This window comes from Drosophila biarmipes, unplaced genomic scaffold (assembly GCF_025231255.1).
Source record: "Drosophila biarmipes strain raj3 unplaced genomic scaffold, RU_DBia_V1.1 ptg000017l, whole genome shotgun sequence".
Taxonomy (NCBI): Eukaryota; Metazoa; Arthropoda; class Insecta; order Diptera; family Drosophilidae; genus Drosophila; species Drosophila biarmipes.
The window spans coordinates 70,533-214,711 of NW_026114535.1; the positions used below are offsets into that span (position 1 = coordinate 70,533).

At 39.0% G+C, this 144,179-nt stretch overlaps 1 protein-coding gene across 1 annotated transcript; it reads left to right on the plus strand.

The window, feature by feature from the left end:
* Positions 1 to 3,217: 3,217 nt before the first annotated feature.
* On the plus strand, positions 3,218 to 85,335 carry LOC127012042 (uncharacterized). Its single transcript, XM_050890160.1, has 4 exons — positions 3,218 to 3,344; positions 15,581 to 15,709; positions 38,109 to 38,237; positions 84,888 to 85,335. Exons 2-4 carry the CDS (start codon positions 15,605 to 15,607, stop codon positions 84,975 to 84,977), a joined length of 324 nt encoding a protein of 107 aa, XP_050746117.1. The 5' UTR covers positions 3,218 to 3,344; positions 15,581 to 15,604; the 3' UTR covers positions 84,978 to 85,335.
* The last annotated feature ends 58,844 nt before the right edge of the window (positions 85,336 to 144,179 follow it).

The following is a 144,179-nucleotide window of genomic DNA, read 5'->3' on the forward strand; positions in this document are numbered from 1 at the left end:
ATCGCTGACTTTGTGGTCAAAGCCACGACATCGGTGGCACGCATAGGTGCGCACTTGAGAGCGGCAGCGGTAAGAGAACCAATTAATGTACACCCTCCCGCTTTCGAGAACGGCCAGCGCTTGATCATCTACTTCCAGCGTCATGTTTATTGTGGCGCTGTTAGCAGCTGACCAGGGCTTGGTCGCCAGGTCTACCGCCGTCTAAAACTCCTTCAGCGACATCTCCTCGAAGTCTTTCTCCTTTAATTCCATCATAAATTCATCCGGCGTCACAGTGGTGTCCACGTCCTGTACCGTCACCCTGGGTTTCGCGGCAGTGTTTTTGAACACCTTAAGGCCCACCTCAGCGAATTTTGAGGAGGCAACGATTTTCGACATCTACGCCTGCGAGGGCGTGCGAATAATCGCGCCGCCCCGCTTCAACTCTCTCACCTCATGCACTCTAATCCGCAATTTGCCTCCCAGATATGGCCGGATCGTCGCATGCAACGACTGCCGACCAAGTCTCCCGGATTTTCCGCTGTGCAGCAGGTGGGGTGCTAAGGTGCGCCCCTCTAGCAGCGACGGCTGCATATGAGACGACCGAGGCGACCGGTGTCTGCCTCTTAAGGCGGTCCTCCATCACTCCAATGCGTATGTCACATAGCCGATAAGCCTTCGCTGCAAACCGACATATGCATTCTCTTTTCCTTTTTCTTGAAACTTTCGTTTCTTGGTTTATCCAGCCCTATTGAATGCAAGCCAAACACTCTCAGGTGATTACTTCACACAGCTTTCATTTTCTTTCTGTTTGACACTCTACGTGATTTTTAAATATTGAAATTTTTTTAAGTCTTCATTTTTTTTGACTGCATAAAATATACATGAATTTTACGGTAATACTCGCCGATAAAGGTATTAAAGTAGCGGTTGCCTGCAAGTGATTTTGTACCCATCGGTCCACACACATCTGTGTATATGAGTTCTCCCTTAGTTCCAAAATAAAATGTTCCCAGGGGAATTCCCCGGGATTTCAAGGGTAGTTTCAAGACATGTCCTGGTGCGCGGGGTAATTCCCCGGGACACCCCATAGGAAAATTGTATGGGATATCTGTTTTTCCGAGGGGAAAATGTACAGAACATTTTTTCGAAGTCCCCTCTGATTTCCCCTGTTTCTTATACTCATTTTTCCATGGCTTGTCCCGTGCAAGGTATATGTCCCAGGAAATTCCATCGTAAACTCGCCATTTTTCCAGGGACCTTTCCAAATATTGAATTTAAAATGCATACATATTCATTTACTTTTTACTATATTTTATTTAAATTATATAATTTAAATTTTCTGTAGAATTAGAAATATTATTCGTAAATCTATGTTTTTTTGATAATTTGTTTTTAATGTTTTTCAACGCTTTTTTTAAGATTGGTTCGGGTTCTCGGAATCCTTGTCCAACGCTTCTGAAATAAATAAGGGCAAGTGCTTACCAAATGTTTTTTATTGTATATTCACCTTTTCAATTTGTGTAAAACCCTTCGAGGGATTTTATCACGCCACTTTCGGGTAACGGAACCAGAATTTTCTGTGCTTTGTTATAAAACCTATAAAAAATCTTAAAGGGAAGTTCTTTAAACGTGGATCAACGCACAGCATCTTTAACTTGAGAGAGTACTTACCTGACTTGATTTAAAAAAATATATATCACTTTTATTAATAAATTAAAACGTGTCGCAGCGCACATTTTAAGCAACCGCTTCTTCTCTTTTCATAACTCAAACGAAATGCACCACGGTTCTGCTATTGTTTTCTTTCTGAACGTAACGGAGAGGCACAAAGCAAAAGCACCGGCCGAAGGTTGCTCTTTAAGAACCATAACCACGACACAGAAAGAGAGGGTAGTCTCAGAAGATCTGCCTCTCTTTTTTTGCCGGGCTGATAACGTCGAAAGCAGCATAAGGACTTAGGCAGAAAAAAAAACAAAAAACTTTTTGCGAGCGGACTGCGGAACTGAAGGGGAGCTGTTCGCTTTGTAGATTTGTCTTCTTTTGATTGCATTATGTATTCATAGTTTGAGCTATTGAATCCCAGTGAATTAAGAAAGCTGTTTACGGGAACTTAGCTTTCTGTAAATAAGCCAATTGGTTTTTTGTAAGGTCAATTTTAATGATTGTTCCAAAGCTCCTGGATGTTGGAGTAGAATAAGCAGGACAGGCGAGTGATCAGATGAAAATCCGAAAGGCATTCGGCGCTAATCAGATTTTTAAGATATTTTTGATAATCGCGAAGTCTATTAAATCGGGTAGTTTTTTTGGGTCTTCGGAAAGTATGTTGGTGTACCAGAAGAAACGTACACGAGCTTGTTCTTGGCTTTAACAATTGTATTATAGAGCTGCTTTACTTTTGGAGTCACGAGACAAGATCCCCAGTTTTTATGCTGCATAAGCTCATCTTGACCTATAGCGAAGCTAGGGGGGCACTATAAGGCGGCTAGTGTAAGTTGGTTGCCAGTATTTAGCTGTATATTTTTAGATGTGGCCTGTTGGTTGTTTTTAGCAAACTTATTATGATACTGGTGCTAAATACGATTTGAATTCCAGTCCCACCATGTGCTTTATAATCTGGATGATTTGTTTGGTTGAATAAATATCCTCGTAGTTAAAAATTGTATTTGTTTGTAAGTTGTGTTTCTGAAAGCAGCATTATGTCGGTATGATTGTCGAGTAGGAATTGAGCCAAATCAAGTTTAAGCTGTGAAACGCCGTTAGCGTCCACGTAGATATCCCAAAGAAAGTCATTATTTGGATTGTTGCGAAACCAGCATTCGAATCAAAAGATCTTGGTTTCGCATTAAATCTTGCATAGTTGTGTAACCGTAAGGCTTTGTTTGTTTATACGGTCATTGATCTGGGTCCAACACCGGATGCACGCGAAAGCGGCAAGGCAGCGGGTGAAATCCGATCCGGCCCATGCAAGCGCTGAGTGGTCACGAGGCGTAGCGTCATGCTGCTGAGCGGTGTTCGCATCTTGGTATGCTGATTGCAGAAATGATCTTTTTGAGGCTGGGGTTGCCAGTCCTGATTTTAAAGTGCTTGCGAATGTTACATTTTTTTATGGGTTATGTGAGAATCATATATTATAAACTGGGCAACCTCTATAGTGTGATTGTCACCGCAGTTGCCACACTTTTTCGAGTCATCTTTGCTCGCACACACACCGGGCGCAGTTTACAGTATAACCTTGTATAGACATATTCTTGGCAGTTCCCACATTGTACAGGGCCATTGTGTTTGAGCGGTTAATTAACTGTAATTCGCCGGTGGAGCAGAAACTGAAAATTGTATATAGGGTGCACTCCGTATTTCTTCAGGTGCTTATTTTCTGGGTTGAGCTTACTCTAAGCGTTAAGTCACTTATTTTGTAGCTCCTTTGTTATCTTTGCAGGCGATTCTTTATACTCTATGCCCTTAAGTGCAACATGCAATTAGGTGATACGTGTAAAAGTTATTTTTATACTCGGTAAGATATTTTGATAATTCTCTGTTTCAGACTTCATTTTGAACTTTTGTTTCCCTAATGTTGCGCTTTACAAGAGGTATAATGTGGAAGTTATCCATGTCAAAAAAGCTCAATAATTTTATTGACAAGGAATGGAACTTTTTTCCCGTATATAAATAGGCGGCGGCTCTGGCTTCCTTTTCTCGACGGTAGATTTGGCCGGCTATGCCAGCATTGCCACGGTTTATGTTGCTTGAGAATTTAGGGGACTCAGCTTCTTTTGATTTGGATATAGCAATCCATACCAGTCTGCACAGCCGGCAATATGTTTTTCAGGGAGCGCAGCAGCGGCAGACATTTTAATATGTGCCATGCTAGCTGATGATGTAAAACGTGCTGTCGATTCAGTTGCGGTTATTCTTGTTATTAGGGTTGATGTTGTCAAAGAAATCGCGGTGCTAGTTACTGCGCTTTTTGGCTGCAGAGACCGATGGTATACGTTTAAGAGTTCGGTTAAGTCGGGGGTAATTGAGAGCTTTTATTATTTTAGGTTGCTTTAAAAGAAGAGTACGAGTTGTTTCTTTGTACACACTGAGAGCGGTCTCTCGAGGTTGGTTTATTTAAAGTTTTTGGTGTTATGTTATGTTTTACATTATTTTAAGAATTAATAAATATAAACATTAGCTATTTCATCGCACAGTGCCTCTTTTCGCGTTATTGCAGATTTATTGAACGGTCTCTGTATTTTTATGATTTAATTGAATACTTTTTCCCAGAGCACAGTAAATAAAAGTCTGAATGCAACGACGGTAATGCTGAGTCGATCGGAAAACTGGTAATATATAAAACAAGAAAGGAAATGAACTTCGGCAAGCCGTAGTTTTTATACCCTTGTAACTATAATAAATTATAAACGTTAGTGTTAAATTTATAAGGATTGTTTCTAGCTACCGTGATATTTATATCTCACAAACTACAAGAGATAGAACAATCAAACTTGGTATGAAGATTCCTATCTTTCCTGCGCAATCCGCAAAAATCTGTAGCCCCTACAGTTTTTATGATAGAAACAAAATTTTAACTGAACCCTTTTTGTCTCATCATGTGCCACGCCCACTCTAACGCCCACAAACGTTTTAAACGCTTTAACCTGTCTGCCCCCCACATAACATCTACTGAAATAGCCGGTAGGTGGCACCCTAGAACATCTCTTTGCTGCTTATATATCTCGATTCCCCATTTGCTCCTTTGAGGCACACGACTAAAACGTTCTTCCTTGTTTTAATTGATAACATGAATGGGGCCCTTTTACAACAACATGTCATACGTCAATAGTTGAGAAATGTCAAGTTATACATTTAATTTAATTTTGAACCGTTAGAGCCGTTTTTTAGGAATCAATTCATGCTTAAAAGTCAAACATGGTTTTTTAAAATACTTTTATAACATTTTAAGACAAACTGACAAGCAGACAAACGACAAGAAAAATTAGGTTTTCATTATGAGAAGTGCCCCAAAATTTGTGTATTACTTTTGAACGGACACTCTGTGTGCATTAGTCTTGAACAGGAGCAAGCGAGCAGGAAAACAACCCCCAAAAATTGGCGCCAAGGGAAGAGCGAGAGAAAAGGAGTACCGAAACTTCCAGGAGTGGAAAAACCATGAGCAGCCGAAAACTTGAACAAAACGCGGGCGCAAAGCGTGACACGCGGCGCACGGGATCAGAAGTGCCAGAAGCGGGACTCTTGCAAAGGCGGCGCACGGGAACAGAAGGGGGACTCTGGCACATGCGGCGCACGGGATCAGAAGTGCGAGCAGGGAACTCTGGAAAACGCGGCGCACGGGATCAGAAGTGCGAGAAGCGGGACTCTTGCAAAGGCGGCGCTCGGGATCAGAGCGGGACTCTTAGACACCCGGCGCACGGGATCAGAAGTGCGAGCAGAGCGAATTCATGTGGACAACGAGAGTCTTTTGCGTTCGGAGTGGAAAAAGTGGTGCAATCGACTTGTGCCAAGTGACCCAGGAAGCAAAGCAAGGAGTGGGGAGGAGTTTACCTGGACGACCTCGAGGAGAGTGTGCCGACCCAGGACCAGCGGCGGAGCACCGGGATTCACGCGTGTGTGTGTGCGTGAGAGCAAGACGGGTGAGTGAGTGCAGTGAACCGCATTTTGGCCAGCGAGATTCCCGTGCAGAGTAGGCCTTCTCATAGCCAGGCCCAAATGCGCGTTACCGCTGACCCTTTTCACTCTGCTGCAGAAACCGAATAAACTATTTCTCTCACTCCGTATCTAGCTCTCACGCCAGCCAACCGATTTTCGTCCTAGACCTTTTTGTCCCACATCTTTACTAATATTTTCGGTAAAGAGACCCTGGCGGGACTGAGTATATCCCAGCCTACGAGACTTCTTTACAGAATGGCACCCGAACAGGGACATGGGGTTTACGACATTTTAGACGGCCTAAATATTGCCTAAAAACCCATCTGGGTACAGGGAGTTTGAAAATTCACTTGGAGGCGGAATTTTTAAGTCGGAACGTAATTTTTAAGTCGGAAAGTCATCTATCGAGGGACTCCAAAAAAAATTCTAACGCATAAAACAGGGAAATATATATATATATATTTATATTTATAAAATATACCAGCGCACCGAACATAACCTCAGAAAAGAAAAACTTAGAATTTAAGCAGAGCACATGGCGAATTCGGGACAACTTATACCCACACACAGCGAGAAATTTCTAACGCACGCAGACACACATACATTTATTTCTAAGATCATGTGGCCAGCAAATCACGTGAGGAAGAAATACATACAGGAAGATAATCGGAGAGGGAGAGAGACAAGAGCCCTCTAGGTTAGCCAACTCAGGTCACGAGAGTTTCGAAAGCACGAGGCAGGAAAAAGCTAACGTATACTCTCCACAGCGCAGTCATTTTGTTTTTCGTTTTTACTCTCATCGTCGTCCCTCTCATACGAGCAGGAGTCGATAAAGGACAGGCAACGGGATCACATCGGTGGGGAGTTTCTCATATAACCATTGGCGAGTCAACACGTGCATCGGCAGCTCTCAAAAACATCGTCGTCGAACAAAATTCAATCACCGTCGAGAAAAATTTAGGAATTAAATCGTCGTTGGACATCGGATTGTAGGTACCATCGTTACACGTAGGAATTCAGTAAATTCTTGGTGAAAAATAAAATAAAATTTTCGATGAAGATTTTAACCAGTTCGAACATCGCTTGTCCCTCATTTAAGAATTTCTCTCGTCCTATCGAAATTTTTCTTGTCGTTTGCCAGTTAACTATTATTTCACAGCAATATGGGCGCGCGTTGGATTTCGTATCTCCGGAAGCGGGAATTGAAGGCGATTCTGAAGGAGTTTTCCTTGGAAGCAATCTGAACAGTTGAGGAAATGAGGGGCAGGCTGGCTGCTCTTAACAATCGGGACGACCACGTGCTGGAGATAACCAAGCGACTATAGGAATGCAAGGCGGAATTTACAACCGCACTAACGGATAGGAAGCAGCGTTCACCGACTCCGAACCCACACCTACCGGGTCCAACGCAGCTTCAGGTGCCAGCACTGGAAGGCAGAGGTGCCGATGTAGTCGGAGACACGGAGTCCCTCCGGTCAAGCGAGATATTTTTCCCAAGAAAGTAGAGATACCCGCAGCTACGATAGCGGAGAAGTTGAAGAATTGGCGAATCACTTTTGACGGAACCATGGACCCCATCACCTTCATCCAACACCTCGAGGAACGAGCCACCGCATATGAAGTTTACGTGGAGAAGATGCCGCAGCCCATCCCTGGTCTTTTGACGGATACAGCTGAGCACTGGTTTCGGACAAGCCAGCTGCTAGGAAAATCTTGGACGAACTTCAAGAAGGCGTTTCTTGACTTCTTTCTGCCACCCAGGTATTTTCAGCGACTCGAGGATGAGATCCGCACCAGAGATCAGCGACGAGGAGAGACTTTCAAACAATATCTAGTAAACATCAGACTCGTGATGTACAGAGCGGGGTAAAATGCGGAGCAGGAGTTGGAACGTATCTATGAAAAGCTCCTACCGGAGTATCAGATGTACGCAATGAGGCACGACTTCACCACCTTGGAGCAACTTACCACTTTAGCGGTAAACTACGAGGTCACCCACGATCGAAGCACAGGAAGCCATGCCAGAATGTTGGCCAAACCACAGCGTATGCAGGAGCATCACCAACAGGTCAACAAAATTTCGCACGACCACCCACCCCAGCCACAGTTCCACAATCAGTTCCTCGAGTGGGGAACATGTCAATGGTGCCGAATTTCAGTCTTACTTGCAGGAATTGTGCCCAAGAGGGTCACCGGACAACTACATGTCGCAATCCCAGAGTCCTTTTATTGGGATTGTGGTCGCAGAGGAGTACGCACTCTCGAGTTGCCGTCGTACATAGCTGGGAAACGAGAGGAGTCTTCACCCCCTCGGGGAACGGACGGAGACTGCCTACAGGAATCCCCGGAATTAGGAGAAATCTTACAGGTTCAGTCGAGCAGAATTATCGCACAGATGCAAATCGAGGGTCAGGAGTTTAACGCTACTATAGACACCGGAGCTAGCAGAAGCTTTGTGAGCGAACGAGTTGTTCAACGTGTAGGAACGCCTCACAACGTACGGTCGGTATACACTCATTTCAGCCTGGCGGAAGGCTCACGCAAGGAGATAACCAAGTGGTAGCCAAAGTCCGGTTGGACCAACGTTAGGTCACCTTTCCACTGCTAGTTTTCCCTTCGATCATGGAAGACGTGCTATTGGGCAAGGACTTCCTCTGTGGCGTGTCTGCCACTCTGAACCCTCTCCTAATAAGCAGCTCCACAAATGACTTAGCTATGCCTTCTCTCTTGACAAATACGTTCACTCCAGCAAGCAACGATCCAGATAACGAGATACAAGCCACCCCGACCAGAAGTATTTTAGAGCCTCGAGACGACAACGCCGTGCGAAATAATCCGTTTCGACGGAATCAAGCTACTGTTTCAGCGGAACCAGTAGAGGAAGGGCGAGCGCCTTCCCCAGCCAGACCAGCTTACACACCTGACGCTGGAGGAGCACTAGCCGTAATCACAGCAAACACCGAGCAAGAATAATTAGAACCCTGGGTAAACAAATTTTTACAGGAGGAATTGGCCAAATTCAAAGGATTGACGGGAGTGTCAAATATGGCTGAGCATACGATCACAATGCGAGATGATAAGCCCATCAAACAGAGGTATTTTCCTAGGTATCCCGCGATGCAGATGCATTATCGATGAGCAGATCGACGAACTGCTACGCAACGACTGTATAGAGGCTTCACGGAGCCCCCACAGCGCCCCTATTGTACTCGTGGGCAAGAAATCTGGAGAAATGCGACTATGTGTACATTTTCGACAGCTAAATGCCCATTCTATTCCAGATGCATACCCGCTGCCAAGGATAACACACATCTTGGAGCGTCTGCGCCATGCCAAGAACATATCGACGCTCGATTTGAAGAGCGGATATTGGCAAATACATGTAGCCGACTTCAGCCGCGAGTGCACAGCATTTACAGTCCCCGGGAGGGTCTTGTACCAGCCCATGTCTCCGCTACTCAAGAAAGGAAAGAAATGGCAATGGTAGCAGGAGCAGCAAGATGCGTTCGAGGAACTCAAAAGAAAACTCACGGAGGCGCCGGTTCTCGCCTGCCCCGACTTCAACGAGAAGTTCGTGTTGCAAACAGACCCCAGTGACATCGGCCTGGGAGCAGTTTTAACGCAGAAAATCCAGGGAGAAGAACGAGTCATCGCATTCGCCAGCAGACTCCTCATCGCCGCCGAGGAGAACTACTCCGCCATAGGAAAGGAGTGTCTGGCTATCATATGGGCCATCAGGAAACTCAGAGCCACGACTCCCAGGGGCCTTGTATGATGAAGTGACTCCAGGACCAAGCCAAGCGCCACGTTCACCCGAAGCGAAATTGCTACGGGATATTTTCAAGGTAGTACAGGAGAACACAGGAGGCCCGTACAAAGTAATTAAGTTCTTTTCTCCCACCATAGTGCGCTTGCAACATAGCCAGAGCAGGCAACGCAGAACGGCATCCCTTAGGGATTTGAAGGAAGTAGTCAACGAATTAGAATCCCAGACGACTGGACGACAATGAAGACATTCAGATGGCGGAGCAAGTTTAGCGATCGATTGACGCTAAAAACCCGTAGCAGAGCAACAGCAACAGCAGAGATAGAGAAACCAAGGATACCCGCATCAAGGCGGAAGCGACGGGGAAGCCAGCACGAAGAAATGTACACATCAAGACGAGAGCAGCAGATAAGCATCCAAGGATACCCGCAGACAGCGGAAGCATACACGAAGATAGAAGCGCAGCAGCAGCTCCAGAAGTCCGTACGAAGACGGCACAATAGCAACAAACTTGCCACAAACATTATCTGAAGCTAATCTTTCTCCTTCCGCTCTCGCATCAGCAGTAGCCACACACACACGCACACCAGGAGAGCAACGAAATATTCACCACGACAAGTGCTCGCGTGAGCAGCGCCACACAGGAGCAAGCGAGAGAGGACATGCGCACGGGATCAGAAGTGGGAGAAGCGGGACTCTTGCAAAGGCGACGCTCGGGATCAGAAGCGGGACTCTTAGACACGCGGCGCACGGGATCAGAAGCGGGTTTCTTGCAAACGCGGCGCACGGGATCAGAGGTGCGAGCAGAGAAGTGGACATCGAGAGTCTTTTGCGTTCGGAGTGCGAAAAGTGGAGCAGTCGAGTGACTGGTGCAAGACGAGTGAGTGCAGTAAGCCGCATTTTGGCCAGCGAGAGTCCCGTGCAATGAGAAATTTCTCGAAGGCCTCGATGCGGATTCGCCCAGAGTATGCTAGAATTTATATACCATGACCTAACCTAACCCGTTAACCTGCGAGTGCTGAGAAAATCATTAACCAAGAAATAAAAATGGTCTAATACGTTTTTATACAACTCGTAGGAAAAGAATCCAATCAAGCTGGCCACGCATAAATATAAATATTTCAAGACAAATGCCTAAATTTTAGGCCATAAATCCTGCCCTAGGGAAAAGTTGTCTCCATAATCGAACCTCTCTCGGCCTTCTCGTAGCGAATGCTATGAGCCAGGCCCAAATGCAGACATCGATAAAAACTATTTTTCTCACTCCGTATCCCGGTGGCTGGCACTCTACATCTCACGCCAGCCAACCGATTTTCACCCTAGACCTTTTTGTCCCATATTTTTATATGTTGTATTTTCGGTAAAGAGACCCTGGCGGGACTGAGCATATCCCAGCCTACGAGACTTCTTTACAATGTATCACCCCTAACGATCAATAGCTTACCAAAGATATTCATTTTTTCGTGTTTATATAGTATTCGCTTTTGCACAGCCTTCTGGTGCTCTTCGTCATTACGTGGACGTGATTTAAGAACTTAAAGGATTGCATACCAAGACTGAAAAATTTATTTTGTTTGCCGGTTTCTCCCAAAACGATATTTTACAGTTCTTAGAATTTTAGACGACGTTAAAAAGCTCAATATAAGAAACATTAACTCTACCAATTTTGGAAAACCTAGATTCTTTGGCGAGAAAACAGCTTTAATTAGCTAAATTGTGTACAATCGTAACTTATGAACTTCTGAAGCTACAGGCTTGTGCTCTACGTCGTTAGAAAGGTATTTAGAAATACTATGTACGCTTTTTAAACGATTTTTATTAATTTTTTTACATTCTTCAAAAAAAATTAAGATAATGTATTTATCATGTAGATCGTATAATACATTTTCGTTACAAAAGCTGATATTAGAACTTGTGATTGCTACAGATGCGATCGTCACTACATTTTTACCTTATTTATATTTTTTTATATTCTTAATCAGCATCACTAGTCGAGTCGATCTAGTTCGACTGTCCGTATTTAAAAATGTGTAAGTTACATTTTATTTACATTATCAATCATTTTAATAGTCGATGGCATCGACTATAGCATTTTCTCTTATTGTAAGGTAAAGAGGGCAATACTAATAATGAGGCAAATCAAATAAAATATTTTTTTTAATTCAGCAAGAAACTTATTCGTTGTTCTAAATTTCCAACTTGAAACTATTTTGCATTCATTATGAATCATTTTATATATTATATAAGAGCAACTATTCATAAAAACAATGCTAATGGTAATACTTTTGTGTCATAAAAAAAGTGTTTACCATTGTTTCTTTAAAAACCTACATTGTTGTCCATTAAATGGTAAACAGACGCATTGTATTAATATTCTTGGTTAGTTGGTTCTACTGGTAATGACTCTTTCTGGGCATCGACAAACCCCGATTTCATTAGAATAAGAATAGATAGTCATACCCGTTACTCGAAGAGTAAAAGGAAATACTAGATTCGTCGGAAAGTGTGTAAGAGGTTAACGGAAGCGTTTCCGACCCTTTAAAGTATATATATTCTTGATCAGAATCACTAGCCGAGTCAATCCAGCCATGTCCATCTGTCCGAAAGATTTGGAAGCTGTAGAAGTTCGGCGTGGCATGCTAATTCCTGCGCAGTGCGAGTTTGTTTTAGTAGGGTGCCCACTTTAACGCCCACAATTTGCAAAAGACTGTAGCGACTCCATCTTTTAATCTAGAAACAAAATTGTAACTGAAATGTATTTCTCTCATCCATACCTACCCTTTTACCACAAGCCCCCCAAAACTGTAGCGACCACAGTTGTTTAAAAAAAATAAATTTTGACTAAAATGTATTAGCCTTGTTAATAGCTTTCAGTTGACTCCAAAATGTTTGCTACGCCTACTCCAACACCCAAAAATGGCCAAAACGCTATAATCTGTATGATGCCCACATAACCATTTCTAACACAAACAGGAAAGACACTTTGAAGTTTCCATTAAAAAGTTTCTATGTGGTACCTATGTGTTGGATTTCACAATAAATTTTTTGTATCAAACCTGTTGAATACCGATTTTAAATTCTGTTGACCAACAAGTTTCATATTTTCATAAATACTTTTAGAACAAAGAAGATGAACATCGAGTAATGATGCTTCCCATCGAAGTGACGGAATCTACAGACCCAATTGATAAGAACGAGGAAGTTAGAAGACGAAAACGATCTATTGAGCTAAATCATAAGTTCAATAAGGATTGTTTAAATTAATGTAAATTTAATTTGTATTATAAATATCGGTTATAAGCATCCGTTTTTTTAAATACGTTTTCTAATGTACATCTCTAATCATTTTTTGGTTGTCAAAAAATTTGACTGAAAAGCAGTTTTCTTTACAATCTCTTTTTAAATCCAGTATATGAAGTTGTTTTAAAACATCTATTTGAGGGCTTTCTCAGAGGTTGCGTTTTCAAATGTTTGCTTCGGAATGCAAAAAAAAACAAAATAGCGTTCTGGCCAAGTGCTTCGACCATCAGATCGCTGTTGCTCAGCACGCACACACACACGCGTAAGTCCGGGTGCTCCGCCGCGGCAGAGCGAGGGAAAGGAGTACAGAAACTTCGAGGAGTGGAAAAAACCATGAGCAGCCGAAAACTTGAACAAAACGCGGGGGCAAAGCTTGACTCTTAGACACACGGCGCAAGGGATCAGAAGTATGAGAAGCGGGACTCTTGCAAAGGCAGCGCTAAATATGCGAGAAACGGGACTCTTGCAAAGGCGACGCTCGGGATCAGAAGCGGGTTTCTTGCAAACGCGGCGCACGGGATCAGAAGTGCGAGCAGAGCGAATTCATGTGGACAGCGAGAGTCTTTTGCGTTCGGAGTGCGAAAAGTGGAGCAGTCGAGTGACTGGTGCCAAGTGACCCAGGAAGCAAAGGAAGGAGTGGGAAGGAGTTTACCTGGACGACCCCGAGGAGAGTGTGCCGACCCAGGACCAGCGGCGGAGCACCCGGATTCACGTGTGTGTGTGTGCGTAAGAGCAAGACGAGTGAGTGCAGTAAGCCGCATTTTGGCCAGCGAGAGTCCCGCGCAATGAGAAATTTCTCGAAGGCCTCGATGCGGCTTCGCCCAGAGTAGGCTAGAATTTATATACCATGACCTAACCTAACCCGTTAACCTGCGAGCGCTGAGAAAAACATGAACCAAGAAATAAAAATGGTCTAATAAATTTTTATACCACTCGTAGGAAAAGAATCTAATCAAGACAAATGCCTAAATTTTAGGGCATAAATCCTGCCCTAGGGAAAAGTTGTCTCCATAATCGAACCTCTCTCTCTCGGCCTTCTCGTAGCGAATGCTATGAGCCAGGCCCAAATGCGCGTTACCGCTGACCCTTTTCACTCTGCTGCAGACACCGATAAAAACTATTTTTCTCACTCCGTATCCCGGTGCCTGGCACTCTACATCTCACGCCAGCCAACCGATTTTCGTCCCAGACCTTTTTGTCCCATATCTTTACAAATATTTTCGGTAAAGAGACCCTGGCGGGACTGAGCCTACGAGACTTCTTTACAATGTATCACCCCTAACAATCAATAGCTTACCAAAGATATTTATTTTTTCGTGTTTATATAGTATTCGCTTTTGCACAGCCTTCTGGTGCTCTTCGTCATTACGTGGACGTGATTTAAGAACTTAAAGGATTGCATACCAAGACTGAAAAATTTATTTTGTTTGCCGGTTTCTATTTTAGAGTTCTTAGGATTTTAGACGACGTTAATTATTAACTCTACCAATTTTGGAAAAACTAGATTCTTTGGCGAGAAAACAGCTTTAATTAGCTAAATTGTGTACAATCGTAACTTATGTCTTGTGCTCTACGTCGTTAGAAAGGTATTTAGAAATACTATGTACGCTTTTTAAACGATTTTTATTAATTTTTTTACATTCTTCAAAAAAAAAATTAAGATAATGTGTTTATTATGTAGATCGTATAATACATTTTCGTTACAAAAGCTGATATTAGAACTTGTGATTGCTACAGATGCGATCGTCACTACATTTTTACCTTATTTATATCTTTTTACTTTCTTAATCAGCATCACTAGCAGAGTCGATCTAGTTCGATTGTCTGTATTTAAAAATGTGTCAGTTACATTTTATTTACATTATCAATCATTTTAATAGTCGATGGCATCGACTTATTATAAGGTAAAGAGGGCTATACTAATAATGAGGCAAATCAAATAAAATATTTTTTTTAATTCAGCAAGAAACTTATTCGTTGTTCTAAATATCCAACTTGAAACTATTTTGCATTCATTATGAATCATTTTATATATTAAATAAGAGCAAAAATTCATAAAAACAATGATAATGGTAATACTTTTGTGTCATAAAAATTGTGTTTACCATTGTTTCTTTAAAAACCTACTTTGTTGTCAACTGGTAATGACTCTTTCTGGGCATCGACAAACCCCGATTTCATTAGAATAAGAATAGATAGTCATACCCGTTACTCGAAGAGTAAAAGGAAATACTAGATTCGTCGGAAAGTGTGTAAGAGGTTAACGGAAGCGTTTCCGACCCTTTAAAGTATATATATTCTTGATCAGAATCACTAGCCGAGTCAATTCAGCTATGTCCGTCTATCCGAAAGATTTGGAAGCTGTAGAAGTGCGGCGTGGCATGCTGATTCCTGCGCAGTGCGAGTTTGTTTTAGTAGGGTGCCCACTTTAACGCCCACAATTTGCAAAAGACTGTAGCGCCTGCATCTTTTAATCTAGAAACAAAATTGTAACTGAAATCTCTCATCCATACCTACCCTTTAAGCCCAGGATTTCGCCACGCCCACTTTAATACCCATAAGCCGCCCAAAACTGTAGCGACCACAGTTGTTTAAAAAAAATTAATTTTGACTAAAATGTATTAGCCTTGCTTTCAGTTGACTCCAAAATGTTTGCTACGCCTACTCCAACACCCAAAAATGGCCAAAACGCTATAATCTGTATGATGCTTACATAACCATTTCTAACACAAACAGGAAAGACACTTTGAAGTTTCCATTAAAAAGTTTCTATGTGGTACCTATGTGTTGGTTTTCACAATAAATTTTCTGTATCAAACCTGTTGAATACCGATTTTAAATTCTGTTGACCAACAAGTTTCATATTTTCATAAATATTTTTAGAACAAAGAAGATGAACATCGAGTAATGATGCTTCCCATCGAAGTGACGGAATCTACAGACCCAATTGATGAGACCGAGGAAATTAGAAGACGAAAACGATCTATTGAGCTAAATCATAAGTTCAATAAGGTTTGTTTAAATTAATGTAAATTTAAGAGGAATGTTTTGTTAATTTGTATTATAAATATCGGTTATAAGCATCCGTTTTTTTAAATACGTTTTCTAATGTACATCTTTAATCATTTTTGGTTTTAAAAAAAAAAACGGTTTTCTTTACAATCTCTTTTTAAATCCAGTATATGAAGTTGGTTCAAAACATCTATTTGAGGGCTCTCTCAGAGGTTGCGTTTTTAAATGTTTGCTTCGGAATGCAAAAAAAAAACAAAATAGCGTTCTGGCCGAGTGCTTCGACCCTCAGATAGCTGTTGCTCAGCACGCACACACACACGCATAAGTCCGGGTGCTCCGCCGCTGGTCCTGGGACGGCACACTCTCCTCGCAGTCGTCCAGGTATCACTCCTTCCTTCGCTTCCTGGGTCCCTTGCACTGGTCACTCGATCTTGGGGTTTTCTTTCTTCGCAAACTTTTTGCACTCCGAACGCACAAGACTGTCCCCCTAGATTTTTTTCCTCCGCTTGCACTTCCGATCTCGCTCGCTGTGTAACCAAGAGTCCCCTGCTTTTCGCACTTCTGGTCCGGTGCGCTGCGTTTTTCCAAAGAAGACCTTGCTTCTGATCCCGTGCACCGCCTTTTCCCAAAAAGAGACCTGGTCAAGCTTTGCCGTCGCGTTTTGTTCAAGTTCTCGGCTGCTCTGGGTTTTTTCCACTTGTCGGAGTTTCGGTACTCCTTTTTTGTCGCTCTTTCCTTGGCGCGTGCCAATTTCGCTTGCTCCTGTGCCGCGCTGCACTTATCGTGGTGAATATTTCGTTGCTCTCCTGGTGCGTGTGTGTGGCTACTGCTGATGCGAGAGCGGAGGAAAAAAGCTTAGCTTAAGATAATTCTTGTGTACTAATATAACTACAAATCTTACAATTATTGATTAAGCTTACATATTAAGTGAACTGTACAAAGTTTTTTTTAGAAAGTTATGCGCGAGGGTTTTGTTTTGTTGTTAGCTGCTGTTTTTGTTGGCGCTGGCTGCTGTTGCTATTGCCGGTGGCTGCTGTTGCTATTGCTATTGCTATTGTCGCTGGCTGCCGATGTTGTTGTCGCTGGCGACCGATGTTGTTGGCGCTGACTGGCGTTGTTGTTGTCGCTGGCTGCCGATGTTGTTGTCGCTGGCGACCGATGTTGTTAGCGCTGACTGGCGTTGTTGTTGCCGCTGGCGGCTGATGTTATTGACGCTGCCGGCCAAAGTTGTTGTCGCTGGCTGCCGATGTTGTGGGCGCTATTTGTGAGGGGCCAAACGACTCCTCACAACCCTCGCGAATAACTTTGTAAAAACTTTGTACAGTTCTCTTAATATGTAAGCTTAGCCAATAATTGTAAGATTTGTAGTTATATTGGTACACAATATTTATCTTAGCTATGCCCAAGCGATAAGTTCTGTTTATCTTCCCCCCTCCGCACTCGCATCAGCAGTAGCCACACATACACGCACACCAGGAGAGCAACGAAATATTCACCACAAGTGCTCGCGTGAGCAGCGCCACACAGGAGCAAGCGAAAGAGGGCATGCGCACGGGATCTGAAGTGGGAGAAGCGGGACTCTTGCAAAGGCGACGCTCGGGATCAGAAGCGGGTTTCTTGCAAGCGCGGCGCACGGGATCAGAAGTGCGAGCAGAGCGAATTCATGTGGACAACGAGAGTCTTTTGCGTTCGGAGTGCGAAAAGTGGAGCAGTCGAGTGACTTGTGCCAAGTGACCCAGGAAGCAAAGGAAGGAGTGGGAAGGAGTTTACCTGGACGACCTCGAGGAGAGTGTGCCGACCCAGGACCAGCGGCGGAGCACCCGGATTCACGCGTGTGTGTGTGCGTGAGAGCAAGACGGGTAAGTGACTGCAGTAAACCGCATTTTGGCCAGCGAGAGTCCCGTGCAATGAGAAATTTCTCGAAGGCCTCGATGCGGCTTCGCCCAGAGTAGGCTAGAATTTAAATACCATGACCTAACCTAACCCGTTAACCTGCGAGCGCTGAGAAAAACATGAACCAAGAAATAAAAATGGTCTAATAAATTTTTATACAACTCGTAGGAAAAGAATCTAATCAAGCTGGCCACGCATAAATATAAATATTTCAAGACAAATGCCTAAATTTTAGGGCATAAATCCTGCCCTAGGGAAAAGTTGTCTCCATAATCGAACCTCTCTCTCGGCCTTCTCGTAGCGAATGCTATGAGCCAGGCCCAAATGCGCGTTACCGCTGACCCTTTTCACTCTGCTGCAGACATCGATAAAAACTATTTTTCTCACTTCGTATCCCGGTGGCTGGCACTCTACATCTCACGCCAGCCAACCGATTTTCACCCTAGACCTTTTTGTCCCATATCTTTACAAATATTTTCGGTAAAGAGACCCTGGCGGGACTGAGCATATCCCAGCCTACGAGACTTCTTTACAATGTATCACCCCTAACAATCAATAGCTTACCAACGATATTCATTTTTTCGTGTTTATATAGTATTCGCCTTTGCACAGCCTTCTGGTGCTCTTCGTCATTACGTGGACGTGACTTAAGAACTTAAAGGATTGCATACCAAGACTGAAAAATTTATTTTGTTTGCCGCTTTCTATTTTAGAGTTCTTAGGATTTTAGACGACGTTAATTATTAACTCTACCAATTTTGGAAAAACTAGATTCTTTGGCGAGAAAACAGCTTTAATTAGCTAAATTGTGTACAATCGTAACTTATGAACTTCTGAAGCTACAGGCTTGTGCTCTACGTCGTTAGAAAGGTATTTAGAAATACTATGTACGCTTTTTAAACGATTTTTATTAATTTTTTTACATTCTTCAAAAAAAAAAATTAAGATAATGTATTTATTATGTAGATCGTATAATACATTTTCGTTACAAAAGCTGATATTAGAACTTGTGATTGCTACAGATGCGATCGTCACTACATTTTTACCTTATTTATATCTTTTTATTTTCTTAATCAGCATCACTAGCAGAGTCGATCTAGTTCGATTGTCTGTATTTAAAAATGTGTAAGTTACATTTTATTTACATTATCAATCATTTTAATAGTCGATGGCATCGACTATAGCATTTTCTCTTATTGTAAGGTAAAGAGGGCTATACTAATAATGAGGCAAATCAAAAAAAATATTTTTTTTTATTCAGCAAGAAACTTATTCATTGTTCTAAATATCCAACTTGAAACTATTTTGCATTCATTATGAATCATTTTATATATTATATAAGAGAAAATATTCATAAAAACAATGGTAATGGTAATACTTTTGTGTCATAAAAAAAGTGTTTACCATTGTTTCTTTAAAAACCTACATTGTTGTCCATTAAATGGTAAACAGACGCATTGTATTAATATTCTTGGTTAGTTGGTTCTACTGGTAATGACTCTTTCTGGGCATCGACAAACCCCGATTTCATTAGAATAAGAATAGATAGTCATACCCGTTACTCGAAGAGTAAAAGGAAATACTATATTCGTCGGAAAGTGTGTAAGAGGTTAACGGAAGCGTTTCCGACCCTTTAAAGTATATATATTCTTGATCAGAATCACTAGCCGAGTCAATCCAGCCATGTCCATCTGTCCGAAAGATTTGGAAGCTGTAGAAGTTCGGCGTGGCATGCTGAATCCTGCGCAGTGCAAGTTTGTTTTAGTAGGGTGCCCACTTTAACGCCCACAATTTGCAAAAGACTGTAGCGACTGCATCTTTTAATCTAGAAACAAAATTGTAACTGAAATGTATTTCTCTCATCCATACCTACCCTTTAAGCCCAGGATTTCGCCACGCCCACTTAACACCCACAAGCCCCCCAAAACTGTAGCGACCACAGTTGTTTAAAAAAAATAAATTTTGACTTAAATGTATTAGCCTTGTTAACAGCTTTCAGTTGACTTTAAATACGTTTGCTACGCCCACTCCAACACCCAAACATGGACAAAACCCTATAATCTGTATGATGCCCACATAACCATTTCTAACACAAACAGGAAAGACACTTTGAAGTTTCCATTAAAAAGTTTCTATGTGGTACCTATGTGTTGGTTTTTACAATAAATTTTTTGTATCAAACCTGTTGAATACCGATTTTAAATTCTGTTGACCAACAAGTTTCATATTTTCATAAATATTTTTAGAACAAAGAAGATGAACATCGAGTAATGATGCTTCCCATCGAAGTGACGGAATCTACAGACCCAATTGATAAGAACGAGGAAGTTAGAAGACGAAAACGATCTATTGAGCTAAATCATAAGTTCAATAAGGATTGTTTAAATTAATGTAAATTTAATTTGTATTATAAATATCGGTTATAAGCATCCGTTTTTTTAAATACGTTTTCTAATGTACATCTCTAATCATTTTTTGGTTGTCAAAAAATTTGACTGAAAAGCAGTTTTCTTTACAATCTCTTTTTAAATCCAGTATGTGAAGTTGTTTTAAAACATCTATTTGAGGGCTTTCTCAGAGGTTGCGTTTTCAAATGTTTGCTTCGGAATGCAAAAAAAACAAAATAGCGTTCTGGCCAAGTGCTTCGACCATCAGATCGCTGTTGCTCAGCACGCACACACACACGCGTAAGTCCGGGTGCTCCGCCGCGGCAGAGCGAGGGAAGGAGTACAGTAACTTCGAGGAGTGGAAAAAACCATGAGCAGCCGAAAACTTGAACAAAACGCCGTGGCAAAGCTTGACCCTTAGACACACGGCGCAAGGGATCAGAAGTATGAGAAGCGGGACTCTTGCAAAGGCGGCGCTAAATATGCGAGAAACGGGACTCTTGCAAAGGCGACGCTCGGGATCAGAAGCGGGACTCTTAGACACGCGGGGCACGGGATCAGAAGCGGGTTTCTTGCAAACGCGGCGCACGGGATCAGAAGTGCGAGCAGAGCGAATTCATGTGGACAACGAGAGTCTTTTGCGTTCGGAGTGCGAAAAGTGGAGCAGTCGAGTGACTGGTGCCAAGTGACCCAGGAAGCAAAGGAAGGAGTGGGAAGGAGTTTACCTGGACGACCCCGAGGAGAGTGTGCCGACCCAGGACCAGCGGCGGAGCACCCGGATTCACGTGTGTGTGTGTGTGCGTAAGAGCAAGACGAGTGAGTGCAGTAAGCCGCATTTTGGCCAGCGAGAGTCCCGTGCAATGAGAAATTTCTCGAAGGCCTCGATGCGGCTTCGCCCAGAGTAGGCTAGAATTTATATACCATGACCTAACCTAACCCGTTAACCTGCGAGCGCTGAGAAAAACATGAACCAAGAAATAAAAATGGTCTAATAAATTTTTATACAACTCGTAGGAAAAGAATCTAATCAAGACAAATGCCTAAATTTTAGGGCATAAATCCTGCCCTAGGGAAAAGTTGTCTCCATAATCGAACCTCTCTCTCTCGGCCTTCTCGTAGCGAATGCTATGAGCCAGGCCCAAATGCGCGTTACCGCTGACCCTTTTCACTCTGCTGCAGACACCGATAAAAACTATTTTTCTCACTCCGTATCCCGGTGGCTGGCACTCTACATCTCACGCCAGCCAACCGATTTTCGACCTAGACCTTTTTGTCCCATATCTTTACAAATATTTTCGGTAAAGAGAGCCTGGCGGGACTGAGCATATCCCAGCCTACGAGACTTCTTTACAATGTATCACCCCTAACAATCAATAGCTTACCAAAGATATTCATTTTTTCGTGTTTATATAGTATTCGCTTTTGCACAGCCTTCTGGTGCTCTTCGTCATTACGTGGACGTGATTTAAGAACTTAAAGGATTGCATACCAAGACTGAAAAATTTATTTTGTTTGCCGGTTTCTATTTTAGAGTTCTTAGGATTTTAGACGACGTTAATTATTAACTCTACCAATTTTGGAAAAACTAGATTCTTTGGCGAGAAAACAGCTTTAATTAGCTAAATTGTGTACAATCGTAACTTATGTCTTGTGCTCTACGTCGTTAGAAAGGTATTTAGAAATACTATGTACGCTTTTTAAACGATTTTTATTAATTTTTTTACATTCTTCAAAAAAAAAAAATTAAGATAATGTATTTATTATGTTGATCGTATTATACATTTTCGTTACAAAAGCTGATATTAGAACTTGTGATTGCTACAGATGCGATCGTCACTACATTTTTACCTTATTTATATCTTTTTATTTTCTTAATCAGCATCACTAGCAGAGTCGATCTAGTTCGGTTGTCTGTATTTAAAAATGTGTAAGTTACATTTTATTTACATTATCAATCATTTTAATAGTCGATGGCATCGACTTATTATAAGGTAAAGAGGGCTATACTAATAATGAGGCAAATCAAATAAAATATTTTTATTTTAATTCAGCAAGAAACTTATTCGTTGTTCTAAATATCCAACTTGAAACAATTTTGCATTCATTTTGAATAATTTTATATATTATATAAGAGCAAAAATTCATAAAAACAATGATAATGGTAATACTTTTGTGTCATAAAAATTGTGTTTACCATTGTTTCTTTAAAAACCTACTTTGTTGTCAACTGGTAATGACTCTTTCTGGGCATCGACAAACCCTGATTTCATTAGAATAAGAATAGATAGTCATACCCGTTACTCGAAGAGTAAAAGGAAATACTATATTCGTCGGAAAGTGTGTAAGAGGTTAACGGAAGCGTTTCCGACCCTTTAAAGTATATATATTCTTGATCAGAATCACTAGCCGAGTCAATTCAGCCATGTCCGTCTGTCCGAAAGATTTGGAAGCTGTAGAAGTGCGGCGTGGCATGCTAATTCCTGCGCAGTGCGAGTTTGTTTTAGTAGGGAGCCCACTTTAACGCCCACAATTTGCAAAAGACTGTAGCGCCTGCATCTTTTAATCTAGAAACAAAATTGTAACTGAAATGTATTTCTCTCATCCATACCTACCCTTTAAGCCCAGGATTTCGCCACGCCCACTTTAACACCCACAAGCCCCCCAAAACTGTAGCGACCACAGTTGTTAAAAAAAAATAAATTTTGACTAAAATGTATTAGCCTTGTTAATAGCTTTCAGTTGACTCCAAAATGTTTGCTACGCCCACTCCAACACCCAAAAATGGCCAAAACGCTATAATCTGTATGATGCCCACATAACCATTTCTAACACAAACAGGAAAGACACTTTGAAGTTTCCATTAAAAAGTTTCTATGTGGTACCTATGTGTTGGTTTTCACAATAAATTTTTTGTATCAAACCTGTTGAATACCGATTTTAAATTCTGTTGACCAACAAGTTTCATATTTTCATAAATATTTTTAGAACAAAGAAGATGAACATCGAGTAATGATGCTTCCCATCGAAGTGACGGACTCTACAGACCCAATTGATAAGAACGAGGAAGTTAGAAGACGAAAACGATCTATTGAGCTAAATCATAAGTTCAATAAGGATTGTTTAAATTAATGTAAATTTAATTTGTATTCTAAATATCGGTTATAAGCATCCGTTTTTTAAATACGTTTTCTAATGTACATCTCTAATCATTTTTTGGTTGTCAAAAAATTTGACTGAAAAGCAGTTTTCTTTACAATCTCTTTTTAAATCCAGTATATGAAGTTGTTTTAAAACATCTATTTGAGGGCTTTCTCAGAGGTTGCGTTTTCAAATGTTTGCTTCGGAATGCAAAAAAAACAAAATAGCGTTCTGGCCAAGTGCTTCGACCATCAGATCGCTGTTGCTCAGCACGCACACACACACGTGTAAGTCCGGGTGCTCCGCCGCGGCAGAGCGAGGGAAAGGAGTACAGAAACTTCGAGGAGTGGAAAAAACCATGAGCAGCCGAAAACTTGAACAAAACGCGGGGGCAAAGCTTGTCTCTTAGACACACGGCGCAAGGGATCAGAAGTATGAGAAGCGGGACTCTTGCAAAGGCGGCGCTAAATATGCGAGAAACAGGACTCTTGCAAAGGCGACGCTCGGGATCAGAAGCGGGACTCTTAGACACGCGGGGCACGGGATCAGAAGCGGGTTTCTTGCAAACGCGGCGCACGGGAGCGAATTCATGTGGACCAGCGGCGGAGCACCCGGATTCACGCGTGTGTGTGTGCGTAAGAGCAAGACGAGTGAGTGCAGTAAGCCGCATTTTGGCCAGCGAGAGTCCCGTGCAATGAGAAATTTCTCGAAGGCCTCGATGCGGCTTCGCCCAGAGTAGGCTAGAATTTATATACCATGACCTAACCTAACCCGTTAACCTGCGAGCGCTGAGAAAAACATGAACCAAGAAATAAAAATGGTCTAATAAATTTTTATACCACTCGTAGGAAAAGAATCTAATCAAGACAAATGCCTAAATTTTAGGGCATAAATCCTGCCCTAGGGAAAAGTTGTCTCCATAATCGAACCTCTCTCTCTCGGCCTTCTCGTAGCGAATGCTATGAGCCAGGCCCAAATGCGCGTTACCGCTGACCCTTTTCACTCTGCTGCAGACACCGATAAAAACTATTTTTCTCACTCTGTATCCCGGTGGCTGGCACTCTACATCTCACGCCAGCCAACCGATTTTCGTCCTAGACCTTTTTGTCCCATATCTTTACAAATATTTTCGGTAAAGAGACCCTGGCGGGACTGAGCCTACGAGACTTCTTTACAATGTATCACCCCTAACAATCAATAGCTTACCAAAGATATTTATTTTTTCGTGTTTATATAGTATTTGCTTTTGCACAGCCTTCTGGTGCTCTTCGTCATTACGTGGACGTGATTTAAGAACTTAAAGGATTGCATACCAAGACTGAAAAATTTATTTTGTTTGCCGGTTTATATTTTAGAGTTCTTAGGATTTTAGACGACGTTAATTATTAACTCTACCAATTTTGGAAAAACTAGATTCTTTGGCGAGAAAACAGCTTTAATTAGCTAAATTGTGTACAATCGTAACTTATGAACTTCTGAAGCTACAGGCTTGTGCTCTACGTCGTTAGAAAGGTATTTAGAAATACTATGTACGCTTTTTAAACGATTTTTATTAATTTTTTTACATTCTTCAAAAAAAAAATTAAGATAATGTGTTTATTATGTAGATCGTATAATACATTTTCGTTACAAAAGCTGATATTAGAACTTGTGATTGCTACAGATGCGATCGTCACTACATTTTTACCTTATTTATATCTTTTTACTTTCTTAATCAGCATCACTAGCAGAGTCGATCTAGTTCGATTGTCTGTATTTAAAAATGTGTCAGTTACATTTTATTTACATTATCAATCATTTTAATAGTCGATGGCATCGACTTATTATAAGGTAAAGAGGGCTATACTAATAATGAGGCAAATCAAATAAAATATTTTTATTTTAATTCAGCAAGAAACTTTTTCGTTGTTCTAAATATCCAACTTGAAACTATTTTGCATTCATTATGAATCATTTTATATATTATATAAGAGCAAAAATTCATAAAAACAATGATAATGGTAATACTTTTGTGTCATAAAAATTGTGTTTACCATTGTTTCTTTAAAAACCTACTTTGTTGTCAACTGGTAATGACTCTTTCTGGGCATTGACAAACCCCGATTTCATTAGAATAAGAATAGATAGTCATACCCGTTACTCGAAGAGTAAAAGGAAATACTATATTCGTCGGAAAGTGTGTAAGAGGTTAACGGAAGCGTTTCCGACCCTTTAAAGTATATATATTCTTGATCAGAATCACTAGCCGAGTCAATTCAGCCATGTCCGTCTGTCCGAAAGATTTGGAAGCTGTAGAAGTGCGGCGTGGCATGCTGATTCCTGCGCAGTGCGAGTTTGTTTTAGTAGGGAGCCCACTTTAACGCCCACAATTTGCAAAAGACTGTAGCGCCTGCATCTTTTAATCTAGAAACAAAATTGTAACTGAAATGTATTTCTCTCATCCATACCTACCCTTTAAGCCCAGGATTTCGCCACGCCCACTTTAACACCCACAAGCCGCCCAAAACTGTAGCGACCACAGTTGTTTAAAAAAAATAAATTTAAAATGTATTAGCCTTGTTAATAGCTTTCAGTTGACTCCAAAATGTTTGCTACGCCTACTCCAACACCCAAAAATGGCCAAAACGCTATAATCTGTATGATGCCCACATAACCATTTCTAACACAAACAGGAAAGACACTTTGAAGTTTCCATTAAAAAGTTTCTATGTGGTACCTATGTGTTGGATTTCACAATAAATTTTTTGTATCAAACCTGTTGAATACCGATTTTAAATTCTGTTGACCAACAAGTTTCATATTTTCATAAATATTTTTAGAACAAAGAAGATGAACATCGAGTAATGATGCTTCCCATCGAAGTGACGGAATCTACAGACCCAATTGATAAGAACGAGGAAGTTAGAAGACGAAAACGATCTATTGAGCTAAATCATAAGTTCAATAAGGATTGTTTAAATTAATGTAAATTTAATTTGTATTATAAATATCGGTTATAAGCATCCGTTTTTTAAATACGTTTTCTAATGTACATCTCTAATCATTTTTTGGTTGTCAAAAAATTTGACTGAAAAGCAGTTTTCTTTACAATCTCTTTTTAAATCCAGTATATGAAGTTGTTTTAAAACATCTATTTGAGGGCTTTCTCAGAGGTTGCGTTTTCAAATGTTTGCTTCGGAATGCAAAAAAAACAAAATAGCGTTCTGGCCAAGTGCTTCGACCATCAGATCGCTGTTGCTCAGCACGCACACACACACGCGTAAGTCCGGGTGCTCCGCCGCGGCAGAGCGAGAGAAAGGAGTACAGAAACTTCGAGGAGTGGAAAAAACCATGAGCAGCCGAAAACTTGAACAAAACGCGGGGGCAAAGCTTGTCTCTTAGACACACGGCGCAAGGGATCAGAAGTATGAGAGGCGGGACTCTTGCAAAGGCGGCGCTAAATATGCGAGAAACGGGACTCTTGCAAAGGCGACGCTCGGGATCAGAAGCGGGACTCTTAGACACGCGGGGCACGGGATCAGAAGCGGGTTTCTTGCAAACGCGGCGCACGGGAGCGAATTCATGTGGACCAGCGGCGGAGCACCCGGATTCACGCGTGTGTGTGTGCGTAAGAGCAAGACGAGTGAGTGCAGTAAGCCGCATTTTGGCCAGCGAGAGTCCCGTGCAATGAGAAATTTCTCGAAGGCCTCGATGCGGCTTCGCCCAGAGTAGGCTAGAATTTATATACCATGACCTAACCTAACCCGTTAACCTGCGAGCGCTGAGAAAAACATGAAACAAGAAATAAAAATGGTCTAATAAATTTTTATACCACTCGTAGGAAAAGAATCTAATCAAGACAAATGCCTAAATTTTAGGGCATAAATCCTGCCCTAGGGAAAAGTTGTCTCCATAATCGAACCTCTCTCTCTCGGCCTTCTCGTAGCGAATGCTATGAGCCAGGCCCAAATGCGCGTTACCGCTGACCCTTTTCACTCTGCTGCAGACACCGATAAAAACTATTTTTCTCACTCTGTATCCCGGTGGCTGGCACTCTACATCTCACGCCAGCCAACCGATTTTCGTCCTAGACCTTTTTGTCCCATATCTTTACAAATATTTTCGGTAAAGAGACCCTGGCGGGACTGAGCCTACGAGACTTCTTTACAATGTATCACCCCTAACAATCAATAGCTTACCAAAGATATTTATTTTTTCGTGTTTATATAGTATTTGCTTTTGCACAGCCTTCTGGTGCTCTTCGTCATTACGTGGACGTGATTTAAGAACTTAAAGGATTGCATACCAAGACTGAAAAATTTATTTTGTTTGCCGGTTTCTATTTTAGAGTTCTTAGGATTTTAGACGACGTTAATTATTAACTCTACCAATTTTGGAAAAACTAGATTCTTTGGCGAGAAAACAGCTTTAATTAGCTAAATTGTGTACAATCGTAACTTATGAACTTCTGAAGCTACAGGCTTGTGCTCTACGTCGTTAGAAAGGTATTTAGAAATACTATGTACGCTTTTTAAACGATTTTTATTAATTTTTTTACATTCTTCAAAAAAAAAATTAAGATAATGTGTTTATTATGTAGATCGTATAATACATTTTCGTTACAAAAGCTGATATTAGAACTTGTGATTGCTACAGATGCGATCGTCACTACATTTTTACCTTATTTATATCTTTTTACTTTCTTAATCAGCATCACTAGCAGAGTCGATCTAGTTCGATTGTCTGTATTTAAAAATGTGTCAGTTACATTTTATTTACATTATCAATCATTTTAATAGTCGATGGCATCGACTTATTATAAGGTAAAGAGGGCTATACTAATAATGAGGCAAATCAAATAAAATATTTTTATTTTAATTCAGCAAGAAACTTTTTCGTTGTTCTAAATATCCAACTTGAAACTATTTGGCATTCATTATGAATCATTTTATATATTATATAAGAGCAAAAATTCATAAAAACAATGATAATGGTAATACTTTTGTGTCATAAAAATTGTGTTTACCATTGTTTCTTTAAAAACCTACTTTGTTGTCAACTGGTAATGACTCTTTCTGGGCATTGACAAACCCTGATTTCATTAGAATAAGAATAGATAGTCATACCCGTTACTCGAAGAGTAAAAGGAAATACTATATTCGTCGGAAAGTGTGTAAGAGGTTAACGGAAGCGTTTCCGACCCTTTAAAGTATATATATTCTTGATCAGAATCACTAGCCGAGTCAATTCAGCCATGTCCGTCTGTCCGAAAGATTTGGAAGCTGTAGAAGTGCGGCGTGGCATGCTGATTCCTGCGCAGTGCGAGTTTGTTTTAGTAGGGAGCCCACTTTAACGCCCACAATTTGCAAAAGACTGTAGCGCCTGCATCTTTTAATCTAGAAACAAAATTGTAACTGAAATGTATTTCTCTCATCCATACCTACCCTTTAAGCCCAGGATTTCGCCACGCCCACTTTAACACCCACAAGCCGCCCAAAACTGTAGCGACCACAGTTGTTTAAAAAAAATAAATTTTGACTAAAATGTATTAGCCTTGTTAATAGCTTTCAGTTGACTCCAAAATGTTTGCTACGCCTACTCCAACACCCAAAAATGGCCAAAACGCTATAATCTGTATGATGCCCACATAACCATTTCTAACACAAACAGGAAAGACACTTTGAAGTTTCCATTAAAAAGTTTCTATGTGGTACCTATGTGTTGGATTTCACAATAAATTTTTTGTATCAAACCTGTTGAATACCGATTTTAAATTCTGTTGACCAACAAGTTTCATATTTTCATAAATATTTTTAGAACAAAGAAGATGAACATCGAGTAATGATGCTTCCCATCGAAGTGACGGAATCTACAGACCCAATTGATAAGAACGAGGAAGTTAGAAGACGAAAACGATCTATTGAGCTAAATCATAAGTTCAATAAGGATTGTTTAAATTAATGTAAATTTAATTTGTATTATAAATATCGGTTATAAGCATCCGTTTTTTAAATACGTTTTCTAATGTACATCTCTAATCATTTTTTGGTTGTCAAAAAATTTGCCTGAAAAGCAGTTTTCTTTACAATCTCTTTTTAAATCCAGTATATGAAGTTGTTTTAAAACATCTATTTGAGGGCTTTCTCAGAGGTTGCGTTTTCAAATGTTTGCTTCGGAATGCAAAAAAAACAAAATAGCGTTCTGGCCAAGTGCTTCGACCATCAGATCGCTGTTGCTCAGCACGCACACACACACGCGTAAGTCCGGGTGCTCCGCCGCGGCAGAGCGAGGGAAGGAGTACAGTAACTTCGAGGAGTGGAAAAAACCATGAGCAGCCGAAAACTTGAACAAAACGCGGGGGCAAAGCTTGTCTCTTAGACACACGGCGCAAGGGATCAGAAGTATGAGAGGCGGGACTCTTGCAAAGGCGGCGCTAAATATGCGAGAAACGGGACTCTTGCAAAGGCGACGCTCGGGATCAGAAGCGGGACTCTTAGACACGCGGGGCACGGGATCAGAAGCGGGTTTCTTGCAAACGCGGCGCACGGGATCAGAAGTGCGAGCAGAGCGAATTCATGTGGACAACGAGAGTCTTTTGCGTTCGGAGTGCGAAAAGTGGAGCAGTCGAGTGACTGGTGCCAAGTGACCCAGGAAGCAAAGGAAGGAGTGGGAAGGAGTTTACCTGGACGACCCCGAGGAGAGTGTGCCGACCCAGGACCAGCGGCGGAGCACCCGGATTCACGTGTGTGTGTGTGTGCGTAAGAGCAAGACGAGTGAGTGCAGTAAGCCGCATTTTGGCCAGCGAGAGTCCCGTGCAATGAGAAATTTCTCGAAGGCCTCGATGCGGCTTCGCCCAGAGTAGGCTAGAATTTATATACCATGACCTAACCTAACCCGTTAACCTGCGAGCGCTGAGAAAAACATGAACCAAGAAATAAAAATGGTCTAATAAATTTTTATACCACTCGTAGGAAAAGAATCTAATCAAGACAAATGCCTAAATTTTAGGGCATAAATCCTGCCCTAGGGAAAAGTTGTCTCCATAATCGAACCTCTCTCTCTCGGCCTTCTCGTAGCGAATGCTATGAGCCAGGCCCAAATGCGCGTTACCGCTGACCCTTTTCACTCTGCTGCAGACACCGATAAAAACTATTTTTCTCACTCTGTATCCCGGTGGCTGGCACTCTACATCTCACGCCAGCCAACCGATTTTCGTCCTAGACCTTTTTGTCCCATATCTTTACAAATATTTTCGGTAAAGAGACCCTGGCGGGACTGAGCCTACGAGACTTCTTTACAATGTATCACCCCTAACAATCAATAGCTTACCAAAGATATTTATTTTTTCGTGTTTATATAGTATTTGCTTTTGCACAGCCTTCTGGTGCTCTTCGTCATTACGTGGACGTGATTTAAGAACTTAAAGGATTGCATACCAAGACTGAAAAATTTATTTTGTTTGCCGGTTTCTATTTTAGAGTTCTTAGGATTTTAGACGACGTTAATTATTAACTCTACCAATTTTGGAAAAACTAGATTCTTTGGCGAGAAAACAGCTTTAATTAGCTAAATTGTGTACAATCGTAACTTATGAACTTCTGAAGCTACAGGCTTGTGCTTTACGTCGTTAGAAAGGTATTTAGAAATACTATGTACGCTTTTTAAACGATTTTTATTAATTTTTTTACATTCTTCAAAAAAAAAATTAAGATAATGTGTTTATTATGTAGATCGTATAATACATTTTCGTTACAAAAGCTGATATTAGAACTTGTGATTGCTACAGATGCGATCGTCACTACATTTTTACCTTATTTATATCTTTTTACTTTCTTAATCAGCATCACTAGCAGAGTCGATCTAGTTCGATTGTCTGTATTTAAAAATGTGTCAGTTACATTTTATTTACATTATCAATCATTTTAATAGTCGATGGCATCGACTTATTATAAGGTAAAGAGGGCTATACTAATAATGAGGCAAATCAAATAAAATATTTTTATTTTAATTCAGCAAGAAACTTTTTCGTTGTTCTAAATATCCAACTTGAAACTATTTTGCATTCATTATGAATCATTTTATATATTATATAAGAGCAAAAATTCATAAAAACAATGATAATGGTAATACTTTTGTGTCATAAAAATTGTGTTTACCATTGTTTCTTTAAAAACCTACTTTGTTGTCAACTGGTAATGACTCTTTCTGGGCATCGACAAACCCTGATTTCATTAGAATAAGAATAGATAGTCATACCCGTTACTCGAAGAGTAAAAGGAAATACTATATTCGTCGGAAAGTGTGTAAGAGGTTAACGGAAGCGTTTCCGACCCTTTAAAGTATATATATTCTTGATCAGAATCACTAGCCGAGTCAATTCAGCCATGTCCGTCTGTCCGAAAGATTTGGAAGCTCTAGAAGTGCGGCGTGGCATGCTAATTCCTGCGCAGTGCGAGTTTGTTTTAGTAGGGAGCCCACTTTAACGCCCACAATTTGCAAAAGACTGTAGCGCCTGCATCTTTTAATCTAGAAACAAAATTGTAACTGAAATGTATTTCTCTCATCCATACCTACCCTTTAAGCCCAGGATTTCGCCACGCCCACTTTAACACCCACAAGCCCCCCAAAACTGTAGCGACCACAGTTGTTAAAAAAAAATAAATTTTGACTAAAATGTATTAGCCTTGTTAATAGCTTTCAGTTGACTCCAAAATGTTTGCTACGCCCACTCCAACACCCAAAAATGGCCAAAACGCTATAATCTGTATGATGCCCACATAACCATTTCTAACACAAACAGGAAAGACACTTTGAAGTTTCCATTAAAAAGTTTCTATGTGGTACCTATGTGTTGGTTTTCACAATAAATTTTTTGTATCGAACCTGTTGAATACCGATTTTAAATTCTGTTGACCAACAAGTTTCATATTTTCATAAATATTTTTAGAACAAAGAAGATGAACATCGAGTAATGATGCTTCCCATCGAAGTGACGGACTCTACAGACCCAATTGATAAGAACGAGGAAGTTAGAAGACGAAAACGATCTATTGAGCTAAATCATAAGTTCAATAAGGATTGTTTAAATTAATGTAAATTTAATTTGTATTATAAATATCGGTTATAAGCATCCGTTTTTTAAATACGTTTTCTAATGTACATCTCTAATCATTTTTTGGTTGTCAAAAAATTTGCCTGAAAAGCAGTTTTCTTTACAATCTCTTTTTAAATCCAGTATATGAAGTTGTTTTAAAACATCTATTTGAGGGCTTTCTCAGAGGTTGCGTTTTCAAATGTTTGCTTCGGAATGCAAAAAAAACAAAATAGCGTTCTGGCCAAGTGCTTCGACCATCAGATCGCTGTTGCTCAGCACGCACACACACACGCGTAAGTCCGGGTGCTCCGCCGCGGCAGAGCGAGGGAAGGAGTACAGTAACTTCGAGGAGTGGAAAAAACCATGAGCAGCCGAAAACTTGAACAAAACGCGGGGACAAAGCTTGTCTCTTAGACACACGGCGCAAGGGATCAGAAGTATGAGAGGCGGGACTCTTGCAAAGGCGGCGCTAAATATGCGAGAAACGGGACTCTTGCAAAGGCGACGCTCGGGATCAGAAGCGGGACTCTTAGACACGCGGGGCACGGGATCAGAAGCGGGTTTCTTGCAAACGCGGCGCACGGGAGCGAATTCATGTGGACCAGCGGCGGAGCACCCGGATTCACGCGTGTGTGTGTGCGTAAGAGCAAGACGAGTGAGTGCAGTAAGCCGCATTTTGGCCAGCGAGAGTCCCGTGCAATGAGAAATTTCTCGAAGGCCTCGATGCGGCTTCGCCCAGAGTAGGCTAGAATTTATATACCATGACCTAACCTAACCCGTTAACCTGCGAGCGCTGAGAAAAACATGAACCAAGAAATAAAAATGGTCTAATAAATTTTTATACAACTCGTAGGAAAAGAATCTAATCAAGACAAATGCCTAAATTTTAGGGCATAAATCCTGCCCTAGGGAAAAGTTGTCTCCATAATCGAACCTCTCTCTCTCGGCCTTCTCGTAGCGAATGCTATGAGCCAGGCCCAAATGCGCGTTACCGCTGACCCTTTTCACTCTGCTGCAGACATCGATAAAAACTATTTTTCTCACTTCGTATCCCGGTGGCTGGCACTCTACATCTCACGCCAGCCAACCGATTTTCACCCTAGACCTTTTTGTCCCATATCTTTACAAATATTTTCGGTAAAGAGACCCTGGCGGGACTGAGCATATCCCAGCCTACGAGACTTCTTTACAATGTATCACCCCTAACAATCAATAGCTTACCAAAGATATTTATTTTTTCGTGTTTATATAGTATTTGCTTTTGCACAGCCTTCTGGTGCTCTTCGTCATTACGTGGACGTGATTTAAGAACTTAAAGGATTGCATACCAAGACTGAAAAATTTATTTTGTTTGCCGGTTTCTATTTTAGAGTTCTTAGGATTTTAGACGACGTTAATTATTAACTCTACCAATTTTGGAAAAACTAGATTCTTTGGCGAGAAAACAGCTTTAATTAGCTAAATTGTGTACAATCGTAACTTATGAACTTCTGAAGCTACAGGCTTGTGCTCTACGTCGTTAGAAAGGTATTTAGAAATACTATGTACGCTTTTTAAACGATTTTTATTAATTTTTTTACATTCTTCAAAAAAAAAATTAAGATAATGTGTTTATTATGTAGATCGTATAATACATTTTCGTTACAAAAGCTGATATTAGAACTTGTGATTGCTACAGATGCGATCGTCACTACATTTTTACCTTATTTATATCTTTTTACTTTCTTAATCAGCATCACTAGCAGAGTCGATCTAGTTCGATTGTCTGTATTTAAAAATGTGTCAGTTACATTTTATTTACATTATCAATCATTTTAATAGTCGATGGCATCGACTTATTATAAGGTAAAGAGGGCTATACTAATAATGAGGCAAATCAAATAAAATATTTTTATTTTAATTCAGCAAGAAACTTTTTCGTTGTTCTAAATATCCAACTTGAAACTATTTTGCATTCATTATGAATCATTTTATATATTATATAAGAGCAAAAATTCATAAAAACAATGATAATGGTAATACTTTTGTGTCATAAAAATTGTGTTTACCATTGTTTCTTTAAAAACCTACTTTGTTGTCAACTGGTAATGACTCTTTCTGGGCATTGACAAACCCCGATTTCATTAGAATAAGAATAGATAGTCATACCCGTTACTCGAAGAGTAAAAGGAAATACTAGATTCGTCGGAAAGTGTGTAAGAAGTTAACGGAAGCGTTTCCGACCCTTTAAAGTATATATATTCTTGATCAGAATCACTAGCCGAGTCAATTCAGCCATGTCCGTCTGTCCGAAAGATTTGGAAGCTGTAGAAGTGCGGCGTGGCATGCTGATTCCTGCGCAGTGCGAGTTTGTTTTAGTAGGGAGCCCACTTTAACGCCCACAATTTGCAAAAGACTGTAGCGACTGCATCTTTTAATCTAGAAACAAAATTGTAACTGAAATGTATTTCTCTCATCCATACCTACCCTTTAAGCCCAGGATTTCGCCACGCCCACTTTAACACCCACAAGCCGCCCAAAACTGTAGCGACCACAGTTGTTTAAAAAAAATAAATTTAAAATGTATTAGCCTTGTTAATAGCTTTCAGTTGACTCCAAAATGTTTGCTACGCCTACTCCAACACCCAAAAATGGCCAAAACGCTATAATCTGTATGATGCCCACATAACCATTTCTAACACAAACAGGAAAGACACTTTGAAGTTTCCATTAAAAAGTTTCTATGTGGTACCTATGTGTTGGATTTCACAATAAATTTTTTGTATCAAACCTGTTGAATACCGATTTTAAATTCTGTTGACCAACAAGTTTCATATTTTCATAAATATTTTTAGAACAAAGAAGATGAACATCGAGTAATGATGCTTCCCATCGAAGTGACGGAATCTACAGACCCAATTGATAAGAACGAGGAAGTTAGAAGACGAAAACGATCTATTGAGCTAAATCATAAGTTCAATAAGGATTGTTTAAATTAATGTAAATTTAATTTGTATTATAAATATCGGTTATAAGCATCCGTTTTTTAAATACGTTTTCTAATGTACATCTCTAATCATTTTTTGGTTGTCAAAAAATTTGCCTGAAAAGCAGTTTTCTTTACAATCTCTTTTTAAATCCAGTATATGAAGTTGTTTTAAAACATCTATTTGAGGGCTTTCTCAGAGGTTGCGTTTTCAAATGTTTGCTTCGGAATGCAAAAAAAACAAAATAGCGTTCTGGCCAAGTGCTTCGACCATCAGATCGCTGTTGCTCAGCACGCACACACACACGCGTAAGTCCGGGTGCTCCGCCGCGGCAGAGCGAGGGAAGGAGTACAGTAACTTCGAGGAGTGGAAAAAACCATGAGCAGCCGAAAACTTGAACAAAACGCGGGGACAAAGCTTGTCTCTTAGACACACGGCGCAAGGGATCAGAAGTATGAGAGGCGGGACTCTTGCAAAGGCGGCGCTAAATATGCGAGAAACGGGACTCTTGCAAAGGCGACGCTCGGGATCAGAAGCGGGACTCTTAGACACGCGGGGCACGGGATCAGAAGCGGGTTTCTTGCAAACGCGGCGCACGGGATCAGAAGTGCGAGCAGAGCGAATTCATGTGGACAACGAGAGTCTTTTGCGTTCGGAGTGCGAAAAGTGGAGCAGTCGAGTGACTGGTGCCAAGTGACCCAGGAAGCAAAGGAAGGAGTGGGAAGGAGTTTACCTGGACGACCCCGAGGAGAGTGTGCCGACCCAGGACCAGCGGCGGAGCACCCGGATTCACGTGTGTGTGTGTGTGCGTAAGAGCAAGACGAGTGAGTGCAGTAAGCCGCATTTTGGCCAGCGAGAGTCCCGTGCAATGAGAAATTTCTCGAAGGCCTCGATGCGGCTTCGCCCAGAGTAGGCTAGAATTTATATACCATGACCTAACCTAACCCGTTAACCTGCGAGCGCTGAGAAAAACATGAACCAAGAAATAAAAATGGTCTAATAAATTTTTATACAACTCGTAGGAAAAGAATCTAATCAAGACAAATGCCTAAATTTTAGGGCATAAATCCTGCCCTAGGGAAAATGCGCGTTACCGCTGACCCTTTTCACTCTGCTGCAGACACCGATAAAAACTATTTTTCTCACTCCGTATCCCGGTGGCTGGCACTCTACATCTCACGCCAGCCAACCGATTTTCGACCTAGACCTTTTTGTCCCATATCTTTACAAATATTTTCGGTAAGGAGAGCCTGGCGGGACTGAGCATATCCCAGCCTACGAGACTTCTTTACAATGTATCACCCCTAACAATCAATAGCTTACCAAAGATATTCATTTTTTCGTGTTTATATAGTATTCGCTTTTGCACAGCCTTCTGGTGCTCTTCGTCATTACGTGGACGTGATTTAAGAACTTAAAGGATTGCATACCAAGACTGAAAAATTTATTTTGTTTGCCGGTTTCTATTTTAGAGTTCTTAGGATTTTAGACGACGTTAATTATTAACTCTACCAATTTTGGAAAAACTAGATTCTTTGGCGAGAAAACAGCTTTAATTAGCTAAATTGTGTACAATCGTAACTTATGAACTTCTGAAGCTACAGGCTTGTGCTCTACGTCGTTAGAAAGGTATTTAGAAATACTATGTACGCTTTTTAAACGATTTTTATTAATTTTTTTACATTCTTCAAAAAAAAAAAATTAAGATAATGTATTTATTATGTAGATCGTATAATACATTTTCGTTACAAAAGCTGATATTAGAACTTGTGATTGCTACAGATGCGATCGTCACTACATTTTTACCTTATTTATATCTTTTTATTGTCTTAATCAGCATCACTAGCAGAGCCGATCTAGTTCGATTGTCTGTATTTAAAAATGTGTAAGTTACATTTTATTTACATTATCAATCATGTTAATAGTCGATGGCATCGACTTATTATAAGGTAAAGAGGGCTATACTAATAATGAGGCAATCAAATAAAATATTTTTATTTTAATTCAGCAAGAAACTTATTCGTTGTTCTAAATATCCAACTTGAAACAATTTTGCATTCATTTTGAATAATTTTATATATTATATAAGAGCAAAAATTCATAAAAACAATGATAATGGTAATACTTTTGTGTCATAAAAATTGTGTTTACCATTGTTTCTTTAAAAACCTACTTTGTTGTCAACTGGTAATGACTCTTTCTGGGCATTGACAAACCCCGATTTCATTAGAATAAGAATAGATAGTCATACCCGTTACTCGAAGAGTAAAAGGAAATACTATATTCGTCGGAAAGTGTGTAAGAGGTTAACGGAAGCGTTTCCGACCCTTTAAAGTATATATATTCTTGATCAGAATCACTAGCCGAGTCAATCCAGCCATGTCCATCTGTCCGAAAGATTTGGAAGCTGTAGAAGTGCGGCGTGGCATGCTGAATCCTGCGCAGTGCAAGTTTGTTTTAGTAGGGTGCCCACTTTAACGCCCACAATTTGCAAAAGACTGTAGCGACTGCATCTTTTAATCTAGAAACAAAATTGTAACTGAAATGTATTTCTCTCATCCATACCTACCCTTTAAGCCCAGGATTTCGCCACGCCCACTTTAATACCCATAAGCCGCCCAAAACTGTAGCGACCACAGTTGTTTAAAAAAAATACATTTTGACTAAAATGTATTAGCCTTGTTAATAGCTTTCAGTTGACTCCAAAATGTTTGCTACGCCCACTCCAACACCCAAAAATGGCCAAAACGCTATAATCTGTATGATGCCTACATAACCATTTCTAACACAAACAGAAAAGACACTTTGAAGTTTCCATTAAAAAGTTTCTATGTGGTACCTATGTGTTGGTTTTCACAATAAATTTTTTGTATCAAACCTGTTGAATACCGATTTTAAATTCTGTTGACCAACAAGTTTCATATTTTCATAAATATTTTTAGAACAAAGAAGATGAACATCGAGTAATGATGCTTCCCATCGAATTGACGGAATCTACAGACCCAATTGATAAGAACGAGGAAGTTAGAAGACGAAAACGATCTATTGAGCTAAATCATAAGTTCAATAAGGTTTGTTTAAATTAATATAAATTTAAGAGGAATGTTTTGTTAATTTGTATTATAAATGTCGGTTATAAGCATCCGTTTTTTTTAAATGTACATCTTTAATCATTTTTTGGTTGTCAAAAAATTTGACTGAAAAGCGGTTTTCTTTACAATCTCTTTTTAAATCCAGTATATGAAGTTGGTTCAAAACATCTATTTGAGGGCTTTCTCAGAGGATTCGTTTTCAAATGTTTGCTTCGGAATGCAAAAAAAAAAACAAAATATCGTTCTGGCCGAGTGCTTCGACCATCAGATAGCTGTTGCTCAGCGAAAGTGAGCAATGAGAAATGAAAATTTACAATCAGCAAAGCAAGATTGCAAAGCGAGACCTTCACGTGATTTATTGTGGTAGTCGCTTAAAAAGGTTGTGGCAGTTTTTTTTAGGTTGATAAGTATTTAAAGAGACAACAATATTTCAGTTTTTCACATTAAATCTGTAGGCGGGAAAGTTTGGTAAGATTTATATTCGTTAGAGTCATTGTGGCATATTAGCGTAACAAATTTGTGCTGCGTACGGAGAAAAGGAACCTAAATCTTAACTGCCAATTATCTATATTTAACTTTTTCCGGGATATCAGTTTTTAAATTAAAGGTTTTTCAAAGTCTGTGGGGCGTTTGTGGCCGTAAGAGTTCGCGTGAAAAATATGAAATTAAAATAGATGTATGACTAAGCGTGGCATATTCACATACCAAATTTGCGCTGGTTAAGAAAAGAGTGATTCTTAATCGGAAATCTAAACCCGTTAGCTCTTATAGTTTCTGAGATCACTGTGTTCACAAGGACATGGACATGGCTTGATACACTCGGGTAGTGCCGTTGATCAAGAATATTAGATCTTAATGGGGTCGGAAACGCTTACTGTTACATACTTTCTGACGAATCTAGTGTATCCTCTCTACGACTAATAAGTATAAATATAACAAATCCTTTTTTAAGTGAAAAATAAGCTGAGAGAGATCAGCGTAACAGTTCTAACGTGTCGATCATGTTGGTTAGGCTCCCTAAAGGATCTAGTCATGTCCGTGTGTATGCTGTGATCATACGAACTATAAGAGCCAGAGCCCTTGGATCTAAGACTTAGATTTATCGACCTCTGCAGCCCACAGTTTTTCAACTGATCTGTATTAGTTTAATTAATAACTTACAAAAAAAGTTTGCCATAGGCCTACAATGTACAAAATATTTATTTAAAGTAAATAATATTAACAAAAAAAAGTTGTTCTGTTTGTCTTTGCCATAGGCACAAAATATACAACATATTTATTTGAATATAAATAATACCAAAATAATGGTTTGGGGATTAAAAATCTTCTAAAATCTTATTTTGTCGTGCTTACCCCCAGAAGCCTACTTTTGGACTTTTACTCTCTCGACACAGTTTGAGCGGAAAGTGCGTAATTACAAGATTGAGGTTGACTGATTACAAGATGGATATGACTGAATAAATTATTATACCTAAGAAAGTCCCTTGCAGTCCGCCTTAGTATTATAAGTATTGCGGAATGGGATTGGATGAGATTTAAATTGAGGCGTTCAAGTATACTTATCAAGCAACCTTAAAATAAGTAAAAAATTATTAGAAAATTATTTATAATACAGATTGGGGAAAGTTGCGGATAACATTGATAAACACATTTAAAGCACCAAAAAATAGTGAAAATAAGGATATCTTCATTATGTTGGATACATCATATGCTCCTCTTATTTTATCTCTGCAGCGTTTTTCTTTTTAATGCTTTGCTATTTAATCTTATCCCTATGGATAATAACAATATAGTAAGTGTAGCAAATTTTAAACAAATTAATCTAAGTATTAGTCATATGACTGGTATTGTGGTAAAAGGGGCCGGAAAGTTATTGTTGGTTTGGCAGGTTGCGAGACGATTGGGCAGCACAGAGACTTCCTATTGTAGGACGCTATTCGTTTGTATATTTTATATTTTACTGTTAAAATGCCCAGGTTTTTCTGTGAATGTTTTGGTTGCAAATATACCACGGTTCCCCAGTGAAAGTTAACAATATTTTTGATTGAGCGCGCTGTATAATATCTACCAAAGTAAACAGAACTTTAAAAAAAAGACTGAACAAATAGTTTTTTCGGTAAAATCAATTTATTTTATTCCAAATAGTCTCCGTCTGCTTTAATACAGCGTTTTTCACGGTCCAAAACATGTCGATCAAGTGTATTAGCTCGTTGCCCGGTTTGGCCGCCACTATGTCGGTGAAAGCCTTTTAAATGGCCTCTACGTCTGCATAGCGCTTTCCTTTCATCAGCAAATACATTTTTCCGAAAAGGTTGAAGTCGCACGGTGCCATATCAGGCGAATACCGGGAGTGGTTGATGGTTGAAATGTCATTTTTGGTCACATAGTCGGATACAAGCGTCGATCGATGAGACGGCGCATTATCGTGCAACAAACGCCAACTTCCATCTTCGCGATATTCGGGCCGAACACGTCAAATACGGCGCACTAAACGTTTAAAAACTATAAGGTAGATTACCGCATTAACGTTTTGGCCGGGTGGAACAAATTCTTTGTGGATAATACCCTTGAAATCATAAAACAAATCAGCATTGTCTTCATTTTTGACTTCTCCAGGCGCGATCAGTGAATTTGTGCGGAACAAACCGTGCACACACCTTTTGTGAGCCCAAATGTAGATGATCTATTCTATTTCCATGAATTTCAATGATGATTTAGGCTGATTTTTTATGAATTCACGCCTAGTTTCGATGGAATTTTCGTTCATCGATATTTATGACCTCATGACCTCTTTGAAAACGTTGAAACCAATCGTGCACTCTGCTACGGGATAGGCAATTTTAAACCAAATTTAATGTTGGTTTTTTGTTCAAAGCTCATTTTCGCACCGATGAAAAAAGCAAACTGGCACTTAAGACGCAATAATCTCAATTCCAATAGATGAAACGTCATGAAATTTTTATGGATTTTTTAAAGATGGCTCCACTAGAGGGCGCTAGATTAAAAAATTCCTGTTTACTTTGGAACTCACTTTGTATGTTACTGCTGCTCGCGTTTCCCTATGTTTAGATGGGCTTGAGAGTGGTGTTGTAATAAATAAACAGAAGCAGGAACGAAAATCGTCCAGTGGAAACTTCTGGCTTTTAATTTTAGATTTACTTTCTTGCATTCTTCTCTAGTTCAGTCGCCTGTCAAGGTGGACGCCGAGATACGTTACTTCGTTGATTTGGGGAATCTGCGTCAGCGAACGTAAATGTTGTTTGTATGTCGGATGTTGCTGTGCTCTATCTTACTGTGAAGGCTTTATTTCAGACATACGTCTCAAGTAGCTTGTGAGTGTAGTCAGGTAAATGTGTTTTGATTTTGTGCATGAAGCCATCGAGCCATATTCGATCGAAGGCTTGAGATACATCGAGGAACATTGCACTGCAGTATTCCGGATGCTGAATGGCAGTGCCTTGTTCAATTATTTTGAAGAAAGCCAAAAGATGAGCCGGGATAACATTGTTTGCTTTAGATATGGTATTATGCGAGTTATAAGGCATTTTTCGAATAACTTAGACATACACGATAATAAACTGTAGGGTGACGGAATTTTGTGGATTTTTCTATAATGATAAATGATTTTTTCGAATTTTTCGGATAGTAGCAGGGACATATGATCTCATTGAAAAGCTTACAAATAACCTCAATGTAAGAGTTCGGCAGGGATGTTTTTCGGTTTCAGTTCTCCAATGACTTTCGCGACCTCCTTTAGGTAAAACAATGTTGGCAGGGAAATAGTTTCTGAAAGGACAAATGAACTATTGACAGGGTTCGGTTGGAATAAGTTTTGGTGATGTAGAGCAAAAGTATCTGCTATATCTTCGGCGCTGCGGACCCAGCAGCCTGATGAATTTCTTATCGGAGTGACCGTTTCGATAGGAGAGCTTAGATTTGGGTGAGCCCTACGAAGAGGATGTTTTGTTCTGGTTGGCGAATGTTTTTATTGTACCGCAACTCTGGGTTTTCTATATTTATATCAGTTTATTCTGTGGCACGTAAGCCTTTGATATGTAGGTTTTGGGCTTTAAAGAAAATGGCAAATGGTCTAGTGACAGGTCCGAAAGCGCTTTGTCGCTTATTATATTGTCTTTCAGCAAACAACGAGTAGGACGACCCCAAAAGGATCAGGAAACAACGACAAAAAAAATAAAGAGGAAGATTCGTGAGCGATTCTCCCTTTTTATACCCTTGCAGAGGGTAAAACGATTTCAGTCAGAAGTTTGCAATGCAGTGAAGGAGACGTTTCCGTTTATTTGATCAGCGTCGATCTAGCCATGTCCGTCTGTCCGTCCGTTTCTACGCAAAATAGTCTCTTAGTTTTAAAGCTATCGGGCTGAAACTTTCCCAAAAATCTTTTTTTATTGCAGGTATAATATAAATCGGAACCAACCGGATCAGACAACTATGTCTTATAGCTTCCATAGGAACTATCGGGGAAAAACTTAAAAAGCATTATTTATTTGGTTTTGAATTTCGAATTCAAATTTTATCAAAATCGGACGACATATTATATTATATTATATAGCTGCAACATATAACCTCCTACGCTTGGAAATCAGATTTTTTAATTGATTTCGAATTCAATTTTAATATGATGAAACAAATTATATCTTTGGGGCTTTTTGACATTTTATCTTATAATTATAATTAAGAATATAATTTTTTATATTTTAAAGAATTTTGATTTCCATTTAATAAAAATCGGACTACTTCAACATACTGATGTCAAAAAAATGATCTGAAAAAAGAAGAAAATATATTTGTTTTTAATATCACTTAGGTCAGCAACAATCCTTAAAAATTTTACATGGTTTTACTGAAGTTGATTATTTCTTATAACTGCAAGGGTATACAAAATTCGGCTTGCCAAAGTTAACTTCTTTTCTTGTTTGTTTATAATTTTCATCAAGCCCTCTATGAGCTCTACAGTGAGTTTCTGAAATTTTAAGAAATCTGTCTTCTTTGTTTTCGACATCCTGGACAAATGTCTTAGTGTATAAAAATTTGTTATAAAATTGTTTTAAAGTGGTTTAATTCTGTAAAAATCATTTAAAGTACAGTGAACTCCTTTTTTTATATTGTATGGAATATGTTCTCTTAAGATTGAAATAAAATTTTCTATATTATTTATAGTATTTCCGAGTACCTTAATCGACTCTTGTATTATATACCTCCCCGGTGCTCAGTATTCTGATCTGAGACCAATTCGTTGCATTCCGTTATCCTTTTGAAAACCGACACTATGGCAAAAAGTTCCTTTTTATTTATTAAGTGTAATTTTTCGGTTTTGGTAAGAGTTTTTGAAATAAATGTAATTGGTTTTCCTTCCTGAGAAAGAACAGCACAGCAATTTTTTTATTATAGTCGGGCTAAAAATTTAAATTTTCTTTTAGCTCATTAAAAGCTCTTACAGCTGAGTCATCAAACTGTAGAAAAGTTTTACATGATGCTATTTTCGACACTTTGGACTTTTGGCCTCCTAAATATTTTTTTAAGGTTTTAGCTATTGTAGGGGCCCGCGCTGGTTTCGCTTCATATATCAAAAGTAATAATGATCAATAAAGTTACAAAGCTGGGTTTCATAAAGTTGTAGTCTAAAGTTATAGCAAATGAAATCAAGGATATTCAAATTTAAGCATTAATTTTGCTTATTAAATTTAATTTAATTCACTGAGCAAGTATTTACTCGAAAGGAAATTTCTTTTATAATATTATGAACATTGGAATATTATTGTAAACAGTCAATCAAAATATGTAGCATGACGACCGGAGCCGATCACTTACCCACCATATCCAACGTTGAAAGCGTTGCATTTCAATTGATTGTAGATAATGATAATGTTAGGAAAACACTTCCAGGGGCTTAAACACTTGCTCTCATTACGAGATTGCTTATTGCATTACAAATTAGTTGATTACACTATTATTTGGGATAATTTACATTACTTTACATCTTATACTTACTTCTTTAAATTTAGTTGCTTAATTTAATTTTAAGTTTAAAGGAATTTAATGAATTTAAATTAAAATGATGTTGCTTTAACTAGAATTGATTGCACTTTCAGCAGAGGGCTGTAGTATTGTATGTATGTGTATGTGATAGAGGGTGCACTGATGTATGTATTTGCGATACAGGTGATACAGGTTGCACTGAGAAAAGCTGATGAAACTGCCGACGATCCCGATGGTGCGCTTTATGGACTTTTCCCAGGAAAACTGGAACCACGAGAAGGAGTATCTCGACTCCCAAGAATTTTCCATAATGCTGACGATCACATTGGTGCGCTATAGGGACTTTTTCCAGGAAAACTGGTACCACGAGAGGGAGTATCCCGACTTCTATGAATTGTTTTCGATTATTCAACGGCAACCTTGTGGTGAAAGAAACCCTTTAAAAAGGCTGAGGATGTCTGATATTTTTCACGATTTGGCTTTGGTAGAAAATCTGGGTTTGCTTCAAACACTAGCGAAAATATGTTCAGGAGAGAATGATCCTCACACGGTCAAGGTTGAAAACGGAAAAGGGCCAAAAATCGAGATGCGCCAGTCAGCAAGGCTTGGCTATCGAAAATTGTGGGACCAGAGTTGCTTAGGAATACCTATCGAGCGCGTCTTTTTAGTGTTGGAAATTGGGAAATTATTTGAACTTTGCTCTATTATAATTTAATTCCTGGCGGCACCTTCAAATCCTGGCGGAAAATTTTTGTGGTGGTAAATTTAAAAGTTGACAACATAAACGACAAGCGCCGTACACTATCTTTGCGTAATTTTGAACGATTTTTTTTATTTAATATCCTGTAAGGCTCAGAATATTTCTAAGCCCTCGAATATTTTTAGATCTTAGATATTTTAGAATGGTTGAATAGGGTAGTTAGAATTTGACCAAGATGTCGAACTATAAGTAGTTTGGAAAAACTCAGCAAATAAATCAGCAATTTCAGAATCCGTCGATGCCTCCATTGAGTTTAGACGTACCGATGAAGGCAATGCCGATGCCTTACGCTTGGCATTAACAAAATTGTAAAACTGTTTCGGATCGTTTGAAAATTCAAATTTACATCGATTTAGATACATAGAGTAGCAATGACTGTTGATAACATTAAAATCTGTTCGAGCCACAACATGTTTTGAAAAATCTGCTGGTCTACCCGATTTTTTATACTTTTTATAAGTGTTAGATTTAAGGTTTTTAGGTCTTTGAAGCGCATTGGTAAACCAAGGAGGTCTGTTTTGGTTTGAAAGAAACCCATCAGGTACGCATTCATTAAAAAACGTATTTAAGACTGTATAGAATAGTTCAGTGGCACTTTCAATATCTGTACAATTGTACAAGTCTGTCCAATTATAATAAGAAATCATATCGTTAAGTTTATAATAGTCACATTTACGAAATCATCTAATTATGCAGAAACTAAAGGAGAGAGGGTATCAGAGCAGGGGAGGGAAATTTTCAGTTCCTTAGTTGGATGATATCGGTTTCAGGTACAACAAGAGCGTCAATTCTACATACTGTGATTTCAGACGGGTCTGAAATAAATTTTCTACTTAAAGAATTTTTCATAAAGCTTACTTGCTGTAAAAGGCCATCCACATAATCATGGGCGGATAACGGCATAGCAACAAATGAGTCAGTAGGAGGAGACCAAGAAATATCAGGTAGATTAAAATCACTGTAACGAACTGATTTATTTGCTTTCTCTCTACGGTATTTGTGCGGCTAGCTCAGTAGATTGTGTGTGTTCGTGTGACCAAACTTATATAAACAGAATGCACGGGTTCGTAGTGGGTTTATTGCGGGTACAACTGCAGTCGGCTTTATAATTTGCTTGTCTCGTTGTTTCCGACGGTATAGGTTGTCTCGATGTTCGCTCGCCTCGTTGACACGGTGTTCCAGTTTTGTCGCTCCCTGAAGATCATTGTCCGCTGATGCGGGCCTGACGCGTTTGGCTCGGTGACTGCTCGGCCACGATTCGGACTCGCTATGTGGTCAGCCGTGCGTCACCGTTCTCAGATTAGGGTGAACAGACTGACAAGCTCTCCAGGATCACTCCTCTCGATACCCGACCGCCTGTCCCTTACTCTGTCCCGGATGGTCCCACAGGGCTTCCGCTCAGATCGTGCGGACAGTCAAGGCGGAACGCCAGGAAGCTGCCTAGCTCTTCACTTCGCTTCTGCGCCTCGTGTAAACGAACGTTCCACCCTAGCCTCACTCTTTTGCGTGCTGTCCGTGCCGTTCCTGCGGGCACGATTCTCCTCGCGTGGCTGTTGCGGTGTGGTGTCCTGCCGGGACTTCTCTCCCTTCTGGCTCGTTACTCTCGGGGTTCTGTCGCGCTGCTCCGGGACTTTTCTCCCTTCTGGCTCGCTACTCTCGGGGCTCTGTTGCGCCTCTCCGGGAATTCTCTCCCTTCTGGCTCGCTACTCTCGCGGCTCTGACGCGCTGCTCCGGGACTTCTCTCCCTTCCGGCTCGTTACTCTCGGGGTTCAGTCGCGCCGCTCCGGGACTTCTCTCCCTTCTGGCTGATCGCGCCAGGACCTGCTCAACTCCACTTGGCGCACTGGGCTCACGCCGAGATACGCTAAAGTAGTGCTTGGGGCGATGTACACTGGGGCTCGAGAGGCTTACCCCCGAGCTCACTATTTCAAGTCGCCGGCCTTGAGTCTGGTAGACCCTCCAGGCGTAACGCCAGGAATGCGATGGCAGGAATGCCTCCGTAGACCTCAGCCACCTCTCACTTCGGAGATTCCTTGTAATTCCCAATCCCGAACATCTCGACTTGACAATCTTGCTCCTTGTAGGCTCCCACGGCGCTGCTTTCGACGACTCGCCTTGTTGTGGCTCCCTCGTGGTTTGCTTGGTTCGCATTCGTTCAAATGCTTCTCTTGATCTCGACTGATTGATTTCTACTGACTGGCTGTCCTCGACTGAATGATACCGCTGCCAGCGCCCTGTGGGTTTATATAGGGTCTCCGAGAACTGTTATTCCCCTTTTGCGCAGGCCCGCCGAAAATCTCCACACCGGGTCCAAAGTCCATGGCTCCTGTTCGACCCTCTTGTCCTTCACGCACTGCTTCCCGTCGACGTCCCTCTGATTCCGGTGATGTATACGTCATGCTTATGTGCCGCACCGCTGCCAAGATGTGGCACCTTCTCTCTCGGTCCAAAGTTCACGGCCGCGTCCAAAGTCCGGCGGCGTCCTCCCTTTTGCACACGGTACTCTCGCTCCGCCCGCCAAGTCTCCGCTCTCTTCTTCTTCATTCTTGGTCTCCAAATTGTATTGGTCTCCAAACTCTCTGGCGCTCCAATCTCCCTTGTCTCCAAACTCTCTTGCTCTCCAAACTCCCACGTTCTCCAAACTCTCACTTTTTTTCAAACTCTCACTTTCTCCAAACTCACGTTCTCCAACTCTCACGTTCTCCAAACTCTCACGTTGTCCAACCGCTCTTCGCCGCGCCGCCACTACGCAAATTCGCCGCGTAACTGGTGAGCGGCCGGCCATCTGCTGCTGGGATTTGTGTGGAGTTATTCAACTTTTCACATCACCTAAAACAATCAGAAGGTCTCTGACAGACAGATGGTGCTCATAAATTACTGGGTCAGAGCCAGGTAGAATATAAGAACATGTGACAAAAAAATATATACAGATTGCAAAGAAACTTTCACACTTAGAAATTTAATTTCATTGGGAATATGAATGAGAATTCTTTCAGATGTTAGGCTAAAGGTAACGGCAATCAAGACACCGTTTTTGGCACAGTGGAGGGCGTTATTTGTTTGCGGTTTTTTTGGAACAAATTCTTTTATTACTTAATCATCATTAAGCCAAAAGCTTTCAGAAAATAAAACATTAAAAACAAATAAACAAAAACACAAATATTTTAAAAGACAATACACTACGAGCGTATGAAAATCGAAATTGTTCAACTGCAAAATCTTCGGATGGGAATTTTTCACGTATAAATTCCAGAACATCCTCAGATGTGGTATCTGGGGTAAATCTAGAAACAAACAATTGCTTCCTTTGTAGAACAACTTAAAGTTTCTTACGCCCCCCAGAAGCAGTCTGAACCTCACTAGGCTGAGATACAGGCACGGTGCCTAGAGTACTTATAGGAACGGTCGGCACCGATTTCTTTGACTTAGCCAGTACAGAAGCTTTTAGTCCAAAAACATGGACTTCTTTCGAGCTAGCTGTATCCATACGCACAGTTGGTTTGCTTACCCCTGTGTCGACAGGAACTGCTGCTACCAAGTTCGGATTTGGGTTGGATTCCATGGTGGTATTAACGGCGGTTAAGCTGGCTTTTTTGCGTTTAGGCGACTCGAACCCCTCATTGAGTTGCATAAAAGCACCCGAGGTATTCAACAGGCCGCTCATCTCAACCACCATTTCCTTGCAAGAACCACATGACCACATAAGACCAGAGTTAAGATCAATTAAATCTTTTACACTGCCAGTGAATCCTGCACATTTGTCGTGCATCATCGAATCACAGAGCCAGCAAAAAATTAAAGGAGTCTTTCGCTGAAGACGCAAGTGTGCAGTTTTTCTTGGAACAGACAAGCAAGAGAGAGTTACAGAAAATAGCACCGAAAAAGTCTACCAGAAATTCAGCGGGTGCATAGAGAGGATGTTAGAGTTATAAAATAGAGCGAGGGAGATTGAGAGAGAAAAAGAGTTTTAGCAAGTTTAGGTGCGTAAGTTACACAAACAAAGCTATGAGATTAAACAAATCTAATAGAAACGCTAAAATAACTATTAAAACGTACCCGTTTACTGGGGGGTCTATTTAAAATTACTATCGCAATTGTTAGGCTGATCACTGAAAAAGACAAAAACTTGGAGCACATAAGTAAACACAGCTGTTCACAAGCGACGCTTAATCGAATGAATCTTGTTAGCCGGTTGGTTAACAGTTCCAGTTGGTACCCTTTTATTTTCAACTTGGCCTTTATTAGTGTTCTGGTTCTCTATTGATTTTTTTTATCAAACCTGGTCTGGCTATAATTATTATTTTGATACTTATTATTGCTTTGATTATAACCGTTATTAGCCCCGTTTTGAACAGGGATAGACTCGTCTATCTCCATTGGCTCTGGCTTATTTTATGGCTGCCTATAGGTGTTCCGTTGATTTTGTTGGTTATTATTAAATCTACCCTGGTTCCAATTATTTTTATTCTATTATAATAACCATAAGAGCTTCTGTTCTGGTTGTTGTCTTGGTGAAAGGTATTATTGTTCCGCTGGTTATTATAATTATTGTTTTGTTGTCTTGGCTTGTTGTTGAAATGTGTTTGACCATTTTCACCACATTTCTGGCTTATTTTATGGCTGCCTATAGGTGTTCCGTTGATTTTGTTGGTTATTATTAAATCTACCCTGGTTCCAAGAATTATTTTTATTCTATTATAATAACCATAAGAGCTTCTGTTCTGGTTGTTGTCTTGGTGAAAGGTATTATTGTTCCGCTGGTTATTATAATTATTGTTTTGTTGTCTTGGCTTGGCTTCTATTAACTACACTAAGATTATCCATTATAGACAATTTTCCCAGATTCAATACGCTTAATTCCTGTTCGCTAAAGACAAAGTCAAGTCTGACCATTATGGCGTCGAAATTTAACACCTTACCATTATGAGCTTAGACATCGTTTGCCATTCCAGCTATTTTGTTTTTTAATATAAATGAAGCAGGACAAAATATTTCACTCCCTCTGACATATTATCCCATGGATATTTTAGCTGGTTTCCTCCTGCTTACATATTTATCTTTTTCACCTCTATATTCAGGTTTGATCTCATAAGGCGTGTCGCACCTCAACCATCCTCAACCATATTTATTTTGTGAGAAAGCTGTGATCTTTGGTTCACTATCTAATCCTTTAATGAATTTAATTCAAAATTTACAATATGTTTTAATAAATCTCCTACAATTAACATTGTATTGTTTGATACCGCCTGATGATTTGTATATTCTTGAGGCGTATTCATGTGGAGTCTTTTATTTGCTCCAGCTTGGCTAGTAGAAAGTTCTGACATTTTAATAATTTTTTCGAAATGAGAACTTAATTCTTGCCCTTTTTTATATTTCTTTTTTAAAAATGGCCAGGCGAAGTTTGTATACCCTTGCAGTTATAAGAAATAATCAACTTTAGTAACACCATGCGACATTTTTAAGGATTGTTGCTGACTTCAGTGATATTAACAAGTTAATTATTTTATTCTTTTTTCACATCATTTTTTGACATCAATATAATAGAGTAGTCTCATTTTTACTAAATTGAATTCGAAATTCTTAAAATTATAAAAAATATTATAAGATAATTTATTAATTTTTTTCATATTATTTTCCCACTAATTTTCCGATCGTTCCTATGACAGCTATATGTTTAAAACAACAAAGATACAATTTTTTCAAATTATTTTCCCGCCAATTTTTCGATTGTTCATATGGCAGCTATATGACACAGTCTTCCGATTTTGATAATATTAAATTCGAAATTCAAAAGTAAATAAAACACCAAATAAAATTTTATTTTTTTTTCCCCCGATAGTTCCTTTGGGAGCTTTAAGATATAATTGTCCGGTCCGGCTGGTTCCGACTTCTATACTACCTGCGATGGAAAGACTGGATGGAAAGTTTCAGCCAGATAGCTTTAAAACAGAGAGATTAGTTTTCGTAGAAACGGACGGACATGGCTTGATCGACTCGTCTAGTGATGCTGATCAAAAATATATTTGGTATATGGGGTCCAAAACGTCTCCTTCACTGCGTTGCCAACTTCTGACTGAAATCATTTTAACCTCTGCAAGGGTATAAAAGCGAACGGTGCTCTTGTAACATGCCGTCTATTGGTTACAGGGTCAGAGCACTCTTATGTATCCGAGCGTTGCAGCCAACCTCTTGGACTGACACGGTCGACAACACGCAGCTTGGTTATGGGAATGTATTCAATTCTCGCATAACCGATGATCGTCTATGCTCACGTGCTAGGCAGAATCACCTCGTCTCTGGAATGCTAAAACGTCAAACACCAACACTCGGTGTTTAAGAATCTGCAGTTGGCGGATACGCAATTCAACACAAACACAAGTTTATATACTATTGTGACTCATCACATCGAACGCAAGCAACGCAGTTGCTCTAACCACAACACGAGGTTGGTCCGATAAATATTTATTCTCCAAAAAAAAAAACGAAAATTTTGGAAATGTGACAATTTTTTTTTCAACATAATCTCGTTTTTACACTTGACCCACAGATGCTCCAACTTCTCTAACCCATCTGAAAAGTACGTTTTCTCGAGGTCTGAAAAATAGGTCTTCATAGCAGCGCCGATCTCCTTATTTGCCGCAAATTTCTGTACAGCAACTGATTTCTTCAAGTTTGGACACAAAAATAAGTCACACGGGGCCAAATCTGGAAATTACGGACGGGGTAGCAGTTTGTAGTCCAATTCGACCAATTTGGCCTTGGTGACCAATTGGCCTTGATGGAAGAGCACTTTTTCTTCGCCAAATGGGGTCGAATCGGGACAATAATACGGCATAGTACAGCCCTGTGACCGTTTTGCCCTTCTCCAGGTAGTCGATGTAGATCACACCGGTGGCCAGCACCTTTTCGGCCGATGGGAAAGTCTTCGCCTTCTTCGGAGCAGCTTCGCCAGGTGAAGTCTACTAGTTCCACTGTTCTTTGGTCTCTGGTGTGTACCAGATCCATGTTTCGTCGCGGTCACGAAACCACGAAGAAACTTCTTCGGGTTGCGCGTCAAACACTGCTCTGAAGTAGTCTTACCGTTGCGTTTGTTTTACGGAGTGAGCAAACGCGGCACCCATCGCGCCGACGTGCCAGATATGACCCACGCGGTCTTTTGACATGCCTACTGTCTCAGGTATCTCGCGTATCTTCAATCGGTGGCCTGCCCTTTTAAGATCATGGATTTTTGTCACGTTATCCTCTGTGGTAGCTGTTTTCGGGACACCTGGCCGTGGCTCATCAAAAACCGACGTACGACCACGATTAAACTCGTTAAACCAATTTTTGGCGGTCGCCATCAAAGGAGAAGAGTCACCGTACACAGCATCCACGCGCTCTTTGATTTCGATGCGCAATTCCCTTCCAAAAACAAGAATCAAGTCACATACCGATATTGCTCATTCTCCATTTTTTACGCAGTCAAAACAAAACTACGAGTCCGATTCGGCTGAAATTTCGACAGTAGCCGTCTACGAGAATGTACTACATGATAGTAATGTTCTTTTGCGAAAGTAAAGTTCACCTCAGCGGCAGCCAACAAAAGGAGTGCACGAGAGAGCGGTGAAAAGCGAATTGGTCAAACTAGCGAAGCGTAACATAAAGTTCACGTCAGCTGTCACGGAGACAGCGCGAGAGAGCAACAAGAAGCGAATGGCTCGAAACGAAGAATGTGGTCAGGTTCAGCTCTGCGACAGCACGGCCTGTACAAATTATGAATTCAGAAAAACAGAGGTGACGACCAAAGGAAGGGTGAAGAAGCGAAGAAATGGAGGCGTTCAATCCAGAGCACGGAATTCATACGCTTTTAGTCGGTAAGCGTAAGTACAGTCGACCGTAGTTTTCGCTAGTGCAACTAGGAATAAGACACAAATATAACGTATAGTGAAAATATGTGAACAGATCTGAAAAGGCGAGAAGGAAAAGGAATCAGTTTTACTTATTATGGCGGAATGGACCGTAGTGGCTGGTGAACGGATGTAACGCCTTACGAAATATAAATATATTACTTTATTTTTTGCTTTAAATGTAACCCAACGGACGGGGGTTAACGTCGGCAAGAATTCAGCCACAGAAAGCTTTTAACTCAGTTGGGTTGGACAATTCACCGCTTCACGATTTGGAGCATAATGGGAGGTGGGCTGTATAAAGACAGTTGGTGATAGTACGATTTTTTACGAGGTCCCCAAATCAAAGAATACTTAAACTCTTGTCTATTGCCCCCGGATGGTTTGATGATCGTAACCAAAGTTTACTTCTTAGATGCTCTACTTGCAAGCTTGCCGATAAACTCAGTGTCACCAACTGATGGAGTAACAGTAAGCAATTTTAATAGCCATGGCTTTCGAAATATTCATCCCGTTTGCAAAGAAGACCCGGACCCATCATAACAGTTATAAGTTGCACTATCTCATTGTTTTTCCAACCTCCCAAGTACGAAACGCATTGAAGAAGCAGTTAATAATATTCCGATAATTAGATGGAGAATAATTGGACTTTATAATTGTCTTCCCGATGGCTTACAGTGTAACTGTAGTCACAACTATTAACATCCACAAATTAAACACTTTATCGACAAAAGGTCACTCAGGTACATCTGCCCGCAAAAAGTTTAATTCATAACGATTAGCCGTAACATGCCTGTGTTTCCTTGAATTTGTAGAACCCAAGCTAAGAAGTTTTTTTTATGAAAGCAAAGCTTAAATACTATTTTTGCCGCTAAGCTTCCCAAGGAAAGCAATGCTAGTTGTTTTTTTTTTTTTTAATAATTCACCGTATTAAAAGTTTTATAAAGTCTCGGAGCTGTACCCACTTTTGCTACCACAATAAATAATAACAGATATCACGACGGTAATCGATCCCCATGCACGCCACCCTAAGCACACGATATCAATCGATCAACATCCAGGCATCCCTAAACACTCGATCTTAAACGTTCGCCACACATGCAGTCCTGAATACACGACAACAATCAATCAGAATCCCGAATTCCCGATAAATTATTGGGGCAATTCCGTCACCTAATCTGGTCACACTAACCACTAACTGGGGCCTATATAAGCACAGTCAAGTTTACAGATCGCTCACTTGTTCTCTGGCAATTGATTCACCAACATCTAAAGGTAAGCGATTTCTATTCACGGTGGGAGTTTTGTTGAATGAGGATTTCGATCCGACTCACGCCTTTGATAGGGTCACCTACGCACAGTTTGGTTAGTAGTTACCAGCCAAAGCCAGCCCAGCTCAGTGAGTAACTCCCAGATTTCGCATTCCAGGCTTCCGACGCGGAGCAGCAATCATACCCCGTTTCATGAACCCGAGAAGTACCTATCGCCCTTCCGTAAAAGTGATTATCTATTAATTTCTCGAGCCTCCCATAGTGCCTATCATCAAAGATCGCAACCTTAATTAAATTATTTAAGAATAACTGGACACAAAACTTATGAAACATCAATTTTTTGGGAAAAGGAGAGGCCAAATTAATTATACAATTCTCTGACAAGCCCAGGCCATTGGCGAGCTATACCGCCTTCCGGATCAGGGTCATCACAAAGGGCCTTTTGTACAATTACATGCCACAAAGTTAATCTAAGTTGTTGACACTCAATATTCTTGAAGTCAATATACTCTGGTTGGTTAGGTAAGGAAAGTACGGCTGCCAAATTATGGTTTAACACACATTGACCAGTGTGGGTCCATTGTGATACCGTAAGATCTCGATTTTCCTTTTTGGGTCCTCTGTCTTTATGACCAAGAATTAGCTTGACCAGTATGACTTCCAACCGTAACTCTGTTATTTCTGAAAGATCGTTGATAAAGGGAATTCCTAAGTGCTTCAGTTTAAGTCTACATAGGGCTGGGGAGAAGCAGAGAACGTTTCCCCTTCTTCTTCATTCCTGCAACTTATACAAAAGTCATTTTTTTGGAAGTGAAAAATATATAAAAGTGATAATAAATAGAGTGAAAAACTAAATAGAGACACCAATTGCTCTGCCGCTCCCTTTGGAAACTTTGCCAATGATGACATCCAGGCGAAAATAGCAAATTTCCCTAGTTGTTTTAATATCCCAAGTGGCCTTGTAGTTAGTTCCCGTGGTGAGTTTCATGGGATTTTATATATCCGCGCCGGTCTCACTCAATGTTTTGTTTTTGTATTTAATCCCACCATTGTTGCTGTTGCTTCGCACATGATACAGTGTGTTGTGGAACTGTGGTTAGCTTCAAAATTCACTTTCAATTGGCTCTGTGCAGAGGTTCGGGCAGAGCAACTGCTGTCTCTATAAGATTCTAACTCTATGATTTAAGCCTGCCGGCATGTGTTCCAAGGAGCCAGTGGCCTGTAAGAACTCGAGCTAGCATTCCACACTCTGTGCGGCTGAATTTGAGAATTTCCAAATTTTGTATACCCTTGCAGAGGGTATAATGATTTCGGTCAGATGTTTGCAACGCAGTGAAGGAGACGTTTCCGTCCCATAAAGTATATATATTCTTGATCAGAATTACTTTGGTGTATTTAAACATACTCGTATAACCTCCTACAATTGTGAAAAACATTTTTTTATTAGTTTGGCAGGGATATAGTTTCTGAACGGACAAAAGAACTATGATGATGATGAATTTCTTATCGGAGGGACAGTTTCGATAGGAGAGCCCTCCAAAGAGGATGTTTTGTTCTGGTTGGCGTAAGTTTTTTATTGTACCGCAACTCCGCATTTTTATACCCTTGCAGAGGGTATAATGTTTTCAGTCAGAAGTTCGCAACGCAGAGAAGGAGACGTTTCCGACCCCATAAAGTAAATATATTCTTGATCAGCGTCACAGCCACAGCGTCGATCTAGCCACGTCCGTCTGTCCGTTCGTCTGTCCGTCCGTTTCTACGCAAACTCAGTCCCTCAGTTTTAAAGCTATCGGGCTGAAACTTTCCCAAAAGTCTTCTTTCAATCGGGAAAAAAAAAATATATATATATATCTTTCGTGTTTTTTAACAGATACTTTTCTAAGCTTGGATATAACAATTCTAAATTAGTTCTGAACTTCGAATTAAATTTTATCAAAATCGGACGACTATATCATATAGCTCACATAGGAACAACCGGAAAATTAGTGGTAAAATAATATTGAAAAGTTATACTTCGGTGTTTTTTAACTTATAACTTCCTACGCTTGGAAATAACATTTTTTATTTGGTTTTGAATTTCGAATTAAATTTTATCAAAATCGGACGACTATATCATATAGCTGTCATAGGAACGATCGGATAATTGGTGGAAAATAATATGAAACAAATTATAGCTTTCGGACTTTTTGACATATTATCTTATAATATTGGGAATATAAATTTGTATATTTTTTAAAATTTCGAATTCAATTTAATTAAATTATCAATTATTTTTTTAAACTCCAAGGGTATAGAAACTTTGGCTTGCCGAAGTTAACTTCCTTTCTTGTCTACTTTTATATTTAAACCAATTCGCTTGTGATAGGTAGATTTTGGGCTTTGAAGAAATGTTTTCAGCACCGGAAAATGGTCTAGTGACAGGTCCGAAAGCGCTTTGTCGCTTATTATATTGTGTGGAATGTTTCAGCAAACAACGAGTAGGACGACCCCAACAGGATCAGAAAACAACGACAAAAAAAAAAAAATAAAAAGAAAAAAGTCTCGTGAGTGATTCTCCCTTTTAATTTAATTTCATTGGGAATATGAATGAGAATTCTTTCAGATGTTAGGCTAGAGGTAGCGGCAATCAAGACACCGTTTTTGGCACAGTGGAGGGCGTTATTTGTTTGCGGTTTTTTTGGAACAAATTCTTTTATTACTAAATCATCATTAGGCCAAAAGCTTTCAGAAAATAAAACATTAAAAACAAATAAACAAAAAAACAAATATTTTAAAAGACAATACACTACGAGCGTATGAAAATCGAAATTGTTCAACTGCAAAATCTTCGGATGGGAATTTTTCACGTATAAATTCCAGAACATCCTCAGATGTGGTATCTGGGGTAAATCTAGAAACAAACAATTGCTTCCTTTGTAGAACAACTTAAAGTTTCTTACGCCCCCCAGAAGCAGTCTGAACCTCACTAGGCTGAGATACAGGAACGGTGCCTAGAGTACTTATAGGAACGGTCGGCACCGATTTCTTTGACTTAGCCAGTACAGAAGCTTTTAGTCCAAAAACATGGACTTCTTTCTGTAGCAAGAGAGAGTTACAGAAAATAGCACCGAAAAAGTCTACCAGAAATTCAGCGGCTGCATAGAGAGGATGTAAGAGTTATAAAATAGAGCGAGGGAGATTGAGAGAGAGTAAGAGTTTTAGCAAGTTTAGGTGCGTAAGTTACACAAACAAAGCTATGAGATTAAACAAATCTAATAGAAATGCTAAAATAACTATTAAAACGTACCCGTTTACTGGGGGATCTATTTAAAATTACTATCGCAATTGTTAGGCTGATCACTGAAAAAGACAAAAACTTGGAGCACATAAGTAAACACAGCTGTTCACAAGCGACGCTTAATCGAATGAATCTTGTTAGCCGGTTGGTTAACAGTTCCAGTTGGTACCCTTTTATTTTCAACATGGCCTTTATTAGTGTTCTGGTTCTCTATTGATTTTTTTTATAAAACCTGGTCTGGCTATAATTATTATTTTGATACTTATTATTGCTTTGATTATAACCGTTATTAGCCCCGTTCTGAACAGGGATAGACTCGTCTATCTCCATTGGCTCTGGCTTATTTTATGGCTGCCTATAGGTGTTCCGTTGATTTTGTTGGTTATTATTAAATCTACCCTGGTTCCAATTATTTTTATTCTATTATAATAACCATAAGAGCTTCTGTTCTGGTTGTTGTCTTGGTGAAAGGTATTATTGTTCCGCTGGTTATTATAATTATTGTTTTGTTGTCTTGGCTTGTTGTTGAAATGTGTTTGACCATTTTCACCACATTTCTGGCTTATTTTATGGCTGCCTATAGGTGTTCCGTTGATTTTGTTGGTTATTATTAAATCTACCCTGGTTCCAAGAATTATTTTTATTCTATTATAATAACCATAAGAGCTTCTGTTCTGGTTGTTGTCTTGGTGAAAGGTATTATTGTTCCGCTGGTTATTATAATTATTGTTTTGTTGTCTTGGCTTGGCTTCTATTAACTACACTAAGATTATCCATTATAGACAATTTTCCCAGATTCAATACGCTTAATTCCTGTTCGCTAAAGACAAAGTCAAGTCTGACCATTATGGCGTCGAAATTTAACACCTTACCATTATGAGCTTAGACATCGTTTGCCATTCCAGCTATTTTGTTTTTTAATATAAATGAAGCAGGACAAAATATTTCACTCCCTCTGACATATTATCCCATGGATATTTTAGCTGGTTTCCTCCTGCTTACATATTTATCTTTTTCACCTCTATATTCAGGTTTGATCTCATAAGGCGTGTCGCACCTCAACCATCCTCAACCATATTTATTTTGTGAGAAAGCTGTGATCTTTGGTTCACTATCTAATCCTTTAATGAATTTAATTCAAAATTTACAATATGTTTTAATAAATCTCCTACAATTAACATTGTATTGTTTGATACCGCCTGATGATTTGTATATTCTTGAGGCGTATTCATGTGGAGTCTTTTATTTGCTCCAGCTTGGCTAGTAGAAAGTTCTGACATTTTAATAATTTTTTCGAAATGAGAACTTAATTCTTGCCCTTTTTTATATTTCTTTTTTAAAAATGGCCAGGCGAAGTTTGTATACCCTTGCAGTTATAAGAAATAATCAACTTTAGTAACACCATGCGACATTTTTAAGGATTGTTGCTGACTTCAGTGATATTAACAAGTTAATTATTTTATTCTTTTTTCACATCATTTTTTGACATCAATATAATAGAGTAGTCTCATTTTTACTAAATTGAATTCGAAATTCTTAAAATTATAAAAAATATTATAAGATAATTTATTAATTTTTTTCATATTATTTTCCCACTAATTTTCCGATCGTTCCTATGACAGCTATATGTTTAAAACAACAAAGATACAATTTTTTCAAATTATTTTCCCGCCAATTTTTCGATTGTTCATATGGCAGCTATATGACACAGTCTTCCGATTTTGATAATATTAAATTCGAAATTCAAAAGTAAATAAAACACCAAATAAAATTTTATTTTTTTTTCCCCCGATAGTTCCTTTGGGAGCTTTAAGATATAATTGTCCGGTCCGGCTGGTTCCGACTTCTATACTACCTGCGATGGAAAGACTGGATGGAAAGTTTCAGCCAGATAGCTTTAAAACAGAGAGATTAGTTTTCGTAGAAACGGACGGACATGGCTTGATCGACTCGTCTAGTGATGCTGATCAAAAATATATTTGGTATATGGGGTCCAAAACGTCTCCTTCACTGCGTTGCCAACTTCTGACTGAAATCATTTTAACCTCTGCAAGGGTATAAAAGCGAACGGTGCTCTTGTAACATGCCGTCTATTGGTTACAGGGTCAGAGCACTCTTATGTATCCGAGCGTTGCAGCCAACCTCTTGGACTGACACGGTCGACAACACGCAGCTTGGTTATGGGAATGTATTCAATTCTCGCATAACCGATGATCGTCTATGCTCACGTGCTAGGCAGAATCACCTCGTCTCTGGAATGCTAAAACGTCAAACACCAACACTCGGTGTTTAAGAATCTGCAGTTGGCGGATACGCAATTCAACACAAACACAAGTTTATATACTATTGTGACTCATCACATCGAACGCAAGCAACGCAGTTGCTCTAACCACAACACGAGGTTGGTCCGATAAATATTTATTCTCCAAAAAAAAAAACGAAAATTTTGGAAATGTGACAATTTTTTTTTCAACATAATCTCGTTTTTACACTTGACCCACAGATGCTCCAACTTCTCTAACCCATCTGAAAAGTACGTTTTCTCGAGGTCTGAAAAATAGGTCTTCATAGCAGCGCCGATCTCCTTATTTGCCGCAAATTTCTGTACAGCAACTGATTTCTTCAAGTTTGGACACAAAAATAAGTCACACGGGGCCAAATCTGGAAATTACGGACGGGGTAGCAGTTTGTAGTCCAATTCGACCAATTTGGCCTTGGTGACCAATTGGCCTTGATGGAAGAGCACTTTTTCTTCGCCAAATGGGGTCGAATCGGGACAATAATACGGCATAGTACAGCCCTGTGACCGTTTTGCCCTTCTCCAGGTAGTCGATGTAGATCACACCGGTGGCCAGCACCTTTTCGGCCGATGGGAAAGTCTTCGCCTTCTTCGGAGCAGCTTCGCCAGGTGAAGTCTACTAGTTCCACTGTTCTTTGGTCTCTGGTGTGTACCAGATCCATGTTTCGTCGCGGTCACGAAACCACGAAGAAACTTCTTCGGGTTGCGCGTCAAACACTGCTCTGAAGTAGTCTTACCGTTGCGTTTGTTTTACGGAGTGAGCAAACGCGGCACCCATCGCGCCGACGTGCCAGATATGACCCACGCGGTCTTTTGACATGCCTACTGTCTCAGGTATCTCGCGTATCTTCAATCGGTGGCCTGCCCTTTTAAGATCATGGATTTTTGTCACGTTATCCTCTGTGGTAGCTGTTTTCGGGACACCTGGCCGTGGCTCATCAAAAACCGACGTACGACCACGTTTAAACTCGTTAAACCAATTTTTGGCGGTCGCCATCGAAGGAGAAGAGTCACCGTACACAGCATCCACGCGCTCTTTGATTTCGATGCGCAATTCCCTTCCAAAAACAAGAATCAAGTCACATACCGATATTGCTCATTCTCCATTTTTTACGCAGTCAAAACAAAACTACGAGTCCGATTCGGCTGAAATTTCGACAGTAGCCGTCTACGAGAATGTACTACATGATAGTAATGTTCTTTTGCGAAAGTAAAGTTCACCTCAGCGGCAGCCAACAAAAGGAGTGCACGAGAGAGCGGTGAAAAGCGAATTGGTCAAACTAGCGAAGCGTAACATAAAGTTCACGTCAGCTGTCACGGAGACAGCGCGAGAGAGCAACAAGAAGCGAATGGCTCGAAACGAAGAATGTGGTCAGGTTCAGCTCTGCGACAGCACGGCCTGTACAAATTATGAATTCAGAAAAACAGAGGTGACGACCAAAGGAAGGGTGAAGAAGCGAAGAAATGGAGGCGTTCAATCCAGAGCACGGAATTCATACGCTTTTAGTCGGTAAGCGTAAGTACAGTCGACCGTAGTTTTCGCTAGTGCAACTAGGAATAAGACACAAATATAACGTATAGTGAAAATATGTGAACAGATCTGAAAAGGCGAGAAGGAAAAGGAATCAGTTTTACTTATTATGGCGGAATGGACCGTAGTGGCTGGTGAACGGATGTAACGCCTTACGAAATATAAATATATTACTTTATTTTTTGCTTTAAATGTAACCCAACGGACGGGGGTTAACGTCGGCAAGAATTCAGCCACAGAAAGCTTTTAACTCAGTTGGGTTGGACAATTCACCGCTTCACGATTTGGAGCATAATGGGAGGTGGGCTGGATAAAGACAGTTGGTGATAGTACGATTTTTTACGAGGTACCCAAATCAAAGAATACTTAAACTCTTGTCTATTGTCCCTGGATGGTTTGATGATCGTAACCAAAGTTTACTTCTTAGATGCTCTACTTGCAAGCTTGCCGATAAACTCAGTGTCACCAACTGATGGAGTAACAGTAAGCAATTTTAATAGCCATGGCTTTCGAAATATTCATCACGTTTTACGAAGACCCGGACCCATCATAACAGTTATAAGTTGCACTATCTCATTGTTTTTCCAACCTCCCAAGTACGAAACGCATTGAAGAAGCAGTTAATAATATTCCGATAATTAGATGGAGAATAATTGGACTTTATAATTGTCTTCCCGATGGCTTACAGTGTAACTGTAGTCACAACTATTAACATCCACAAATTAAACACTTTATCGACAAAAGGTCACTCAGGTACATCTGCCCGCAAAAAGTTTAATTCATAAGGATTAGCCGTAACATGCCTGTGTTTCCTTGAATTTGTAGAACCCAAGCTAAGAAGTTTTTTTTATGAAAGCAAAGCTTAAATACCGCTAAGCTTCCCAAGGAAACCAATGCTAGTTGTTTTTTTTTTTTAATAATTCACCGTATTAAAAGTTTTATAAAGTCTCGGAGCTGTACCCACTTTTGCTACCACAATAAATAATAACAGATATCACGACGGTAATCGATCCCCATGCACGCCACCCTAAGCACACGATATCAATCGATCAACATCCAGGCATCCCTAAACACTCGATCTTAAACGTTCGCCACACATGCAGTCCTGAATACACGACAACAATCAATCAGAATCCCGAATTCCCGATAAATTATTGGGGCAATTCCGTCACCTAATCTGGTCACACTAACCACTAACTGGGGCCTATATAAGCACAGTCAAGTTTACAGATCGCTCACTTGTTCTCTGGCAATTGATTGACCAACATCTAAAGGTAAGCGATTTCTATTCACGGTGGGAGTTTTGTTGAATGAGGATTTCGATCCGACTCACGCCCTTGATAGGGTCACCTACGCACAGTTTGGTTAGTAGTTACCAGCCAAAGCCAGCCCAGCTCAGTGAGTAACTCCCAGATTTCGCGTTCCCGGCTTCCGACGCGGAGCAGCAATCATACCCCGTTTCATGAACCCGAGAAGTACCTATCGCCCTTCCGTAAAAGTGATTATCTATTAATTTCTCGAGCCTCCCATAGTGCCTATCATCAAAGATCGCACCCTTAATTAAATTATTTAAGAATAACTGGACACAAAACTTATGAAACATCAATTTTTTGGGAAAAGGAGAGGCCAAATTAATTATTCAATTCTCTGACAAGCCCAGGCCATTGGCGAGCTATACCGCCTTCCGGATCAGGGTCATCACAAAGGGCCTTTCACTCAATATTCTTGAAGTCAATATACTCTGGTTGGTTAGGTAAGGAAAGTACGGCTGCCAAATTATGGTTTAACACACATTGACCAGTGTGGGTCCATTGTGATACCGTAAGATCTCGATTTTCCTTTTTGGGTCCTCTGTCTTTATGACCAAGAATTAGCTTGACCAGTATGACTTCCAGCCGTAACTCTGTTATTTCTGAAAGATCGTTGATAAAGGGAATTCCTAAGTGCTTCAGTTTAAGTCTACATAGGGCTGGGGAGAAGCAGAGAACGTTTCCCCTTCTTCTTCATTCCTGCAACTTATACAAAAGTCATTTTTTTGGAAGTGAAAAATATATAAAAGTGATAATAAATAGAGTGAAAAACTAAATAGAGACACCAATTGCTCTGCCGCTCCCTTTGGAAACTTTGCCAATGATGACATCCAGGCGAAAATAGCAAATTTCCCTAGTTGTTTTAATATCCCAAGTGGCCTTGTAGTTAGTTCCCGTGGTGAGTTTCATGGGATTTTATATATCCGCGCCGGTCTCACTCAATGTTTTGTTTTTGTATTTAATCCCACCATTGTTGCTGTTGCTTCGCACATGATACAGTGTGTTGTGGAAATGTGGTTAGCTTCAAAATTCACTTTCAATTGGCTCTGTGCAGAGGTTCGGGCAGAGCAACTGCTGTCTCTATAAGATTCTAACTCTATGATTTAAGCCTGCCGGCATGTGTTCCAAGGAGCCAGTGGCCTGTAAGAACTCGAGCTAGCATTCCACACTCTGTGCGGCTGAATTTGAGAATTTCCAAATTTTGTATACCCTTGCAGAGGGTATAATGATTTCGGTCAGATGTTTGCAACGCAGTGAAGGAGACGTTTCCGTCCCATAAAGTATATATATTCTTGATCAGAATTACTTTGGTGTATTTAAACATACTCGTATAACCTCCTACAATTGTGAAAAACATTTTTTTATTAGTTTGGCAGGGATATAGTTTCTGAACGGACAAAAGAACTATGATGATGATGAATTTCTTATCGGAGGGACAGTTTCGATAGGAGAGCCCTCCAAAGAGGATGTTTTGTTCTGGTTGGCGTAAGTTTTTTATTGTACCGCAACTCCGCATTTTTATACCCTTGCAGAGGGTATAATGTTTTCAGTCAGAAGTTCGCAACGCAGAGAAGGAGACGTTTCCGACCCCATAAAGTAAATATATTCTTGATCAGCGTCACAGCCACAGCGTCGATCTAGCCACGTCCGTCTGTCCGTTCGTCTGTCCGTCCGTTTCTACGCAAACTCAGTCCCTCAGTTTTAAAGCTATCGGGCTGAAACTTTCCCAAAAGTCTTCTTTCAATCGGGAAAAAAAAAATATATATATATATCTTTCGTGTTTTTTAACAGATACTTTTCTAAGCTTGGATATAACAATTCTAAATTAGTTCTGAACTTCGAATTAAATTTTATCAAAATCGGACGACTATATCATATAGCTCACATAGGAACAACCGGAAAATTAGTGGTAAAATAATATTGAAAAGTTATACTTCGGTGTTTTTTAACTTATAACTTCCTACGCTTGGAAATAACATTTTTTATTTGGTTTTGAATTTCGAATTAAATTTTATCAAAATCGGACGATCATATAGCTGTCATAGGAATGATCGGATAATTGGTGGAAAATAATATTAAACAAATTATAGCTTTCGGACTTTTTGACATATTATCTTATAATATTGGAAATATAAATTTGTATATTTTTTAAAATTTCGAATTCAATTTAATTAAATTATCAATTATTTTTTTAAACTCCAAGGGTATAGAAACTTTGGCTTGCCGAAGTTAACTTCCTTTCTTGTCTACTTTTATATTTAAACCAATTCGCTTGTGATAGGTAGATTTTGGGCTTTGAAGAAATGTTTTCAGCACCGGAAAATGGTCTAGTGACAGGTCCGAAAGCGCTTTGTCGCTTATTATATTGTGTGGAATGTTTCAGCAAACAACGAGTAGGACGACCCCAACAGGATCAGAAAACAACGACAAAAAAAAAAAAAATAAAAAGAAAAAAGTCTCGTGAGTGATTCTCCCTTTTAATTTAATTTCATTGGGAATATGAATGAGAATTCTTTCAGATGTTAGGCTAGAGGTAGCGGCAATCAAGACACCGTTTTTGGCACAGTGGAGGGCGTTATTTGTTTGCGGTTTTTTTGGAACAAATTCTTTTATTACTAAATCATCATTAGGCCAAAAGCTTTCAGAAAATAAAACATTAAAAACAAATAAACAAAAAAACAAATATTTTAAAAGACAATACACTACGAGCGTATGAAAATCGAAATTGTTCAACTGCAAAATCTTCGGATGGGAATTTTTCACGTATAAATTCCAGAACATCCTCAGATGTGGTATCTGGGGTAAATCTAGAAACAAACAATTGCTTCCTTTGTAGAACAACTTAAAGTTTCTTACGCCCCCCAGAAGCAGTCTGAACCTCACTAGGCTGAGATACAGGAACGGTGCCTAGAGTACTTATAGGAACGGTCGGCACCGATTTCTTTGACTTAGCCAGTACAGAAGCTTTTAGTCCAAAAACATGGACTTCTTTCTGTAGCAAGAGAGAGTTACAGAAAATAGCACCGAAAAAGTCTACCAGAAATTCAGCGGCTGCATAGAGAGGATGTAAGAGTTATAAAATAGAGCGAGGGAGATTGAGAGAGAGTAAGAGTTTTAGCAAGTTTAGGTGCGTAAGTTACACAAACAAAGCTATGAGATTAAACAAATCTAATAGAAATGCTAAAATAACTATTAAAACGTACCCGTTTACTGGGGGATCTATTTAAAATTACTATCGCAATTGTTAGGCTGATCACTGAAAAAGACAAAAACTTGGAGCACATAAGTAAACACAGCTGTTCACAAGCGACGCTTAATCGAATGAATCTTGTTAGCCGGTTGGTTAACAGTTCCAGTTGGTACCCTTTTATTTTCAACATGGCCTTTATTAGTGTTCTGGTTCTCTATTGATTTTTTTTTATCAAACCTGGTCTGGCTATAATTATTATTTTGATACTTATTATTGCTTTGATTATAACCGTTATTAGCCCCGTTCTGAACAGGGATAGACTCGTCTATCTCCATTGGCTCTGGCTTATTTTATGGCTGCCTATAGGTGTTCCGTTGATTTTGTTGGTTATTATTAAATCTACCCTGGTTCCAATTATTTTTATTCTATTATAATAACCATAAGAGCTTCTGTTCTGGTTGTTGTCTTGGTGAAAGGTATTATTGTTCCGCTGGTTATTATAATTATTGTTTTGTTGTCTTGGCTTGTTGTTGAAATGTGTTTGACCATTTTCACCACATTTCTGGCTTATTTTATGGCTGCCTATAGGTGTTCCGTTGATTTTGTTGGTTATTATTAAATCTACCCTGGTTCCAAGAATTATTTTTATTCTATTATAATAACCATAAGAGCTTCTGTTCTGGTTGTTGTCTTGGTGAAAGGTATTATTGTTCCGCTGGTTATTATAATTATTGTTTTGTTGTCTTGGCTTGGCTTCTATTAACTACACTAAGATTATCCATTATAGACAATTTTCCCAGATTCAATACGCTTAATTCCTGTTCGCTAAAGACAAAGTCAAGTCTGACCATTATGGCGTCGAAATTTAACACCTTACCATTATGAGCTTAGACATCGTTTGCCATTCCAGCTATTTTGTTTTTTAATATAAATGAAGCAGGACAAAATATTTCACTCCCTCTGACATATTATCCCATGGATATTTTAGCTGGTTTCCTCCTGCTTACATATTTATCTTTTTCACCTCTATATTCAGGTTTGATCTCATAAGGCGTGTCGCACCTCAACCATCCTCAACCATATTTATTTTGTGAGAAAGCTGTGATCTTTGGTTCACTATCTAATCCTTTAATGAATTTAATTCAAAATTTACAATATGTTTTAATAAATCTCCTACAATTAACATTGTATTGTTTGATACCGCCTGATGATTTGTATATTCTTGAGGCGTATTCATGTGGAGTCTTTTATTTGCTCCAGCTTGGCTAGTAGAAAGTTCTGACATTTTAATAATTTTTTCGAAATGAGAACTTAATTCTTGCCCTTTTTTATATTTCTTTTTTAAAAATGGGCAGGCGAAGTTTGTATACCCTTGCAGTTATAAGAAATAATCAACTTTAGTAACACCATGCGACATTTTTAAGGATTGTTGCTGACTTCAGTGATATTAACAAGTTAATTATTTTATTCTTTTTTCACATCATTTTTTGACATCAATATAATAGAGTAGTCTCATTTTTACTAAATTGAATTCGAAATTCTTAAAATTATAAAAAATATTATAAGATAATTTATTAATTTTTTTCATATTATTTTCCCACTAATTTTCCGATCGTTCCTATGACAGCTATATGTTTAAAACAACAAAGATACAATTTTTTCAAATTATTTTCCCGCCAATTTTTCGATTGTTCATATGGCAGCTATATGACACAGTCTTCCGATTTTGATAATATTAAATTCGAAATTCAAAAGTAAATAAAACACCAAATAAAATTTTATTTTTTTTTCCCCCGATAGTTCCTTTGGGAGCTTTAAGATATAATTGTCCGGTCCGGCTGGTTCCGACTTCTATACTACCTGCGATGGAAAGACTTTTGGGAAAGTTTCAGCCAGATAGCTTTAAAACAGAGAGATTAGTTTTCGTAGAAACGGACGGACATGGCTTGATCGACTCGTCTAGTGATGCTGATCAAAAATATATTTGGTATATGGGGTCCAAAACGTCTCCTTCACTGCGTTGCCAACTTCTGACTGAAATCATTTTAACCTCTGCAAGGGTATAAAAGCGAACGGTGCTCTTGTAACATGCCGTCTATTGGTTACAGGGTCAGAGCACTCTTATGTATCCGAGCGTTGCAGCCAACCTCTTGGACTGACACGGTCGACAACACGCAGCTTGGTTATGGGAATGTATTCAATTCTCGCATAACCGATGATCGTCTATGCTCACGTGCTAGGCAGAATCACCTCGTCTCTGGAATGCTAAAACGTCAAACACCAACACTCGGTGTTTAAGAATCTGCAGTTGGCGGATACGCAATTCAACACAAACACAAGTTTATATACTATTGTGACTCATCACATCGAACGCAAGCAACGCAGTTGCTCTAACCACAACACGAGGTTGGTCCGATAAATATTTATTCTCCAAAAAAAAAAACGAAAATTTTGGAAATGTGACAATTTTTTTTTCAACATAATCTCGTTTTTACACTTGACCCACAGATGCTCCAACTTCTCTAACCCATCTGAAAAGTACGTTTTCTCGAGGTCTGAAAAATAGGTCTTCATAGCAGCGCCGATCTCCTTATTTGCCGCAAATTTCTGTACAGCAACTGATTTCTTCAAGTTTGGACACAAAAATAAGTCACACGGGGCCAAATCTGGAAATTACGGACGGGGTAGCAGTTTGTAGTCCAATTCGACCAATTTGGCCTTGGTGACCAATTGGCCTTGATGGAAGAGCACTTTTTCTTCGCCAAATGGGGTCGAATCGGGACAATAATACGGCATAGTACAGCCCTGTGACCGTTTTGCCCTTCTCCAGGTAGTCGATGTAGATCACACCGGTGGCCAGCACCTTTTCGGCCGATGGGAAAGTCTTCGCCTTCTTCGGAGCAGCTTCGCCAGGTGAAGTCTACTAGTTCCACTGTTCTTTGGTCTCTGGTGTGTACCAGATCCATGTTTCGTCGCGGTCACGAAACCACGAAGAAACTTCTTCGGGTTGCGCGTCAAACACTGCTCTGAAGTAGTCTTACCGTTGCGTTTGTTTTACGGAGTGAGCAAACGCGGCACCCATCGCGCCGACGTGCCAGATATGACCCACGCGGTCTTTTGACATGCCTACTGTCTCAGGTATCTCGCGTATCTTCAATCGGTGGCCTGCCCTTTTAAGATCATGGATTTTTGTCACGTTATCCTCTGTGGTAGCTGTTTTCGGGACACCTGGCCGTGGCTCATCAAAAACCGACGTACGACCACGTTTAAACTCGTTAAACCAATTTTTGGCGGTCGCCATCGAAGGAGAAGAGTCACCGTACACAGCATCCACGCGCTCTTTGATTTCGATGCGCAATTCCCTTCCAAAAACAAGAATCAAGTCACATACCGATATTGCTCATTCTCCATTTTTTACGCAGTCAAAACAAAACTACGAGTCCGATTCGGCTGAAATTTCGACAGTAGCCGTCTACGAGAATGTACTACATGATAGTAATGTTCTTTTGCGAAAGTAAAGTTCACCTCAGCGGCAGCCAACAAAAGGAGTGCACGAGAGAGCGGTGAAAAGCGAATTGGTCAAACTAGCGAAGCGTAACATAAAGTTCACGTCAGCTGTCACGGAGACAGCGCGAGAGAGCAACAAGAAGCGAATGGCTCGAAACGAAGAATGTGGTCAGGTTCAGCTCTGCGACAGCACGGCCTGTACAAATTATGAATTCAGAAAAACAGAGGTGACGACCAAAGGAAGGGTGAAGAAGCGAAGAAATGGAGGCGTTCAATCCAGAGCACGGAATTCATACGCTTTTAGTCGGTAAGCGTAAGTACAGTCGACCGTAGTTTTCGCTAGTGCAACTAGGAATAAGACACAAATATAACGTATAGTGAAAATATGTGAACAGATCTGAAAAGGCGAGAAGGAAAAGGAATCAGTTTTACTTATTATGGCGGAATGGACCGTAGTGGCTGGTGAACGGATGTAACGCCTTACGAAATATAAATATATTACTTTATTTTTTGCTTTAAATGTAACCCAACGGACGGGGGTTAACGTCGGCAAGAATTCAGCCACAGAAAGCTTTTAACTCAGTTGGGTTGGACAATTCACCGCTTCACGATTTGGAGCATAATGGGAGGTGGGCTGGATAAAGACAGTTGGTGATAGTACGATTTTTTACGAGGTACCCAAATCAAAGAATACTTAAACTCTTGTCTATTGTCCCTGGATGGTTTGATGATCGTAACCAAAGTTTACTTCTTAGATGCTCTACTTGCAAGCTTGCCGATAAACTCAGTGTCACCAACTGATGGAGTAACAGTAAGCAATTTTAATAGCCATGGCTTTCGAAATATTCATCACGTTTTACGAAGACCCGGACCCATCATAACAGTTATAAGTTGCACTATCTCATTGTTTTTCCAACCTCCCAAGTACGAAACGCATTGAAGAAGCAGTTAATAATATTCCGATAATTAGATGGAGAATAATTGGACTTTATAATTGTCTTCCCGATGGCTTACAGTGTAACTGTAGTCACAACTATTAACATCCACAAATTAAACACTTTATCGACAAAAGGTCACTCAGGTACATCTGCCCGCAAAAAGTTTAATTCATAAGGATTAGCCGTAACATGCCTGTGTTTCCTTGAATTTGTAGAACCCAAGCTAAGAAGTTTTTTTTATGAAAGCAAAGCTTAAATACTATTTTTGCCGCTAAGCTTCCCAAGGAAACCAATGCTAGTTGTTTTTTTTTTTTAATAATTCACCGTATTAAAAGTTTTATAAAGTCTCGGAGCTGTACCCACTTTTGCTACCACAATAAATAATAACAGATATCACGACGGTAATCGATCCCCATGCACGCCACCCTAAGCACACGATATCAATCGATCAACATCCAGGCATCCCTAAACACTCGATCTTAAACGTTCGCCACACATGCAGTCCTGAATACACGACAACAATCAATCAGAATCCCGAATTCCCGATAAATTATTGGGGCAATTCCGTCACCTAATCTGGTCACACTAACCACTAACTGGGGCCTATATAAGCACAGTCAAGTTTACAGATCGCTCACTTGTTCTCTGGCAATTGATTGACCAACATCTAAAGGTAAGCGATTTCTATTCACGGTGGGAGTTTTGTTGAATGAGGATTTCGATCCGACTCACGCCCTTGATAGGGTCACCTACGCACAGTTTGGTTAGTAGTTACCAGCCAAAGCCAGCCCAGCTCAGTGAGTAACTCCCAGATTTCGCGTTCCCGGCTTCCGACGCGGAGCAGCAATCATACCCCGTTTCATGAACCCGAGAAGTACCTATCGCCCTTCCGTAAAAGTGATTATCTATTAATTTCTCGAGCCTCCCATAGTGCCTATCATCAAAGATCGCACCCTTAATTAAATTATTTAAGAATAACTGGACACAAAACTTATGAAACATCAATTTTTTGGGAAAAGGAGAGGCCAAATTAATTATACAATTCTCTGACAAGCCCAGGCCATTGGCGAGCTATACCGCCTTCCGGATCAGGGTCATCACAAAGGGCCTTTTGTACAATTACATGCCACAAAGTTAATCTAAGTTGTTGACACTCAATATTCTTGAAGTCAATATACTCTGGTTGGTTAGGTAAGGAAAGTACGGCTGCCAAATTATGGTTTAACACACATTGACCAGTGTGGGTCCATTGTGATACCGTAAGATCTCGATTTTCCTTTTTGGGTCCTCTGTCTTTATGACCAAGAATTAGCTTGACCAGTATGACTTCCAACCGTAACTCTGTTATTTCTGAAAGATCGTTGATAAAGGGAATTCCTAAGTGCTTCAGTTTAAGTCTACATAGGGCTGGGGAGAAGCAGAGAACGTTTCCCCTTCTTCTTCATTCCTGCAACTTATACAAAAGTCATTTTTTTGGAAGTGAAAAATATATAAAAGTGATAATAAATAGAGTGAAAAACTAAATAGAGACACCAATTGCTCTGCCGCTCCCTTTGGAAACTTTGCCAATGATGACATCCAGGCGAAAATAGCAAATTTCCCTAGTTGTTTTAATATCCCAAGTGGCCTTGTAGTTAGTTCCCGTGGTGAGTTTCATGGGATTTTATATATCCGCGCCGGTCTCACTCAATGTTTTGTTTTTGTATTTAATCCCACCATTGTTGCTGTTGCTTCGCACATGATACAGTGTGTTGTGGAAATGTGGTTAGCTTCAAAATTCACTTTCAATTGGCTCTGTGCAGAGGTTCGGGCAGAGCAACTGCTGTCTCTATAAGATTCTAACTCTATGATTTAAGCCTGCCGGCATGTGTTCCAAGGAGCCAGTGGCCTGTAAGAACTCGAGCTAGCATTCCACACTCTGTGCGGCTGAATTTGAGAATTTCCAAATTTTGTATACCCTTGCAGAGGGTATAATGATTTCGGTCAGATGTTTGCAACGCAGTGAAGGAGACGTTTCCGTCCCATAAAGTATATATATTCTTGATCAGAATTACTTTGGTGTATTTAAACATACTCGTATAACCTCCTACAATTGTGAAAAACATTTTTTTATTAGTTTGGCAGGGATATAGTTTCTGAACGGACAAAAGAACTATGATGATGATGAATTTCTTATCGGAGGGACAGTTTCGATAGGAGAGCCCTCCAAAGAGGATGTTTTGTTCTGGTTGGCGTAAGTTTTTTATTGTACCGCAACTCCGCATTTTTATACCCTTGCAGAGGGTATAATGTTTTCAGTCAGAAGTTCGCAACGCAGAGAAGGAGACGTTTCCGACCCCATAAAGTAAATATATTCTTGATCAGCGTCACAGCCACAGCGTCGATCTAGCCACGTCCGCCTGTCCGTCCGTTTCTACGCAAACTCAGTCCCTCAGTTCTAAAGCTATCGGGCTGAAACTTTCCCAAAAGTCTTCTTCCAATCGGGAAAAAAAAAATATATATATATATATATTTCGTGTTTTTTAACAGATACTTTTCTAAGCTTGGATATAACAATTCTAAATTAGTTCTGAACTTCGAATTAAATTTTATCAAAATCGGACGACTATATCATATAGCTCACATAGGAACAACCGGAAAATTAGTGGTAAAATAATATTGAAAAGTTATACTTCGGTGTTTTTTAACTTATAACTTCCTACGCTTGGAAATAACATTTTTTATTTGGTTTTGAATTTCGAATTAAATTTTATCAAAATCGGACGATCATATAGCTGTCATAGGAATGATCGGATAATTGGTGGAAAATAATATTAAACAAATTATAGCTTTCGGACTTTTTGACATATTATCTTATAATATTGGGAATATAAATTTGTATATTTTTTAAAATTTCGAATTCAATTTAATTAAATTATCAATTATTTTTTTAAACTCCAAGGGTATAGAAACTTTGGCTTGCCGAAGTTAACTTCCTTTCTTGTCTACTTTTATATTTAAACCAATTCGCTTGGGATAGGTAGATTTTGGGCTTTGAAGAAATGTTTTCAGCACCGGAAAATGGTCTAGTGACAGGTCCGAAAGCGCTTTGTCGCTTATTATATTGTGTGGAATGTTTCAGCAAACAACGAGTAGGACGACCCCAACAGGATCAGAAAACAACGACAAAAAAAAAAAAAAAAAAAAAGAAGAAAGTCTCGTGAGCGATTCTCCCTTTTAATACCCTTGCAGACGGTATAACAATTTTTGTCAGAAGTTTGCAACGCAGTGAAGGAGACGGTTTTCGTCTCCATAAAGGTATATATATTCTTATTCAGCGTCACAAGACGAATCGACCTGGCCATGTCCGTCTGTCTGTCCGTTTCTACACAAACTCAGTCCCTCAGTTTTAAAGCTATCGGGCTGAAACTTTCCCAAAAGTTTTTTTCTATTGCAGGTAGTATATAAGCGGCAACCAACCGGATCGGAGAACTATCTCTTATAGCTCCCATAGGAACTAACGGTGTTTCCTAACATATAACCTTCTTAGCTTGGAAAGAACATTTTTTAATAAGGTCTGAATTTCGAATTACATTTTAACAAAATCGGACGACTATATCATATAGCTGCAATAGAAACAATTGGAAATTAGTCGGAAATTTTAAAAAATTGTATCTTTTTAACATACAACGTGAGTTCCAAAGTAAAAAGACTTAATCTAGCGCTTTTCTAGTGGCGCCATCCATATGTCAACTGGTGCGTTAGAATCTGCTTTCGTTTATCGACTCCCAGTAAAAATTTCATGACATTTCATATATTGGAAGTTAGGGTTTTGCGTTTTAAGTGTTAGTATGTTTTTATCATCGGTGCGAAAATGAGCTTCGAACAAAGACCCATCATCATCATCGATCCACACTTGTGACCAAAAATCACATTTTAACCATTAACCACTCCCCGTATTCACCTGATATTCACCCATATTCTACCTTTAAAAAAACGCATTTGCCGATGAAAGGAAAGCGTTATGCAGACGTAGCGGCCATTCAAAAGGCTTGCACCGGCATACTGGCGGCTATACCGGGCAACGAGCTAAAACACTCGACATGCTTTTGGACCGTGCAAAACGCTGTATTAAAGCCAGTAGACAGAAACTTTGACAGAAAGATACTTTAAAGAAACCTTTTGAAACTACTTGATAAAATCTGTGTTTAAATTGCCAGTACTTTGTTTAAATTGCCAGTACTGAACATCAAACAAAATAGTACATTTCAACATTTTCCTTATGTTAAACAACTGTATGTAGAAGTCTGTTTAAGAACTTATATACAACTAAATGATTAGATATAAGGAGACAATGACAATGTCATGACTAATTATCCTCAGGTTTATTAAAATTCTTGCTTTAAAAGGATTAATTAATTCGTTTGAATTGAAAAGCTTACGGCAAATGAAATCAACGTAACATACCGTGCACTAATAAGAATCAGGCCCGGCCCCTAAAGATGTTTACGCTGATTCTGCAATTAAACACTAGGGTGAGCCAATAATAACCCAAGGTGTGTACCGACTTATAATTACTCCTTAACTGTGTTAACAACTCTCTCTTAGAAATACGACCGTCTTCGGTCATCTGGAATTTATCGACGACTTGCTGGATTTCCCGTGCGTCTCGTCTCCTCCTCAGCATCATGATGAGTAGGAAGGAGCAGCTGATGAGGAGACTGGCTCCCACGCCGACCTCGAACCAGATGTCGGTAGTTCCCGCCGATTTCACTTCCTCCTTGAGCCCTTGGATGACCTCCAAGTTTTTGTTGTTAATTCTTTGGAGAAGTGGCATGCTTAGCGTAGGGTCGTGGCCGATGATGTTGAGTAACGGGGATGCCGTCATGCCCGGAGTCTTTCTTATGGTTTCACGTTGGTTTGAGTACTTGGTGTCATTGATGAAAGCCACTCGCTCGAACGTGATGAGGTGCGAGCCGTTGGTGGCTATTTCATGGGCATTCATTAATTATTATTACTCCGTCGTCTACCAACGTGATGGGGTTTAGGTGGCTGGCTTGTGTCTCGCATAGTGCGGTACTCCATGCGTGTAGGCCTCGAGTGCAAGTGTCATGTTGTTGGTACGCAATCGGTGACCGCTAAGACGTCACTATTGCATTCGGCTACCGTATTCTCCTTCAATTGCAGGATGGTATGTCGATGTGATACGGGGAAGATTGTGACCTTTTTACAAGTACTTTTAATCTTAGTGTATGCGATTAGCACATGGATATACTATCGGACTGAAGGACTCTAATGTTAGACGACTCTAGAAAGCTAATGATGGAGACTTCTGTGGGGTGATCAACAAATACAGACTTCAAATCATTCTGGTTAAAAATCTCTGGGTTTATTATGTTGGCCTTCGCAAGCGTGATTGTAAGCATTACATTTTGAATCTCGGTTATTAGTATTCTATTTCTGGACAAAAGTACCTCGTACAGGTGAGAAGTGTCAACTATATTATTTTGTTTGGCCTTGAAAATTTTATTAACGGCCTCTGTTAATTCATTAATTTTATTCTGTGTCTGTGTATTTATTACGGCCTGTCGGTTATTTGAATCAATTAGGCGTGCCTCGGACATTTTTAGCATATCAAAATCGGCTGCATCAGGTGTGCCCGCAATTACCTTGAGTGCGGTGCCTAGGACGTCTATGCTCCTGGCCATCCTATGGTGTATTTTTAAAACAGACAATAAACTTCTAACATTTTCGGTGTCGACGTCTAACAATTTTTTCATATGAGACTGTGGGAATAAATCGGACAACCTGGTAGTTTCTTCTACTATAATTGAAAATTAGGACAAATTACTTGAATGTCTAAGCAAGTTTCTATGTTCCGATACCAACGCAATCCCGTCAGTGATTGGGATATGCTGAGCGTGCGAATAATCCCTAATCCTAGCGTTAACCATAGTTAACGTTATAAATAAAATTCCCGCGATCCTACAAGAAGTCGAAAGGTTAAACCTACTGTGAATAAAATGGAGTAAGTATGCTAATGTGTAGTGTGTACGAAAATAATATAAAAAAGGAAAAAAAGTTGAGGGGTACTTTTTATCTAAGGTTGTCCTTGTGGACCACCCTCCCTCTAATAAGAACAGACGTTCCCATGTCTGCTTGTACACGCTCTTCTGTGTACAGTGCGGTTAGTTTATTTCCTAACCTTTTGTTATTTTTGAGGTACACTTTTTCTCCTACCTCAAAAATTCTGTTCTATCTAGTAGGGTTGCACCTATCTAGATTGGCCTGTGCGTTAACAATGTCAATGTTATATTGGTTTTTCAATAATGAGGTCTCCGAGTTAAAAGACGCCTCATTATCGCAATATATGGTTTTAATGTCTGGGAAAAAATTTATTAGCTGTAATATAGGGCTGCGCACATCGACTATGGCCCTAGAAAGTAATGGCTGTACTACAGCGAATTTTGAAAATGTATCTACACAGGTCAGAAAAACTTCTTATCGGTAGAGTATATGTCTATATGCAGCATTTCGCCAACATATGAGGGGGTTGGCATGACACCCAACTCCTGCTTCTTGGGGTGTCTGTTGTACTTTGACATGTACCTTGGTGCATGACTTGCAGTTTAAAACCACTTCGTTGGCGAGTTTGGACATATTTGGAAAATAGTAATCCTGGAGAATTTACTTGACATTTTCCTGGGCTGCCCTGTGAGTGCGGTTGTGCTCGTAGGTAATTATGTCTTTCTGTTCATTTGCATCCGTGATGTCGTTCACGTATTTTTTGCAGTGCCGGAACTTGGTTGCCGGGAATTCGGTCACCAAGGCATGTTGGATGCATGCTAATGCGGAGAGATCGCAGTAAATGGCATTTACAACATCTGCGATCACTACCTCTTTGACCAATCCGAACAGTGAATCCTTGTTATTGAATTGAATTATGTGTCGGTTTTTGGTCCCGAAAATTATGAAGTATCGCCGTAAAGGTTGCTCTGCTTCCTCTAGGATTATTTGGTTCCTGTAGCAGTTTACCGGCTTATCGGTGGATTCGACCGTGTAGGTCAAGGACAGTTCACTGTGAATAGTAGCTACATCAGAGTGAGGTTCGTTTTGCATAGCGTTTATGTTTTGCCGAAATAAAGCGTCGGCAACGAAATTTTCCTTTCCGGGTTTGTTGAATAGCTTGGCGTTATGTTCTTCGATGAATGCTTTCCATCGTTTAATTTTTGCATTAGTATTTCGCTCGGATACGGCGAAAGTAGGAGGTTGATGGTCCGTAAAAATTCGGATCTCTTTTGTGCCGTATAGGTAATTTTGTAATTTTCCTATGGCCCATACAATTGCCAATAATTCTCTTTCATTAGTTGCATAATTGAGCTCGCAGTCTTTCAACGTTAGAGATATCATTGTGATAGGCCTGCCTTTTTGGGACAGTACTGCACCAATACCGCTTGCTGAGGCATCGGTGGTTAACTCGAATGGAAGTTTGAAATCCGGATACGTTAGTATCACATCTTCTGATGACAAAATGTCTCGCAGGCGCACGAACGCTCTGCGTTGGGACTCATCAAATTCGATAGCAACCTTTTTTGACATGTGTTTGCTAACAGTGCCATTCTCTCCCTTGAGTATGGAGGTAAGTGGTCTAGCTATGGTAGCGAAGTCTTTAACAAAACTTCTGTAGTAACTGGCCAACCCTAGAAAAGACCTGAGACTGACCAAATGTTTTGGTTTAGTGTATTCCTGGATGGTTTTTACCTTTTCCGGGTCTGTTTTAGCTCCGTTTGATGTAACGATGAAGCCTAAAAATACAACGCTTTCTTTGAAGAATTTGGTTTTTTTCTGGTGCGACTCTCTTGTTGGCTTCGCACAGGCTTTTTAGGACTGTGTCAATGTGTGTAACGTGGTCTGCAGCATTTCCGGAGAAAATTATCACGTCGTCTACATAGACATAACAAATTTTCCCGATCTGTTCCCGTAGTACGTCGTCAATTGCCCTTTCAAAGATGCTTCCCGCATTTTGCAGTCCAAAGGGTAGACGGAAAAATTCATACTTTCATCCGTTTATGGAGAAAGCAGTTTTTTCACGGTCTTTTTCAGCCAGATAAATCTGGTGGTACCCCGATTTTAAGTCTAGGGTAGTAAAGAATTTTCCTTTCCTAGGTTCGCTAGAATCATAGGAATGCTTGGCATAGTTTCCTGAAATCGATCACCAGCCGTTTTTTCTTGTTGCCATCTGCATCAAGTCTCTTTTTGTCAACAACCCATGTCGGGCTGTTAATTGGAGACCTAGAGGGCCTTTAACAGCTGTTTGATTTCTGTGTTAACAAAATCAGCTGCTCCCATGGGATAAGGGTATAGCTTGGAATATACGGGTTCGTTAGTCTCCGTACGAATCTTGGAAATGATCGAGGTGTTAAAAGGTAGCGCCTTGTTAGAATGCGAAAACACTTGTTTCCTCTTAAGGATCATTTTTTTAAACTCAGCTTTCACTGAATTTGGGACTATTAAGTCTTTGATATTTGTGAAGTTCACGTTATCGCATTCGTGGTATCTGAGTTGTTCAGATATGTTACCATACCTGATTACGCTGTTACGTAAATCTAATGCCGCTCCGGCCTGCGTTAGCAAGTCGAAACCTATTATGGCATCAAAGGTCTTGATGGTATCAAGTAAAATGAATTGAGCCTTTTGGCCGAATATGTGCATAAAGCATTTTTCTCTGATTTGACTGGAGCCATGTATGGAACTCACAGTGACTGGGGAGTCGGCAGGCATTATGTTCTTCAGCTCCTTTAGGGGCTTTACATAACTTTTTGCCGCTCCAGTGTCAATGAGGATTTTTACAGTTCTCCCCGCCAGCCTTGGAAATGCTCGGGACTACCCTGATACGACTCGAATAACTCATAGGCATCGGTGGCGGACTGCCTCCATGCCACGTACTCGTCTTGTACTCCAGTAAAATCTGAAATTGACTTCACTACATGTAATGGTATATAGCATTTTGGTGCGTTTGGTACTACCGCTACCCTTTGGTAGGATTCTTCTTCTGGCGCTTCTACACGCAAACTCTGAAGCTGTTCATTAACGGCATTTATTTGACTCGCGAATGCGGATTTGAGCCTCAGTTCTTGATTAGTTAATGCGGCCTGAATTAACGCTTCTACTTGTGACGCGTTCGTTGTTTCTGCATTATTTTCTAATTCTGCCTCTGCTGGTTGATATTCACGGGGCCCTACGGCTAGCTCTTCTTCACTATCACTTTCAAATTCACGCCTAGCTTCCCTATACGGGCCAGGAAAATTCATAAGGCCGCTGATTGACACTAGTTGACACTAAACACAAATTGTTGGGAGGCCGAATGTTTTAATTCGATAAAATAAATTTTATATATAATGTATATATATAATATAATATATATATATATATATATATAATATAATAATATAATAAAATTATTAATAAGAAATATAAATAACCGAAAAAGTGTTATTTACAGACGGCCGATATTTTTTCACTTTATTAGTATGCCACATTTGCAGTTGCTTTATTTAAATCGTATGTTTTTTGATTTTGGGTAAATAAATCTTTGGGATTCTTATATATGTTGCCGCTGGCTCTCCTTCCTTTCCAATTTATGAAGATTACGTTGGGAGTAACTAACTCCGTTGCTAACGGCCCTTAAGGCAAGCTAACCAATTTCAGTGAATAAAATAAGCTTACGGCAAATGCCGGATTTCTATGTTCATGTCATGTGTTTTATTAGACTTCTGAATAAAAACTGAAGACAAAGGAATTTACGTAAGCTAAGTGCGGCCTGCAAGCCGACCGCTCGTGCAGCCAAAATGCTGACCCTAGCAAAATCAACGTAACTCACCATACCGTGCACTAATAAGAATCAGGCCCGGCCCCTAAAGATGTTTACGCTGATTCTGCAATTAAACACTAGGGTGATCCAATAATCACCCAAGATGTGTACCGACTTATAATTACTCCTTAACAGTGTTAACATGTATAAACGTCATTTCGTGAATTCGGCAACAAACGAAAGTTGACTATGATTTCAGTCTGAAAGCGTGAATTTGTGGTGCGCAACCAACTTAACGCTATGCAGACCAGGTCGCAACGCTGTGCATAAAAGTGAAAATTAAAACGCAAAACAAAGGGAATAACTAAGTAAAAAACAACGGAATCGATAAGATCTTTTTGGTCAGACGCCCAAAATACGTTGCTGCTTGGCTTGGTGAAGGACGACAACATATTGGGCCAGCTCGAGTTGTTTGCTTTGTTTACATTTTGTAAAAGTGTGACCAGACTAAAATACCAAATTTTACACGACTGGCATATCTACTGAAAGCAAATCCCGAAATGATATGTGTCGTATAAACAAGGGTTATTTCTATATAGCGCTTTTAAGAAATCGTGATTCCCATCGTATAAACATAGTAAGTAACTAGATAAATATCTTGCATTCATTTCGTATAGCTGATTCTTACTAAAGTCGACATTTAGACAATCATGTAGGGATGGCACAGACTTTAATTTAACTTTGAAGTTTGATAAATAATGTGTAATTAGTTTTCTCACAGTTACCCGATAATTTACACGTTCCAGCTGTGATGGTTTTTTTTCTACCACTTTTAATGATATTGCAAGGAGTTTTTTGCTCATTTCCAGTTAAAAAGTTAAATCACTTCTTTTTTGTACAAACATATCGCAGAGATTTTTAATTATCATCAACACTTTCAGGTACATCTTGCATTATGAACATAGGTTTTGTGGCAAGAAGGTATTGAGAGTACCGCTTAGTTATCTGTCCTTTATATTGCTCCATGAATTGCTCAATTTTTCCATAAAATTTCATTTCATTAGTCTTCTTTTCCTGTAGTTCTTTAGACTCAACTTTAAAATTATGCAAAGAAAATTATTTTCTTCGTGCTATTTTTAAAGACTGTTAAAATATTGTATGCATTGCACATTGGGATGAAATGCCTTTATTTTGGCCAAAACCTAATAAGTTCGTGTTAATATATAAATAATGTTACAATTATTTTAAGCTAAAAAATGTCCCTAGACATCGAAAATAATTTGTATTTTATTGTGCAGCCCTCGTCTTGCACCAGCTGTTGAAAGTCAGCTGTTCTTGCCACGTAGTGCATGCAAGCTTGCTGATTAGTGAAGTTCCTAAATTTTGACGTTCTCGTATTTTTAAACAGTTTGACCAATTGAAATACCTTAAAAATGGAAAATATTTCGCATGGTATGTAGAAAATATTTGTATAAGTGTTTAATTATATGTGCTTTTGTATTGTCATGTTTTTAAGGTAAAACGTAAACACTAGTTTTGTTGTTTGTAACCTAAAAATATTTGTGTTTCGTAGAGCATATCTAGCAAGATACAACAGGATTCAAATAACAACTTATGTGGTAGTATGAATTATTATGTGTAAGTTAACTAAGTTAACCGGGCGACGGCAATGACCGATCGTCCGAAAGCTCGCTCCGGCCAAATTGCTGACACAGCGTCTGGCCGGAAGCCCGTGCATAGCCGGCAAGCACTACCCATTGGAGTGGCCGCTATGAGTCCCTTTTTATGTTAGCTTTAAGTTCAGTTCTCATTTTGATTTTAAAGAATAAAGAGCTAACGCTCACGAATTGAAACTCCGGCCATCGCCGTATTTGATTTATTGAATTTACACCCAGTCTGAGTCTCTAGGCCAGCGGGCTAAAAGAGGGCAGTTACCCTCTCAACCTAATCGTCATACTTCTACTGTTGATGACACAGGCCAACCGGCCACTTACAACACACGCAGCAGCTGGTATTACCAGCTACAACTACGGTCAACCGACCTCCAACTACAGACGATCAGCCAGCCAGCTTCACCCTCTCTACAGACGGACAGCCAACCGGCTCACGGATTAATTAATAATATAATTGGCGCCCACGTTAAAATCACCCACCTAAGTCGGGGAAATCATGTAAGTGAGCACTTCTGTTCCGAAAATTTTCCGGCATCTGCAGTGGTAATATTTAAATACGCTATATTTTCTGCAGCTCCGTATTAGAGTTTCATGTTAACATTTTCATAAATAAATATACTCATTAATTGTTTGACAATTTCATAAGTGATATTATTTATGTTTTTCTTTGTTTGTATTTTTTTTAAAAAAATAAAAAAAAATTCTTTCAATAAATATATTGGTGCCGAATATTATCGCCAACATAACTACCAGACTACATATTTATCACCCAGCCAAGACGCAAAGGCGCCGACGGGAAATAAATTTATTAATTGTGCATTTATTGATATATTTTTATTGGCGACGGATACTGTCTCATTTAAATTTGTGCATTAATTTACCCCTTATACGTAGTCGTCTTTTTGCTTACACCTAAATTCTTTGTGTTAGCTTCGCAACAATCGTGGGTTTGTTTTTGTTTCCATCGCTTACCCACTCCACTACGACACTCGAACTTGACACCGCGACGTTTGTATTCCGATTTTGTTTAGCTTCGCTTCTTTGTCTTTCAGAACGGCAGCTTAGCCACCACGAATCTTTACTGTGTCAATTTTTGTTGTTTATATTTTCGTTCGCCATAGCGGAGACCCAGTCCCCGCGATCCCCTTCCCCTTGTCACTGCTTGGCAAGGCAACAGCTCAGTTTTCCAACGAGTTACCATTGTTACCGAGCGGCATCTCAGCCCCCGCGGCCCCCTCGCCATATCCGTGGGCAAGACCGCTTGAGCATGCATTAAATCGCTGGGCCGATTTAGCTTGCACAGCTCCATATGAGCAACCCATTCCAACAATATAGGAACAGCAAGCAGGTCCCCAGTGACTCTGAATCCGAAACCGAAGGGCCGGCAAGAACTTCTACACCGAAAAGTGTAAGCGTCGGCTCTCCCTCAGACAGAGACATGGCATTTAACCCAGATCAAATAAAGGCGGTAGTAGAGGCTGCCGTCAACCATGCCCTACAAGCAGCAGCTACTGACAGCCAGCGCAGGGAGAATGAGTTGCGCCAGACTATTCAACAACTGGCCAACCAAGTAGCGGCGATACAGGTCGCACCCACCCCAACAGTAGCTCCTCAAATTAAAGTTTATACACCCATAGACATTGATAGCAACGTCATTTGTAATGAGCCGCTAGACGCCGTCAAATGCCTGCCCGAATTTTCGGGTGCCCAGGAAACATACGTCTCCTGGCGGCAGGCGGCAGTAGGCGCATACTACATTTTTAAGAATTTCGTAGGAAGTTCACGCCATTATCAGGCAGTTATTATAATTAGGAGCAAAATAAGGGGCCCGGCCGATGCAGTGCTATCCTCTTTCGGCACAGTGCTTAATTTCGACGCGATTATAAATCGACTCGACTTTACTTATAGTGACAAGCGGACAATGCATGTCATAGAGCAGGAGATGGGCACCCTCAGACAGGGGAGCCTCTCGCTTCTACAGTATTATGACGAGGTTGAAAGGAAGCTCACCCTCCTCACCAACAAACCGACCATGTCGTACGAAGCCTCGGCTGCACAAGTTTTATGCGAAAAATTCCGGGATGATGCTCTTCGCGTATTTATCTCTGGATTAAAACGCAGCCTCACAGACGTCCTCTTCGCGGCGAAGCCCAAGGACATGCCATCAGCACTTGCCTTGGCTCAGGAGGTGGAGGCGAATCATGATAGGTATACCTTTGCATCATCATTTGCAAGAAGCCAGGAAGATAGGGAAAAAAAACAATTTCCTAAGGCGCAAGAGCGTCAGCAGGACGCCCCTCAGGCGAGTTCCCAATATAATGGCGGTAAAAATCCCCATTATACTAAGCAAAACAAAGCAGGTGTACCCTGCTCCACGCAGCGGTAGGCATCATGGAGACACTCCAGAACCCATGGAGGTGGATCCATCATTGTCGAGGATCTTAAACCGGCCATACTCCAAATCATGAACTTTTTCCCTAGGGCTAGAGTAGTCTATTGCGATAATGAACCTTCGTTAAACTCGCACACTATCTCAGCCATGCTTGACAACCATTTTGGCGTCAGCATTGCAAATGCCCCACCACTTCATAGCGTTTCAAACGGGCAAGTAGAGCGCTTTCACAGCACCCTCTTGGAGCTTGCTCGTTGCCTAAAAATCGACAAGAAGATAACCGATACTGTGGAAATTATTTTATTGGCAACCGCCAAATATAATAAATCAATTCACTCTGTCGTTGACAAACGGCCAGTCGATATCGTGCAAAAGCATCCAAACGACCCACAGACGGACGTCCAGAATAAGATCGTTAGGGCGCAAGACACGCTCAGGGCTAGGGAAAATGACTCCCGACAATGCAGAACATTCGAAGTCGGCGAGAAGGTTTTGGTCAAGTCAAACCGAAGGCTTGGCAATAAACTCACACCACTGTGTGAGGAAAAAGCTGTTGAAGCGGACCTGGGGACCACGGTCCTCATTAAGGGGAGGGTGGTCCACAAGGACAACATTAAATAATAATTCATTTTTTATCATTTTTTCTATTTTTCTCACCCCTAGCCACTTGGCATAAGTTTTTTCTATATTTTCTTACCTTTATCCATTTGTTGTAAGTTTTTGTTATAATTATGCTTTACTCTTTATGCTTTGGTGGTGGGCTGCCCTGTTTTAAACAAACACTACAATACATCCAATATTACAGGTTCGCATTCGTATCCCTGTTAGTACTGCTTACCGTAACATCGGGGCACGTCACGGACTACTCGCAGGCCAAATATATTCCCATCATTGATGGTAGAATTTTAGTTTGGGAAGAATTCGCGTCCGTTACACACTCGGCGAATCTCTCAGAATATAGGCGCGTGGTGGAAGAAACGGATGGCATGACCAGCATGTTTCCCCAGTCACACATGCAGAAACTTTTGAGTGTCGATGTCGCTCATCTGCGTGACCTGCTCGACTCGTTGAGCATCCACCACAGAGTAGCTAGGAGTTTGGATTTCCTAGGAGCGGCGTTAAAGGTAGTGGCGGGAACGCCAGATGCAGAGGATTTCGAAAAAATTAAATTCAATGAATTCCAATTAATAAATGCAAACAATAGGCAGATAAACATCAATAGTAAAGTACAAGACCAAATTAATAATATTACTTTCACCGTCAATCAACTTCTGAGGTCGGCCAAGGGAACCCAAGTTGACTCGGGGCATCTTTATGAGATGCTACTATCCCGAAATAGAATGATTAGTATGGAGCTGCAAAACTTATTACTAGCGATAGCTCTAGCTAAGGCCAACATTGTGAGCCCTAGTATACTAGATCATGCAGACCTAGAAGATATATGGATAGAAGAGCCCACAGATACCCCCATCAAAGACTTATTGTCCGTTGCTTCCGTTAAAATATTACAGTCCGCTAACCTTTTGTATTTCGTTATCAAATTTCCCATAATCAAATCGTCGTGCATTAAAATCACTGTTTTTCCTGTGTCCCATCATGACACGATGCTCAGGCTGGAGGACAAAATAATAGCAGATTGCAATGGAGCAATCCACACGGTCAACAATTGCTCCACAACACCTGGAGCCACATTTTGCCAGCTGGCGTCTAGAAGGTCGTGCGCGCAAGAGCTCCACGCTGGAGGCATAGCGCACTGTGACATCCAGCACAGCGATCTACATCCAATTACTCACGTAGATGAAGGCATCATAATTGTAAACGATCGTCCGGCACGTGTGAGTGTGGATAATGGCACTTACATCCATATACGAGGCACGCATCTCATTACATTTACTGAGAGTGCCATGGTTAATGAAACCCGATATGTCAACAATGACAGGGCCCAGAAAAGGGTCCCAGGAGTAGCCCGCTCGCCCTCTTTGAATATTACTATGGAGCACAACATCCTCAGTCTTCCATACCTTCACCGCCTGAGTGAGCGTAACTTGGAACACATCAAGAGAGTCGGGGAGAATATCAACGACTATCATTTACATCAGATAGTACTGGTGGCAGGAGCAGTATGCTGCGCGTTGATCTGCGTCGGCTTCACCTATCGGCGAGTCATCCAGGCCAGGAGAGCTACGGTCCAAATAGCAGATATGATCGCCCAAATAGGGTCGGCCGAGGACGGCCTAAATTCTGAGGGGGGAGTAGTTAACTAAGTTAACCGGGCGACGGCAATGACCGATCGTCCGAAAGCTCGCTCCGGCCAAATTGCTGACACAGCGTCTGGCCGGAAGCCCGTGCATAGCCGGCAAGCACTACCCATTGGAGTGGCCGCTATGAGTCCCTTTTTATGTTAGCTTTAAGTTCAGTTCTCATTTTGATTTTAAAGAATAAAGAGCTAACGCTCACGAATTGAAACTCCGGCCATCGCCGTATTTGATTTATTGAATTTACACCCAGTCTGAGTCTCTAGGCCAGCGGGCTAAAAGAGGGCAGTTACCCTCTCAACCTAATCGTCATACTTCTACTGTTGATGACACAGGCCAACCGGCCACTTACAACACACGCAGCAGCTGGTATTACCAGCTACAACTACGGTCAACCGACCTCCAACTACAGACGATCAGCCAGCCAGCTTCACCCTCTCTACAGACGGACAGCCAACCGGCTCACGGATTAATTAATAATATAATTTGTATATTCAGATAGCATTTAAATAATTTGCGGGAATTTGCGGGGGGGTTAAATATTTAAACAGATTCAAGCAAGGTTGCTATTCGTCGAGGTGACCTACTAGAAGTTTGGCTGGATAAAAATCGCAATGTCAACGATACTTTTGACTGTGTTTGCGTCGAAGTAATTCCAAATGATTTTCCGGAAAACGATTTGGAGGTGATTAAAAACAAAATAAAAAACTTTATTGTTCAAATTAAGAGACTAATGAACAAAGCGTACAGAAATATTCGTCGTTTCAAAGAAGAAAAGCTGGCTTGCATCGGAGCTAATATTTTATTCAAAAGATGATTGTAGTCATAATCTTGGTGGACGACCTCGGATCTCTTATGACGAAGGAAGTTTACGGCATAAAAGAAGACTTGCTTCCGAACTTGCAAAGGAAAATTCAACACTTCTACTTGTTGAAGCAGCTGCTATGTCTGCTAAGAAGACCAAAAATACGGATATTTCTCACATATTAAAAACGACAATAAATAGTCCTGACAGTTCAAAATTAAGGCAAATACTTTCATTGAAAAAGCCTATACCATTATCACCTGATGAGGCCCTAGCATTTATTATAGAAAACTCGTTTTCCAAGCAGCAATATATTAACATACGCTTAAAAAGTATCGAAAAGAACTGCAATATATATCCAAGCTACGAAAAGGTGAGAGAAGCTAAGGAAAAGTGTCGGCCTATAGATATAAGCGTATCCGATACTATTGCCGAAGTGCCAATGCAGAACTTACTGAACCATACAGCATCTCGGATCATTTTATATCAAAAGCCTGTTTTCCAACAATTTATTGATATAAATAAAGTAAAGCTAATAGTAACCTATGGTTTTGACGGTTCAACCGGACAGAGCGTTTATAAGCAAAGGTTTAATGATACCGAACCCATTTGCCTGGACCAATCTTTGTTTGTCACTACCATAATTCCCCTTCAAATGGTGGATCAAATTGGGAGAATTATTTGGAGAAACATATGTCCACAATCCGTTAAATGTTGCAGGCCGCTAAAAATTGAGTTTGCTAAAGAAAGCCGGGATCATATTTTGAATTCCAAATTTTTTTTGGATTCGCAAATAAAAGACTTAAAGCCATTTATGTATGAGGCGGAACAATTGAGAGTGGAAGTTCTATTCGAAGTACACATGACGCTGGAAAGGTGTTGAATACATTAACGGGCACTAATTCAACACAATCCTGTCCAATTTGTGGTGCCAGTCCGAAGGACTTTTTAAAAGAAACAGAGGTTAACAGTCAAAAGTTCAAGCCTAAACCAAATTCTTATCAGTACGGAGTTAGTCCTCTCCACGCATGGATTAGGTTTTTGGAATTCGTTCTCAACATCTCATATCGTGTTAGTATTCAAAAGTGGCGAATTAGTGCGGACTCTGACAAAGAAATAATGATGGTACGCAAGAAGGACATTGAGCGAAAGCTTTGGTCTGAAATGGGGTTACATATTAACAAACCAAGTCAGAATGGTTCTGGAAATTCCAACGATGGCAATACGGCACGAATTTTCGAATGTTAAATTATTTGCCTCAATATAAGAACTGAATGAAGAGCTTTTAAACAAACTACATATCATTTAAATAGTTTTATCATGCGAATATGACGTTTGTTTTAATAAGTTTAAGAAATTTTGTGAAGAAACGCTTCGTTTGCATTTAATTAAATATCCGTGGTATCCAATGACCGCTACGGTCCACAAAATTTTAGTTCATGGTCCAGAAATAATTAAATCATCTGTACTTCCTGTTGGTTGCTTAGGCGAATATTATGAAGCCTTATTATACCTATTTGCTATTTCAGTAATTGTTATATGGTCGACAGGCAGGTTTAAACGTTTTAGCCGTTTGTGGACTCTAGAGCGGGCATTGAAACAATTTTTTTTGGGCCAATCGATAGGTATTGATGAGGCAAAAATGAAAAATGAAATTTTGAAAAAAAAATCTGTAGCGAATACAGTTTTTCTATCGATTCTCAGAAAAGAAGTGTGCTACGCATACTCTAACGCCCACCACCCGCCAAAAACTGTGGTGGCCACAGGTGGCTTAATTTAATATTTATTTGCTGCTTAAATATCTCTATTTTCATTTTGCTCCCTCAAGCTGAGTAACTGGTATCTAATAGTCGAGGCACTCGACAATAGCGTTCTTTCTTGTTTTAAAACAATCTCATTTGATTAAACCGTTTTTGAAACAGTTAAAATTTTGTTTGACTTTATTTTTCAAAGTATGTGAGCTTTGACCCTTTTGCCTAACAAATACTAACTCTCGTCTGATATGGTATAAACCAGGTATTAATGTGCATGGAAATTGTGCATTTAAAAATGTGATGTAAATACATCACAAACGTATTGTTTCAATATTTCCAGTCTGATCTGATCAATAGGTTCTTGTAGGATGTGGTTGTTTTCGATGGAAACCAATCATTTGTGCAACAGACCTTTCCTTGACAGTTTTTCCAATTTAAAGTCAATTAATGCCACTTAGTCATTTAGTTTATTGTAAATGAAATCCGCGATCAAGTAGGAACTATAATAACATTGTTACCGATGTGAAAGAGATTTAAAAGATGGAGTAAAGCTTGTATTTAAATCAAATTTTTTCCATTCAAAGAAGAGGGTCCCATTTTTTAAATCATAAAAAATTGTTCAAATCCGTTATTGCACCTGTATATATTGTCGCCTTGCTAGTTTACTAATTTACTGTAAAGTTCTATAATTAGTATTAGTGTTTATATGGACCCGATAGACATACGTGCCGCATAATTTTTTTTTTCTCAAGCAACATCATCGAATGTCAAAATGAATTGTTTTTGGCTTCACTAGGGTCTAGTGTTGTTTATGAGTGATAGTATGATATCCATTTTTTTAACGGTTTTTTTTTCAAAGCAGTCTTGTCAAAGCAGTCTTGTCAAAGCAGTCTTGGTATAAAAACAGCATCATATTTTGTTTGAAATTAATGATAGTTTGGAAGCGGATTGATAAAAACTGCGGATATGCAGTGATGACTGCGGACTTAACGGATTTATGGATTCTAAATTTTATCAACGTGGACAAGACCATATTGTTGGCCATACTAAACTGGAGGGTGGCGGCTTTCCTGGGTTCTGGTTGTCGTCTGGTTCCCAGATCGAAATTAGAAGTCAAATTTTAAACTTTAAAAGAATACTTCACTTTATTGGACACTTCGTGGGCTTTCTTTCACTCTAAAATTAGAATTCACAGCTTATACTTAACTCTCATGTTAGGAGAGCGGGGGTGGAGACTGTTAACAGTCCGAGAGCGAGATGAGAGACCATCTGGACGTAATTGCTCTCGGTTGTTAACCACTAACATTCACAGTAGCACTTCCTTGGTGCGGACTAACCATCAGCACAACGTCGACTTTGAAGGTGCCCGTCCGTGACCTTATGCTTGCCGAACAGACAGTCGTTTGATGGAAGACAATAGTCGTCTTTGATGACCACCATATCATTGACTTGGTATCTCTGGAAGGATTCTGCCACTTATTGGGCTTGTGAAGTTCTATTAAGTACTCCTCTTTCCATCGCGCACTTAAATGCTGACGCAGGGCTTTAAAGTGTTGCAAGCGATTTATGATCGATTAAGCTTCGCCCTTAATTTCTGGTTCAGCTGTGGAAAGCAACGGCCCCAATCAGAAAGTGGCCTGGCGTCAATGCCAACAATTTAGAAGGATTTTCGGGCATGGGAGACAGCGGCCTGGAATTGAGGCATGCTCCATCTTTGGCTATAAGAGAACTCTTCAAACGTGTACTTTCGACTTGACGTCGACTTGTAGTTGCCTTGAAGCTTTTCACTCCAGCCTCCCAACCCTCCCACAAATGGAATGAACCGCCACAAAATTCTCTGATGGCAATAGGTATCAGTCACAGACTCGTTCATGCAGACGATCCGGAGAAAGTAGAAAGTAGAGTCGCTGCCCCCCAAAGGTTTTGCCTGCGTTTGCAAATGCAGGGAAATCTGGTGCGAAAAAAGATTGAGCAGACGAGCTCTTTGGTGTATTTCTACTGCTGAGCATAAAGAATAAGAGCTCTTTCAGCTTTTTACACCAATTCCTCGGTAGGCCGATCAGTTGGCCCCTCGGCATCTTGCGGCAACGTTGAATGAACCGTAACACGTATGCAAGGACCTGCAGAGCCTTGTTTAACTTGTAGAACTGTCCCAGAGAATTTTCGGATGGGACCTTTGCAAAGTTGACCTTCACACCACGCTGCTCTAAATCTGTGACTGGAGGTGCAAGCCCCAGTGTTGGCCCCTTGCCTTTTGGCGGTTGTAACCAATCTGGTTTTTCCCACCAGAGTTGGCTATGAACCAGCTAACGCAACAAAACACCTCGACTGGCTACGTCCGCGGAATTGTGCTCAGATCGCACATGCGCCCAATGCTTAGCGCTTGTCAGCTAAGTAATCTTGGTCACTCGGTTGGCTACAAACGTGGTCCAGTGGCATACCGGTTTATTCAACCATGCGAGGACCATGGTGGAATCTGTCCAGAAGAAAATGTCGGAATTGGAAATTGGCATATTCGAAAGGATAGCTGCGATCATTTCTGACAACAACAATGCCCCAAACAGCTCGAGCCGTGGAAGAGACAACGTTTTAACAGGGGCGACTCGGGTTTCGGCGGTAAGCACACACCCTCATTTGTGAAAGGGGACTTGGCTACGATTGTCTAGCCTCGCCGCTAGTTTTAGCGTTGAGATGAAAAAGTTTATTGACCGGTGTCAACATAGAATTGTTGACATAAACTGCTATAAAAAGATCCCTAACTGTTGGCCATTTCAAATAGTCAAATAGTTCGAATACTTCATTATCGCTAAGCGGCAACCGGCCCCAGACGGAATGTAAGTGGACTGATTATTGGTGCTCATGGGCGGGTGCTAGGAATTGGCTCCGTCAATTAGGTCACTGAGCTGAGCCGTACACCTAAGAACAATATCTATATTTTCGGTGCAGAGTCGCCTGAATATCCTCCACCCCTTCAGTCGTAATCCTGGAAATCGTGTCTAGACGTGCTTGAAATTATTTCTCGGCTGTGTCCCAGAGTGAGCGGACTTGTTTGCAGGAGTGGACGGAGATTACGGCCCTGGAGTTTCAATTGTCGCTCTGAAATGGCTTATACGGTAGGACACTGTGTTGAACCACGCATGCTAGCGGCTTTACGGACTTGGTCTGGATTTGTGGCCTAACTTTAGGTGTAAGCGGACTCAAAGACAGATAGCTACTTGTCATCTCCTTGGGTGGCTAAGGAAGTTTCGCTCTTTGCCTTTGTGATCGACTTTGGGGATACTGGGCTTGCTGTGCGCTAGCAAGAAGATGCGGATAGCGATCGCTTATTAATTAAAGGCGGAACCAAAACACACTGTTGCGTATCTCCGGATTGGATTCCAAGAGAAAAAGACCGGCGAATTAAGTTAATTTGCTTTTTAAAACCAAAAAAATAATATTTGCAGAGGCTACTTCGTTTTCCCGTAATGGCACTTGCAAGCGCTCCGCTTGTGTTTGGTATTTGTGTTGCAGCTCCGGTATACTTTTGGAAGAAACGTTGTTTGCTGTGCTACAGAAATTAGCGCTATGAATAGGAAAATAAATATTAATTTCGCACCGTCATGGCTTGAACAAAAAAAGAAAATGTATTGATTTATATACTTATTATTAAAGATAGAGAAGTTTACAAAACTAGACTAACTTAGTTGGTAGAGCGTTGGCAGCAAAGCCTTCGGCTTTTAAAGTTAATGATATATTGGTTTAATTACAAAATGTTCGTTGTATTTATTGAATTGTCTTTGTTAATGTTTTTATACCATTGATTGCAGTATTCTATGTTTAGTTTATTTTTTTGAAGGAATTCAAGTTTTATGTCTGTTAAATTATTGTTTGGGGTGTAAATAAGGGCCATATTGCATGTCGATTTTGCAGTTTGGTCGGCTAGCTTGTTGCCTGCTATGCCTACAGGCTAGTTTTGTAAAAAGTGATCTGATTTTGTTATTGTTTGTGTTTTTATGGCGTCAATTGCTGAGAGGGAGTCAGAGCAGATCATGAACTTTCCCCTTATGCTTCTGAATTGGTCGATCGCTACTAATATGGCTATTATTTCTGCGGAGAGTACTTACGTGTTTGGGGGTAGGATATCATATTCAATAATATAAGTATCTGTTGTGATTGCATATGATATAGTGGAGTTTATTTTTGATCCGTCCGTAAATATTAATTTGTGTGTTTTATGATTGTCTTTGGTATGTTCGTATAATTTTCTGTATGTGGTGTGGTTTGTTTCTTCTGCGCTCTATATGTTGAGTCTATGAGGTTTGGGAGATCCCCTGGTGGGTGGTATTTGTGTAGTTTAACTGGTTCGTAGGGTAGGCTTAGTGCTTGACTAAGGATTATTGTGTGGTCTATGGTTGATGGGTTCTTTTTTGATTTTCTTTGTTTGACAAGTTTGTGTATTGGTATCTTTAGAAAACATAAGATTTTGTGAGTTTTGGCTGTTTGAAGGTATCGTTTTTGCTCTAATGGGAGGATGTTGGCTTCGTATAGCAAGTTATTTATGGGTGTGGTTCGGTAGGCGCCAAGGGCTAGACGGATTGCAGTGTTATAGGGTGTTTTTAATTTGCTTAGCACTCTTTTCGGAGCCTGTCCGTATAGAAACAGGCCATATTCCATTTTTTCTATGACTGTTGCTTTCGCTAGGTGAAGTAGTGTTACAATTGAATTTGGGGTTGGATGGAAGAAGTGATTTTATGTGTGTGTCCCATTTGTATTTACTGTTTATGGTTATCCCTAAGATTTTGAGTGCTGTAACTTGTTGTATTGGTGTATTGCTACAGCCTATGGTGCTAGTGCAATTGTGTTTTTGGCAAATATGGAGGTGTTGGCATTTAGCTAAGGATGGAGATGCCCCTGAGTATGAGCACCAGCTGCTTATGTCATGTAATAAGTGGTCTAGGTTGTAATTAAGGTTTTTGTTGTTTCTAAAATTTATTATGGGGAAAAAATCATCGGCGTATGCGTTAAATTTAATTTCTCTGTGTAAAGATATTACGTTTGAGAGTTTATTGAATGCGATGACAAATAGGATTACCGATATAGGTGATCCTTGTGGGTTACCATTGGATAATGGTCGTGAATTTGACATTTAAAGCCGAATTGGTTTTTATTTAAAATTTTGTTGTGAATCACAAACCACCAAAATCTTTTCGCTATAATTTTGTCTGGTGTTTTTGCTGGACAGCAGTTGAGAGAAATCGGTCTGTACGATGATATGTTTGTTTTGTCAGTTTTTGGTTTAAGTATCGGTATGACTAAGCTTATTTTATAGGATTGAGGTATGTGGCTGTCAAAAATTTGGTTTAAGAGGTTTTTTATTCTGTTTTTTTGTGGTAAGGGAGCTGTTGCGTATTATTTCGTAAGAAATTCTATTTAATCCTAGAGTGGATCCTTTAAAAGTTTGAGGTGCTGCAATGAATTCAAGGTGAGTTATGTTTTCCGATAGTTTGTGGGATGCGAATGATTGCGCTATGTAATTTTGTGCGGCTTCTTTGTTTAAGTTTAGTGAAGTGGGAATTATTTCGTTATTTTTGTGTGTGAGAGTCTCTTAAATAATATAAAAAATATAATATAAAAAATGGCTTTGAAAATTTGTTTATCGTGTTTGGAGGGAATAGAGAGATAACTATCGGAAAATGGTTGCTGCCGTGGATATCATTAAGTATTTCCCATTTGGCTTGTGGGGCAAGTGTTGCTGAGCAAAGTGAAAGGTCGATATGCGTGTATGTGTTGTGTGTTGAGAAATGTGTGGGATCATTTAGTAAGATTAGCTATATGTTGTCAATAAATTGTTGCATTGTTTTTCCACGAGAATTAATTTTCGGCGAACCCCAGGCAGGGTGCCATCCGTTAAAGTCTCCTAGAATTAGTGATGGTATTTGGTTATTGTGCGGTTCTGTTTGGGGCAATGTATGTTGTCTTTATGTGCATGTTCTTCTTGGATTTTATTTGTATTGCTAGAGCTTCAAGGCCGTTTGGAATGTTTACTATAGAATATTGAGTTGACTTGTGTACTAATAGCGCTACGCCGCAAATCTATTGGTGACTATGTTTATTAGTAGTGTGTAGTTTATTAAAGTTGGTGTATTATTAGTGTATTGTGTATTGTATGTGTTTTTCTTGAAGTGTAATAATATGCGGAGAGTATTTTTTAATTAGGATCAGGAGATTTTTAGAGTTATTTGTATATCCTGGAATATTCCATTGAATAATAATAATAATAATAATAAAACTAGTGACATTCTGGTAGTGTAAGAAGTTCTAAGGTTGAACTTTAAAGTAGGGGAGATCTGCTGTCGCTGCTGGTGGGATGTTTGCTTTTGTTAGAGGATTTGGCTTTTGATTTAGTTGGTTTGAAGTTAGTACACAGTGGTTTTGACTTATTTTTATGAAAAATTTTTTGTTTATGGTCCTTTGTGAGTTGAGATCCGTACGCGGTTGATACTCTGGTGGGGTTCATGTTGTCCGTTTCCATGGCGGTTGGTGGTGTTGCTGTAGTTGTTGGTGTTATTGTTGGTGTTTTGTCTCTTCATTACTTTTTTGACTTCAATTACTTTCTGTGGCTTTAGTTCTCTGATGATTGTTTCTTCGTCTATGTATCTAAGGTCATTACAGTAGATAACGCCTTTTGAAAAATTAAGTGTCTTGTGTTCGGTAGCTGTTATTTCCATATCTACGATTTTGGTAAGTTTTAGAAGTTTTGTGACTTGTGTGTTGTTTTTTGTTTTTATCAAAAGTCCGCCGTCTCTGGTTTTTTTTCACAGAATCTTCCTCCGCAGGCAAAGTCCACAGATTTCTCGATAATAAAAGGTGATACGGTTTTTAATGAGGATTCATTTTTACTTTACTAATAGCAATAAATTTAAGTTCTCCCAGTTGATACGATCTCGTATTGGATTTAGCTATGTCTGGTGGCTCTTGCATGGTTGCTTGTAAAGGTCTTTCTCCCGAGTGGTAAGACATGGTATGTTTTTTGTTGCTGTCTTTTTTTGTTTAGTTTTGTGCTTAATATTTGTTTTTCAACTTTTATTGATAAGCTCAATGGGTTTTTTGGGAACGCGGGATCGATGCTGTTCCAATTTGTCTCTTCGGAGGTTGAAGTGGTACTTAATGTATTGATTTATTTTTATTTAATGGATGTGGGCCGACGGTGTATGAGATTTAGCGCTGCTGAAATAAATATCATGCAAATTCTGAAAAGGCGTATCGTGTTGATGGGTTTGGTGGAATTGGTAATTTTCATTTTTGATTATATTATTATACATATAATAATAATAATAATAATAATAATAATAATAATAATAATAATAATAATAATAATAATAATAATAATAATAATAATAATAATAATAATAATAATAATAATAATAATAATAATAATAATAATAATAATAATAATAATAATAATAATAATAATAATAATAATAATAATAATAATAATAATAATAATAATAATAATAATAATGATAATAATAATAAAATTATTAATAATAATAATAATATTAATAATAATTACATATACATATACATATAATAAATATTGTTGAAATTTTTGTAGGGTGTACCGTATAAACGTATGTGCGTTTCTCCGTATATACGTATATGAATATATATATACACGTATACCGTGCTTACGTTGCCTTACTTTTCGCTTCGTGGCTTTTTCCCTTACGTACATTCGTTGAGATGGTCGGGCATATATACGCACACTTATAGGCGTACATCAGGATTATATTTGTGTATGAATACGAATAGGTATGGAAATGGCAAATACGAAAAAAAAAGCCAAAATATGTCGATCTTGGACTTTTTGAAAAACTTGAAAACTCCGCCGCTGAACGCTGGAACTTGTGAGCCTTGCATCTGCTGGATATATCCGGTCTATGGATCATGAACTGGATGGCGGCTTTACTGGGTTCTGGTTGTCGTCTTGTTCCCGTATGGAAATTAGAAGTCACCTTTTGAACTTTAAAGGAATACTTCACTTTATTGGACATCGTGGTCTTTATTTAACTGTTAAATAAGAACTCACAACTTCTATCTAACTCTAACGATGGAAGAGAGGGAGATGGACCGGTTACAGCCCGAGATGAGCGACCATCTAAACGTAAATTCTCTCGTCTATTAACCACTAACATTCACAGTAGCACCTAGTACCAAGCGAAAATTTATTTCATTTTGGCGTGGTTTTAGACTACCCGTCGAACACGACTCTTGGTCGATAGGTTGTAAAATATTTTTAGATTATTATGAAATAGATCGTATTTTGTGGTGTTGGACCTGAGGGCTTGTGACATATTTGTTATTTAAGCAAGTTGAAAAACAAGTCAGCGCCAAATAGAATTAGAGACTCGTTAAGCTTCGATCTGCTAGGATCTGCTAGGAAAATAAAATTTGAGATCCAATTGGAAAAGATTGCAGTTAATTTTGCGAGATACCCGGGGTTATAGAAGCAGTTTTAGTCGCCACTCGATAGTTGCTTTAATTGCAAGGTTAGATGAGCGCGCAGTGTTCCCAATGCCAGAAAAATTCGCCCAATGAATGGTAATTTACACTTCTTTTAGAAAATTAGCTGGCAAAATTATGGCGCACAGCCTAGATCCTCACTGACTTCGGGCCTTTGCAAGCTGATCAACTCTTTGAGGCATAGATTGACTAAGTGAAGTGACTGTTGTAACTGTAACTGACTTATGATTGTAAATCAGCGGCAGGCATTGATTTTTATACGATACTTGGATTTATTTTTTTTTTTTTTTGATTTGGTATGCAAAAGCCAGCCCATTCAGGCGAGAGATCTAAGAAATAGTTCAGGTTACTGTGGAGCGAAGCGAGCAAGAGGCAGAGACAGAGTTAGAGATGGAGGCGTTTTCACTGGTGCGTTGGAACTGTCGGAAAGAGGGCCAGAGATACCAGGACTCTTTTGCCGATCAAACCGATGCCTTCGAATGCCTTACGAAATTAAGAGACAATGATGGAGTAAGAAGAACGTTGCCTAAAATCGATAATTCCATTTCTTTTAATGTAGTAATATTTATTCTCTGCTTCATCACAAAATTCATAAATAGTGAAAAACACGAGCTGTTCATAAAATCAATTATTTTCCTGACTTATTAAAAACGAAAATCGCGTAGTTCAAGGAGCATGAAAACCTTCTGGCAAATGTTAGGAAATGCACATTGTGCCTTCTCAGAAACACGACTTACACCTGGGGATAGACTTCTGGAAGCACTACGACAAAAGTCTAGCGATACCCATGTTTTATACGACGACCAGAGAGAAATACTTTCGGAAATTGTAATAGTTATCCATCTTTCACGCAAGAAGGTCTTGGGAAGATTTAATCAGCACTTTATAGACATCGTTAGTGCAAAACCCATAATTATGGCCGTTACATACAGCGGACCAATTTACTTCTGATTCAAGCATAATTTCCACCAGGTTACAAACGGCTGGCGTCCTCCCAACCCTTATGCTCAGATCTCGACGTTCATTTTCAAATCTCGGACAGACAAAAAATACGTGCTCTGCGTCTTCATTATCCGACTCGCAGAGTGGGCAGTGCGGATACCGTTCATGCTTAAACCTATTCAAGTAGTATTTAAAGCATCCATGTCCTGTCAGCAGTTGCGTTAAGTAAACGTCCACATGTCCATGCTTCCTTCCCAGCCATCTCTGCAGTTCTGGGATAAGCTTATGCGTCCATCGTCTTTGCCCACCTCTCCTGCCACTTTGCAATGGTGAGTTGTCTGCACCTTTTTCGTAGGGATTCGACAGTTTCGACCCCTGTGCTACCTGCGCGGATACCCACTGACTCCACTGCTAGCAGGTCCATCGGTATTATTCCTGAAATAACTAGTGCCGCGTCATGGGATACCGTGCGGAACGCACAGCAAAACCCTCAGGGCACACAGTCTCTGTACGGAATCACCCTCCTGCAGATAACTCCCATTTTTTGTGGCTCGGGCCCATATGGGAGCAGCGTACATCAGCGTCGATGTGACAACGCTAACCAGTAATCTACGTCCTGGTTGCCTCGGCCCACGATTGTTCGCCATAATTCGCGAAATTGCTGCCGCGGTTCTGCCTGCCTTGCCACTAGCGTACGCTAGATGCTCTTTGAAAGAAAGCCGGTGGTCGATCATGACCCCAAAGTATGTTAAGCTTGGGCGAGATTTTATGGTGGCTTCTCCAATTTTAATAGTGGCCGTTTCCACTTTCTGCCTGCTACTTATCAGGACTGCTTCGGTTTTATGAGCTGCCAAGGCCAGACCCTTAGAGTCGAGCCATGCGCTTGCTCGTTTCCCAGCTTCATTGCAGATTCTTTCCGCGTCTGGGAGTTTCTTGGCCGTAACTACTATGGCTACGTCATCCGCGAAACCAATGAGTCCTGCCCCTTCGGGCATCGTGATCCTAAGGATCTCGTCGTACATGACATTCCACAACAAAGGGCCTAGGACTGATCCTTGTGGGACTCCCCCGGTGACCCTGTGAGTAGATTGCCCTGTTTCTGTTTCGTACAGGAGCAGGCGACCTTCGAAGTAGCTCGCTATTACTCGCTGTATGTACACTGGGACATTAAGTTTGCTTAGTGCACTTAGTGTGTGGTGCCAGCTAGCGGAGTTGAATGCGTTTTTAACATCCAATGTTGCCGCTATGCAATACTGCTTAGTGCCGTACAACCACCTCTTTCCCTCAATGGCTTTGTCTGCGATCTCACACAGTTTACCAATGGCATCGATTGTGGATAGTCCCTTTCGAAAACCATACTGCATCTCAGAGAGGCCGTTGGTCCCGACAAGGGCACTTTCTAGCCGGTAGTGGATAATTCTTTCAAGAATTTTGCCCACCGTATCCAGCATACAGAGTGGTCTATACGAGGAAGGCTCCTCCGCTGCCTTGTCCCCCTTTGGTATGAGTACCAACCGCTGAGTTTTCCAGCGACTAGGGAACACACCTTCTGTTAGGCATGCATTGTACATGTCAACATACTGTTTGGTGTTTGCTTTTATGGCTATTTTTAATACTTTATTTGGGATTCCATCAGGTCCCGGTGCCTTATCGTCCTTTATTGTCTTAAGAACCTCAAGGACTTCCTCAGGACTTGTGAGCTTGATGCTTCTCGTGTCTACGATCTGTGCTATACGCTCCATACCCTCTTGCTCAGGGAATAGTGTTTCTACTACCCTTTTTAGGAAGACTGGGCATGTCGGCGACGGTCTACTAAATGCCCGAAGCCGTTTTGTGACGAGTTTATATGCGAAGCCCCAAGGGTTGGAGTCTATTTCTTCGCATATATTATTAAAACACCTGCGTTTGCTTTCTTTTATTAGTTTTTCCAGGGCTCGTCTTTTTTCCCTGTAATATATCTGAAGTGCCCTAAATTCGAGTCTTCCTCTTGCTCGTTGGTATGCGCGTCTTGCTCTATGGCATTCTTTCCTGGCTTCCGCAATGGATTGGTTCCACCAGTATGCCGGTCTTTTCCTTGATGGGAGTTTCCCCTTCCTCTGCATAGATGCATCACAGGCTACCTTGGTGTAATCTGCGATGCGGTTAGCCCTTTCGTCTGCTGATCCGTTTGTAGAGAGGTCCTCGAACAACATCTGCACCATCTCCACGTCTAGCGTTTCTACTTTGTACCCTACCACGGTCTTTGGAACGCGTGGTGGGCCATTTGTGGACTTAATCGTGCAAATTATTGCCGCATGATCACTACCCATATAGGCGTCACTAACCTCCCAGCTGGAGCCCGAAGCCAGTCCAGCGGTCACAAATGTGAGGTCAATGATGGAACTTGTCCCGGCTCTAGAAAAAGTCGGTTTTGTTCCAGAGTTCAGCAATACTAGCTCAAGTGCGGCGAAGCTCTCCAGTAGCGCCCTTCCCCTCGCATTTGTTCGGGGGGAGCCCCACTCCGTAGCCCAGGCGTTGAAGTCCCCGGCAATTACGGCAGGGCGATTTTCCCGGGCGACTTCTGCAATCTCTTCGAGCACATTTATTGCCTGGGGGAGGCTAAGGCTTGGCGGCAGGTAGCAGCTATAGAAACATCAAACTGTGACTTAACCGCACATATGACATCCGTTTTGTCCGTGGTCTCATCAAAGTCCTTCACCTCGATCAGCGTTGTCTCAGTCAGCGCTCTGACGTCAACATTGCTGCCCAGGACCGCTTTCATTTTGCTCTGAAGCTCTGCGGTTTTTGGGTCAGAGACCTTGTTTAGGAGGATTAGCAGTTCCCCCTTTGCTGTTCGCCTGACGGCCTGTACAGCTTGACCTAAGTCTTCCAGCTGCGGATCTGCCTTTACCTTTTTAAGGATGTCCGCGTAGGACCCCCAGTAGATGTTGCGATAACTATCGCGTCATTTCGTGGCGGACGTACCTTGGGCTTCCTCGCCTTCGGTTCTACTTTTTTCCACTCCTGTGGGGGTTTTTGGGGCTTACTGGTGCTCTCGGTCGCAGCATTTTTGCCCCTATTTCCATCTTGGCTAGCTTCGCTTGCCGGCGCCTTATGCATCGCCTTTTTGGCATGGCTAGCGTTTTCTCAGTTTCATGTCCCCTGGGTCGCTTGCTATTGCCGCTCGCGAGCACTTCTGCGCAGGTTTTTTAGCGGTCACTTTAGCTCTTTCCTGTTCTTCGAGTATGCCGTGCACAGCCGACAGAACTTCTCTCTGAAGATAGTCGATTTCATCGACTATGTCCCGCATAGGGTTTGTGATGGAGCGCTTTCCGTCCATTAGCTTCTTCAGCTCCCTGGCCTTCGATCCAAGGTCAGTTAGCTGTTTCAGCACATCCCCTTGCTCTTCATCAGCAGCTTTTGGGCTGCCTTTCTCTACTATTGGGGGGGTGCCAGGCTGCTTGCCGATGCTCTCCTCCCTTTTTTCTGGCGATCTCGCCATCACATTGCTTTTTTTGAATGGGTCAGCTCCCATGTTGGCCCAGTCGGGTAAAATGGACAGTGGCGTGTGAAATCCGTCCGCATTAGCCGGCGCCGCCAGTCCTTTGCTTGCCGGCGTACCACCGCCCACCACCAGTCCAACTCCAGGGGGTTGTGCCACCGGTCCCCTACCCACCATATCCCCGCCGTGGGAATTCACCGGTACTGCACTAAAATTTGGGCCTTTGCCCGCAGTGATCGGACTTTGATCAATTATTTAATATAAAATGAAAAAATCTTAGTGATAAGGTTTAGAAGTTTTTTATTTATAATTTCCCGCGAGAAAATACCGCCCAAGGCCTGCACCCTGTCCGAAGCTTGCTGCTTTGGCACCCGCAGCCCCTTTCGCACACTACGATCAGCTGGTCGCGCAAGCGCTTTTCACCACTGATGTTTACGAACAAAAAGCGCGAATGGAAAATTTGGCAAGAACCAAACAAACAACGAGTGGAGATAAGGAAGAGGAAAAAGAAAAAGATGCTTCCCCTCCCTCGCCTACGACCGGCCCCTGCCTGCCCGCCAAACCTGTTGGGGATAAATTCCCGGGTTGTTCCTGGATGCCTTCACGACCTCCTGGCCAACCAGCTGACGTGTCCAGATGCTTCAGGCCGGATAGCCGGCTGTTCCTTCGGGTTTTTGCTGAAAGCTTTGGCAAATAGACGGAGCGAATTAAAAACGCGACCGCACTCTCTGCTTTCACAATTATCTCTCCAGTGTGTTGGTGTGATACGGAAAGATTGTGACCTTTTTACATGTAATTTTAATTTAAGGACGTGGATGATATTATCGGACTGAAGGACTTTATTATTAGATGCCTCTAATTAAAAATGACCGGGTTTATAATATTGGCTTTAGCAAGAGTGACTGTTAGCATTAACTTTTGAGTCTCAGTTATTAATATTGTATTTCTGTCCAAACAACCTCCTAAAAGTGTGAAGTGTCAACTATATCGTTTTGTTTTTCTTAAAAATATTAAAAGTATTTGTGAGCCTATTGACATTTTAAGTATTTCAAGATCAGATGCGTCAGAAGTGCCCGCTACCACCTTAAGTGCGGTACCTACAAAGTCTAGACTCCTGGCCATTCTATGATGTACTTTTAATACGGACAATAAGCTTCTTATAGGGTCAGTGTCCACCTTTGGGAATAAATCGGACAAGTTAGAAAATTCGCCTATCATTGCCGGGCATTGAATACAGCTAGCGTTATTAATACAATCTTTGCGAACCTGTAAGAAAGCAAAAGGTTAAAACCACTGTGCATCTTGTAGGGTAAATTTATGTAAGTGTATGGTGTGCTCTAACCGATAGAAAAATTAAAAAGGGTTTTATTGAGGTTGTCCTTATGGACTACCCCTCCTCTAATGAGAACAAACGTTCCCATGTCTGCTTGTACGCTCCCTTCTGTGTACAGTGGGGTTAGTTTATTGCCAACATTTTTGTTATTTGTAATATATACTTTTTCTACTACTTCAAAAATTATATTTTGTCTGGTTGGGTTGCACCTATCAAGATTAGCTTGCTGAACTTTTTCGATTTGACGTCTTATTGTCAACCTTTGTTTTCGCCGGCTGAGTGCATATCATCTTTTGGTTGCAAATTTGTGACTTAGTGTAGCGTTTTATTGGACTCTACCGAGCCTTTCAGGTCAATAAAGTCACTTATTGTCACCTTGCTATCTTCGTTAGATTGCTGTGAAATCGTTCCACTTCCCCATTGGATCTACTGAGCAAAGGAGGTGCGTTAACGATGTGTATGCCATTCTTATTTTTCAACAATGAATTTATGGTCTCCGAGATGAATGATGCCTCGTTGTCGCAGTATATGGTCTTGGTTTTAGGAAAAAAGTTCACGAGTTGAATAATAGGTCCACACATGTCTACTATGGTCCTAGAAGACAATGGTTGCACTACGGCAAACTTTAAAAATTGGTCAACGCAGGTTGAAAATAATTTTTTATTTGTGGAGTAAATGTCTATATGCAGCATTTCGCATTACGAACGGATTGGTGTGACCCCCAATTCCTGCTTCTTCGGGTGTCTGTTGTATTTCGCCTTGGTGCATGTTTTGAAGTTAGTGAGCTTTGGAGCTCATTAGCGAGCTTTGGAAAATAATAATCCTAAAGCATTTGTTTCACATCTTTCATTTTCGCACTGCACGGTAGCAACCTCGCCTTACATCGCTTAATTCTGGCATTAAAGTTTCGCCCAGAAACAGCGAAAGTGGGGGTTGATGGTCTGTGTAAACTCGAATTTCTTTGGAGCCAAACAGGTAATTTTGTTTTGCCCTATAGCCCAAAAAATAGCCAACAATTCCCTTTCGTTTGTAGCACCGTTGAGCACGCTGTCTTTTAATGTGCGAGTTATCATAGTGATTGGCTGTCCATTTTGGAAAAAGAAGGGCATCGATACCACTTGCTGAAGCATCGACGAAAGGCTGATTAAAATCTGGATACCTTAATATGACATCTTCTGATGATAAAATGTTCCGCAGATGCTCAAACGCACTGCGTTGGCTTTTATCGAATTCGACATCAATCTTTTTTGACATATACTTGCTCACCGAGCCATTCTCTCCCTTAAGTTTGGACGTTAACCTAAAAAAAAAACGAAATCTTTAAGTTCATTTTTATTTTTAAATAGGGCTACAAAATGAGTACAGCTCGCTCCACCTCTTAAAGTTTTTTTATTTTGTAGAGCATTTAATTCTCATTAAGCTCAGTTAGTATTAAAGTGCACTTTTGCGCACATTCTTTAACATTTGGCTTTTAAGACTCTTTCCTAAAACAGTATATTTCACTCATTTTTGTCTAAAAAGTTTCACTTCCAGTGTAAGCTTTAGAAAACAGTACACAACTTCCTTTGTTATTAAAAATTAATTATTTTGAAAATATTTTACAACACCATCTCACTTACTTAACGTATATATTAATAAAATAAATAGTATTAGTAGTAGTAGTATTAGTATAAAAATAAAATTTTTATTTTTCATAAAAAATGACGGAAAAAAATATGAATATTATTTTTCTTTATTTGATGTTCGGTCTTTTTATAAAAAAAGTTAAAGGATAAAATTTTTTTATTCATTTTACTTCTAAAAAAAGAATTTAAAAAAAAGGCGGGACTACGCTTTTATTCATTATTTTAATATCTTTAATTTGTATAAATATATAATGCAAAAACAAAACCTTTAAATATTGCTTTGTTTTTAATTTATAATTTAATGCCACAAACAGTGGTCAAATTTCACATAGTGCACCGATGGCTGGTTCATCTTTCATACCACTCCTAGTTTCCTTTTAACGAAAAATGCTATCGTTAGCGTATGTAACGGAAATGATCAATATTGATTTAAATTTTCGTTGATTTCTGCATTAAAAATTTAAGGAAATGCAAAAAGATGTTCGGGGTATAGTATTCACTTCATCATCAAAAAGTATGATGGTAGTAAAAATAAAATTTCGATTTCTCTTTAAAAATGGCGGAAAATATACAAAAATATATACTTTTTCATAGTTCGTTCTTTTAATACAAAAAAATTAACAGATTTTTTATTTAATTACAAAAAAAAAATTTTTTTTAAAGGGCGATACCACGCCCATATCTATTTTTTTATTTCCTTTAAATTTTATATACTTAAATCAAAAAAAAAAAAACTTCAAAATATTTCTTTGTTTATAAGTTTTTAAATAATACCACTAAAAGTGGTCAAACTATCCATAGCGCCTGAAGCTTTTTTGCGAGCACTTAAATAATTAGTCAGCATAAAAGTAGGCTCTATAAATACATTGTTGCATGTACACTTAGCTTTTGCGTTTCCAAATTAGTGGCATAATTCAGCTGCAAACAGCGTCACAATACAAAGACCGGCTTCCGCACCGCGGCAAGGTCCGAATTCCGGCCCTTTCATTAAAGGTTTACAAAGCGATCATACGCTTTTAATTTGAGTAAGGCACGTTAAGTCTCAAAAAATATACATACAAGTCTTTTGAAATATAGTTTGATATTTATTTGTATTAGCGGTTGCCTAGGCTAGCTCAAAATGATAACTGTGCTCAAGGCTTTCGTCTCGCAGATTTTCTGTAATCCTATTGGATAAGCTAACCGCATTGGCTACCCGCGGCTGCAGCAAGGGCTGAGTGGCGCGGGCATCGAGGGACGCGCCCAACAAACGCCGGAAGATCGACGGATACCCACAGTGTCAACGGCACCCCCTGACAGCCCAGAGGAGCACCCTTCGGCAGCCGTGCTTGCAGTCACGTATTCGCCCACCGCGTTCACGGGATCATTTTTTCCTGTGTAACCTCCTCAGCAGCTCACTTTCTGTAGCTACCTGAGCAGAACTAATTAAATAGGCAAAAAACTAGAGCAGCAGTAGCTCGATCACGTGCACATGGCAAATTACCCAACGGTCTTAGGGAGAGCCAGAAAGTGAATCTGCAGCTAGGCTTGCCCATTGCCGACGCTCTAGGAAAATAGTGAACAGCCGCACTGCGACGAATAATTAATTGATTCGCAGGTTTTATTAAAAATTATTTTAAAGGCATATAATTTCGCACAGTGTTAAATTTTTTTTTAATATTCAACCCACCCCGGAGTTACTAAATATGCGCAGAAGACTGCACTGAGAGAAAAGAGTTGGAAATAATATATGATGGACGTTGATGCACTTCGAACAATACACACAAATGCCCAACGACACCAAACACATGCTTACTACGCGCGGGGTCCTATTATCACTATCAGAAATACGTGGTCGCGAGGAAGAAACATAAAATAAATAGAGGCGGGACACGAATGAAAATAAAAGGCATTAAGAATGGAGCAAATGAGTTAATATATTAGTTTTTAGTACCAAGACAAAAATTTGATTTTAATTATTTAGAGGATAATCATTTCTTGTTAGACTAACAGGAACATTGAATGTCAGGCGCAGAATCAATATCACATCTTATAAGATTTTGCATAAAAATATTACCAAGAACTGTTCTATGATTAACAAGTGTAGGTAAATTAAGCAATTGTAATCTACTCTGGTAGGAAGGTAGCCTTACGTTTTGATCCCTGTTTACCAACTCAATACGGCCCATGTGCACGTGATATTGAGGACTCCAAACCGAGGAACAATATTCCAAAATAGTGCGGCCAAGGGAGGTAAATAATAATTTGGTCGTTAGGGTCATCAAATTCTTTTGACCAATGCTTTTTAAACCCATGGCAGTCAAATTTATGTTAAGGGTCCAAACGAACACATAAATCGTTCGTTATACGGTTGACTTGCGTATTTTTTAGAAAGTAACTGATAAACGTAGGAGTACCCTTATAAAAAGTCATTACGTTGCATTTAAGCCAGTTAAAATTTAAAAGGTTGTACTCACTCGATGAATACAATCAATATCTGACTGTAAGTTAGGTCCCGACGCTATATCATTATATGATTGGCAAAGCTCAGCATCATCAGCATACATTAGTACACGAGAATGTGATTAAGGGAAGTGCGTTAATATACAAAGTAAACAGCAAAAAGCCCAAATGACTACTAGATTTCCCGTAGATACATTTTGAAACAGCATTCTTGCATATAACCCTCTGAGTCCTACCATTAATAAATTACAAGGTAACATAAGGTGATCTAATTTAAATAAAAGAAGAGAGTGGTTAACGGAGTCAATAACCTTACTAAAATCTGTATTTATAATGTCAGTCTGCATTTTTTTCTTAAATCCATTTATTATAATAGAAGAAAATTCAAGAAGGTTGGTGGTGGTCGAACTTGGTCTAACCAAATCATGATGCCATGGTGATATAAGCGAGGAACATAAATGTTGCAAATGAGAAATGATAAAACGTTCAAATGCTTTAGGAATTGCCGACAATTTAGAAATTCCTCTATAGTTTTGGGCATCTGCCTTCGCACCATTTTTATGAAGTGGAATAATAAAAGAGTCCCACCAGATAGTAAGAAAAACTGATGATAAATCGATATCGATTTAGATATATTGAATAACTAGAAAGTTGAGAACATTAAAATGCGATCGAGCGACCACATATTTCGAAAAGTCTGAAGTCTCAAGATAAGTCTTTGAAGAGCGTTGGTAAACCAAGGTCTGTTTAGGTTTGAAAAACACCTATCAGGTAGGCATTCATTAAAAACGTATTTGACACTATAAAGAATATTACAGTGGCACTTTCAATGTTTGTACAATTGTAAAAGTCTGTCCAATTATAATGACGAATCATATCGTTAAGTATATTTTAGGAACATTTACGAAAACATATCTTTTTAGTTGGAGAAACTTAAAAAAAAGAGAAGGTATCAGAGCAAGGAAGTTCAATTGTCTATTACATAGTTGGTTAATATGGGTCTTCAGGTACAACAAAAGCGTCAATTCTACTTACTGTGACGTTTCTGAAAAAAAAAACAAGATCAAGTTTTCTATTTAAGGCATTTGTATAAAGCTTACTGGCTGTACCGATAATTCTAAAAGGAACAAACATCCACAAAATCATGGGCCGATAAAGGCTTAGCGGTAAATGAGTCAGTAGGAGGAGACCAAGAAATAGCAGGTAGATAAAAGTCACCCAAAACAAAGTCTCTGTTAGAAAGAAGGGATAGAACAGATTTTATTGCACACAGATGGTGCTCATAAATTACTAGATCAGAGTCAGGTGGAATATAAGAGCACGTAACCAGAACAGATAAAGATTGAAAGGAAACTTTCACACTTAGAAATTCATTTGAAATATGAATGAGAATTATTTCAGTTGTTAGGCTAGAGGTAACGGCAATTAGCACACCGCCTCCCTATATGAGTGAGGATCGGTCCTATAAATTTTAAAGTTATTACGAAGAGCTTCAAAGTCGGATTTCTCCGGTTTCAGCCAAGTTTCCGTAGAAGCTAAAATATCTTCAGTAAATTTATGAAAATCGAAATTTTTCAACTGCAATATCTCCGGATGGGAATTTTTCACGTCTAAATTCCAAAACATCCTCAGATGCTGTTCTGGTGTGAATCTAGAGCACATAATTGCTTCCTCTGTAGAACTACTGGAAGTTTCTTACGCACCCAGCAGCAGTCCGAACCTCTCTAGGCTGAGATCGAGGAACGGTGCCAACTGTTCCTATAGGTACGGTCGGCACCGCTTTCTTTCCTACTCCATACAGAAGATTTTATTTCGAAACATGGACTTCACTCGAGCTAGCTATCCATATGCACGTATTCATTTACCCCTGTCTAAACAGAAACTGCTGCTACCAAATTCGGATTTGAGGTGTATTCCATAATCGTATTAACGGTGGTTATCTGGCTTTTTTGCGTTTAGGCGACTTGGTTAATAATTGTATATTATTAAAAAGACGGTATTTAGCCCCTCATTGAGTTGTTTAAAAGCTCCTGAGCTATTGTCTCGTGTAAATCCTGTACATTTAAAGTGTATCATCGAATCGCTGAGCCAGCAAGAAATAAAGGGGTTTTTAGTTGAAAACGCAAGAGTCAAATTTTTTTTCAAAACAGATAAGAGCCATTAAAATAAAACAAAAAAAGTCTTTATTTAAAGGAAATGAAATGAAATAAAATATCAAAAATTCCTCAAAGTAAATACCTCAAAAGCACAAAACACCAAAAAAAAAAATAAAAGAGCACGAGATCGCGAAAATAACCAGAGAGAGAGAGAGAGAGAGATAGAGAGACAGAGAGAAGAAGAGAGGGAGAGTTACAGAAATACCACCGAAAAAGTTTCCCAAAAATTCAGCAGGTTCATAGAGAGGGTAAATAACACTTATAAAATAGAGCGGGAGATATTGAGAGTTCTAGCAAGTTTAGAGAGCGTAAAGACAAAGCGAAGAGATTAAACAAATCTAATAGAAATGTTAAAATAGCTATAAACACATATCCATTTACTGGGCGATCTATTTAAAATTTCTACCAGAATTATTAGGCTAAGCTTTGTAAGCTTAAGCACAAAATCACTGAAAAAGACAAAAACTTTAAGCACAAAAGTAACCACAGCTGTTCACAACCGACGCTTAATCGTAATATGAAATTAATTATTAAATAAAAACAAAATTAGGCATATGTAGAACCGAATGAAGTTTAAAGGTACAATCATGTAACGGATTTGGTATTAGGAATTTTTAATTAAGAAAATAGGTGTTTGACTAAAACATATGAATGCTCTGTATTTATTTAACCCTTTGCGAACCAGAGTTGCTATTCTTTTACAGATACTGCTCGGGAGATCGATCTTTCGTTGTGGAGAATACACGAAGTGAGTTACTACAGAACAATTTTTATACTTTGGTTAATTTATACTCGGCATTCAAACTTAATGATTAATAAAATGGTGAAACAAAAGTAGAAGAGATCATGTATACCAGCTTAAAGCGAATTAAATTAGTGCAAGCTCCTCTTTTTGGAAAAGATAACACTGACTTAAATAGTATGATGATATGCTTTATTCACATTCGACTTCTTAACTTAGGTTTTACAAAATACACGTGTGCTATAGAACTGTCCTTTGCGAGATTCTGGCAGCGAGTGAGTGAGACTGGGTATCGAATACAACTTAGGAATAACGAGTACAGAAAGGGAAAGATATTAGATCAGTAGGTGAGACCGCTTCTAGTGGTCCTTGTCTCTCCAGTACGGCATCCCACAATCGGCCCTCCTGACGAAGGATGCGTCCCGAATGCCTTCATGTACTCTGCGACGGTTGATGTCTTATACGGCCCATCACCTTCTCCTACCCTTTCAACTTCGTATCTTCCATGGTTTCCTACTTTGACTACTTTATACGGCCCTAGGTACCTTCCTTTCAATTTAAAACCAGTACCATACTGGGTGCGTTTAATAGCCACCAAATCGTCATCAAAGGCTTTCTTGTTTTCCGCTTGGATACTCTGAATGTTCTCCCTTGCTTCTATCCTCAGTTTGTCGCGTTCCTCATCTTACTCTGCAATCAAACAATCCTGTAGCAATGACCTGAGCTGTACATCTCCTGAGATACGCATATCTAATCCTGTTAGCAGTTTGAATGGGGTAACTTTCTTACTCCTTGGCTCAGTGTTGTTTATGATATGCTGTACCCTACCTATATGCTTATACCAGCACCCTGGGCTTTCAAGGCTTAGTTTCGAGAGCATCGGAACAACTATTTAATGCATGCATTCTACTTGTCCGTTTCCCCTTGGTACGCCTGTTGATATCAGCAAATGTTGGATCTTTTCCCTATCGCAGTACTCCTTGAACAGGTGGGATGTGAATGCAGCTCCACGATCTGACACTATCTTATACGGATTTCCAAAGCAAACAGCCTGGCACGCCAATCAAGTCAATACTTCTTCAACCCCTGTACTTCGTGTAGGATACCACCATACGTGCTTGGAAAAGGCGTCTACAATCACCAAAGTGTGTTTATATCGTTTTTTGGTTAACTGCATCAGACCAACGTGATCTACATGGTATGTGACGAGTGGCTTGTCTCCTTTGTCCATTGGTGTAAGGAACCCTTCTTGCCTACCAGCCTTCGCATTCACAAGGATGCACTCTAGGCAGCTTTCGACCACTCGCGCTACTTTATCTTTAGGCTTCGGAATATAATACGACTTCTTAATCAAATCCTGAGTTTTCTTGTATGACAAATGCCTGTGACTGTTTTGGATGATTTCAGTTTCCATGGGTGAAGAAACTACTAGCAGCTCTTTGTTAGCATCCTTGAACAGAACTTCTTTCACTATGTAGAGGTCTTCATAGCCTTTGGTCTCAACGACACTTTTGAGCACCTTCGTCCAAACACCTAATAGCTGTGCTTCCCGTAAACGATGAAACAAACTGTCAGTCAACGTATAACACGACACCCTACTCAACGCATCGACATGTCTCATCTTAACACCTGGCCTGTGTTCTGTTTCGCAGTCGAAATCTTGTAGGTACCTTACCTATATGCCCTTCTAGACACTCTGAGCGGAATCTCCTTCTTCTTCATGGGAGTGGCAAAAGCATTACAGTCTGTAATAATTTTAATCATCTTCCCTAAAACGTACACCCGCCACTTTACTAAGGCTCCAATAACTGCAAGTAATTCCAGTTCATAGGAATGATACTTTTCCTCACATGGCTTGGTTTTACGGCTCATGTAGAAAACTGGATGCCACAAGTTATCACAGGGATCTCGTTGAAGCAAAACGGCTCCAAATCCGAACTTGGATGCATCGGTATGAATTTCTGTGTCAAGCGAATGATTATAGAGCTTCAGAACTGGTCCACTGATCAACGCTTCTTTTAGCTTTTTAAATGCTGCTAATTGCTGGTCTTGAAACTCGAACCTTACCTCGTTTCTTGTCGCGCGGAATCGGAAAATCAGCAACTGCTGGAGTTTGACTTGATGGTACCGTTCTCAACTTAACTTAACTTTGCGCTTCAACACCTGACGCAAGCCATTTCCTAGTGTCACTTCCAAAACTCGCTTCAACTTCAATACTCTTGCTCGAAATTATCACATCGTCCATGTGTACAACCGCATCCTCTTTCTTAATCGAATCCCGCATAACCGCCATGGTAAAGCTGGTAAACACTGCTGGAGAGTTTGTTATACCGAAGGGTACAAACAGGGACTCATACTGACCACTCTGAGTTACGAACGTTGCGTACTTTTGGTATTCTGTCAAAAGAGGCACGTGAAGGAAGCCATTAGTCAAATCTAGAGTTGTAAAAGTTCAGCTGTTGGGAAGTTATCTTGCACAATCTTTTCATTTAATTTTCTATAATCACAACATAAGCGCTTCTTCTCGTCCTTCTTATATACGAGCACCACTGGCCAAGCAAATTCGGATGTACTAGGCTTGATTATCCCTTCCTCTAGCCATTCTTAAACCTGGTCATCGAAATTTTCTGATCGAAATAAGCTCATCTCGACTGGGAAAGTGAGATTTTTTTCTGGCTTGTAATTATCGATCAATGACTCCACTTCAGAAGCTACTTCCTGACTCAAATGCTCCAAATCTACTGCCGAGACTGTCATAGAGTCTTTCATGCTGATCATGCACAGACTTTCGAATTCACTAATTAGCTGCATACAAGTACTTTGCCCTGCCTGGTTATCATCTGATCCTGTCGTTGGTCTTTGCTGAACATTTCGAACTGTTGGCGAAAATATAGTGCCAGTCTTGGTTACCATCATGTCAACGCTGTTTAAGATTGTTGTGCCTTGCGTCAAACTTCATATCATCATCTGGTATGACATGAAACTCGACTGACATGTCGATTCCATCGATCACGACGTTTGTAATGAAGCTTCCGAATGTTAGCACCTGACTTTCACCGATACCTGTCAAAACTCTCTGACGACCCATCAGACTGCCTACTCTAACGCCTAGCTCCAAAAACACACGCCTACGCATCAAACACAGTTCAGCACCTGTGTCCACAAGTCCTTTGAATTCTGCATTCATGAAAATCACAGATTTCAATTCCAAGCTCGAAGAAAAGGACTCTACATCTTTCAACGTGAACCATAATCTATCCTGCCTTTCATTTCCTAGTCCTTGTTGCAAACCTGCTGCGGTTGGCCGATTTATAGTGGTTTCTGCGGACGTTACTGATAGACCATCTTCACCATTATCCTCCGTTTCCGACTCACCGTCGTTGTTTAAACCGTAGAAGGTCAACAACCTCTCTTGCATTTCCGCTTTCAATCCAGTCGTACCCAATTGCAACTCCGACAGCTTCCGGCGCAACTCTTCAACTCGCAGTGCCAAGATCTCTCTTCTCTTCATTTTACAACTTGTCCTGTAGATTATTAAGATTAAACAATGTTTTCTTAAATTTAGTATGAAAAGCAAATTGTAAATAGATTAACCACCCTGCTTCTGGAACTGCTTGATTTCAATGTTACCCCACAAACTTGAAATAAACTTTCCGGCGGAACTCCGCCAAAAGTTCAGCCACTCGCTTAATGATGTCGCTTTTGTTCGTCGTCGTCTTTCCTTCCCACTCTTCCCGCTTTCGTAGTGTCACACATACAATGAAGACTTCCAAACTCAACTGAACTTTCTAGATGCTTTCGTCTGCTGCCAAGATCTGTGAACCAGCCTTCCGCTTGCACAATCCTGCACGCACGCTCCGATAACCACACCAGATCCAATGTCTTGATCGCTTGTCTCCACTGCTTCCAGCCCGTGTTTGCTGCTTCTCCTATGTGTCCAGCCACGATCCGCTGCCTCCTAATCCTTCCAGCACCTCGTCCGCTAGTTCTCCAAGTTCTTGCCTTTGTAAAAGACACTAACTGTGTCTGCTTCCTGCGCTAGCTTTCTTTGTCACATTCCAGCCAAATTGCTTATGACAATTTGAAGATATCTAGCCGATTTGCTCAATTTCACCAGCTCTCTGCTTACGCACTCCACGTGTTTTTGCCAAGATGAAAGTTCTGTCGAATGGTAGGCTATATCACGGTTGAGCCCCCAAAAATTGAGGGGTCCTCTTTTTAGAAAAGATAACGCTGACTTAAATAGTATGATGATATTCTTTATTCAAATTCGACTTGTTAACTTAGGTTTTACAAAATACACATGTGCTATAGAACTGTCCTTTGCGAGATTCTAGCAGCGAGTGAGTACCGCGGTGCGTTGCCACTTTTCACTCACGTTGCAACTGGGTATCGAATACAACATAGGAAGATCGAGTACAGAAAAGGAAAGATATTAGATCAGTAGGTGAGACCGCTTCTAGTGATCTTTATCTCTCCAGTACCGCATTCCACAATAGTAAAACATTTCTTGTCCTAAAGCCGAACGCGATTCAGTAGGAGAAGAACGGTCAAAAAATAAGTAACTAATAATAATACTAGTAAGGAAATGAAATTAAACCGCGGACCAGAGACGTAACAACATCGGCGTCTCGTTTTTCGAATTTTCCGTTTCCCTTTCCTTTCTTTAATTATAATCTATCTACCTACTGAAATTAATATAAATTTTCTCGGAATCTCTCCATTATCTACGATTTATTTTAGTACGTCGTCAAAAGCACACTCAATTTCTTGATTAATAATAATACCCAAGAACCAGATCTGGATTAGCAAGACGTCCACCCCCAAAGTGTGTTCAATCCTGGGCAACATGAGGTTGCACTTTACCGTCATACCTCTAGAATTCAACATTAACAAGGTCTACACATAAACTCTTTTACTCTTCTCGACATGCTTATTTAAAATTAATGGCTATTGGATGTTTTTGCAATTCGAATACCTTTCTAAAATATCATTTTTTAATATTTAAACAATACTGCATTTCGCATAAACTAGGGAGGTTTCGTTATTGGGAACAGAAATTGAGTAATTTTTATTCCACTCAAGCTGTTGCCGTTTATATCATTCTCTGTTGAGAAATATCTACCAATACTATATTCTCCACACATTGCAATCAGCAACTACCTTTATTAACTGGTTCCTTACAAATAAATGCCAATGTAATGCAGCTAGTAAAGATCGAATGCACACAAATTAATTTTCTTCCGGCAATTTTAAAGAAAAAATTTGATTTTTATTTTCAGATATTTTATGATGTTAAACCTTTATTGAAAATATTATTGAAATACAATATTTTCTTTCATTTTACTAAAACATTACTGATCTCAGATTCAATTTATGTTTAGATTAAAAGCTTAAGGTGAAACCTTCGCATCTCATTGTGAAATTCAATTATGCTGATTGAATCAATTTGGCGGACGCTGAAGGCGCAATTGATTGGGCTTTGAACGGAAGCTGATGTTTACTTTAATTTTGATTTGTTTAACTTAGCTAGGGAACCAAGATCAGACCTCGGACCTCAAACCAAAGGCAAAGACAAAGGCGAATGCAGAGATAGAAATTATTGTTTATAAAAGCCATAAGCGGCCTGGTTTCACAGGTTGGATAACTCTCCCCCTTCTCAAATCGATCATCCCGATTCAATATGTAATTTATCTTAATTCTGTTAAAAAATGTTCTTGGTTAATGGATTTATCTGGTTCTGGCCGTTGTTTTTTGGCATAATAAGTAGAAAAATCAAATATATAATGATTAAAATTAATCATATAAAGGTAAGTGATATTTAAGTACTAATAATTTTAATGAGAGGATTTAAAATTTTTATATTATCTAAAGAGAGTTCCGAGTTATTTGATAAAATGTAATCGGATATTTCATAATTTTTGATCGACTTGAGAAATTGCTCTGGCATGATATATTTCGCATTTTTTTTTTTATTGGGTGTTTTATATAAATTATTAAAAGTTCTCTATAAATTGTGGTTTTAAAAACTAGATGTCCATTAAAACAGCGATAATTACTGGTTTTTGTTCGTGCTTTAATAATTCCATGATGTCATCGTTGTTTAAAATTTTGCAGATCAAATGTTAACAAGCGTAAGTAATGTGTTCACAGGGAAAAATCTTGATAAAAAAAAAACATTTTTAAAATCACCAGAAAGAGATTCTATTTCTTTCAACAATTTGGAATTGATAATAGATTGCCTATTATTATTATAAATTAATTCATTGATTTTATTCTGAACTGTAATAAAATCATCATGATCCGGAGTTCCAGCTAACCATTTCCACACAGTGCCTAACTCATTTATTCCCATTTTTGTTCTAGTTGAAATTAATTGTGATAAAATGAATTGGTTTACTTTTAAGTCACATTTAGTTTCCCATTGTGATCTTTTACTAGTATCCCTTTTTATATTATCTGATTCCAAGTGAATTATTTCTTTATAAATGTTATATCGTACCTTCAATACGTCTTTATTGTCCTTGAATAAAAGATACTCGTGACTTGTATAGTCAATTATTTATTATTTAGTATGTCAAATGGTTTTTGGTTCGTTGATGAATGAATGCTCTGATTATATTCTTGAGCGGCTCTTATTACTATTTCAGAACAGTCGGTTAAATTAAATTCTTCTTTAATGCATCGATCTAATTCTGTTAATGTTGAATGTGCCCTTTCAACTTGTCCGTTTGAGGTACCGTGCCTCGCGTAATATAAAGCTAAGCCGCACCTTTGTGCAAGATTTAAGTTGGGCCGACGTGAAGCTATGTTCTTTATCGGTCATTATTACTTTGGCTTGTAGAAATTGTTGCAGTAACTCCATTACTTTGTTTTCAATATTTAATTTATTTTGGAGCTTCAATGCAAGTTATGAAAGTCAGACTTTGCGCGTAATATATGTCAATGTGTAAATTTTCGCCTTATTTACTAGGGATTAGGTCTTCTTAGGATTCTAAGTGCTCTTCAGAATTTTCCACATCTTAGACAAATATTCTTGTATACAAAAATGTATTTATAAAATTTTCTTTAAGTGGTTTTTGAATTCTATAAAAGTCCTCTAAAGTGCAATGAATACCTACTGTTATGTTAGGGGGAATATATTCTCTATTAAATAAAATTTTCAGGAGAGTCAAATTCTACTATATGTCTGGCATTTTCGAACATATTAACCGACTCCTTTATTGTATACCTCCCCCTCTCTGCTGAAGACTGAGTGTTTTGATCTGAGACCGATTCGTTACTGTCAGTTAAGTTGTTAATCTGAATCCTAGATAAGGCGTCTGCAACTACATTACATTACATTACCTGGTTTATAAATAACTTTTGGAGTGAAACTTTCTATGAAGGAATACCAGCGTTTCATTTCTATATTAGGATTTTTTCAGAGATCGCGAAAGATAATGGTTGGTGATGGGCTTGAATTTAAATTCCAATCACTCCGTATAAGTAATTTCTTAGATTTTTAAGAGCCCATACTATAGCTAAAAGTTCTTTCTTATTAGTTGCCTAAACTTGTTCTGCTTTAGATAAGGTTTTTGATATAAAAGTAATTTGTTTACCTTTTTGAGATAAAACTACACCAATTGCGACGTCCGAAGCGTCGGTGGTCAGGGTAAATTTTTTTATTATAGTCCGGTTAAACTAGTTCTACTTGAGCAATGAGATTTTCTTTTAGCTCGTTAAAAGCTTTAATTTAATATTTTTTTGAAGCGGATATTTATTAATTGTGTCAATTTTTGCTAGGTCTGTCTTAATGACGTTATAAGATACGATGTATCCTAGAAAACTTGTTTCGCGTTTAAAAAACTTTAATTTTTCCAAAGAGATTTTCATGTTTGCCCTTAATAATATATTTATAATTCATAATGTTGTCAATCGAATTTGAGAATATTATAATGTCGTCCATGTAGACATGATATATATTTCCTATTTGCTCTCTTAGGATGTCGTCCATTGGTCTCTGAAAAATTCTTGTTGCATTTGTTAATCCGAATGGCATTCTTATAACTTTCTATTTTCCATTATTTATAGAAAAAGATGGTTTTTCGATTTCAGATTCATTCATTAATATCTGATGAAAACCTGATTCTAAATATCGAGTTGAAAAATATATTACTTTCCACAATTTGAAAGACTTACTGATGGGTCTTGCATTTGGTACCCGTCAGGTATGGTACGTTCATTTAATTTGTTATAGTGAATAACGAGTCTTAACTTACGGCTACCGTCTTGATTTTCTCCTTTCTTTGCGATACCAGAAATTTTAGAACTTCAATTAATGTTTAAATTAAGAGCTTAAGGTGAAACCTTTGCATCTCATTGTGAAATTCAATTATGCTAATTTAATCAATTTAGCGGACGCTGAAGGCGCAATTGGTTGGGCTTCGAACGGAAGCTGATGTTTACTTTAATTTTGATTTGTTTAACTTAGCTAGGGAACCAAGATCGGACCTCGGACCTCAAACCAAAGGCAAAGACAAAGGCGAATGCAGAGATAGAAATGATTGTTTATAAAAGCCATAAGCGGCCTGGTTTCACAGGTTGGATAACTCTCCCCCTTCTCAAATGGATCATCCCGATTCAATATGTAATTCATTTAATTGATCTCTTAATTCTGTTAAAAAATGTTCTTGGTAAATGTATTTATCTGGTTCTGGCCGTTGTTTTTTGGCATAATAAGTAGAAAAATCAAATATATAATGATTAAAATTAATCATATAAAGGTAAGTGATATTTAAGTATTAATAATTTTAATGAGAGGATTTAAAATTTTTATATTATCTAAAGAGAGTTCCGAGTTATTTGATAAAATGTAATCGGATATTTCATAATTTTTGATCGACTTGAGAAATTGCTCTGGCATGATATATTTCGCATTTTTTTTTTTTTTTATTGGGTGTTTTATATAAATTATTAAAAGTTCTCTATAAATTGTGGTTTTAAAAACATAGATGTCCATTAAAACAGCGATAATTACTGGTTTTTGTTCGTGCTTAAATAATACCATGATGTCATCGTTGTTTAAAATTTTGCAGAGCAAATGTTAACAAGCGTAAGTAATGTGTTCGCAGGGAAAAATCTTGATCAAAAAAAAAACATTTTTAAAATCACCAGAAAGAGATTCTATTTCTTTCAACAATTTGGAATTGATAATAGATTGCCTATTATTATTATAAATTAATTCATTGATTTTATTCTGAACTGTAATAAAATCATCATGATCCGGAGTTCCACCTAACCATTTCCACACAGTGCCTAACTCATTTATTCCCATTTTTGTTCTAGTTGAAATTAATTGTGATAAAATGAATTGGTTTACTTTTAAGTCACATTTAGTTTCCCATTGTGATCTTTTACTAGTATGCCTTTTTATATTATCTGATTTCAAGTGAATTATTTCTTTATAAATGTTATATCTTACCTTCAATACGTCTTTATTGTCCTTGAATAAAAGATACTCGTGACTTGTAATGGTTTTTGGTTCGTTGGTGAATGAATGCTCTGATTATATTCTTGAGCGGCTCTAATTACTATTTCAGAACAGTCGGTTAAATTAAATTCTTCTTTAATGCATCGATCTAATTCTGTTAATGTTGAATGTGCCCTTTCAACTTGTCCGTTTGAGGTACCGTGCCTCGCGTAATATAAAGCTAAGCCGCACCTTTGTGCAAAAGATTTAAGTTGGGCCGACGTGAAGCTATGTTCTTTATTGTTCATTATTACTTTGGCTTGTAGAAATTGTTGCAGTAACTCCATTACTTTGTTTTCAATATTTAATTTATTTTGGAGCTTCAATGCAAGTTATGAAAGTCAGACTTTGCGCGTAATATAGTCAATGTGTAAAGTTTCGCCTTCTTTACTAGGGATTAGGTCTTCTTAGGATTCTAAGTGCTCTTCAGAATTTTCCACATCTTAGACAAATATTCTTGTATACAAAAATGTATTTATAAAATTTTCTTTAAGTGGTTTTTGAATTCTATAAAAGTCCTCTAAAGTGCAATGAATACCTACTGTTATGTTAGGGGGAATATATTCTCTATTAAATAAAATTTTCAGGAGAGTCAAATTCTACTATATGTCTGGCATTTTCGAACATATTAACCGACTCCTTTATTGTATACCTCCCCCTCTCTGCTGAAGACTGAGTGTTTTGATCTGAGACCGATTCGTTACTGTCAGTTAAGTTGTTAATCTGAATCCTAGATAAGGCGTCTGCAACTACATTAGTTGTACCTGGTTTATAAATAACTTTTGGAGTGAAACTTTCTATGAAGGAATACCAGCGTTTCATTTCTATATTAGGATTTTTTCAGAGATCGCGAAAGATAATGGTTGGTGATGGGCTTGAATTTAAATTCCAATCACTCCGTATAAGTAATTTCTTAGATTTTTAAGAGCCCATACTATAGCTAAAAGTTCTTTCTTATTAGTTGCCTAAACTTGTTCTGCTTTAGATAAGGTTTTTGATATAAAAGTAATTGGTTTACCTTTTTGAGATAAAACTACACCAATTGCGACGTCCGAAGCGTCGGTGGTCAGGGTAAATTTTTTTATTATAGTCCGGTTAAACTAGTTCTACTTGAGCAATGAGATTTTCTTTTAGCTCGTTAAAAGCTTTAATTGAATATTTTTTTGAAGCGGATATTTAGTAATTGTGTCAATTTTTGCTGGGTCTGTCTTAATGACGTTATAAGATACGATGTATCCTAGAAAACTTGTTTCGCGTTTAAAAAACTTTAATTTTTCCAAAGAGATTTTCATGTTTTCCCTTAATAATATATTTATTATTCATTATGTTGTCAATCGAATTTGAGAATATTATAATGTCGTCCATGTAGACATGATATATATTTCCTATTTGCTCTCTTAGGATGTCGTCCATTGGTCTCTGAAAAATTCTTGTTGCATTTGTTAATCCGAATGGCATTCTTATAACTTTCTATTTTCCATTATTTATAGAAAAAGATGGTTTTTCGATTTCAGATTCATTCATTAATATCTGATGAAAACCTGATTCTAAATATCGAGTTGATAAATATATTACTTTCCACAATTTGAAAGACTTACTGATGGGTCTTGCATTTGGTACCCGTCAGGTATGGTACGTTCATTTAATTTGTTATAGTGAATAACGAGTCCTAACTTACGGCTACCGTCTTGATTTTCTCCAGAAATTTTAGAACTTCAATTAATGTTTAAATTAAGAGCTTAAGGTGAAACCTTTGCATCTCATTGTGAAATTCAATTATGCTAATTTAATCAATTTAGCGGACGCTGAAGGCGCAATTGGTTGGGCTTCGAACGGAAGCTGATGTTTACTTTAATTTTGATTTGTTTAACTTAGCTAGGGAACCAAGATCGGACCTCGGACCTCAAACCAAAGGCAAAGACAAAGGCGAATGCAGAGATAGAAATTATTGTTTATAAAAGCCATAAGCGGCCTGGTTTCACAGGTTGGATAACTCTCCCCCTTCTCAAATCGATCATCCCGATTCAATATGTAATTTATCTTAATTCTGTTAAAAAATGTTCTTGGTTAATGGATTTATCTGGTTCTGGCCGTTGTTTTTTGGCATAATAAGTAGAAAAATCAAATATATAATGATTAAAATTAATCATATAAAGGTAAGTGATATTTAAGTACTAATAATTTTAATGAGAGGATTTAAAATTTTTATATTATCTAAAGAGAGTTCCGAGTTATTTGATAAAATGTAATCGGATATTTCATAATTTTTGATCGACTTGAGAAATTGCTCTGGCATGATATATTTCGCATTTTTTTTTTTTATTGGGTGTTTTATATAAATTATTAAAAGTTCTCTATAAATTGTGGTTTTAAAAACATAGATGTCCATTAAAACAGCGATAATTACTGGTTTTTGTTCGTGCTTAAATAATACCATGATGTCATCGTTGTTTAAAATTTTGCAGAGCAAATGTTAACAAGCGTAAGTAATGTGTTCGCAGGGAAAAATCTTGATCAAAAAAAAAACATTTTTAAAATCACCAGAAAGAGATTCTATTTCTTTCAACAATTTGGAATTGATAATAGATTGCCTATTATTATTATAAATTAATTCATTGATTTTATTCTGAACTGTAATAAAATCATCATGATCCGGAGTTCCAGCTAACCATTTCCACACAGTGCCTAACTCATTTATTCCCATTTTTGTTCTAGTTGAAATTAATTGTGATAAAATGAATTGGTTTACTTTTAAGTCACATTTAGTTTCCCATTGTGATCTTTTACTAGTATCCCTTTTTATATTATCTGATTCCAAGTGAATTATTTCTTTATAAATGTTATATCGTACCTTCAATACGTCTTTATTGTCCTTGAATAAAAGATACTCGTGACTTGTATAGTCAATTATTTATTATTTAGTATGTCAAATGGTTTTTGGTTCGTTGATGAATGAATGCTCTGATTATATTCTTGAGCGGCTCTTATTACTATTTCAGAACAGTCGGTTAAATTAAATTCTTCTTTAATGCATCGATCTAATTCTGTTAATGTTGAATGTGCCCTTTCAACTTGTCCGTTTGAGGTACCGTGCCTCGCGTAATATAAAGCTAAGCCGCACCTTTGTGCAAGATTTAAGTTGGGCCGACGTGAAGCTATGTTCTTTATCGGTCATTATTACTTTGGCTTGTAGAAATTGTTGCAGTAACTCCATTACTTTGTTTTCAATATTTAATTTATTTTGGAGCTTCAATGCAAGTTATGAAAGTCAGACTTTGCGCGTAATATATGTCAATGTGTAAATTTTCGCCTTATTTACTAGGGATTAGGTCTTCTTAGGATTCTAAGTGCTCTTCAGAATTTTCCACATCTTAGACAAATATTCTTGTATACAAAAATGTATTTATAAAATTTTCTTTAAGTGGTTTTTGAATTCTATAAAAGTCCTCTAAAGTGCAATGAATACCTACTGTTATGTTAGGGGGAATATATTCTCTATTAAATAAAATTTTCAGGAGAGTCAAATTCTACTATATGTCTGGCATTTTCGAACATATTAACCGACTCCTTTATTGTATACCTCCCCCTCTCTGCTGAAGACTGAGTGTTTTGATCTGAGACCGATTCGTTACTGTCAGTTAAGTTGTTAATCTGAATCCTAGATAAGGCGTCTGCAACTACATTACATTACATTACCTGGTTTATAAATAACTTTTGGAGTGAAACTTTCTATGAAGGAATACCAGCGTTTCATTTCTATATTAGGATTTTTTCAGAGATCGCGAAAGATAATGGTTGGTGATGGGCTTGAATTTAAATTCCAATCACTCCGTATAAGTAATTTCTTAGATTTTTAAGAGCCCATACTATAGCTAAAAGTTCTTTCTTATTAGTTGCCTAAACTTGTTCTGCTTTAGATAAGGTTTTTGATATAAAAGTAATTTGTTTACCTTTTTGAGATAAAACTACACCAATTGCGACGTCCGAAGCGTCGGTGGTCAGGGTAAATTTTTTTATTATAGTCCGGTTAAACTAGTTCTACTTGAGCAATGAGATTTTCTTTTAGCTCGTTAAAAGCTTTAATTTAATATTTTTTTGAAGCGGATATTTATTAATTGTGTCAATTTTTGCTAGGTCTGTCTTAATGACGTTATAAGATACGATGTATCCTAGAAAACTTGTTTCGCGTTTAAAAAACTTTAATTTTTCCAAAGAGATTTTCATGTTTGCCCTTAATAATATATTTATAATTCATAATGTTGTCAATCGAATTTGAGAATATTATAATGTCGTCCATGTAGACATGATATATATTTCCTATTTGCTCTCTTAGGATGTCGTCCATTGGTCTCTGAAAAATTCTTGTTGCATTTGTTAATCCGAATGGCATTCTTATAACTTTCTATTTTCCATTATTTATAGAAAAAGATGGTTTTTCGATTTCAGATTCATTCATTAATATCTGATGAAAACCTGATTCTAAATATCGAGTTGAAAAATATATTACTTTCCACAATTTGAAAGACTTACTGATGGGTCTTGCATTTGGTACCCGTCAGGTATGGTACGTTCATTTAATTTGTTATAGTGAATAACGAGTCTTAACTTACGGCTACCGTCTTGATTTTCTCCTTTCTTTGCGATACCAGAAATTTTAGAACTTCAATTAATGTTTAAATTAAGAGCTTAAGGTGAAACCTTTGCATCTCATTGTGAAATTCAATTATGCTAATTTAATCAATTTAGCGGACGCTGAAGGCGCAATTGGTTGGGCTTCGAACGGAAGCTGATGTTTACTTTAATTTTGATTTGTTTAACTTAGCTAGGGAACCAAGATCGGACCTCGGACCTCAAACCAAAGGCAAAGACAAAGGCGAATGCAGAGATAGAAATGATTGTTTATAAAAGCCATAAGCGGCCTGGTTTCACAGGTTGGATAACTCTCCCCCTTCTCAAATGGATCATCCCGATTCAATATGTAATTCATTTAATTGATCTCTTAATTCTGTTAAAAAATGTTCTTGGTAAATGTATTTATCTGGTTCTGGCCGTTGTTTTTTGGCATAATAAGTAGAAAAATCAAATATATAATGATTAAAATTAATCATATAAAGGTAAGTGATATTTAAGTATTAATAATTTTAATGAGAGGATTTAAAATTTTTATATTATCTAAAGAGAGTTCCGAGTTATTTGATAAAATGTAATCGGATATTTCATAATTTTTGATCGACTTGAGAAATTGCTCTGGCATGATATATTTCGCATTTTTTTTTTTTTTATTGGGTGTTTTATATAAATTATTAAAAGTTCTCTATAAATTGTGGTTTTAAAAACATAGATGTCCATTAAAACAGCGATAATTACTGGTTTTTGTTCGTGCTTTAATAATTCCATGATGTCATCGTTGTTTAAAATTTTGCAGAACAAATGTTAACAAGCGTAAGTAATGTGTTCGCAGGGAAAAATCTTGATCAAAAAAAAAACATTTTTAAAATCACCAGAAAGAGATTCTATTTCTTTCAACAATTTGGAATTGATAATAGATTGCCTATTATTATTATAAATTAATTCATTGATTTTATTCTGAACTGTAATAAAATCATCATGATCCGGAGTTCCAGCTAACCATTTCCACACAGTGCCTAACTCATTTATTCCCATTTTTGTTCTAGTTGAAATTAATTGTGATAAAATGAATTGGTTTACTTTTAAGTCACATTTAGTTTCCCATTGTGATCTTTTACTAGTATCCCTTTTTATATTATCTGATTCCAAGTGAATTATTTCTTTATAAATGTTATATCTTACCTTCAATACGTCTTTATTGTCCTTGAATAAAAGATACTCGTGACTTGTAATGGTTTTTGGTTCGTTGGTGAATGAATGCTCTGATTATATTCTTGAGCGGCTCTAATTACTATTTCAGAACAGTCGGTTAAATTAAATTCTTCTTTAATGCATCGATCTAATTCTGTTAATGTTGAATGTGCCCTTTCAACTTGTCCGTTTGAGGTACCGTGCTTCGCGTAATATAAAGCTAAGCCGCACCTTTGTGCAAGATTTAAGTTGGGCCGACGTGAAGCTATGTTCTTTATCGGTCATTATTACTTTGGCTTGTAGAAATTGTTGCAGTAACTCCATTACTTTGTTTTCAATATTTAATTTATTTTGGAGCTTCAATGCAAGTTATGAAAGTCAGACTTTGCGCGTAATATATGTCAATGTGTAAATTTTCGCCTTATTTACTAGGGATTAGGTCTTCTTAGGATTCTAAGTGCTCTTCAGAATTTTCCACATCTTAGACAAATATTCTTGTATACAAAAATGTATTTATAAAATTTTCTTTAAGTGGTTTTTGAATTCTATAAAAGTCCTCTAAAGTGCAATGAATACCTACTGTTATGTTAGGGGGAATATATTCTCTATTAAATAAAATTTTCAGGAGAGTCAAATTCTACTATATGTCTGGCATTTTCGAACATATTAACCGACTCCTTTATTGTATACCTCCCCCTCTCTGCTGAAGACTGAGTGTTTTGATCTGAGACCGATTCGTTACTGTCAGTTAAGTTGTTAATCTGAATCCTAGATAAGGCGTCTGCAACTACATTAGTTGTACCTGGTTTATAAATAACTTTTGGAGTGAAACTTTCTATGAAGGAATACCAGCGTTTCATTTCTATATTAGGATTTTTTCAGAGATCGCGAAAGATAATGGTTGGTGATGGGCTTGAATTTAAATTCCAATCACTCCGTATAAGTAATTTCTTAGATTTTTAAGAGCCCATACTATAGCTAAAAGTTCTTTCTTATTAGTTGCCTAAACTTGTTCTGCTTTAGATAAGGTTTTTGATATAAAAGTAATTGGTTTACCTTTTTGAGATAAAACTACACCAATTGCGACGTCCGAAGCGTCGGTGGTCAGGGTAAATTTTTTTATTATAGTCCGGTTAAACTAGTTCTACTTGAGCAATGAGATTTTCTTTTAGCTCGTTAAAAGCTTTAATTGAATATTTTTTTGAAGCGGATATTTAGTAATTGTGTCAATTTTTGCTGGGTCTGTCTTAATGACGTTATAAGATACGATGTATCCTAGAAAACTTGTTTCGCGTTTAAAAAACTTTAATTTTTCCAAAGAGATTTTCATGTTTGCCCTTAATAATATATTCATAATTCATAATGTTGTCAATCGAATTTGAGAATATTATAATGTCGTCCATGTAGACATGATATATATTTCCTATTTGCTCTCTTAGGATGTCGTCCATTGGTCTCTGAAAAATTCTTGTTGCATTTGTTAATCCGAATGGCATTCTTATAACATTCTATTTTCCATTATTTATTGAAAAAGATGTTTTTTCGACATCAGATTCATTCATTAATAAAAAAGAAGTAGCTTAAATAAGATCGTATCACAGCAATATCTATGTTTTGGGTATAGGCCTACACTCATGGGATAGCTAAGAACCAAGTGATATTATGATTTGTGTGTTCACAAGAAGAATTTACCGCTCGCTGGCTTAGATATTCCCCGCTGATGCTCTCATGCGACGATTTTGCGCCGATTTTATGTTCCTTCTACTATTCCCAGATTGGGATGTATCGCTCTTCGGATAATTCAGAGATTAAATATGAAGTTAAGAGCGCACCGCTTAATGAGTGCCTTTGCGAAAAGATAAACTTTACGCATTCATCCGGTGTACAAGGTTGAAATAAGAAGATGTGCGCTCTGTCTCTAGGATGTTAACACTTAGGATCGCACCGATTCTGCGGCTGAGGCTACAATGCAGACGATGTATGATGCTTATCTTCTTCCAGTTGGCGCAATGTTGGCTACGTTATTTAACTTGTTATTTAACCCTTGGTGATTCGCGAACTATACAGAATCCCTAAATACGAGGTCTAGACTAAGATCCAGAAGGTCCACCCGATAGGTCCACTCGCCAAGCTAGCTAGTTTTTAGTGGGATGTTTAACATCGTCTAGAGTCTTCGAGACCCTAAAATAACTGACAAACAGACAAAAGGACAAAAAAAATACAATTTTCGTTTTGAAAAATATTTACAAATATACTTTTCAGGATCAGGATCACTGCAGTTTCGATAAAGCTACATATGTCTGTCTGTCCATATAGACGCTGATATTTCCGAATTGATAAAATAAATTCTCTTTTGATCTTAATTATATAAATTTCATTCTTTTTATTTTAAATTATCAACAGATTGTTATATAACTCAGAAATATAAAAGCTATAAGGTTCTAATCAGAGCGAGCAACAAGGCTGCTAAATATATCAGAGGCCTTATTACATTTAATTCGATATCTTGAAAAAAATGGCTCCAACCTATACAAAACCGTTTGTAGGTGACAGCGTTTTGCACGGTCCAAAAGCATGTCGAACGAGTGTTTTAGCTCGTTGTCCGGTATGGCCAGTATGCCGGTGCAAGCCTTTTGATTTCTATTTCCATGAATTTCAATGATTATTTCTGCTGATTTTTTATGAATTTACGCCCAGTTTCGATGGAATTTTCGGTGATCACGGATTTTGGGTGGCCTACATGTTCATCGTCATTTATGTCCTCACGACCACCTTGAAAACTTTGAAACCCCTCGTGCACTCTGCTACGGGATAGACAATCATCGCCATAAACTTGTTTCATCAATTAAAGCGTTTCGGTAAAAGTTTTACTAATTTTAAAACGCAATAACCTCACTTCCAATAGATGAAAAGTCATGAAATTTTTACTGAAAGTCGATAAGCAATAGTAGATTCTAACACACCAGTTGACATATAGATGGCGTCACTAGAGGGCGCTAGATTAAAAAAGTCCTGTTTACTTTGAAACTCACCTTGTATTTTAAAATAATTTTTTTTTGTAAAAAATTTTTTTTTGCCAAAATTTCGGAAAAGATTAAATGTCATTAAAAACTTGTTTGTGTTTAAATATGTTACAAGTAATTTATGTAATGATGTCGAAAGGAAGCTGAATTGAAGTAGAAGGTTTCGCCTTTTAACCTATTAGAGATATAAAAGTAAGCAAGAAACCTTAAAAATGCTACATGGAAAAAAAATGTGATCGAAAAGGAATGATAACAAGAGTATAAATTATCTGTGACAAGTAAAGTTATGGGATTAGTCCTTAAACAAAGTTCAGTACTCTGAAGGCATAAAGAGTAAATCTTAAAGAAATATTAAAAAATAACGAAATATATAAGTGGATAATTGTCTATAGGCAATTAATTGATAAATTTAATAATGGAGGGCATGAAAAAATAAAAAGGAGCTCAGTGAGTTCAATTAAAAAATATAGGCTAATAGACACCTCTTTATACACGCTGTATACCAAACTTTACAACTGATAATGAATAGATCACGCTATATGGTTTGTAAGACCACTTTCAAATTGGGCTGAAATACACAATAATTTTATATTAAGAATTTATTTTTTTCATGTCGACAATACGTGGTTCTATTAAGGGAGTATTAAATTACATAAAAATTATCATTAAATTTAGTTCCACTATATATATTAAATTTTGAAATTAAACTTTTCAATGAGCTTTTCGTCCAGTCTGAATGCCATTCGACTCTCCGTTCTCGATTTTCCATTGTTCTTCAATAAACACTATTTCTTATTAACAGAGCCTTTTGTGAGGATTCAAATTAACACGCAGTAATGGCATGGCAAGGGTAGTGTGGAGCTTGGGGAAAGAGAGTTCGGAGAATAATAGTTGGAGGATGATAGCTTGGAGAAAGAAAGTTTGAAAACCGAAAGTTCTAAAGAGAGAGAAGATTGAGACTCTGGTCTCTGCCGTGGACTTTGGACCAGGAGAAGAAGTACGAATTTCGGAGAATGAGATTTGAAATATGAGAGATTGGAGGGCTAGAGGTTGGAGTGTGAGGGTGCCGGGTGCAAAAATAAATACCGGAGTATGGATTCTGCCGCGGACTTTGGATCAGGAGAAGAAGTGTCTCATCTGTGTAGCGGAACAGTTCGCCTGCGTTCCACATGCCACAGGAGGATCAGCAGGATAGCGCTGGGGGTATACGACAACGAGGCCATACTGGAACCGTAGACTTTGGACCTGAAGTGAGCACTACCAGTGGGCCGTGCCTTTTATAAGGCGGCATCTGTTATCAGCTATAAAAGTCAAAGAACTAAGTCAGCAGCATTCCAGACAAGTCAGCAACAACAGTGTATAGAACCGTCCACACCCATTTTCTGACAAGAGATTTCTTTGCCAGCCTGGCGGATCAGGTCGAGCAAAAAAAGCAGGGATAAGGCGAGTGATATACATGCAAAACTATGCTGAGGCCACTTGGATATTCTGCGAAAGAGACCTTAAGGATCGTTAAGAAGAACTGTACCCCGAGTCTAAGGATCTTCCTTAAAGCGTACAAAGTGATGAACCTAGATACGCTAATGATCATAACAAACTAGAACAAAGAACTTGAAAAAGTGCGGAAATCGTTTGCAGAGGAGAAGAACCTCTCAATCGGTCATCGACATAAAAGTTATTTACTTGTGAACCTGTGAAAATAAAGGAAGGGAATCACAGTGCATCTCGCAAAGTTGCTTAGAACACCTTATTTAGAAAAAAGGAGCATTTGCATTAACAACGAAATGGTGTTTAGACAATAAATTTTCGAGTACCAATGTGAGCAACTGATGCTTTCTATGTAATTTTTTGGAATACCACTGTCCTGTACTTTTAAGTGATTTCTGCAGACGGTGCTAAAGTATAGAATCTTAAATTTAGAAATGCTTTATTTTAAGCCCTTTTAAAAGAATATAATATAAAGAGTCTTCCGACGAGTCAAATACGACTTTTTATTTGATTGGAGAACTTTGAAGTCGAAGAACCCTTTGATTTAATACAATATGATGGGGTTCGTTATCTGTAGACTCCCATTCTGTTATAACTACAAACTATGCTGCGTGCTGTATAATACCAGAAACCGAGATAAGTTGCACTTTATTTAAACTTTTAAATCAAGTATTCTGTAAAGTCACTGGAGACTCAATACTCGATTTACATATGGTCTGTGATTTCGTAAAGCCATTTCAATTTTCCAAGACTTCCTTAGGGTCTGATAGGAGTCAAGACCCCATACTGGTTAAAAAAAAAGTTAAATGAAAACGCATCCTTTGTTTTCGTTTCAAAATATTAACAGACTTCTTCAAAAAAATTCAACACGAGTCAAGCTAAATTCTAGGACAAATATTGGCTCCTGACGGATTTCGATGATTGTGGCCGCAAGGAAGATACTATTCATTCTATATGCAAGGTATTCCGTATCTCGTGATCTTCTTGCCAGACGATACTTCAGAAGTCGAGCTTTGCCGATGTAGAAGTGTATGATTAGGTTTTGTACAAATTTAATAAGGATATTGACGTGCCAAGAAAATTAATGTGTGGTATGGTCTTTGTAAATTTGAACCGAGCTTCTACTAAGTTATGGTTATCTGAATTGCAGAAGTGAACTTTAAATTTTTGTTAAACAAGCTTTTGATGATGTTTTCTTTGGACCTGGTACTTCGTACAAACCTCTAGGCATGAAAATATTGCCTGGAAAGTGGTTAAGGAAATGATTGGTTTTACATATTATCCTGACCGCATTGACCAGTGGACGCATGCAAATTTTGTTATGATTATCATTTGGTCCTATAATTCTACTTCAAAACTTTCTGCCAGATTTTTAAGCTAAAAGATTTTAAGTGTTGACCGATTCCAGGACGCAATGCTGAATCCTCAGTTTAGTCATGAGTACGCATAATGCCGCTGATCGGGTGGTCAACCATATCCTTATAGTCTCTAAGACGAAAAAATATAACTTTGCAGACCTATACATGCTGGAGTCCCTCAAGGAAATGTGATGTGAACTTTTATACCTTATTCCTACACCCAGAGGCAAATATGTTTTAACCGTTATGGCTGTATACGTTGTTCTTAGTTTGGCCAGGCGGCCTACCTGGGAGCAGCACGTTGTGTATACCTGTACCTCTACAAGGCTAAAATAACAATTTAAACTTTATTTGAGGCTTAGGAATATAGACTTCGTCGCCCAAATTATGTAATGAGTCTTATTTTGAATTATACTCACTTGTGCCTTGTGAGCATATCATTTCTACCATAAATAAATCTAAAATTGGTAGCCAAAATGGCAAAGAGGAAAGGAAAAAATTATATCAATTTTTGAATTTGAACTGGCCTACTTTGAACATGTTTTGACATTTTGGAACATTAAAACTTAACAGTATTAAGATAAAATTGTAACTTGATTTCATCAAATTGATCATCACATCATAACAAATTTTTCTTTGCGTGCACTTATTAACTTTGCAATGAGAGAAAGTAAATACGTAACACTCTCCTAAAACTTATTGTTAGTATTATTAGAAAATAAGGTTCTTCGGCAGATTCGGAGACTAATGGTTTATCAAGGCTTGTTACCCATATACTTTTTGGAAGCTCTTCTGCATATCGATGTTTTTATAATGTACATTTACAGCTTCTGAGCGATCATTTTCTCATATCCAAGGTGTTATTCGCATAGAGATCGCTTTTTTGGATCTACTCCAGGCAGACTCCTTGGCTTAGCCTTTAACTCTTCTCGATATGGTAATTAAGTACTTATAACCTTTACATGTTGTTGCAATTCGAACGCGCTTTAAATGTATCCATTTAAATTATTTAAAGAGGCGTTTCTTTATTTGAATCGGGGCCTCAATTCTAAAACTGTGATTCTTAATCTGCTCAAGGTTTTCTATCAGTTAATTTGTGTCCTACTTCAGTGATGCACTTCCACCAATATGTTTTCGACTATCACCCGCTGTAACCAGTATCTTTCCTTTTTTAAGTGTTTTCCAGCAAGTATATGCCAAGGCATACCTGCTTATACCTATCGAATGTCTGCACTGCCACCCCGCACTGGAGTAATCTGCTAGGCTATGCTCGATATGCGATCTAAACAAGGAAGCCCGTTACACGCTTGGTACTTGCTTTACCTCCTTAGGGTGAATTTGTGGGCAAATTTTTCGTAAATTGTGTGTTTATTTCTGAGAGCTTTTGTTTCATCAATTCTTTTTCGTAGTATTCAAGTAAGAGTGTTTGTATGTATCCAAAAAGCAAAAAACAAAATTATTATTGTTACCGCGGATGACTTAAAAAAAAAAATAATTAAAAATGACTATAGAATTGTTTGTGTTCACAAATGCATTTACAAACATTTTGAATAAACAACATTAGGTTAATCACGAAAAGGACTTCTTACTAACGATAATAATCTGAGGAGGTGATAATTTTAGAAGAAACTGGAACGAAGCGGCGTTCCACGGACAGAAATAACGTAAGACTAAATGTAAAAAGCAAGATCATCATAATAATCAAGATCAATCATAATTGTCATTTAGGAATTTCGAACGGTGCATCTAGGTTTTGCAACACTTAATCCTGAACCTCTTAAATTTATTTTGGAGGTTCCGTCAAAAGAAACTACAGATAATGCTAGCGTGGATCTTGTTGTAAAGATACAGTGATTTTTGGCATGTGTTCTTAGCCAGACTAACGATCTTTCTGCTTTCATTATGCAACATCTGCATTTCGTAGCAACTTTCCGAAGAGAACGAATTCATCTCGATGACTGGTGTTTGCGATATATGAGCTTTTAATTAGAAACATACTGAATCCATCTTTAGCCAGAAATGGACTTATCAATCTGTACATATCCAAAATGTGGGAAGATGCCAAAGGCAGGTTTACCTTGATGGTAACATGCTCTTTTATGACGATTCCCTCAGCCCTCATCATCTGATATGCCATTAATATATTCTCAGGAGAGACTGAAAGCATTTTTTAATGCTTCTTTTAAAAGGATTATGATTTCAGTTTGCATTTTTTGCAACTAGAGGTCAATAGAGAGAGTTTAGTCGCAAGTGTTGTGTACCATGAAAATTTGTTAAATATACTTTCAGTACCAGTTGTTTCTGCGATTTAATTTTTTATCTTTTTCAAAGGCTTGGAAGTCGAGATCTTATCCCTTTTAATAACTTGTAGAGTCAATCAAAGATGTTTGATTTCCTAACATCATTTGCTTTAACCTTTGTTAGCGTTTGCACCTTTTCATCAGCGTAACTAGAGTCCAATACTCCAAAGCTACTACTAGCAATAAGATGTCCAACTGCGCTTTTGGCTGACGTGATCTTGCTATCAGCGTGTTTTCAGCTTGAAGATCCTCTTCGATGTGTTTAAAATGTTGATGCATGCTTGTACATGCTTTAGTTTCTTTAAACTGGTTGCACACTTGTCCAATTTTTGTTGTGCCCATTAAAAAGGTACTCGAAAGTTGACTCTTTCCAATACAAAGAATATTCCAGGTTTCGATGCAAATTGAGTAACGTTAATTGGTGCCATTGCACCATTGTCAGCATTTGTGATTTCTTCGACCTTTTCGTCTGCCTCTCATCAGGTAGATTCTCAACTTCCTCTTCGGCAGCTGGATGCTTATGAACAGGCTTCTCTTCTGAGAATAGTATCTTTAGTATTAATATCTTGTTTCAATATTCCTTTACTCGTTTTGACTTCTAAAACTCATGAATCGTTTTAATTATTCGTCCCAACGGCCATTGCAGAACTGGAGTATTATTTTCCTTTATCAACACGTATACTCCTTCCTTTACGTTTGCCGAGGATCTTCTCCATTTTTGACGATGCTGAAGTTGTTGCAGATAATCAGTTGACCATTGAGACCAAAACGCATGCTTTAGCTTGGAAATGGCCTTGCCATCTCTGTCCTAATGTTATGGCTCACTATCTGTTTGTGCGGTTAAAGGTTTTCCAATTAGAAAGAGACCCAGGGTAAGTGCCCTTACATAATTTGGATCGCTCGATATGGAAACCAAGGGTCTTGAATTTTTGATGCCTTATATTTCCAATATCACAGTTTCTAAAGCCTCATAGGTCAGATTCGCTGTAGCAACATTCTTTAGCAAAAAATGTTTTTCCGATTTTACCGCCGCTTCCCAAAGTCCTCCTTAAAGGTGACGCTTTTATTATTGCAGGTCTCTATTATACAATTCTGGTATTAAGACAAATCAAGTTTAAAGGCCTACATAGTATTTCGAATTACCTTTCGACCGAGTATAGCACACGCCTGTAAATGTAGTACTTCAACTAGTTAGTTGTTTTAAAAGTGCTAAAACCTATGTTTTTTATATTGAGCTGTTTAACATCGTCTAAAACTAAGGTAACGTTTTGGGACAAACTGGCAAACAAGATAAAATTTTAAATTTGAGAAGACCCCGAAAATTATTTTGCGTATTACTTTTGAATGAAGCATCCGTCCTGTTGAGGTGTCATACGACGCGCATTTTAATTGAAAACACAAAAAAGTTGATAGCGGGGGGTAAATATGCCCACCGGTCCCAATAGATTAAATTTTCTATTTTAACTTTTACACTTTCACCACTTTTTCTACCATACCAGTTGATTTCTTTAAAGATTTGGAATGCAATTTCTTAAGTTTTTGCGATACCTTCCAATTGATGTATCATTCGAAACAACCGGATGATTACTGTAGATTTTCATTTCTTCGTGTATATAAATTATATGAAAAGGTTTTCCCCCGTGGGTGTGTGCGTCATCCCGAGCAGCCGTCCAGTAGAAGGGGATATCGGAATGCTGCCATTAGGCTCGTTAGCGCGGGGCGACCTCGAGCGGTGGCTGCAACTAAGAAGCGGCCGGGTTGCTGGCCGCTGGCAAGTTTTTGGGGCGGGGGAGTAGTCCGTCTTTGCGGTCACTGTTTTTCTGGGACGAATGGCCACTGTTTATCCACTGTAGAATTAGGATGTTTATGTTGAAAGAAAACTATTCTCCTTTTCCTGCTGGCCTAGAGACTCAGTCAGGATGAAAATGATAAAAATTCTAACGGCGGTTGCCGGAGTAGTTTTGTATAGAACTTTTGTTTTTTACTCTTTGAATGACAAAATTGAACTGACTTAAGGCTTAAAAAAATTGAAATTCATAGCGGCCACGTAAATATGCTGTTCTTGCGGGCATCCGGTCAGGTATGAGGCCGCCCTCGTCCGACCATATTTGGGATATCATCTCTTTTAGCTGATACAGATCAGCGGGCTGCTTATTGCTGTCACTGACCTCCTTCCCGACTTTTTCGATATGCTCTAAATTACGTCCACTTAAACGGTGAACGTATGGAAGACTAAGAACTTTGCGCTCCAAGGTGACATTCAGGGAAGGTGGGCTGGCTACTTCTGGGGCTCTTTTTCTGGGATGTGTCATGATTGACAAATCTGGTTTCGTTAACCGTGGCACTCTCGGTAAAGGTGACTAGGTATGTACCCCGTACATGGACATAAGTGCTATTGTCCGCACACACGCGAGCAAGGCGATCATTTACAATGACAATCCCATCGTCAACGTATGTAACGGGATGCCAGTCACTTTGCTGGATCTCGCAATGCGCAGTGCCTCCAGCGTGGAGTGGTTCAAACACATGGGGGTTCACACACAATGGTGTTATGGAGCAATTCTTGACCGTGTGGATCTCCCCGTCGCATTCCGCTATTACGTTCTCTTCCAGTCTGAGCATGATGTCGTGATACAATACGGGAAAAACAATAATATTATTGCAGGCTGACTTAATTTTTATGAAAATTTAATAATAAAGTGTAAAACCTTAGCGGGTTGTAGGATTTTAACGGATGCTACGGACAAACCGTCTTTAATCGGTTCGGTGGGCTCCCCCATCCACACACTTTTCAGGTCAGCAGGGCTAACGACACCATCTTTGGCAAGAGCTACTGCGAGTATTAAGTTTTGCAGCTCCATTGCAACTATCCTACTTCGATTTAGTAATATTTCGAATAGTTGTCCCGAATCAATTAAAGATTCTTTAGCCTACCTCAGGAGTTGATTGACAGCTGTGGAAATTCAATGATTTGGTCCTGTACTTTGTTATTGATATTTACTTGCCTATTGTTTGCATTTATTTGTTGGAATTCATTAAATTTTATTTTTTCAAAATCTTAAGCGTCTGGCGTTCCCGCCACTACCTTGAACTCCGTCCCCAGGAAGTCTAAGCTCCTGTGTACACCACTTTGGATGCTTAGCGAGTCAAGAGTTTTTGCTTGTGCGACTGGGGGAACATGTTGGTCATTCCGTCAGTCTCATCTACCACGCGCCTATATTCAGAGAGATTCGCTGAGGGTTTAATTAATGCGAATTCCTCCTATACCAAAATTCGATCATCAATGATGGGAGTAGATTTAGCTTTTGAATAGTCCGTGAAGTAAACCTATAATTTGGATATACTATAATGTTTGATTAAAACTGGAAAGCCCACCACCAAAGCATGGAAAAACAAGCACGATTAAAAATTAAAGGAAAAAAAAACTTTCGCCAAGTGGCTAGGGAAGAATGAAAAATAACAATGCGAGCCATAACATAGTTATGCTCAGCCTACCTAAGGTTGTCCTTGTGGACCATACACCCCTTAATGAATACTGTGGTGCGCATGTTCCCTTCCACAGTTTTCTCTTCACGCAATGGTGAGAGTTTGTAGCTTAGTAATCTGTTGGAATTTACTTGGACTTTTCCGCCAACGTCGAACACCATGTTATGTCGGGAAGCATTTTCCCTGCTTCGGAGCTTACCCTGGGCGTCTTTAATCTTATTCTTTACCTCGTATTATGGGTCATTCGATTGTGTCTGAACCACGTCGGCTGGCCTTTTGTCGATTACAGAATGGATAGATTTGTTGTATCTGGCAGTGGCCAGCAAAATTAACTCAACGGTATCACTAATGCCTTAATCAATTTTAAGACATCAAGCAAGCTGTACTAGAGTGCTGTGGAAACGTTCCACTTGTCCGTTTGAGACACTGTGGAGGGCGGTGCGTTCGTGATACTAACGCCGAAATGGTTTTCTAGCATGGTCAAAATGATGTGCGGGTTCAACGATGGTTCGTTGTCGCAATATATAACCTTGTCTCTAAAAAAAAATCATGAGTTGCAGCAGTGCCGCCTTGAGATCCTCTATTGTTCTAGAGAGAATTGGCTGGACAATACCAAATTTTGAGAATTTATCCACGTACGAAAGGAAATATTTTTTTACCTGTGGAGAAAATGTCTATTTGTAGCATTTCTCCTACATGATATGGGACTGGTGTTTGACCAAGCCCATGTTTTTTTGGGATGTCAGTCATATTTTGCCATAGCGCATGTTACGTCGTCATTTGTTTCCGAAAAGTACAAAGCTGCGTTTCGGAAAAAAGCGTGCTTCCTCCAGAGCTATCTGGTTTTGAAAGCAATTCAAAGGTTTGTCCGTAGTCTGAAACGTGTGCGTCAGTGACAGCTCACTGTAAATTTTTGGCAAAGTTTCTTTGAAAAAGTTTCTTCCCCCTCCACAACATTAAGTTATTGTCTTGAAAAAGCATCCGCAACGAGGTTTACTTTGCCAGGATTGTAAAAAAATTTAGCGCCGGACTCGTCGATGTCAGCTTTCCACCTTTTGATTTTCGCGTTCGGATTGGATTTCGATACTGCAAAAGTCAGAGCCTGATGGTCGGTGAAGATGTTTTCGCAACTTAGCTAGTGCCCATACTATGGCTAACATCTCCCTTTCATTGGTGGCATAGTTAACTTCCCTGTCACTTAATGTCCTAGAGATCATAGTTATGGGGCATCCTTCTTGGGACAGCACTGCGCCAATGCCGAAGGCTCAAGCATCAGTAGTTAGATCAAATGCTTTCTTATAATCTGGATACCAGAAGATTACGTCCTCGGATGCTAGAATGCTAGCCAGTTTCTCGAAGGCCAGTTGTAGCGCTTCGGAAAATTGTACCTGAATGTTCCTAGTTCTATGCCTACTAGCACTTCCATATTCCCCTTTCAGTATGTTTGAAATGGGTCTCGCTATTCTTGCAAAGTTGTTGATGAAGCATCTATAATAGCTGACCAGACCTAGAAATGACCTTACCTGAAACACATTTTTGGGTTCTGGGAACTCTCTAATGGCTTTGACTCTTTCAGGGTCTGTCGCTGCATCGTTATTGGTGACTATGAACCTTAAAAAGCTAACGCTTTTCTTAAAAAAAAATTTTGGCATCGAGCAGGCTTTTAAGAACCCAATCTACGTCCCGAATGTGGGAGTTTTCGTCCTCTGAGAAAACGAAAACATCATCAACATAGACAGAGCAAAATTTGCCGATCTACTCCCGTAGTATATCTTCAATTGTTTTATGGAAAATGCTGGCCGCATTTTTTAATCCGAATGGCAATCTACGAAATTTGTATTTTCCTCCAATAACGGAAAAGGAAGTTTTTTCACGGTCGCGTTTTTCCAATGTGATTTGATGATTACTTCTAGTCCAGTGTAGTGAAAAAATTGGCCGTACCTAAGTTTCCTAATATCATCGAGGTGTTCGGCATGCGTTATCGGTCGGGTATTGTACTCTCGTTCAGCTTGCGAAAGTCCAACACCAAACGCGATTTTCGCTTGCCAGTTTCGTTGGTGTACTTCTTATCTACTACCCATATTGCGTTATTGTAGGGGGATGTCTACTTTTGGATTATGCCATTTTTTTAAAGGATTCTAAATTTCCATTGACGAAATCGGAGGCTCCCATTAGATATGGGTAAAGTTTGGCATAGATGGGCTCCTCATCAACAGTTCTGCTGGTGGCTACCACCGAAGTATTGTAAGGTAGGGCCTCATTAGGGTCTGCGAACGCTTTTTCATCATCATGTGAGGCTCCCCTGGCTGAGTGTGACCATCTCCTTCTCGGTGACATGAATCTGACGCTTGTCACTGTACGTAAAATTGAGTCGATTTTTGATCGCATCGAAATTCAACACAGTTCCAAACGAGAACAGCACGGCATCGGCAGGGCCTTTTATTTTACTCCTAATAATAATAACCGCCTGGCGCGAGCTATTTATGTAATATCTGAATATATAGTATGCGGCTACTGCCGTAGTTAATTTTCCCTACGCTGACTTTCAGATTACTTCTTGCACTGCATGGCTAACAGCCGGCTATATAGTGTCCGTCATCTGTTCCATGCTAAATGCCGCATTCGTAGATGTGGGCATGATGCTAGCTTTTGCACTCTTTGGTGTAGAAAATCTGGTCGGCCCTTCCGTCTCGTACTCAGAGCCGCTGGAGAATTGTTTTTTATTCCTATACTGTCGGAAGGGATTGCTTATATGGAGTTCTGACCATAACATTGCCATAAAGAATTAATGCATACTCAAGCTGTATGCGCATGGGGGCGAGTGGGTTAGCGAGGTGGTAGCGGGGACTGAGTCGCCGCCTCAGCAATGGTGGATGAGAGCTCATGTTCAACTGAGCTGTTGCCTTGCCAAGCAGTGACAAGGTGAGGGGTGCGGGGGGAGTGACCCTACGCTAAGGCAAACAAAGAGAATAAAAACAACAAATTGCGGCCCTATCAAGTGGTAGACTAGAAGGCAACTAAGACTGTGAAGCTAATGTCCAGAATTCGAGCATAAGCAAAAATACATATAAAAGCTGAATTTAATGCATACAATTAAACGAAGCAACGAGATGGTGTTTTTGTCAACTATGGTTAGTTAGTATTTAAATCTTGTGCTACTAATTTTTTGTTTAGCTTCGGTTGAGATATATAACTTTCAAATTTTCCGTGGTAGCTGCACCAAAATATTCATTTATTTATTCACAAAAGAGAAAGTAAAATGCATCAATACGCAATAATAAATATTTTGAATATCTTGAAACTGTCAATTTCAATTATATATTTTAATGACATAAAATTATAATGCAAAAATTATATTATTATGTAATAAATTATATATAATGTAATATAATTTTACCAAGCTGTTAATCAATTAATGACTGTTAGTTCATACGATGAAATATTAGTATGGAGCTGCAAAAGGTTTGCTGGCAGTGTATTTAAATTTTAACAAAACTAATGCAGATGTAGGTAAGGAATGTGTGTATGGAATCTCTCACTTACATGGTTTCCAAATTTTTACCACAGTGGATATTTTATGTTGGGCGCCAATTGTATGAAAAGATTTCACCCCATGGTAGTGTGCGTGATCCCGCGCAGCCGTCTAGTAGATACCCAAATGCTGCCATTATGCTCGTGCGACTGACCACTGGTCATCCACTGTAGAATTATGTTGATTATGTTGAAACAAAACTATTCTCCTTTTCCTGCTGGCCTAGAGACTTAGTCAGGATGAAAATGATAAAATTTCTAACGGCGGTTGCCGGAGTTGTTTTGTATAGAACTTGTGTTCTTTACACACAGCTAAGAATGAAGCAAATGACTTAAAATATTAGTTTTTAATACCGGGATAGAAATTAATACGCAAATTAAATGATAATGGTTGTTATAGTTATTACATAGACCGAGAAAGGGCTCATGCAGACAAAAATTTGATGTACATCGTGGCAAATTTAGAGGATAATAATAAACAAACAATGACTACCCTGAAGCGATCACGTAGATCAATTTTGAAACAACATTCTTGAAAATAACCCTCTACCATTCAAGTAACTTGAAATACAATTAAAAGGAAACCCAAGCTCTAGTTTGAATAAAAGAAGAGAATCGTTAACGAAGTCAAAGGCCATACTAAAATTTGTATTTATAAAGTGAGTCTGCATTTTTTTTCTTAAATCCATTTATTAGTTGACAACTCAAAAAGGTTGGTGGTGGTCGATCTTCGCTTAACAAAACCATGCTGACACGGTGATATAAGCGAGGAATATAAATGTTCCCAATGAGAAGTGATAATACGTTCAAATGCTTTAGGAATTGCCGACAATTTAGAAATACCTCTATAATTCTGGGCATCCTTCTTCGCACCCTTTTTATAAAGTGGAATAATAAAAGAGTCCTTCCAGATAGTATGGAAAACTGATGATGAAATAAACAAATTAAAAAGTTTGAGAATCGGTTGACATCTAGTACTGATGATTTTATGACTTCAACAGGTTTCTCTTCAAATGCGTTAGGTTTACTAATTTCAAGGCTGTGATAAATCTTTGAAGGTTGATTTTCTGTCCGTTGTATTATAAGATAGACATTTGCTATATCTTTAATATATGGCCTTTGAAAAGCATAATCGTCCGGCATTATTAATCTTTGGTGATCCAATTTCCCAATCGGAATGAGCTGCTAAGAAGCGAAGAAGAATTTAATATTAAAGGTAACTTAGACATTGGCAATTAATGCAGCCTTTGTTACGTTACTTCCCACCAGTGTGAAGTTGGCTTTCAATTTTAGCACAATCGGGATTTTGGTTTGCTGCCTCTCTAGGTGTTTCCGACGTCGCAAAGGCAGTAAACAGGTGGATGTAGAAGCAGGAAAATTCTTCTGACCATTCAATCGATTTTTCATAACTTCTGCATTTTACACTTTGCTCTGTTTGTAGATTATTTTAATTAATTATGTTAAGTTTATAAAAACAGTGTAGGTTGGGATTTGTTGGTTTTTCAGAAGTCTTAATTTTTGCGTCCACACTGATGAACTACCAAACGACGACTGACTCTCTCTTCGTTTTCTACCTCATTTCAACTAACTCTCCGTATACATACATAATTATAACATTTGCGTATACATACATAATTACAACAGTGATCGTTGGCCATATACCTTTATACAGGATAGAATTGGAATTATGTTTTGGGTTTAACTTTCTTGATTGTCCAGGCGTGCTGTCAAAATTTTTAACCATTATTTAGTCGCCTACTTTGCACTCAGTAACTTCTTTCCTTTTTTCATTATAATGTTTTTCGTTGTTCATCTGTGCTTCTTTTTGCTTTTGAGCTGCTTCTCTTCGAATTTTACTTTTATCTCTACTCTCGTCTACATAATCCATTTGCTTAAGTTTTTGTTTCAGCTCATTCACAACTTTTCCCTTCTGTTTGATACTTCTTTGCATAGAATTGTTAAGTATTCAATCACTGTGTCCCAGTGCATACCTTTCTCAGAGTCCATTCACGTGGCTATCATTGGGCCCAGACTCCGATTTACCCTTTCTCCTTGTACATTGGCTTGCGGAGATCCCGTTGCGTATTTGTAACATGTTTTATACATAGTTTATTTTAAAATTCCTTTTAATGTGAAACAGTTACCCCTGTCTGACACAATGCATACTGGGGTACAATAAGCAAGAAAATAATCTGATAAAGCTACTATAACTTCCTCGCTCTTTATTGCCTTCGTCGGATACAGTCTTGTAAACCGATCTATGACAAAAAACAAATGCTTCTGATAGCTTTCTGCACCAATTGGTCAGTAGATAGGAAACGCGGCTTCTGGCACAATTAGCATATTAATGGCCCCGCCCCCTCTCATTTGCACTGGCGGGTTCTGGCACAATTACCATAATCCATATATTAACTGATATTAGTGGGTTTCGAGGTCATAAAAATGTCACGATCATGACCATTAAGAGTTTACTGATTGCCCCACCTTCGCCACCACATTCCCATGTGACAATATTGATCATGTATCCTCCTCCTCATTATAAGCTATTAATAGTCACGTTATAAAGGTGCACGTGAGAAAGGTCGCATACCTATAGTATCCGAAGGTTGTTATCTCAGAGAAACATGATCGATCATGTTTGGGAATAATGTTTTCTATGACTGGAAGATAAGTTTAAAAATCAAAAGAGCCCCAATAAAATAAATATCGCAAGTTAATTATACTCAGATGTGGGAAATATTTTGGAACCCATATTTTCGTTTCCGCCCCAGAACGTTTTACTGGTAAATTGTCAAAGATTCTCTCCTTTCCACGAAGGGTCATAAAGATATCAGCCAGAGTGAGAGACCCGAACATGGACCCTTGTCTTATACCTGACCGCAATAAAAGGGACCCACGCACTAGTCCAAGGGGCACGCTCATTAAGAAGATCACTGGGCCGCAATATAAAGGTACACGCGCCAATGACCTTATGCAACACACAAGTGCAAGGACCCACTCACTGACTACCTATCTCTGACACGTTCCCAAAAGAGTACAACGAACAAGTATACCTGTTATTTAAACTGGAAATAAAAAGTCACAATTTATTTTGTAGCATAATAATACATTTTTTTCAATTATTTTGGTTTTGCGAACATGATTTGTTATACATTGAAATTAATTTTTCTGTCTCCGTTCTGGCGAGTTGCATAGAAGACGCATGCGCACGTTGTCAATTTTAAATGAGGATTATAAAACGTTAAGTGTTCACCATAATTTGAAGTTTTCAGATCATGTCCACCTTGATTCATAAACATAGTTTTTTTTGAAGGTATTGAAAGTGCTGACCGATTATTTGTCCTATAAATTGCCCGATGAATTGGACAAATTCCTCATGAAATTTGATTTTATCAATCATGTTTTTTTGTAGCTCTATACTCATCCAGCCTCAACTTGTATGATGTATATAAAATTATTTTTTTGTTTTGATGCTACAATTAAAAATGTCAAATTATGGTATGCATTGTGTAGATCAAAGGCCCCGCCCATAAGATGTGTTTG

Excerpts from the sequence above, each read along its gene's own strand:
- LOC127012042 (XM_050890160.1), top strand. The coding sequence starts at position 15,605 with ATGATGCTTCCCATCGAAGTGACGGAATCTACAGACCCAATTGATGAG. Across the intron at positions 15,710-38,108 it reads TAAATCATAAGTTCAATAAG|AACAAAGAAGATGAACATCG; the intron begins GTTTGTTTAAAT and ends AAATATTTTTAG. Across the intron at positions 38,238-84,887 it reads TAAATCATAAGTTCAATAAG|GTTCGCATTCGTATCCCTGT; the intron begins GTTTGTTTAAAT and ends CCAATATTACAG.